The sequence below is a fragment of the Ammospiza caudacuta genome, chromosome 2, assembly GCF_027887145.1.
Source record: "Ammospiza caudacuta isolate bAmmCau1 chromosome 2, bAmmCau1.pri, whole genome shotgun sequence".
NCBI lineage: Eukaryota > Metazoa > Chordata > Aves > Passeriformes > Passerellidae > Ammospiza > Ammospiza caudacuta.
Genome location: NC_080594.1, coordinates 30,166,830 through 30,273,121, shown reverse-complemented (window position 1 = coordinate 30,273,121; position 106,292 = coordinate 30,166,830). Strand labels below are relative to the sequence as shown.

Here is a 106,292-nt window from a genome sequence, read left to right as displayed (position 1 = left end):
GGAAGGAAGGAAAAGTCAGGATTGGGTGTCCCTTGGACAAAGCATTAACTGATCAGAGCATAGATATTTCAAAGTGATTTATTCTGGTAAAGCAGTTGCTCATTGTTTGTGCTCTGTGGCAGTGAAAGGCCAGTATATGAGGAGGAAAAGGTGATCTTTAGTTTAGGACAGGAGAAGTGAATGAACAACCCAACAGCTGGAACTGCATTTTGGGACATTGCTCGGCACCCCCCTGCTCTTATGGCTTGACCCTGTCTCAGGATTTCAAATCTTTGGATCCAGTCCAAAGGTTTCTGGAGGTCACCAGTCTTTCCCAGCACTAAGAGGTAGTGCAGAGACCATAGTGGGTTAATGATGGTGGTGGTAAAAATACCAATAAAAATAGTCTGACAAAATTTCCCTCAACAACCATTTTCACATATTTGCTGTTTTGATGCAACATTTCTGGCGTTTTTGACAGAAACAGAAGCATTTTCTCATCCTTCCATTAAAAAATTGTTTGTTTATTTTTCACCTCCTTTTCTCCTCTTTATACCAGTTGCTAAGGGAAACAGAAGAGTAAACAAGAGGGGAAAACTGAGAGGAAAAGAAAACAATTCAGGTTTTGTTATTTTTAATAATTTTTTTCAACCAAACCCAGCTGTATCATCATTATAAAAATATAAGAAAATTCCTTTCAGCAAAAGCTGCTGGACCTCTGTGCTTTCTCAAATCAATTCCTACTGCATTGTGTCTCTCCAAGTGTAGCAAAGGCTAGCACGAGGTATTCAGAAAATGCTGGCTCCTGACAACATGGCTGGTTTGGTTTAGAACTGCAGAAATGCAATGATAAACAACAAATCATAAGTGTTTTCTAAGCAATTATCAATAGCTGCTGCTTCACTTTACAAAGTAACTTTAAGTTGCTCCTTTTTGCACCAGTGAACAAAGCCTCCTGAGACTCTGCACATGCTTGTCTGGTGGGTGTGATACAGGTGTGCTGGAGTCCTGCTCCAAGAGGATTATTATTGTTGTTGTTATTATTACTATTATTATTATTATTATTGTTATTATTGAGAAACTTCAGCTGCTGTTCTTGAGCTGAGATCAGTGAAGCTCTGCAGAAAGCAGGAGGTGAATAGCAGTGATGCAGCAAAATTGTTTCCTATAAAAAAATCTTTTCTACAAGGGTTCACACTGTTCTGCAGAGACCAAAAGAGTCAAAACAAGTTCTGTACACTTTTAGGCAGCATCAAACATATTTTAGCAAAACTGATGCTCTTTATTGAGTTCTAGAATGTTTTTCCACTAGGTAGCCAACAATTATGCTCAGCTGAATGGGGAAGGAGGTTTAAGCAATGCAGTCCCAAACTAGTAAAATAGAAAAGGGTTCAGAAAAGAAGGGATCTCTGATCTAATGCAAAACTTGATTTATGTTTTCAAGATATGTCTTGGCTGCTGCAGTAAAGTAGATAGGATCAGAAGTAATTCTGATTAGTATGCTGGGGTTCAGCCCAAAGAAAAATTTCTAAAGGGAAAAAATAAAGTTTATTAAAGAATACACTGAGCAAAATGGAGCTGTGATAAGTAATGTTTCTTCTACCTTCATTCTTAACCCTGAACTGCATTCTGTGGGTAAAAATAGCTGCTGCCAAAAATACTAGTTGCTTTAAAGAAGCTGCAGTGCCATCACTTCTAGAGAAACTTCCTGTTGTTTCTGGGTACAGTGTTAAAATAAGCATCTGGATCAGAAAATAATATTGGGGTTGCAATAGAACTCTTCCAGTTGTTGTTAACTTTCCCAAAGAAAACATCATAGGGGGAAAATTAAAACACACAAGCCTTATTTACACAGAGCCCAGTGCAGCAACACTGAATACTTAAGATCTCAAGCCCAGATGAGAGAGAGCTTCAGGGATGTGTCCAGAGGGATCCCTGTCAGAGGGCTCTCAGGGGTCTCTTTGGGAGCCCTTCCCCAGAAAGGAAAAGCAGCTCTGTTGGCCCTGCACAAAGGCACAAAGGAACAGGACAAAAACAATATTCCCTTGCTTGGTCTGGTAGCCAACTCAGGTTAAAAAGATACAGTGTGTGGGAGGGCTGGAAAGAGAAGAAAATACACTGCCAGGCCCAAGTAGTGGTGGATTATTAAAAGTCAAAACACCTTGCCATCTGATGATGGGATCAAAACTCATTCTTAGGGCTGCATGCACATTCTTAGGTCCATGCACAATATGTCATGCTACAAAAGAATGAGTAAGAACTGAAGCAAAAACTTACCATGGGAAGCTAAGCTAATGTTCCCCTCTGGTCACTGCCAAAGGGCCACAAAGCAGATTCTCACAGGCTGAATTTCTGGGTAAAAAGAGAGTTTGATGTCTGAGTTATCCATGTCCTCAGTGCACAAGGTCAGGAGTCAGTCCAGCTTTTTCTGAGTACCTAATTCAGAAGTTTTCCCTAGGGATGCTGTAGATTGCTCACGTTCCCTGTTATTTGGAAATACATACAGAAGCATTTCTAGCACATTTTCACCCAAGATCAGTGCGGTGGTGCCACAGTGCTGCCAGATCAGAGTCCCTCAGTACCACAATATTGTGCCACTGGTAGAGAAGACTAAGAGCCATTTGGCAATGGAAAGACATAGGTTTAAGAAGGGGCAGAGCAAACTTTATTAGTTGCTTTATGCTGGGCAAGAAATATGGAAAGAAATCATGGATCACATCACAGGGGTTTTACCATGATGAGGATGTCCTGCTTCTTGTAGCAGGACTATCACTGTCAGGCTGCAGATCAGGCCTGGAGGAAGAGCAGTAGCTGTATTGCATCAAGGACACCTTCCCAAAATTTCCTTGGACACCTTACCTTGGGCTTCTGCAGCCCACAGTTTTTACTGCCCAAATTTTTTGTGTCCTGCAGGAGGAACTCCACCAGTCTCCTGGGAAGGCAGCCCTCATCCATGTTGTGCTCCTCTTCACTGATGATAATTGACTTTCCCTTTCTGAATATCCTGGGCTGACTCCCTGGCAGCTCCACAGCCTTGGAAGCATCTGCTGCATGTAGAGAGACAAATTGTCAGGGAGAGAGGCTGAGAGCAGATGTTTAAAACACCCATAAAAGACCTGGTGCCTGCTGGTGAGCCTCATGGAATGCTGATTTGTATGTATTTCTGCTTATATAAAGCTGGTCCTTCCAATTGCCTGGTATTTTTAGTAGCCTAATCATTTGCATAAGAATACAATCTTCATTGCTTGGGAAAATTATATGTCCTATATAACTGCTTTCAAACTCCTAACCTTTTCCAGCACAACAGGCTCTGATATTTGGCATTTACACAGAGCAACATCTTAGGCTGTCTTTTTTTTTTGCTTTTACCAGTGAATTGCTAGAGTCCAATTCAGAGTACCTTCCAATATCCATTTGTATCTTCAAAAAATAAAAATAAGTTTTGCTATATTTCTTCCTTTAAAATATGAGGCTGCTTTGGCAAGACCATGTTTGCCTATTTTGCATGGACTTCAGTTCACATGGATGGAAAATTACAGGTATTTATAACTCCATACATATTTTCATCTGAACAATTTATGCATCTTGTTCTAGCATTAACTAAGGAGAAACAAAATCTTAGTTCATCAAACTAAACCAAAAGGTTTCACTAATTCAGTTTTTTGATTCTTCTGACTTTTAATGTCCACACCTGGAGTTTGGTTATTCTAAACATCAAGCCAGAAAAGATACCACTGTTGGAGACCAGACATATACATCTCATGAGGAAGTGCAAGCAATTTTCCAGCACTTCACAACCTAAAATACATTTGCATAAATTCCTGAATGAGCACTCATCAGTGAGAAATACCTCTAGGAAATTAGTCCTGAATCCTCACACAGTATCCAAAAGGCCATGCTGATTCAGAAGTGCTTTCCTTAGAGAAAAGGTTAACAGCTTTGCTGAAAGGTAAATTTTTTTGGTTCCCAATGGCTATTGGAAAGCCTCACTATAAATTGAGTAGGTCTGAACCTCAGCCTAGTGTAAATTACCATTCATTCAGTGTTTCTTCTTTGTTTTACTGTCAGTGTTCCTGAATTCACTTTACTTTGACTTCCCAAAGGCATAAATAATAGTCTGTATTTTAGCCGTATTTTTTTAATGGAAAAAAAAAGAATAAGATGAGAAAAGTTCAGATCTTTGGCTGCTCTGGTTAGATTTCTATTGTCACATCAAAGGGAGGATATGCTGGTTGTCACACTGTGTTGGCAGTGTGACTATTGGAGAAGAAATAAAATAAAAACTGTGTTTACTGAATGGTCACTGCAGGAAAAGGTCACTGTCCTATTACTCTTTGCCCTGCATCTTGTAGTTCTGAAATGGCTGCGAAGGAGGAGCGAGCATCTGGTTCACAACCCAGCCTGCTTCCCACGGGTGAAGAGCTGCCGGAAGCCTCAGCCCCGTGTGCCAAGGCTTTGGCTGATGTCCCACGGCTCTGAGGCAGGGCTATGGCTGCTGCACAGATCCGGAGCACAGAGCAAACGAGGCAGATCTGAAACAGGAAACGGGGCGTGGTGGCAGAGCTGCTTCTGAGGGGGCTCAACGTGTCAGATGCTGTCTCAAGCCATGCTGTGACAGCCGGCTGCCTTCCCTTCCGCCTCGGCTAAAGTTCTCAGGGGATTTTCTTCTTAGACAGGGCTTTAGGTCCAGCCAAGAGTGTGAAATGCAGGTATAGGGAAGGTGGGAGAAAAAGGACATCAAACTTCTCCAGCAGGTAATCCCCTTGTCCTTGCAGGCTGATGCGTCTCCTGGCAGAGCGGGGAGCCGTGCCCTCTGGTGGCAGAACAGGAGAGGGAGAAGTTTAAAACCTTTTCAAATACCCAGTTCAAGGACACCAAAGCAGTCTGTACATTCTAACACCTGCCAAAATATTCGGCCTCTGATTAGGCTTGGACTGCCCTTGAAATTCAAGCAGCTCCCGTGGGAGGCGGGGTCCCTCACTGCAGCCAGGATTTCCTTGCTGCAGTCAGAGGCTCTCCTGTGCTGGGAATGCCATTGTCCAGGTGGGATGGCAGGTTTTGGAGGAGTCCTCCAGCTGCTCAATGAGAGCATGTTCCCTGCCAAACACAGCTATTGCAGCTCAAAGCATCCAGCCAGGGCTGTCAGCATCTGAGTGCTTCAATACCCAATCTGTCTCTCACAGCTTTATAGTGAGTCCATCACACAGCAGAATTAGGAAGCTCCAAATAGTTCATACTGAAAGATTAGGTTGATTCAGATTCAGATGTGGGAGAAAAGCAAGCAGAAGTGTTTTCCTGCTTGCAGGGAGAGCACAGTCCAAATAGATTTTGACAAAAACACCTGTGATTAGAGTGAGTGATCTGTTTATCAAACTGTGAACATTTTGTCCTTGAAGAATAAGTTTCTTGCAGTTGCTTTTAACCTAGAGGAGTGTGGCAAAAGCACTTTATGTGAGCTACCTCAGCACAGCACCTGTGTGATGCTTGAGCAACTGACCATCCCTTTCCATCATGCTGCAGATGCAGCACAGTACAGGCAGATCCACCCCTGCTGAAGGGATCTTGCAACAAAAATTAGGGGATCCTCAGTTTGCAGCCTTCTTGAATCCTGAATAAAATTATGTTGCTGCTCCTAGGCAGACACAGCCTCCACAAAAATCCTGCTAACTTCCCATTCCTAATGAGCTTTGCCACTAGAGGAAGTCAGCAACACCTTTTCTCATGCAAAACTTGGGCTGCTGGACTCTCCCCTCCTGCATCTTCTCATGCGCATGGTTGGGTGCTGGCAACACAGGATCATGTCAGGAATCAGTGTGTGGAGTTAGGAGAGATAGAGACAGGAAAGTAATTCCTGAGCATCAGGTCCCCAGACCTGTTTCCTTATCAGTACAGTGGCACGTTACCATGAGCTGTAGTTTAATATCTTAAAACCTGCCAACTTTAAGAGGACTTTCCAAGTAAAAACTTCACACAGTTTCCCCCTTTCAGCCTCACCTTCAGCCTTTCAGCAGAACAGAGCACTAGAGCGAGGAGGCTTTTATCACAAGGCATCTCTCTGCCTTAGACTCCATTTTCTACCAAAACAAGCTCAGAGGTCAGTTGCTGGAGGAACATGGAACAACACATCCATAGATAGCTGAAAAAGCTTGCATGTGGTTGCAAAGATATCTCACCAAATGGACCTGTCTATTCTTGGATATTATATTAGATGCTGATGAGAATTTTCTGTTGTGGAGAGCTCAGGAGAGCTTAGAAATGTGTATAGCAATCTTTGAAACAATTAAAACATCTTGTGTGGGGAGACTCTGTGGTTAGTCACACCTAAAATGAATTACCAAGGAAGGCTGGTGCAATAGTCTGTTGGCTAAGAAATTATTTCTTTAGCTCTATGCATAGCAGGATGCTCAGCTCAATAAACCCAGTGGACATGTAAGCATTGGTTTCAAATGATGAAACAATAATAGATTGAGATTTATTTTATCGGTGTGCCAGAAACAGAGTGCACAATCACTGACATTTTATTTCTTCACAAATATGTTAAGAGCCTAAAACTGTTGGCTTGTTGTCTTAATGGGTATTTTCTGCTTTATTTTTGCTTTCAAGTGGGAATGCAAAGCCTGAAGTTTCATCAGGTTCGTAAAGAATTTGCCAAAGTTCCAGCAGTGAAATAGGAATGTTGTTATATCCAAACTGAAAGGCCAGAACACTTATATTCCCCTAATTGTTTGTTTGCCTTTCAAACAAAACTTTTTAACAGCAAGCGAACAAAAATAGTTTTAACAAATTAATAACAATAGAAACTACTTTGCAATTGAAATTTGTGCTCACTGGTGCATTACCTGTATGATAGTACTGCTAATTTTTTTGTTGCTCACAGAAATTTCAAGAAATCAAAAATTAGGAAATTCAGATTCATGTAAGCACTAGCAGGACAAAAAAATTGCTGTTTGGAAGAGGACTTTCAGCTTTTCTTTTTGCACAAGAAGCAAAAGCTATTCTTGCCATTTGGAAGCAACTTTTATGGATTCTGGATTACTAGAAAAGAGTACTCAGCTTCTATTTCATTCTTCAGTTTTGCATAAATGTTTCTTGTTTGGAGAATGTATTTTTATGACATGCACTCAGTATGTTAATTCCTTAAATTATTTATTTATTTCATGATATATTTAAAGCCAGCCTTTTCCACCCAAATAGACATCTGGCCTACATAGGTTCAACTTGCAAAGGGGTTTTTTATAACTACATATTAAAATACTGTCTCAGTTCATTGGTCCCTGTATGATCATGGCAACAATGCAGTAGCAAAAGATATGGAAAGTCTGTTCCCCTGCAGCTGATGGGGAAACATGATTTTGTAGGATATGTTTCTTTTTTGTGCAGTGGAGGACTGCAAGCAGCAGCCTGATGCTGGGAGGTTTTTCTGCCTGAGAGGTGACATGTCTGAGGGTTTTAATATCTTAGAATTCATTTACTTGTAGCTCCCACTTCAGCCACACTAAAACACTCATTTTGGTGCCAGACTAGTCACTCATGGGAAGCCTGTTGTAAATCAGAACGTGGCTTAGTAAAAAATATCCACCCTTCCTGTATTTCTATAGTGTCTGATAGACTATGGGCTCCTATAAACTCCTATATTTTATTATGTCCTCATTAGACAAGAACAAAATGCAGAAGTGCTCATCTGAGGCAGCTTTAAATCCTTGTTATTTAGTGGATGTTGTGAAGTCATGTTCTCATTCTCAAAAAACACCCTCAACTTTTAAAAGAAACTTCACACAGCAGTCTAGCTGTTTTCATGTGCTTTAGCTGTGAAAAGGCAAATATTGCACTGGAAACATCAGCCTCAGTCCTTTGCCCTGTCTAAATTCCCTTCATGGTCCTTTAGGAACCCTGTTCTAGTGGGAAATGCCCCTCCCACAGCAGAGAGATTGGAACTGGATGGTCTTCAAGGTCCCTTCCCACCTGAACCATTCTGTTACTGTAATTCCAAGGATGAAGTAGCTCTTCTTCCAGGGCTGTCTTCTGCAGTGTGACAGGATGGGGAGGAGAGGTGTGCAGTGCCTTGAGAGCCCCACCTGTGAGTGCCTCCATCTCCCAGATCTTTCCTACTGCTTGGCTGGAGGAAAGATAAAAGCTGTGGCTACTGCACTGGTGTGAGCCCCGGCAGTACCAGTGTGCTCCCACCTTTCATCTGCCTCTCTACTGGAGGAGTGGGCTCAGCAGAGCTGAGGGATGAAATGCATCAGCAGAGGTTGGGGAAGGAGCCTGCAAAAGGTCCATCTCCAGTGCCTCTGCATGAGCAGCTCTCCATGTCCCTCAGAGGAGAAGTATGAGTACTGCCTGAGTATGGCAGAAGCACTTCTTTTGTTTCCCAAGCCTGCACTGACTGTGAGGCAAAAGATAAAATTTGAAGGAAAAAGACATATTTTTTGAGTTGTTACTTATTTCAAATGTTCCATCCTGCTTTCAGTCTTAAACAATGCCTTTGTTCACAAAGCTAGGACATTTTCCTTGCCCAGGAGGGAGCTTAGACTCTTCAATTTGCAGATAGTGCTTGGCATATGGTTTTGCTGCTGCACACAGAAGCATGAATGAAATGAGCTTTGGGCTTCCAGGAGATCTCATGGCACCTCAGCCAGGGATATTTGTTATGCCTTTTCTGTGCTGAGTGATCCTGGTTGGCACACACACAGCCCTACATTAAAAGTTTTAAATTGAGTTTGTTTTCTTTTAAGCATGTTTTCTGTTCATTGTTATGGCTTGCTTCCAGGGGCATGGTTTGCCCTTGGCTGATTGAACTGGGCTGCCAGTCAGTCAAAACCCCTGCAGGAATGCACCAGGTTTGGCCAGCTGTGTTAGCAGAGGCTTTGTCTATACTGCCAAGACTCAACTTCTGTATGACTTAATGGTTGTGTTCCCTGGCCACCCTTTTGGCCTGTGCCAGTCAGCTCCAGCCTGGAAAAGGACTACATACCATTTAAATGAGAACTTGGGGAGGAGCAGTTCCCAATTATTTCCTTATGAATTAACCCTGAGTCTGGTGTCAGTTTCTCACCTCAGAGCCCCCTGGACAGGTCTGGGATCAAGCCCATGATGCACTTTTAAGGCTCTGAAAGACTTATTGCGTGAGTATAGGTAGCACTTTTCCTGGTGTTTGGCAGCATCTCTAGGTCTACAGATGTACCAACAGGGAAGAGGAGTTTGAACACAGCCACCCTGTTCTAGTGGAGAATTTAGGTGGCTTGACATGGCTGATGCCCATGCCCCACAGCCCTTGAATTTTTCATTCTGTTTTATTTAATAAAATAAACAGAGATGCAACCTGACCTGAAGGGTGACATTGCTTGGCTAAAGCATTGGTAAGGACAACAGGCAGTTCTGCTGCTGAGAGAGACACAACCCTCCTGTGCATGGAGGGACAGTGGTGGCCTTTGTTCACCGTCACAGAAGCAATGCTGGGGTCAAGGCAGGACTCTCATCTGCTCATCTGCAGCAGATTCCAGCAAGTCGGCTTTCATTCTGCAGTGCCACTGGCTGGCATCTTTTGTGGTGGTTTTTGGAAGATACTTCTATTTTGATAACCCTTTGGCCTCCCCAGTACAGATACAAGTCTCCATGAACAAAACTCTGCATGGTCTGAGCAGAATAAGTTTACACAGGTGGCATTTCAACACAAACAGAATCTGCAGCAGATTATAGGATTAGCATTCACCCTGGGGTCATAATGAGCCTTTCAATAAGAAAAATGGGAAAAAAAGGAAAAATGGAGATCAGATTATGTAAACCATCTCTGCTTCACCCAACTAGAAAAATCAAGCCAGGCAAACCTGCAAGGTCCCAGCTCTCTTACAACCTTAACAAGTAGCACAGCCTGGAGAAGAGGCTGGTGACAAGGTGTAGTCAAGTGCCATAGTCAGCAACCTGCCAGCCCTAGAGCCAAAGCTGGATGTTTCTGACTGGTAGGAAAGCAGGCAGGAGGAGAGCCAGGGCTGAACTGCTGCTGTGAGAAGGCTCTCTCTCCTGCCCCTGTCTTTTTTGGACTCACTGTTTTTTGAGCAGAGTTAATGTTTGCTCTGGCCCCATGTGCTCTTCGCAGAGTTTTCAGTAGTGAATCCAGCTATGGCAGCCTGATACTGCTTCACAAAATTAGCCCTCAAAAATCCCTGGGATAACTGCTGGAGAGAGAGTCACACATCAAAGAATGGTACAAAACTTCCAATAAATGAGGTGGAATTGCTGCCCATCCACAACACAGGGACGCATTGGCCATAGGCTTTCTTAACACAGAGTAGATTCTCTCAGCTCCCAGCAGAAACTCATAGCAGGGGTTCTGTCCTCAGCATCCACCCCAACAGGATCCTGGTTCTCAATTGTATTTCTGAGATACTGGTGACAAATAACCAGAGCTTTCTTTATCTGTCTTCTGTGACAGTGTTCACAAGGGTTCTTGGATGAGGGAAGAGACAAGAATGTTGACTCCATGTTCAGAAGACTTGATTTATTATTTTATTATATATATATCAAATTATAACTATACTAAAAAGAATAGAAGGAGAGGTTTCCTTTTAAGGTTAGCTAAGAATAGAAAAGAGTGAGTAACAAAGGCCCGTGGCTCGGACAGAGAGTCCAAGACGTCTGGTCTGTGGCTGGCCATTAATTGTAAACATTCAAGATGGCCCAATCAAAAATCCACCTGATTCATTCCACAGCAGCAGATAACCATTGTTTGCATTTTGTTTCTGAGGCCTCACCTTCTCAGAAGGGAAAAAATCCCAAGAAAGGATATTTAGTGAAAAGATGTCTGCGACAGTCTTCTATAAAATGAGCTGTTTGAAAGACTCAGAGTTGGTTTCTTGCTGGCTTCTTCTCTCACATCCTGCCCAGGGTGTAGTTCATTAGTCTGCTCTTCACCTGTGCCACTCAGGTTTCTGAGTTTCAAGGTTGTAGCTACAACCACAATGTTATCTCCCGCGCCTCCAGCTGTTCCAAGCTGTCAGGATCACATGTGGAGTCCCCCATAGAAGCATGGCACTCTGCCCATTCATACCTTAAGATTCCTCCTCAATCAAGACAAGCATTATGTTGAAACCTGTGCCCCAAGAGAGCTATTATCTGCATGTTATTTCAGCTAGCACCTGAAGAGCTGCTCAGTATTCATTCTACAAGGGTACCTATACTAATCTGCTCCTGGGATGAGCCCTCAGGGATTTCAATGCACAATCTGAATTCCTCTCCTTCTGGATACCTTTAGAGATAAAATTTGTCTTGTTTCTTAGTCATGTTTTACCTTGTTTTTATTTTGTAGTTGAAGGTTGGTTACCTTCCTGTTTGTTGAAATCTTCCTTACAATGAAAATACTTTATTCTGCTTAATGGCCATACTTCTTCCAAAACACCTCCTAAAGTCTCACAGTATCTTCGAGCGTGGCATCCCTTGCAGATGGTACCTTCAGAGGAGAGACAAATGCTCCTCTTTATTCAACTCAACACAGAACAGACGCATCAAATTCCTCACACACTCCCATTTCTCTCCTGGAGGTGTGGGCAGATGAAGGAGAGCATCTCTCTGGGGATGAATGGATACCTCCCAGCAGACCAGGAGGGTGTAGCAAGGCTGCACATTACGGTACCCAGCCGGTACTGCAGAAGCAACTCCTGGAGCTCCTGTTCTGAAAGATGAGGAAGGGATCCCTGCCTGTCTCCTGGCATAGACCTGCTGTCAACCACTGGCCTTATACTCAGCTCTAGGTCAGAGATACTTTCTGCTGTCACAGCCAGCCTCTGCAGTGCAGTGTTTGTGCAGCGACAGTTCCCCTGTCCCACAAGAACTGCTGCAGCTCCAGTGTCTTTTGGCAGGGCTTCTGGGATGGATGCAGTGTGCTGCTGGTCATCCTGCCCCCATCTACCAGATTCTCTCTAAGCATCTTTTATAAGAATTCCTCCAGTTCTTCCAAACTAGGGTTAAGGGCATAATTTAAGCAAGCAGACCAGTTTTCATCTACTGCCAGGAGATTTCTATCCTACTTTACCTGCATGGAGGATTGCAGATTATTTCATCTCAGAAGAAAGCCTTTACTTCTTGAACTGGCTTGGATGTACTGCAAACTGGCCAACCTTCACTGCCCACACTCTTTTCATATATTTGGCTTCCATCAGCTATCAAATGGGCATGTTGAAGCAGATGAGATTGACCCAAATTTACACAGGTAAGACAGGAAACATCTTGCTTAGGATTTTCAGATGACTAATGTGGCTTTGTGATTTCAGATCAACCTGCCAGAGAATGACAGGTGCAGTGGAGAGAAGGCAGATTTTATATTGGGATGTCACTTCACCCATCAATTGATCTCCCGTCTCAGGGCAAAGCAATAGAAAGGAGTTTGGAAGGAGGAGAAAGGGTAAGGCATCTCTTTAGTCGGTGTACAGACTTTTATTAATGTGATAAGCAAGATAAGTTCTAATTCTCCTCCTCCCTTTTCAGTGTCCTTTGAACAAAACCTTAAGGTGAAAACGCTTTGGTTCTGTTAATGTGAAATTACTGCCACTTTTGTGGTGCTGAGCACTCCACGTTTTTTTGGCCCCACATCTGTCCGTCCCACTGTGCATTCTGGCTGTCTAGGTCCTTGGTTCTCTGTTGAAACCCAAAGGGAGACCTGCACAGATACCCACAGTGCTACAGAGCTGTAGGCAATGGCAGATGTGCCACTTGCTATCCTAGCCCTGCTATGGAAAAAGTCACTCAATGGAAGACCACACGTCTACAAGGTTGTGGCAGAAGCATGAGGTAGCCCTCATTTGCTGGACTGGGCCTCTGAGAGCTGGAAACTTTTCTCACTGCAGCCTTTGAATGCTGCCTTCACCTAGATTTCCAGCCTTACTCCCTCCAAGTGCATAATTTGGTCAGAAGTGCTTTGGCCCATACAGGTTATGTTGTTTCCCCAAAGAGAGCACAGCTTTCTGGCCAAAAGGATTTTGTGGCCAGCATAATCACATTTACATGAAGGCTTTTTCCACCTTTGCTATATTGGTTGGGATGAGAGAATGGTCTGAGGATAAATGACACTCTTGGAGATAGAGCTTTGCCAGAAAAAGTTCTAGTGCCTTACTCTTAGCAGCTGCCCTTCTGGTTCTGTATCTCTGGTTATTTTTAGCTTGCCTTTGCAATAGACAAACCCATACCTTTCTCATGAATAATGTGGAACTTTCCAAGTTCAGAGTGCACATTTTAATTAAGTCAGGGTTTGCTTGAAAGAGCAAAGAGATATTGCTGCACTTTCATTTGATAATTCAAGTAATACTCGCTGAGTGTTCACTGCTGACCTGCAAGCCTTCATATTTAAAACAAAAGGGGGGGGGGGCGGGGGGAGGAAAGGCATTTTTTGGCAAGGAAACTGCTGCCCTCAGGCTATTAATGCATCTTAATCCTGAACAGAAAATGAAATCACTTTGGGCCGGTGCCAAGCAATACAGTGACTTTCCTCTGATTTTAGGGAGTTCTTGAACAGCCTGTCCTGCATGGAGTAAGAGCCATATCCTTCATTTTGCTCGGACTTTACACCCATTTTATACCCATGCAGTGTTCCATCAGAGTTCCCCCAGATTAGCAAAAGAAAAGCAGCCCTCACTGCTGCTGTTATTTATTACTCTTATTGTGGCTCAGGGCCTGTGTTACTGTTGCTGACACTGGACTTCATGCCTGCAGAGCCAGCAGGCACATTTTTTCTTCTGATTGTGCTTTTGAGCATAATTACCTCTATATTGCTTTTTCTGGTCCCCTGATAGTATTACTTAGAAAGAAAAATGTCTAAACCTCTTCCTGCAAGGCAGAAGACCTGTGATAGTCATCAGGCTGCTCAAAAAAGCCAAATAGCATCTCCTTGTCACTGCTTTGTCCCAGGGCATGATTCATGGTCCTGTTTACCTACCCTAATGCTGCAGTACTGACAAGAGGGGCTGGCCCTTGGGTTTTTTCTGCTGCCCTGGGGGCTTCTGGTTACCTCTTATCAACTTGGACCTGGCATGAGATTCTGTGATCTGAATCAGATGAGCTGAGTTATTTGGCTGGAAATTACTCCAGGAAAATGTCTTTTGGATGAGTGTGCTGATCTGAGTGACTGCTCAGCCATGCACTGATGGGGAGGAGCAGGAGCAGGATGGTTTCAGTTGCTGGCAACCCACACTTAAATGTCCTCTAAGCAGTAGCTGGTAAGATATTAGTTCCCTCCTCGATGTGGGCAGAAATGCAAGCATTTCATAGGAGGAGAGCAGAACATGAGGGAAGGAGCAGAGGGGAGCGGAGTAGGGACATGGGGAGCTTATGGAAAGACAGCAAAGTAGGTGGGCTGGAGCTGGATGCTTTGTGGTGACTGGTTAGAAACTCGGGGCAAATGAACAAAGAAACAAAGCTCAGCAAAGGTAAAAATACCTGCACAACACTAATTATCAAGGAAAATACCTAAACCTGGGCAGGAAGAGCCCAGTAGTTCTGGGGGGGTAGAATGTAAGAAAATAAAAATAGTGCAGAAGGTAATCTCACACCTGAGGAGTTGCAGCTGTACTAATCCCCAAAGATTAGGAACAGGCCTGCCCTTAACAGGCCACAGCTGTGTCCAATAAGAAGAAGAGTGCTACAAAAGAGTGGGTTAGCTGGGTGAGGAGACAGCTGGAGTTTGTTGGCTGTACTGTGGAGAAGAGGAAGGAGTTAGTGCTGCGAGGAGCTGTCCATGAGAAATCACCAAGAAGGTATGGAGCTTTTGTGATATGATGACAACAAATAGTGAGTGGATAATGGAGGCTTTAAGGAAAATTCTGCTTGGACAGAGAGGAATGGTGTACTGAAGGAGGAGGCTTTGACAGGGTCAAACCAGAAAGGGGCCCAAGGAAAATTAGCAATGAAGACCCATTTAGCAACGGAACAGAGGGAGCTCAGAGGGCACAGGCATCATCAAGAAGAAGTTGGGTCGGTGTTACCTCATAAGATGAAGAGACAAGGGCAACAGAGTGCCACAGGCAGTGCTGAGAGGGGAGGGAGGTAGCAGAGGGCCTGAGCCATGCCCAGCAGTTAAAGTGGAGCCAGCAGCAGAGGCACGTCAGCAGGGTGTTGGTGTGATGCACTGCACTGTGCAAAGCAACCAGCAGACCTGGCTCTCCACAGTCCAGGTGTGAGCTTGTCACTTGAGCAGATGGAAAGGGACCTGGCCACACCCACAGGTGTGACTGCAGAGCACTTCCAAGGACAGCAATTCAGCACCAGTGACATTGCACTCTTCCCATAGGGCCAGGAGTTGGACTTGATGATCCTGATGGGTCCCTTCCAACTTCCATGACTTTATGAAATTCCATGATATGTGGGGCCTAGGAGACACACTGGTGACACTGGATCTTGTCATGGTTCTACAGGGCAGTTACCACCCTAGGACAGAGTAAAGGAAGAGCACAGCCTGAGCTGTCCCGTGAGCACTGTTGTGAGGTGGGCAGGATGCAGAGACCTGCACTTGGCACAGCAGGGAAATGCAGTGTTTCAGACACACGTACATCAAGGTGTCAAGTATCTCCAGTGCTGTGATAGAAAAATGCCAGGAAAACTGGTCCTGGGACAAAAAAATCTTAAGTCCCGGACATTTGATTAAAAATTTCAAAGTCTGCCTAACAAAAGAGAAAACCAAATACTTTCCTGGAATTTGAAGACATGGGATGGAGAGTTTGTCAAGGCCCTGAGGGTACTGTCACTCTCCTAGGATTTTGGTTGGCAGCTTCAGACCAGCTGGCTGGTCAGAGCTGGTGAGAAAACAAGAGCTGCTTGCAGCTTTTGTTGAGAATTCCCTGCAAAGATCTGCTGAGATATTTTCATGGGAGACCCCCTCCTCTTTATCCTGGGAACTGCTTGAAGTCACAGCCTTCTCCTGCTTGGCTGTTGCCTGAGCTGCACTATGGCTGTGCTCCTGCCAGGCTGGTACCCTGCTGATGGGAGCCCTGACCCTGCCACGGGCTCTCAATTTCCCCTCTGAACCTCAGGCTTGCCTCTTCACTTGGGCGTTGCTGCTCCCTGCCGTGGTTTCATTGTGCCTGCCAGGCTGGAATGGGGCACTTGTCCAGCAGTGAAGCTGTGCTGCAGCAGAGAATGATGGATGATTTCTCTGCTGCTGCAGGAGAATTGAATCGGCAGGAATCATTGAGGATGACATCCCAGGCTCCCTTGGGGTTCAAATACAACCCCTCCCTGCAAGAGTGTAGCTGCTGCCTACAATTATGAACACAGACCATGGCATCCACCAGCAGCAAGACTCAGAAAGGGCTGGGGAGCAGAGCCTGTGCTGCAGCTAAAGACAATTGAGCCAATGGAGAAAGCACTGGAATGATATTTCACAATAATCACAGGGAAAGAGAGAAATATCATCATGATCTGTAGCTGCAAAGGCTATTGAGACAGAAAGAAAGCAGTAAAACATTGCACTTTACACACCCAAGATGAGATCACCTACCTGCTTTCTACACAAAATATACTACATGAACTGTGTTCCATCTAGGCACAGGCAGTTCAGGCTGGACCAAGAAAGCAGAATGTTAATGACTTTAAGAAGACAACATTTCAATTTTAAGCCTCTTAAAATGCTGCCTGTGCTGGAGATATTTCCCAAAATATTCCTAAAATAACATGAAGCTGATGAAGGGCAGGAGTCACTTTTGATGACATTCTTATGAATGACAGACCCAGAGAAAACATGACAAAACCCCCCAAAACTAACAGCATTACCTACTGAAGCAGAGACTGCAGCCTAAAATTGAATCACAGCAAAATGCAAATCCATGCAAAGGAACTGAATTATTTTGTCCATGCTGCAGAAAGAGGAGCCATCAGATTTGATTCAAAGTAAAGAAAGCAGCTAATGAACAGCAAGTTCCCCCTCAAAGTCAGCAACTGCTCGAGGCATATTGACATACCTATCAGGATTTATACCATGAGCAGTGGAAATGCATGGCTCGTGAACTGGGGAAAGATATAAATGAGGAAGACTAAGAAGGGATAGTGGCAAGAAAACCTTGAACAAGACCTCCAAAGCAGTTGCTTTGAAATCAGGCTAAATCAGCAAAAGCAAGGAAAATACTACATCAGTCAGTTAAAGTAGTGGGAAGGACCTCTGGTAGTTTATGGATGAACTGAAGCCAATACTGCAAAATGAAATTCCTGGAAAAGTCCTTGTTTGCCATTGTCTGGATCTCAGAGTTTTCTCTGGCACAGTGCTGGACCACAGGCTAACATTGCAAGAAATTTGCAGTCTCTTAGGAGATGTTCTTCACAAGCCTCATGCTCCTGTACAACCAAGTAATTCACATGTAACTCTGAAACTAAAAAGATTCAAATTGAAAGGGAGAATATAATCAGGGAAAGACATATTCTTCTGATGTATCCTCCTTGAAATTTCATACAGAAAAGGAAAAAAAGAAGAATTTGAGGAAGGAATCCATACTGATAGTCCAACACTTAACAATGCCTACATTTAAGTTATCAGAAATAGCAAGAAAAGCAGAGTTGGTTTGTGCTGTGTTTTAAAAGGAAGCAAAGAGAGCAAAGTGACCTGCACAAGAATAATAAGCTCCCTTGGCTATTGCAGATTTTGGGATGAGCAAAACATTGTCTGCAGAGAAAAGATTAAGGATGAAACATAGGGAGAAACAGTGATTCCTAGAAAAATGGATCTGAAAAAGAAAATGGGTAAAGGGGATTTTTGCTATAATGCTTTACAAAAAAATAGAAAAGAGAGCAAAAGTTTTTGACATGGTGTGAAACCACAGGTAGAAGAAAATATGGACATTGGTGCTCAGACAAGAAAGACTACTGCAAAAAATGAATCAGAGTTTGTGTTATTGACAGAAACTGACAATGATGTATTCTCTAGAGGAGATACCACACTCATTGTGAATTATTGTCAAAAGGTAGATGTTGTGTAGCTACACCATTATCTAACAAATTCTATGGCAGTGTGCTGGATCCCACAAAAGCAGCATTCACTCAGCATACAATGATGCCTGCACTGCATCAGGTAAAGGGTGAGAGGGTCCAGGAGGCGTCCTTGGGATGTTGAGTGCTGTGTGATTACTGTTTTGGGAGGGTAGGGGCACACTGTGAGCAGCTGGGAGCCAGCTATCATTGAAGACAGACAGATTTGTACAATTAATTTGTACCATTAATTGCTGTCATCTACGTGGCCTCAGAAACATTGTCCCCACCAGGAAGGCCATTGACACCACAGGGGCTGTGCTCACTGAAAGACACAATAGACTTCAAATGCAGTGTGAAGCTCTTCCTCTTCTGTCCACTGCCTCCTCTAGCTGCCCCTTATTTGAATCAAATGGCAACAACATGTGTCATGCCCTGAGCTTTTCCAATTTCTAGATGGGATGTAAAATGGAGAGGTGAATTTTAAAGACACATTCAGCAAGAGATTCTGGGATCCCATTTCCTCTTGTTTTTGTGCTGGTGTGTTGTAATCTTGTTGTTGCATTTCTAAAGTCCCATACTGTTGCAATCATATTTCTAAAGTCTCGTACGTTCTTGGTGATACTTCTTGGGGGCAGTTCTTCACAGCTCTGACTTCTCCTGCTTGTTGCTCCTTCTTTGTCAGGGCTCCTTGTCAGCTCAACTTGATTGGCCAAGCCCAGCTCCTTTTATCCTAGTTATCTTCACTAGCTACAGCTGTAGCCCAATTAAGGACACCACAGCTGCAGCCTATCAAAAACAACCAGAGCTTATCAGGGCGAGGCCTATATACAGATATTCAATATACAATACAGATATTTTACTAAGACTCCTACTATACTGGTGTGTACAAGACTTTGGGCATTTGATATGGTATCAAGTGTTGGAGACAGACTAGTGACTGCTGCAGTTTAGGGATGTGGTTTAGAGGGACTTGGCAGTGGGAGGTTTACAGCTGGACTCCATGATCTTAAACACCTTTTCCAACCTGAATGATTCTATAAATTTTAATGTTCATCAATTTCAAGAAGATACTTGCAGTTTCAGAGGAAATAATGGAAAATGTGATCCAGCTAGAACTAAAGACTAAAAGACAAAAGAAAAACTTGGCCAACTCCTGTTTTTCTGAAAGCCCAGCATGAAGCCCCTGAATTTCCCACACTTCTATAAAGGGACAAACAAGCACTGAAGCAGGAATAGCTCATCATTTACAACAAAAGAGGTAATGTTTGTTCCCTTTCAACACCACACCGTATTTTGCATTAGTCCCAGCTGTCACCTAATTTTTGACCCATCTGAACAAAAATGCCACACTTTTGCAGTGGCAGGAGGAGGGACAGCAGGACTGTGCGATTGCCTTCTCCAACCAGAGCATGCAGGGAGGAGAAAAGAGAGTTAATTTTGAAGGTGGGCTAACAAACATCACATCTAATATGCATTTGCAAAAGAAGACAAGTCAGTCCAGGTTTACCCAAAAGTTCCCGGCTCACCAAAAATGCCTGCATCTCGTGGGATCGGAGACATTTTCAGGAGTCTATAACAGTTTAGGACATTGAGAAATGTAATTGATTCTGTGAGATCAAATAATTCTTCCCTGAAACTTGTGCTGCTTTCAGTCCTGCTGTGCTGTCTTTGGAGGATTGAGCCAAAAGGTACCAGCAGGCTGAACTCCTAGAGTGGGGTTACTTAACTGGGAGGGCTCAGATGTCTCAGATGCTGGTTTTAGGGGACAGATTTGGTGGAAAAGAGGGTCCTCAGGGTGGATGTCACCAAAGTAAAAGAATCTAGGATGTCATCCCAGAATGGATGTCATACAAGAGGAGTGAGTCTGGGAATATGCACTTGGCACTCCAGATTATAAACTGTGGAATTTCCTTTGCTGCAACTGTGTCCACTGCTTCTCATCCTTTCAGCTTGGACCCCTGTGAAGAGTCTGACTCCCATAACCCTCCCATTAGTCAAAGACATTGAGTAAGTCCCCCACAACTATCTCTACTCCTGTATGAGCAAACCCAGGCTCCTCAACCTTTTCTTATGCATTAAGTGCTTCAGATTCCTTATTTTCTTGGTGTACCCCACTTAGTATCTGAAGATCATTCATACCTTGGGAAGAAAAGAACAAGAAAGAATGTTCCAGATGCAGCCTCTTGAGTGTTGAACAGAGGGAAATGATCCCTTTCCTTGATTTGCTCTCTTGTTTCTGCAGTCCAGCATGCCCTTGGCCTACATAGCTGCTGAGTGCACTTCTGATTTCAATCAGTAGTCTTTTGGGACCCTAAAGCCTTTCTGCAGAGGTGTTTCCTGGGCAGTCAGCCTGCACTGGCAAGCACTGCAAAACTTTGTGCTTGTCACTGTTGAACTTGGTGAGATGTCTGCCAGCCCTTTTCTCCAGCTTATTTAGGTCCTTCTGAATGGCCGTGGTGCCCTTCAGGACACCCACCACTAATCCAAGTTTGTATCATCTGTGAACTCTTCAAGGTGTTCTCTGCTTCCTTTTTCTCTTGTAGATGAGTGTGTTAAATGGTATTTATCCCTTGAGGAATGTTACTCCCAAGTGACTTCCCACTTACCCATTAGACTTTGGAACGTTGCCCTCTACACTTCTAGTTCACCTGTCCAACCTGTTTTTTACTCACTTTGTAGTCCCCTCATCCAACCCAATCCACCTTGTTCTGGCTACAGGAATACTATGGGCCAGTGTTCTAGTAATCCAATACTTCATTTAAGGGAGAAATATGCATGCACCTAGACATCAGTAATCAAAGAGTTTTCCTGTATCACATTTGGCCACATCTTCACAGCTGGCAATAGATCAGCTGGACCAAAGTTCTCTGGAAAGTGGCAGGACACAGGGCCAGAACTTACATATGGCAATAAAACTGTCATGGAGTTGTGGCAAGTGGCCAGAACCACAAGCTGTGCTGTGCCAGTCACAGATGGGAAATGGAAATTTGTGACATTTTGTACTTAAACCCAAAATCTGAACAGATTTTCATGAGAGCATATTACAAAAAGTTATCTTTTCCAGACTTATGTACCCTACCACTTTTCAGTCTTGCTACAACACTGCAAGTATTGCAAGAAAGAGGAAGGTCATGAAAGGGTGGGAGGAGAGCTTTTTTATTTCTTTTTTTTTTTTTTTTTATATATTAAGGAATGTACCAGGCTGCCAAGTTTTAGGAGTGTGAGCTCCTCTGTAAAATCAAAGAAATCAGGATCCAGTTTTCAGCCAAGGTCTGCTGGTTATTTCCACCAGTTGACCATAGGAAGCAGTTAGCTGTAGCCCAGAAAGACTGGTATTTGTGCTGATAAATTCAGTTTCCTGAGGGGTCTGATAAGGTCAGCCAAGGATCTGGTCAGGAAAAAAAAAAAGGGGTTGGGTCCTCTCTCTCATCTAAAGTTATTGCTTCAGCTCCTTGAATTTCTACCCCTTTCTGGAATGGTTGAAAAAACAAATCTGCACTGTTTAAACTATTCTTTTCCCAAGCCGCTTTCAGAACACAAGGATGTTATTTCTGTAAGAATTTAAAAGGAAATACATGTCTGAGACGGAAAGTAAGAATGGAAAATTTTAGTACAAATAAATGGTGAATGTTTGGCAGCCAGGGCAAAGTTTTGTAATACACTGTAAGAGAGAGGTTGTCTTGTTGGCTCTACCAGTGGTCAGATTTCTAAGGAAAGAAAAGAATGTGCCTGTTGGAATGTTTTTTCTTTTGCAGAAAATGCTACAAAAGGCTGCTATGGTGGAGAAATAGGAGGTATTTTTTCAGATGGAGTCCAGTATGTTCCCCTAAAAATGCCTCTCCTCTCTTTCTCCTCCTTTACCTTGTCCCAGCCTTGGCCAAACATTTTAGCCACAAGTTTTTTTCCCCTTCCTACTATACTCACCCTTCCTAGCTCCAGCCATTATTTTACTGAGATCAGCCATGCCAGCAGCATAGAAAGGGAAACAAATGGCTTTATCTTGTGTTTTCTTCTCTCTGTGAAATCATGGAAAGATTGGGTGCAATCTTATCTGTCCATCAGGAAGGTCAAATTGAAGTCAGTTACCATTATTAGGGATGCAGGACTGCAGCCACCAGGTTTCACGATCTTTCTCATCTCCTGTCAGGAAATGACCCAAAGTTGTCCATTTCTCCACAGAGCATCTACTGCTTTTCCCAAGGATACAAATCTGGCTGTCTTAAGAGGGCTTTATTTCCACACACAAACACTAAAATGAAGCATTTCCACTACAAAGCAGTACTTCTACTTCTGTTTGAAAGACAATCAACCATGAGAAGGTAAAATGGAGCTGTGTCTGAGGAGGGTATGATGTCCATGTCTCCACATCATCACATCAGTTGAAAACCACTGCCATGGCCCCCACACTTCCCATATGCTGTGTGGGTACCTGCTTTGATCTTCCTAGGTTTGGGTGAGGGCAGCAGCACGAGTTTGTTCTCAGGATGGATGAGTTTGCCTATTGTTTCCCAGCTGGAGGCAGGAAGTCCATTATTTCTGTGCTGTTCTGATGCCTTTGCCAGTTGCCCAAGCAACTTGGGAAAGACAGTTACCTGCAATGCGGAGCAGGGAGGACCAGGTGGGAAGAAAATGGATTATACTGGGACAAGCCTCCAGGACCTGAAACAGGGAGAAGGCAGTGACTGTGGGTAGCAAAGAGTGACCAGGAACATGTAGTACAGGAACTGTAGGATCTGGAGCACAGAGGGAGATGAGACTGAGAGTGGGGAGACACAGCCAGAAGCAGCTGGGTTGGAGAGGCTGTGGACAGACTGAGGAAGGAGACTGGGAAGGGTGGGTGACTGGACAAAAAGCTGGAGGAAGGAGCCTAGGATCAGGAGATGGATGTTTGGGGGAATAGTGGTGAGAGCAGAAGGAGGCTGAGCCTCAAAGCTGAAGGCAGATAGATACTTTGTGGGGCAAGGGAAGAAAGCAAGCAGGGAGCAGTTATGAGGAGGGGAGGCAGTGACTGGAGAGCAAAGATGACTGGAATGAGAAAACAGCTCTGAGTATAGGAAGGACCAGGACAAGGTAGGAATGAAGGAATCAGACTGGGAAGATACCCGTCAACTGCCCACCAACCTCAATGGGATGTGCTGTCTGCATACAGGCAGCAGCCTCTCCTCCAGCTGATCCATTTACAGAGGCTCCCTCTTACAAATGGCTTGAACCCCACTATTGTTTTGGGCAGTGATCCATCTGATATCATGCCATGGGGGTTTGGTGTTGCTGCTGTGGATTTTTGGAATTTTTATAAATGTGTTGTCTTGGAGGATGGAACAGATGAGAGTCTTGCCAAATTGAAATACTTTGAACCTGCAGGACATGGAAAGTTATTTCATATTGTCCCTTGCATTGCAGTGAAACCCCAAGTGACCTCCTTACACCTGTTGCTCTTCAGGAGCTCCATACATGGCCTCTGCCAGCCTGTGTGCTGTCACCCCATCTGGGGCACCGCTGCTTCCAAATTCCCTTTCTCTTCCCTGCCCTTTTTCTGGACTCTGTCTCATCCAGATGGCACTGTCCTTTTTCCTTGCACAGCTACATCCGAGACATCTCTGTGTGTGTGTTCACCGTGTGGTGGAGCCACAGGCTGCTCCCGAGCCCCCGTACCTGCAGTGATTGCAGTGTGCCCTCTGCTGTCTCGCTGTCTGCAAGTAGTCCCGATTTTCTGAGGATTACAGAAGCTCAGACTCTGCCCAGAAGCAAAATCAGCTGTGACTCCCCTGCCCTTGTACAGCCACAGCTGAAGGAGCTGCAGCATTTCTTGGCAGACAAGGAAAAGTCAGCATTGCTTTGGGGGAAATGTCTGATCTTTGCTCTGACCAAGCAATGTAACCAAGTTGGTTTAAAATTTGTTTACCTTACTGTTGCCATATAATGTATGCAAGAAAAAAAATGAATGAGGCATGACCTCCAAAGTGGAGAGAGAATCAGCTAGGTGAAACAGTATACCATTATTCTCAGCTAATTGGCCAGGTTTTCCTGCTGTTGCTGTATCTGTGCTCAAAAAACCAAAGGCCTTTTACCAGTCTTGTGACTGACCAGAGTAGAACAGGATCAGAAGGTGGCTATGTGCAGTTGAATGCCTATTTACCCTCTACTAACAAAGAAAATGCAAGTGGAAGTGTTTGTAGAAAAGGATTCATGTAGATATGCATTTTCAGTCAGCGTTTTACATTATTTTTAGGTTTGTAGTGAGTTTCCACTATTAATGTGTAATAATAATTTTAATTACCATAATTCCTAATTTTTAGCCATAGCCTAAATTCAAACTAATTTCTGATGTCAAGTAGAGTGTAATGCCAGAGTGACTTCATCAGTGACTCAGGTTGTCTGTGGCCAAGATCTGTCCAGGTCCACAAGATTTCTCAGAGCAGTCAACAGCTCCATTTCAGACTACTGATCTCCTACATGTGGTGACCCCTACAGATGTTGAGGAACCCCATGTCTGGGGACATGAGAAGAGGTAAGAGTAAGTTTAGGGAGGATAAACACTTACAGGTTCCCAGTAGAGTGGTGTGTCACTGTAACAAATGCCCAGGGAGGTGATGGAGCCCCCATCTGCAGAGATCTTCAAGATTTGGTGAGACAGAGGCACAGCCAACTAAATGAGTGTTGGCCATAGCCCTGCTTCAGGCAGGAGGCTGAGCCACACAGCCACCAGGATCCCCTCCAGGCCGGCATTTCCATGATTCTGCAGGACTGCTCAACCTACGTATAGTCCCAGCCTGGCAGAGCTGCTCACCTCATATCCCTTTCCCTTTGATAGTCAGTTCAACTCTGCAAACAGCTGCCAAGGAAACGGTTTCTCTCCATCTTTCACCATCTAACTAGGTGCTTTGAGCTTATATGGTGTTGGTGAGACATGCATCTAGGCTTAGAATGGCAAAAAGGGAGACACCAGAAGTATGCAACTCTGTTGAAGTCTTGGGGTTTCCAGGTGAGAAAAAGTCAAACTCATCAAGCCAGTTGAAATGAGATCTGGTCCAGAAGGTAGGGGTCATGAGCTCTGATCATGGTAGCCAGGCCTGCCTAATGTGTTTTTCTTCCCAGAACATCCTGATAAAAAGCAGAATATAGCCATTGGGAATACAATACTGCCACTCAGACCTCCCTTGTCCTATGGCAGTCCCTGCTCATGAAGAGGCAGAATTCTTTCACATTGGGATGCTGACAGAGGAGTCCTGGAAAATCTTTCTGCAGCAATGTAAGCTGTGGTTGTGAGTACCTGTTTGACATTACTGCAGTAGGTTTATTTCACTGTCTAGAGCTGAGTTAGAGGGAAGGGGACATGTAGGGAGTCTAATTTCATTTCTGGATGGGTCTCATCAAGTGCCACTTTAACTTTCTTGCAAACATGAAATAAGGAATTAGAGATTTTCATTCTCAAGACGGATGAGATCATGATGGTTGGAGGAAAGAAAGGCCAGAATGGCAAAGTTACGTGAGGATGCAGAAGGGGGCTTTGTGGGTTCTTCAGACGGGTCCTTCCAGCTTGGTGACCTCCTCTGCAGCTGACCTCAATGGAAAAAGGAATCTGCAGAGCAGAGACTGATGCCATTCCAGTAGCTGGTTTCTGTTTGCAGGAAGGAAGCTGCTTGGCTGTGTGCAGTAAGTAGGTGGCCCAGCTCCATACATGTGGGACCCTCAGCACAGGATGATGTTTTGGGAGGGGTGGGGGGGGAGAAGAATCCAAACAGAAAACCTCCCTGAAGTTTCCCCTCCCTTCCTCTATCCTTGTTTGGTAGTTTTCTATAGCAGGGGCAATTTGACTCCCAGACAGAGGCAGCTCAACAAATATGAGTAAGTCTTGGGGCGGGGGGGGCAACACAAAGGCCCTTTGTACTCTATGCTGTGGAGTTAATCATCAGTCACTGTTGTCTACCACCAGTCTCTATAGTCAGTTCCACACAATGTGATTATACCTCATCAAAGTTAATTTGCCAAGTTGTTTAAATGCCTGTACAGTACATTGAGCCTCCTCCCACCATTAGCATCTTTTTCAGCTGCTCCCCTGCTGAGGATGCTTCAGTCTGGGTGGTCCCAGCAACACCCTAAAGCATTTTTCAGTCTTGTCAGCAGCCTGGAATAGGGTCCTTTCTTCTGAGCTTCTGGCTTCGTTTCCCAGCCCCAGTTACAGGAGTCCTGTGGAAAATTATTTGAAGGACAAGAGGCAGCTCTGATAATGGAAAACGTCTGTGAGGGATTGGAACATTGGCTTGTAATCCTTGGACAAAACTGCCTCATTCAGAAAAAGGGAAGGGGGGAGGGAAAGCATGCAGAACAAAGATCCTATTTCACTTCACGTGATGTTTTCTCTGGAATGTCTCACTGACAGACAGGCCCAAATTTTCCAGAGACCATGGCTTTTATTTAAGCTCAGACAAGGCCATAAATGGCTGTGAGAAGTATGTAAACTCACAGTTTATGTTAATTTGTCATTTCCAGGCTCCATGCTAACTCAGAGCCATGCCATTCCCAGGTTTACATTTCCTGGGGAGTGGGATGGTGGAAAAGGCCTCTAAAAACTCTGCCCCAGAGAATCTGGACAGATGTGTGCATCACATACAGATTTACATGGGCACAGTTGCAAAACATGGCTCCATCCAGACCTGCCTGTGTTACCTGGCCATTAAGTTTCTCCCACCAAACTGGCATAGATACCCACAAGAGCCAAAACTGCCAAATTTTTTTGCCAAAAAAGTTGTTTTGTTTGGAGCAGATGATCTCATACCTTGCTAAAGGAAGAAAGAGGCAAGCTTGTAAAAGATACTGGAGATCTGGGTTCAGTGGACAGATTTTATTCAGCATTTTGGTCTCTACCAATGCTATGTTAAACAGCTGTACCTCTTGCTGTGGGAAGTCATGGATATAGACATTTTTAAAAGTCAGAAGTTCAGATCCAGTGAACACATTCCTTTTCTAAAGGTAGGATTGTGCTACTGTAAAGTCAATGAACCTGGGAGTGTTGGATATGCAGATGAGATCTGGGAAGGTGTCACACTTCCACCATGAGTTTATCCCCTCCCTCAGCCTTTCAAAGCCAGGCAGGCCCCTCCAAATCTGTGCCATTCAGCTGGAACCTGTTCCTCTTTCCAAGCCCTCTAATGGTGCTTTCATCCTCTCTTTTTTTGCCTATGGTTTGCTTTGCTCATCTCCTGTACTCTGTTGTTCTGCCAGAAAGGTGTCTCTCACCTCCCTTGCCTTGCTTCCCGACTGAGTTCAGTGCTCACTGCAGTGCTGCACTGGCCCAGAGGAGCATGTCATTTGAGCTTGCCCATCCAGCTCTCCCAGTTTTCATTCTCCTGGGACAACTCATTCAGTTTGTAATCACAACTTTTTATCCACTTTCCCTCCTATCACTAACATTTCCAATTCAAAAGCTTTCTCTCACACAGGTTGAAAGCAGTGACCTTTTCCTTTGGATTGGCTTTGTTTACAGCTATTTATCCTCTTCTTACACGTTAAAGGTCTGGCATAATCCTGACCCACTGGGTCATCTTGGCTGCAGCAATTAAAGGCCAATGTTGAAATATGGATGTCTAAGGTCAGACACTTTCTCTATGCTTACCACCTAAATGCAACAAACATATTTTCAGGTGCTCAGCAACTGCACTTGCCAGCCCCTGTAGTGGGGCTGAGAGTGCTTAGCATCTCCTAGGGAATGATAGCTCTGGTTAAAGACGGGCATTGCTCCTCTGTATGAAGGAAAACTAAAACCCCTTGGTTTCCACTGTCTAGCCCAGGGCTGGGAGGGGAATATATGATTTCATAGCATTGCTAAGCAATGACAAGAGCTAATCTCTAGGGTGAGCTGTGTTTACTAACACATTGCACATTTTCTTGCTTAGCAGCATAAATTTCTCATTTTATAAGAGTCCCTGAACTCATGTTTATGTTTTAGGTCAGCTGTCCAAACTTACATGGCCAGCTCCCAAGCTTTCTCATGTACACCATTGGAACAGACATCCTGGATCTGTGTACAGAACATCGCAGCAGTCTGTACTTTAAAAAGGCTGTGTCGACCTTTCCTTCAGCTCTCAGAGACCCCTGGTGACTCACAGAGATGCTGCTCCACACCCAGTCCCCACTGACCCAGCTTCAACTCACATAGCTCAAATGCATTTTAGGCAAATTCCTAAATTTGTAGCAAGTATCCCAGGCTCTGCCACGGGCTGGGACAGATAACTATGTGTGTGTGATCATGTTCTATGCTATTTCATCCTTAGAGGATGAGAATAGCAAAATTATTCAGAGTGGCTGGAAGGACCTGAGAACCCCTGTCCTCTGGACTATGGAAGTGACTGGCACAATCTGTGAGGTTTTTGTATATGTATAATGTAAGGGTAAGGAGAAGGTAGCTGCAAGACCCGAGTTTGAGATGTACTCTGACAGTCCTGTAGCATTGCTGAGAGACAGGATCTGCTGCTGTGGCACTTGTTTGAATGGATTGGTGGCATCTTGGTGTGCACTGAGTTTCTACTATTACACAGCTGTGGACAGATTATGCAGGTTAGGAGACAATCTTAGAGCTGCTCAGTGGAGGGTCACCTTAGCGGTCTCTCTGGTCCCATACCATGTAGATGGATTATGTGGTGTTGAGGCACAGAAAAGCCTCTACACAAAATCTTCCCACACCTCAGTAGGCTCATTAGCTCTGTGTCCTTGCCCTTCCCCAGAAGGGGCTGGCTGCACACACCCCAGCACCTCCTGTGACTTTTGTATTAACCCTTGAAATGCCCACTGGCTCTTCTTGCACTTGGCGCTCTGATTTGGCAGCCAGGATCTGTAGGTCCCACAGCCGAGCCACAAGTGATGAGCTTTGGCTGCTGAAGAGAAGGGAGCCTGCTTCTTTTCAGCAGGATGGCAGGTGCTAGCTCACCTCCTGGAAGTTTTTCCGGAAATTTCATTCAAATGTTAAGCTTGCCCCTGCATGACAGCAGCAACTGAGAGGTGAGACAAGTGAGCAGCATGTGGAACACTTGTGTTTTGTTAGGATAAAATCAATAGATTATAACAGGCCTGTGCCTGAGCTCAAGACATCCTGGGTTGATTTCCTGCTACATTCATGAACACAAACCCCCTACTGTTTCAGCTAATGGAGGAAGTGCTCTTAATTGTGTGAATCAGGATTTGCTGGTGCAGATAACTGCTCACTCCACAGCAGCAGTATGTTGGGAATAATGTTCCTGGGTTATTGTATGGAATATGGCAGGGCCGAGTACATCTCTGTAGCTCAATGACGCAGAAAGACAAAGTAGCTGAAATTTCATTCAGCCACAGAAGAGTCCTCGATGTGGCTCTGTGGTCTGACAGAAATGACCTTGGCAATTCCTCAGTGAAAGTGTCTGCAAAATGAGGGAAATAGTGGGGAAGGAAGTGGAAGGCAGTGATGTTTATTTCCTCACTTTCAAAGAATAGTATTGTATGTAATAGTTTGTGCTGTGAAGCACATGTGACATTGGCAGGTGTGGAGTCAAGCTGGGACTCTGCCCTGCAGTGTTTCTTCCTGGCAGTGCGTACCTGCATCCTGCCTTGTGATGTGATTACACATGAGGAAATCCATAATATGAATTGGATGGGCCCATTCAGCTGCCTATACAACAGACAATTCACCTTACTTTGATACCAGAATTAATTAATTTACCCAAGACTTAATTTGCTAGGCTTCTAGCAACAAATTGCCTGTTGCATTATCAAACTGTCTCTGAGGGACTTTTGAGGCCAGACTCAAATCCAACAAACTGAGGCAGTAGCACGTTGGCTAGGACCTGATAATAATAACCTACTAATAGTTGTTGGTACAGATATCTTGCTAGTGACTGCCTCATTTGGATGAAATAAGGGTTTTGCTCATCTAAGTGATAAGCCACGTCTCCTCTGCACCAGGTTAGATGTGGCAGACATTGACTATGAGCCAATCTCTGTTACCAGTCATCATCTACACAATGGTGGAAGCACATATCTGGCAGCTGGGATAGCTCTTACTCCCCATCAGGCTGGGGGGCAGCCTTGTAGATGATATTGGACTGCCTGGGAACACTGTTTCCTTCATGCCAGCTGCTGCTCTGAATGCATGAAACATGTTCTTTGTACATAAAGAATCACAGTAATTCTCACAGGCCCATATCTCCAGATCACAGCTAGTGAACTTACCCGTTCTGAGCTGTTTGGCCATGGACAAGCACCATCCTAGGGAGCACTTCCAGGGAATTGTATCAAACTGCTTTTGGATCAGTAGGACTTCTTTTGTGAGAGTGCTTTTACTTTAAAGGTTTTGCCAAACTTAAAGGACTGAACAAGTTCATTGAATAATTCAGGTTGGAAGAGACCTCAGTCTACCCTCCTACTCCAAACAGGGTCACTTTTCCAGGCTGAGCAAGCCTTGTGCCCTCAGCCCCTTTACAAAGTGCACGTGCAGGAGCAGAATCAAAACCAAGAGTATTTAATTTATCTGTGCTGCATCCTGGCCTGACAGCAGTGGAGTGGACTGGCACGAGGAACATGCTGAGACAGAAGCATGACACACTACTGAGGACAGATGGACTGTTTCCACACTGAGGCTTTGAGACTGATTTTTCTTTCTTCTTTTCTTTTTCTGACTTGGATCCAAGTGTAGTTCAAGCCCATGAAGTACTGTGAACATCAAGTTAGCCTTGGCCAGGCTGTGGCAAATGCAGAGTGAATATGGTGACACTGTCTGGACATGGGTGCAGCTCTGTGCCCACTCCTGATGGGCATGGCCTACCTGGGTTATCACACCTGGCTGCAGGGGCTGGATGAATTCTGTGAGGAAATGCTGCCTTTGGGAGCTCGTCTGAAATTAGAAAAGCTCACCTTGAATAAGGGATACCAAGCATAAAGTTTAAGGGCCAGGTTGTCAAAGGATTTGGGCATTTTACTGCTCTAGCTAATGGAATATCCAAAAGTCTATCAAATGCATTAACCATTAGAGAAGGCATTTTAAACAAACCACATAGCCTGCTAGTGCCAGACTTGTGTGCCCTTTGGTCAGCAATGTCCCTAGCACTACCTGCAAAATAAAGACACCTACTAGGGGAGAAAAAGAGGGGAAGGTATAGCACTTTATTACATCAGGTCTGAAACAGAGCTTTAAAGAATAATTATTAGTATAAATACTGCAGCTGGAGCAGGAGCAAGAAACAAGGAAACCACAATGAGAAAGAAAATTACAAGAGCAAGGGAATAAAAAAAACCCAAAGCCAGAAGAATAGAAAAAAAAATCTATATTTAACAAAGTGCAGCCTGCACAGTAACCAAACTCCTGAAAAGTAGTTACAGACTCAAGGCAGCACTGCCAGGTCAGGGGGACACCTGGAGAAGGCTGCTGAGTTCTCAAAGAAGGTGGTGAGGTGTCCATGTGATCCATGTGTTACAGCTCTGGGGACCCTCACGCCAGCCTTGCAGTCATCCTAGAGTTCATTTGTGTCTGATGCCCTCATCTTTGAGGGTATAACCCTGCTTCAGGCTTTCCCCTCATGTCTGGCAGTCTTGGCCTATATCTGCTGGGGAAACCCAGGCATCCCTTGGCCCTTCCTCGGGTGCTGGCAGTCTGGTCCATGAGGAGACGCTGCTCACATAGCTCCAGACAACACAGATGTCTCTGGTGCCACATGGGCTGAGCCTTCTTGAATTGTAACTTAAAACACAGTGCAGGCTGAGCAATCACTGACTTCATCACAGCAGTGTGAGCACAACCCCATCCCTTAGGGCAGATGTTTCATATGGCAGGGGAAATGGGGAAACATGAAGGATGTGGGTGGTGGATAGGAGTGAGGTAATGTGGAGAGGGTGATATAATGGTACAGCCACAAGGGTTGGGTGAGGGCTTAAGAAGTAATTTTTGGCTTGTTTAGCCTCATTTCCCTGGGAGATGAGGCTTACAGTATCATTTTGGGTGTATATGTGTGCACATGCTGTAATAAGGGAGAGGCTGAGACTTCAGAGCAACCCTCATGAGGCACCAGAGATCCAGGGGAGTGATCTTGACAGTGTCCCAAGAATGGAGAAAGCCTTTGTTGGAGCCTGCATTTTATTAAACACAGGGGAATGTATCCACCCATGAGATGCACACTTGCATGTGTCCAGGCTTCCCTTGATCTGCTTCTCAGGCAACAACCTGTTACTGAATTTCAGTTGTGCAGCCACTTGGGGATAAGTATGTATCTCAAAATTTGCAATCCCATATGTGTAACAAAATGTTTGTTTTAGAAATACCAGTGACTGGAAAGTAAGCATCAGCAGAAATGAAATACTGGTATATGTATTAGAACAACATCTTCTCTGTAGAGCAATGATTCCCAATTTCTTTCGCCCACCAGAGCATTGCAGCCTTCAAAATTTCAGGCAAACATCGTTCACCCTTATAATGAAGCTTTTAGCTGAAAGCATTTTTATGATACTTTGGTTGTGTAGCCAGAAATGATGAATTACCTCATCCATTATGGCCACAGCTTGAAAACACAACTATAAATGCATTTGCTTCCCCCTTATTCTAGTGCTTCTGATTCAAGCTGCATGTTTTGGGTCCATCACGAAAGAGCAAAGAGTCCCATCAGATTTATTTGTCATGCACTCAGGTTGTATAAACTGTTCCTTTGCAGTTTATGGTTTTAAATGGTGAAAGTTTGGGGGAAAAAAGTGAAAAGTTTGTTGGATATCATGTATTATAAAATGTGTGCCTTTGTACACAGCAATGAGGCTCTGGTGTCTGCACTGAGATTGTTTTGTCTTGTGCTCACCCTTTCTGATGGTTGTATGAGAGATGATTTTTGGTTTTTACTTCTACCCATTTCCACATGATAGAAACTAACTTGAAGAAATATATTTTCGTGTACCTGAATGTCAACACAGAATGAGAGATTTAATCCTTTACTTTCTGTTCCATATTTAGTCCTTTGAGTACACAGAAGAAAAACCCATGCTCATGGTGACCTACACAATCCAGCAGAGTGCCCAATCACACCTACATGAGGAGGCTGCCTGTGGTGTCAGGGAGGGAATGTGGGCACTGGGAGACCCATGCTAGTGCTCTGTTCTGAAGGCTGATATGAGTCACTTTTACTCTCTGGAAATAGAGAGCCTCCTCGTGTAACACAGCTTCCACAGAACTGAGTATCAAGGGCACAGAAATTGATTAATCTTTTAAAATGTGTTTATCATGGGCTATTTGTTTTTTTCTTATCGTGGCACTCACTTCAGGGTGACTCAGGGTGAGCTTCTGCAAACTAGAGGCCAGCTGATTTCAGCCATAACTATGTCTGTGCTGTATCATGAGGCAATCAATGACTCCAGAACAAAGAGCTACATCATGAAAGGTGAGTTTCAAAAAACCAAAACCAAGCAATGAAAATCACATTGCTCAGCATCAGCAGTGAAATAATTAGACATCTCCTGAGGATGGATTTATAGACTAGAACCATTCACAGGCAGAAGCAGAACTTGCTGGGGAGGATGATTTATAAATGCAAAATTAGTAACAGTAGTCCTAAAAACAAAACTGAGTAAGGAAGCAGAGACTGAGGAAGCACAGAAAAATGCACAGCTGCCATGAACAGATCAGATGTGGGCTGATCTAGGGTAACTCTTCCTAGAGTTTTCTCCTTGCAGCAGGATGCTGGAATACTCTTTGGTCTTTGTGAATGAGGGTATGCATGCCAGCATCTCCCTTGGTGCCTGCCTGCATTGAGGGCACAGAATAAAGCAGGAAAAGAAGACAGCTTATGGGCATGCTTGGTCAGAGTGAGATGGTATTTTAAAGCCAGGGGTGTCATTTTTGGTTACAACAAACCTCAAAACTCGAGAAAATGCCTTTGACAACTGGTGTCATAGTGTTGCTTGCTGTGAGAGAGGTTTCTGAATGTGCCCAAGGCAATGGGTCTCTTTGCATTGTCACCTCCTCTCTTCTGCCTACTGGAGGCTACTGAAATTCAGAGATAAAGAGCTAAAACAAGAGGATCACAAGTATTTATAGACAAATGAGCACCACCAGGCATTTCAGGTGGGATTTTGAGCCCCTGTGCCTGGCATGAAGCCCTGGCTGCCTGTTTTGCTCAGAGAACATTTGGCTTCTAACATATATGGTCTAAACTCTTATTTTTAAATCTGCCCACATCTCGACACGAGTGACACCCGTAGCTGTGGCCAGCACTTCAGCGGCCTCAGGGCTGGAGCGTGGGGGGACAGGGGGTTGAGTCGGTGAGTGAATCCCGCCTGTGGAAAAGCCACCTCGTGCCTCGGTTTCCCCATTTTTGTGACAATGTGAGGGGGGCTGCGGCCCCTCGGTGGGATGCTCTCGTCCCGGCGGGCGGGCATCCTGTCCCGGCACGGCTGTCGCCGCTCCTCGGACCCGCAGTGGGGCAGGGCTGCGGGAGCCTCCCCGGAGCCGCGTTCTGCCCGGCGGGATGTGTGAAGCCGGGCGTTGTGGGGCGGCAGCCGAGTCCCCTGGACGCCCCTCAGCCTCCTGCTGCCTTCAAAGACCGCCGAGGTCGCCGTGGGGCGCCGAGGGGCCGGCGGCGGGAGGGACGGGGGCACCGCCGAGGGGCGGCGGGGAGCGGGCGGGGGCCGGGGAGGAGTCGGCCCCGGGGCGGGGGTCGGGCCGGGCCGGGGGTGGAGCCGCGGGCTGGCGGGTCGGGGCGAGGGGGAGCCCTCCCCTTCCCTTCAGCAGCGAGCCGGAGCCGGGGAAGGCGCCTCCGCAACTCGTCCTGCCCCGCCGGTGCCGCCCGCCGCCCGCAGCATGGTGAGAGGGGTCCAGGGCGGGAAGTTCGGCGGCGGCGGCCGCCCCGCCGGCCCCGGCCCGGCCCGCGCTCACCGCCTCCCGCTCCTTTCTTGCAGATGTGGAAAACTCTGCCGCTGCTCTGCGCCCTGCTGGCCGCCGCCCGCCTGCGAGCCGAGGTAGGCGCGGGGCCCCGGCGGCGGGACGGGACGGGACGGGGTGGGGACAGCGGGGGCGCCGCGGGGGAGCAGCCGGGAGCGGGCAAAGTGGCAGCCGGGGCGGAGAGGGAAGTTGCGGAGCCGGCGGGCGCCTCGGCGGGGCCAGGGGCTGTGTCCGCGCCGGGGCCGGATCCCTGCATCCCGCCAGCGGGACGGGCTCCCCGGGCAGCTCCCTCCCTCCTTTTCTCCATCCCTCCCTCCCTCTCTTCCGCGCCCTCTTTCCCTCGCTCTTCTTTTCTTCCTTTCTTTCATTGCAATGACATTGAAAACCTTTGAAAGCCCCCAGCTGCAACCCCCCCAGCTCTCTTGACAGAAAACAAACGGTGCCTGCATTCCTGGTTGCGGCGGCCTCCCTAAAAAGTGAAGTCAGAAACAAAATATTTGATAATTACGGCGGGGGAAATGTGGAAGTGATTTGAGGAAAATGAACTCAAGCTGGGCTGGGAAGGGAGGCCGAGCCTGCCTTCGGAGGAAAGCGGTCCCACTTGGGGGGCAGCTCGTCCTCCCTCCCTGCATTTTTTCTCCCTACATGTTTCTCCCAGATGGCGAGACCCACCCTAGAGCATAGCAGTTTGGCTCCACGTAAAAAAAAAAAAAGACATTAACACGTCTGGTTCCCTCTTTTTCTGCCTCCCACCCGTGGACTGTGCTGCCCGGGTTATGGTAAAGAATGGGATTTAGGATGGAGCCCATCTCTGTTGCTCTCTGTCCCTGAGCAAAGCTCTTTGTGAACTCCCTGCACCGGCCAGGTGAGGAGCAGAGATGATACAGGGTGGTTGTAGCCAGCACTGCTGGGCTCTGGTCGCTGCTGTCATGAAAACCAAGGGGAGTGGGAATGAGCTGTAGTATGGACCAGCATTTCACATCTGCCTGTACACGATAATATTGCAATACACATTGTTCCCAAAGCATGACTTACTCATGTAGTGAGTGTTTCCATGCATCCTCTCCAACACTGTCCTGAATAAGCTAAATCGTGTTTATTCATTTTCTTAGGAACCCTAAATAAATCTTAATCAGCTTGGGTCATTATACACCAACACCTCTGTAGGGGAGAGGTGCATAGCATAAGAAAAATTGTAATAACAGTTAAATAATGATGACACTGGTCTGAGTAAAACCTTCTGGGACCAGTAACCCAGAGAAACAGCCAAAATATGTTTGGCCCTGCACTTGTGATTTTATTGGTGTCGCTAACATTGTCGAAGTGCTAAATCCTGCTTTTTGCCTGATGTTCTCTAATTTGTAGTACCTGGATAGCTTCCCAGATGTAAGTACTGTCATGTCTCTGTCTCACCTGCAAACTGAAAGTAAGAAAAAATGTACAGCCATCATGTTCAAAACTTGGTTTAAAAAGCCAGTTAATGCTTGAGTGAATAAATGAATTATTATGACTGGCTTCAGGGATAATGGTCCAAGTGGCAAACCATTGAATGTTTTGGTTTGATTCCAGCCTAAGTTCAGGAAAACTTGAGACTGATGACTGAGGTCTGGATCTGGTTTCAGGGAAAATGGACACTTGAGGCAACTTTTGTTTTGGGGTTCAGTTTGATTCCTCTGTGCTAGTAGCTGCCAAGCAGTGAATATCAGTTCAGTCACAGGTAGCATCCCACCCTCTGGGATATTTAGGCCGCCTCATTTTCTAGGGGGTGGGCTGCTTGTAATTCAGAGACAGCTTTGATGGTTACCCACTTCTAAATGTTTCTTGTTACTACTCTACTGCATCACTGGCATTCAGTAAGATTAGTGTGGCATTTTCCTGTGTGGTTTTCCCTTTCCAGATTTTGGAAGCGATAACCCTCTCTATGCCTTCTGTTTCTGCTGCAGCTTGCACTTTGTCCCTTTCAGTACATTCAGAATATTAACACTGAGCCTTAAGCTTCTAATCCTTTTGTTAGCAAAACTCTGAGTTGTACTGGGGTTCTTGTACAACATTCATCTTTACAACATTGTTAGGTGCATAATTAGAGTCTTTAAGGAAAGAAAGAAATTGCTTCAGTAAATGTTCTTGGCATAACTTCATGCAGACTGGAAAATCTGAGGCGTGCCAGAACTTTGGAGCTTTTCTTGGCCTGGTTCAGTAATAGTCACAAGAGCAATAGACAGTGAACTGTACTCCTCGGATGGAGGCCAGCCACCAGCTTCAGACAGCCCCTTTTATCTCTCTCTTCCTGGGTCAGACTCAATGAGCTGGCTGTTCACTCATATTAACAGGGATACTGCAGATGTGAAGTTACTCATATTCTCAGCTGGGGCTCCCAAAGCATATGGAGTGATTTTTGGGAAGAATCCATCACAATAGAGGAAAAGGGAGAGTGTCGGTTTCTCGGCTGTTTAGGTAACCTGGAAAGGCCCGGGGTGGCCTTGGACAGCCCGCGCTTCAAAGGATGAGAAGAGACTTCAGATCTTTTCTCGGTCTCGGTGTTTATTAATTGTTTATCTAAAAGATTTTCTCTTGGCCCGACAGAGGTCTGCACAGCAGCCAGCCATGAGCACAGTGTGAGCCCCCGGGGCGGTCACCTATCTTTATACTCGAAGTTACGTATACAATATTTATCAATTTTCCCCAATACCTTCCACCCTTATTAACCAGTGCACCCCTAGTAACAACCAATCCCAAAGTGCCAACATCACCACAGAAGATGGAGGCCGAGAAGAAGAAGAAGAAGAACAGGACACGCCCCAATTCTTCCATCTTACTTCTTTAGACCCCCCTGTACAGAAATCCTAAACCCTGTGTTTTACACTCTAATTAACTTATCCTTTCACCATTTACCCCAGTGAAATCCTCCTATCCTCATACAGGTGTCGTCTCCTGTGAAGGATCAAAGTCCAGCCACCAGACACTTCTGGCAACATTCCAGGACTCCCGAGCCCCCCAAGGGTGGTCTCGGTCCCTCTGCACCTCAGTCCTGAGGTGCTGAGATCCCACAGGAGAGGCTTGAAATGTCTGTTGAATGTATTTAAAGTCAATCAGTTGTTCACTTCCTGCTGGAGTAAGTTACCTAGTTAGCACTGGAGAGCAGTCCAGGTGGTATTTGGCTCTGCCCATTGAGGTCTGAAGGGGGGTGTATGGGACCACTTCCACACCAGCATCATTCTGTATCCCACCAGGTTGCTTGTTTCACAATAAGAGTGAGGGGTTTTCTTGTTTTCATTTTCACTTAACCCTCATTCAGAATCTTTAAGAAAGTTATTTTCACCATGAATTTTAGATGTTAGCACAGTGGTTTATGCCAGCATGAGTATGTTGGTGTGAGCTGTGGATACAAGTCCTTTCTTGAATCCAGCCTTGCCAAGAGGAGAGGTCACTGACCTCGCCTGCCTTCTGCTCCTTGCAAGTTTTCTGGCCATTCAAAATAATCTCTGGGGCCTGTAGCTGTTCTTCTGAACTATCCTTAACCCATTTCTGGCCAAATGAGCCAGACTTTGGAAAGAGTTATGTGTAAATGGTTTGATCTGACTTGTCAAATTTTGGCTAAAAAGGGCAAGCAGAGGAAAACAAGCGACTCCCCTCTTGTGAGGAGATGTACAAACAGATCTGAGGCACTATAACCCCTGAGCAACACAGTGGTGACAAATATCTGGAGGCAAATTCACAACCTTTTCTAAAAGCATGGTGTTTGCAGTGTCTACATCTGTTGTAACCTTGGGATGATTTTTTTTCACCTGACCTCTGTTTCCCTAAATGTAATTTTTCGATATGAAAAGCTGAAAAGGGATGTTAAGGGGGAAAGAGAAGGCAGAGGTTTCTGTTTGCTTAACTCACCTAAGTGCTTCCTCTTGATCTGACTTGGCTGCTTTTTCATGTAAGGAGAGCAGCTCTTCACCCTTTCCAAGACTTGTGCCCTTTGCCAGCAGAGTACTTGAGTGCACCAGGGGATTTGGAGCTGGGAATTCAGACAGTCTTCACAGGACTTGGTGTACTTCCTCTCACTGGGTTGTTCACACAGTGTAGCCAGCATCAGGAGCTTGCCTTGGTCAAACTTTTCCCACGTTTTTGAAATGGACAAAACCTAAAAACTGATGTCTTAATAAATGAAACAGATTAAATTTAAATTGTAATTCCTATGTAATTACATAGCTGTATTTGGCTCTGAAGCCACAGTTTTAAGAAGTTTGCCTTTTGAAATTAAATGATAGAGACTTTATGAATAGTTCAGTCCTGCTTTCACTGATAATTTAGCCAGGACAGTGTACAGAAAAGGCAGCATGGTGCCAATTATGTGGGTAACTCAGGCTGTTTTTAATAGGCACTGGCTTTGTGCAATACAACCCAGCAGTAACACATTCATAAAATAATTTAATAAAAGTGACTTCCCAGGTCTAGTCTAGCAATTGCATCTTCAGTGGAAGGAAAGATTGCATCCATTCTTTCTCCTTGAGCTGGTTTTGGAGTAATAGGTGTCTTCCTTCTTGAAATCCTTCCCTTGAGTGCCAGACCAGGCATTGCTGGAATTGCATCTCAAGACAATAAGCACCTTTGAAATGGGAAGGCAGAGAAGAAGTGATTCTTTCCTGGGAGCACAGCAAAGGCTCATGAGTGCAAAGCCTATTTTTTAAGGTGCGTGCTGTGCCACCAGGCAGCTGCTGTGCTGCAGCTGCTGTGCAGCTGCTGTGCTGCTGTGCTGTGTCCCAGGAGTTGGAGTGTGGGAGATGTCCGAGCTGTTCTGTCCGAGGCACCTCATTGTGCTGAAGCCACTGGCCAAGTGCCCGTGTCGGAGTGTTTGAACAACCTCCCTGGCCGTTCTGTAGGAGCTGTAACCTCTGAGCAGCAGCATGTGAGGCATGAGCTCTGCAGCAATGTCGTGTAGCACTCCCGTGTGCGTGCCACCCAAATGCTGCTTCTCAGCCGGAGCCGCTGTCAGAGCCGAGCTGCTTTGTGCGAGTGAATGCCTTTATCTGCCCGAGTGCAAATTCCTTGCCGGCAATTAACAGGGGGCTGCTGCTGGGGGCTGCCGAGGAGGCAGCTCTGCTCCCAGCACAGGAGGAAGGGAATGGCCGAGTCTCCTGTTGCATTTTCCAGCTGCTGTTATTGGTACAGCTGCTTACCCATCGGGAGGCTTCGGGACACCTTTGATCTTTCTTGTGTGGTGTTACATGAGCTGGGGAGTGCTTCTCTTTGTACAGAAGAGAGTTTGTCACGAATCTCAGCCAGATGTCTCTTCCCAGACTGATGAGACTCCCATTAACCAGGCTGTGTTTCCGCCACATATCCTGTGAGCTAGATGGGATTGGTTCTCAGAAATGCCTTGTTTACTTGGGTTGCATCTGTCTTTGCAGGGAGATTGGCTTCTGCTCTACTGTGATAGCTATGCTAATCTGTGAATAACCAGCATTTCCTTGGAGAGATTTATCTCTCACAGCGTGGTCTCTGAGTTTAGTAAGCAAAAAGAGCAGCCTGCTGTTGTGCTGTGAAGTGTACTTCCTTCTACAGCTGCATCTGGGTGGTAGACAAGGGGTTATACACATCTGGGCTTTACCAGGAGTTGTAGGTTTTGCCACAGCTGTGTACTGTTAGGTGTGAGCTAGTTAGAGCAGGGGTGTATTTGCTCTCAGCTGTGGGGTTCTGATTGCAAATCCTTGGTAGTAAATAAACAAACAGCTGATAAACAAGTCTGGAGGCTCCGATGCTCCGTTAAAGCACAGATAACTGTAGCACAAGCAGCAAGTCTGTGGCATTTTCTTGCTACTTTTTCTCAAATGTGTTTCAATATAGATCTGGGCTGAAGATGCCAGGCAGCAGTAATGAGTGGCTGTCCCTTCTCTGCCTTGCAAACTAGCTACCCCAAAGTGAAGCTCATATAAGCTGCTGTGAAATTTTGCTACTCTGCTGTAGTTTTGTCACTTATTACAGTGTACCTCTTGGGTTTGGTGTGGGCCCTGTGGCTGCTTGGGGCAGTGCTTTAGATGAAGGTTACCTGTAAGAGTTGAAGAAAAGCAGATTCATGCTCCAGTCTGCAAATGTGGAATTTCTTGCAGACGTCTGCACCTTGTTTGGAGTGCGTCAGGAGGCCTGTAAGCTAGAAACAAATTGGAGGCTCCTCTTGGACAAATACCTTGGAAAGAGCAAAGGATTTGGGATGGATGACTGGAGAGGAGTTTAGTATCTTGTTAATTTAAGTTGGAAGTGAATCCCATATTTCCACTGTTTGACAGCTAAACAGTGTTTTCCTTGGCTGTACTCTCTCAACTGCTGGCCCAGAGATGGACCTCTAACCACTTTCTCAAAATACCTTAAGGCAGTGTAATGGACTCCATAGAACCCAGCTTTTCTTGTTCCTTCTCTCTAGTCCTTCCCTTTTGCACTGCAAAGACCAGCAAACCAGCTTGAAGGAACAATGGAGAGAAACAAATAAAAACACCAAGACAGAGCCACTGTGTTTCATTTGCAGGAAGAGAGGATTTGCACACTTATGGTCCAAGCATAGAAGGGCTGTTTGGACAGCTATTTGTTATCCACTGCTGGTTGTCCCTAGCCAGTACACGTTCCTTCTGATCCCATTTCTGCTTCTTGCTTAGAGTCCTGAGACAGGATCAAGATACCTTGGGAATATGAATGCTGGTAGAGCTTCCAGCAGCTTCTTCCAACAATGGAAATCTTCAAGAAAAAGTGATCTGAAGATTGCTTCATAGCCAGAAACAAATTCTTTAGTTTTGTATCTGTGAGGAGACCTAGAGGGGTCATGGAAAGACTTGCTATGGAGGTACCCATGGCAGTAGTATGACTCAAACCTAAATGAGTCCTAAGTCTTACAAATCACGGGAGGGGAGCAGAGGATGTTCAAGTCTTTGATAAGAGGGAAGCAAGAGTGGAGTGACAGGAGTAGGTTGGCAAAGGTACCTGCTTCTGATGGAGAGATATACTGGTGAACCTTGTCCTAATGAAGGAGCCCAGAGCCTGGGTGTACTTCCTGCCATCAGAATTGCTATCCTTGCCTGCCTTTTCCTTGTCACCCTGCTGCAATGGTGAGATATTTTGGGGCTTGAGTGTCAGAGAGGCAGAACAAGGAATTTGTGCCCATCACCAGGATGGGCTTTGGCAGGCACTGGCCAGTTGATAAGTTGGCCTCCAGTGCTGTGTTGTCTAGGGATGGTTTTGACAGCAGAGCCTGCTGTTTTCCCAACAATGGATCGATCTGCAGGACTGTTCCTGGGAAGGTGCCCCTCTATGCTAGAGCAGCCCCTGCCATTTAAGCACTGGTAATTTTAGCCCGAAGCCAAGAGCTTTCGTTCTACATGATGTAACTCATTGCATATGTACTTCTTGCTGCTCTGGGACTTTCTTTCCCCTCCCGGTTTTGGCTGAATTTTCGTGTTTATGTTCAAGGAAGCGTAAGTATGAGGGATTGGAATTGTTGTCTCATTTCCTATATGTAGGAGGAAGCGATTTCATTGGGGAATTTTTGCAATGTCTGGATCATTTAGTTGTCTGGGTGAGTAAAATTCCTCAGGGATAACTGTAAAGGTTGTGACCGAGCTCTGGTCTGCAGTTTGTGCATTCATACCCAGAGCTCTGGAAGATTAGGGTGGCAAGGGACCAAGCATTCATGTGGGAGGCATCGCCTTCAGCTTGGCAGCAAAGCTGCGGTGTTCCTGTGTGAGGACAGCGTGTTTGCTCCACCATGCAAGCTCTGGGGTATTCCAGTCCTAAGACAATGAATGCCACATGAGTGGTGTCAGCCTAATCTTCTGGCAATTCTCTCCCTCTCCAATTGCCCTCTGGATGGATCATGGAGAAGTCAGGTTGCAGCAGAGGCTCAGCTTCTCACAAAGCTCTTTTTCTGTCATCCCCAGGACTGGGGCTTGGACCCCTTTGTAGAGGATGATGTGTAAGGGTAAGGAGGAGCAGGTTAAGCAGGGAGTACTTCTATATTCTTTCCTTGTCCAGAAAAACAGACTGTTTTTTCTACAAGGTATCACTGCATGCCCTGGGATTAGAAGCTGCTTGTACAAACCATAGCCATAAGTGTCTTGTTAAATCCAGTTTCACACATCCCTGATAAGAGATGCCCCCCTCCTGTTCTTTGAAAAATGATACTACGCTCTGGAATATCTCAGAGTTAGTGAGTTTATCTTCACGGTCCTCTTCTGTGAGTAAGTAGACCATTAATTATTTAATTCTGTCCCAGTGTTCCTAATTGCACCCCCCTGTTCAATGATAATCAGTGCCTCCCCTGTGCCATTATCTCCACCTTGTACACACAGCCGGTTTATGGGACCCCTCGGCTCAGTGCTCAGCATACCTCTTTTCATCTCCTTGTAGCTCCCCTCCTCCTGTCAATGCAGGAAAGGAAACAGATGTATGGGATCTGATTCTCTGTTTGGTGTCCCCTTTGAACCTTCTCAAGCAATTTTTAAACTGAACGGCCAGTTTCAGTCGTGTTTAGTGAAGCATGGTAATTTCCTACAGGATACAGTGTTGCTCTAAGCTTTGTAAAAGTAGGTGCGGTGCTACAGTGCTTACTGCCTTACCGGAGGGAAAAGCTTGAGTGTGAGATCAGCTTCTGCTGCAGGCCAGAGAAGAAATTTATGAGCATTCCCCAGTGACTGTAGTTCATACCTTCATAGGCACTAAATGCCATCAGCCTCAAGAAGGAATCTGTGGGAAGCAGTTTGTGGAACAACTTATTGTTGCTCAACTTTGAAGTCGGTGCTTTGTCTTCTCCTCTTTGGCGCTCAGAGCTGTGTGCAGTCACCCAGGAGGGTGTCATGGAGGAAACTGAGCCTAAGCAGAGCTAATCAGGGGGCACAAAATGTGGTTTGTTGCACCTCGTGTGCACCCACACCCATGTGCACAGAGCCACTGTGCCCGGTCCTGTTACTTGCTGGTAACTCCTGCAAACCAGACCTGGGATGGGAGAATGGAGGATGTAGCAAAATTTGCAGTGGATATGGATTATTTGTGGATTTCCTGTCTTGCTGGGTGAGTATTAAATCTCACTGTGGTCTGTGAAAATCTTGAACTCGCACAGTGCCAGCACCATGCCTAGGCTGCTCCTGGCTTTGTGCATGTGAAAACCAAAAGAGATGGGGGAACAGCTGGATGTTAACACCTCCTCACAAATCACTGCCAAGCTCTTCTGCAGTGCAGCAGCACACATCCAGATGCTGGGGTGAGTTAGGCCATCCTGGCTGCAGATGCAAGGTCAACAGTAAACCAGCATTAAACAGAGACAACTATTTGAGGTTTGGGTGTTTTGGTTTTGTTTCAGGCTAATATTTATTTGCTGTGGGGTTTTGGCAGGGTGGAGGGACTACAGCAGACTCTGAGCATCTGTGGTTCAAACACTGTCAGAGCCTGTGGGCATCAAGAAAATGCAAACAGACTCTTTGCAGACCAATTTGTCCTCACTCTTAGCATGATGCCATGATTTGTATTTAGGCTTGGGGCAAGGCATCCTATTCCTCTAAGATGTGGTGCTCACATCTGTAAGACAAGAATAATGATGGTGCCGTGCCTCATAGCAGGGTTTATAAAGCTGAATGCATTCTTGTTAAGAAAAGTTTAAAAGCTCTCATGTAGAAGGTGCAGCAGGCATTGCTGAGCATAATTTTCCCTGCCAGCAACGATAACAACAGTAAGAAATAGGGAGAAAAAATGTAGACCAGAGTTACTGGTTGATACAGCAATTTCTTGCCAGCCAGTAAAGATGTGCAAAAAGGGCTTAATATGGGCCACCTTCAAGGTGTGAGCCAACCACAGAGGTGGCTGAATGTTTGATGAAGCCAGAGAGAGAATGAAGCAGGTCATAAAGTAGGAGAGCTGGGGTCTCTCAGAGGGGATTGCACTTCTGGGGTACATTTGCTCTCACAGGAAAGCAGTAAGCACCTCTCCATCCCCTAACACCTCAGAGGAAAAACCCTAGAGCTGTGCTATAAGGGGAGCACTTGACATTATGACAATGTAGATTTCCTAATGTTCTGGTTCACCAGAGAACCTTACACAGGGCATAGTCCCTTGCTTTCCATGACAGGTCTGCCAGAGGTTGACAAGGGAGAGAAGATGGGTTAGTGATTTCCATTGGTTGTCATGGAAACTAATGGAAATTACTCCTTTCTTCTTTTTTTTTTTTTTTTTTTTGTCTGTCTGTCGTATATGAAAATTTTGTTAAAACAACTAGGAAGCATTCTTTCTTTTTCTCTCTCTCTTGTTTTTAACACTTTAATTGCTGACTACTGCTCTTCAAAAGTATTTTGTTGGCAGAATTTTCCTAGGGAAGTTTATATATAGTTTTTGAATGCTCTAAAGTTTGTATTGGGGATGAGCATCTGAAGTAAGGCAGCTGCTGGTCAGTTCTGTGTGCTGAGCTGCTTTCCACTCTGACAGCATCCTCAATGTGACCATTTTGTCACCAAAAGGCTTAAAAGTAAGACGGCAGGTAGCCTGAGTGTTCTGTTTCCCATGTAAATGGTAAGCAGATGATTAGCTACTCTGAAAAAGCACAAGCTGGATGAAAGGGGGATGATAATGCCAATTTATCAGCCAGTGAGTTGTCAGGCTTGCTGACATAGTGATGGTAAAGAGCTTAGAGAATTTCAGATTAGAGGTGTGGGTGTAACACAATGTATTATTATTGCTATTTCATGTAAACATCAGAATGTCTTGTTGCTAAAAATATGACTGTCTTCCAACTCCACTGACACTAAAAGGGGCAATTTTCCCCATAGATTAGTAGATGGTGAGACCAAAAGGAGCTATTGTGCTTTAGTTCTGCCCTCTTGCACAATGCAGCCCATATATCTAGGTTTTTTTAATTCATTCCATTTGCTCTGGACTCTATAATGTGTCTTAAAAACATCTAGTCTTGATTAAGTAATTACTACAAATGGAAAATACCACTGTGTTTGGTATGTTGCTGCAGTGGTTAATTACCCACATGCTGTTACACCTCATTTCTGGCTTGCATTTGTCTAGTCTTGATCTACAGATGCTGAATCTTCTGTTTAATCCACTAAAAGCAGAAGCCTTTAGTCCAGTGTGTCTCTTCCCTGCTGCTGTAACTGTGGTCTGTACAAGGACTGCTCCCAGTCTTGTCTTTGGCAAACTGAACAGTCTGAGCTCCTCAAGCCATCCCCTGGCAAGGTGAGTTTCCTGATCTCTTGCTCAGCACCAGGTCTCCATGCAGTGCATCCCTTTGCCAGTGTGTGCTCCCTCACTCTGTGATGACAGGGCACATTCCCGCTTGTTACTGGGAATCCATAAATACTGGGCAATGTAAATTGTGAAAAGAAGAAGGGCAAAACCACTACAAGCCCTGATTTACTACTAGGGAGTTTATACACATTAGCACACACATCATCAGGAGGCACAGCTGGTGAAGTTTTCACAATGGGGGTGATCCCTTAGTACACAAATGTGCTGTTGTTGTTTCCAGCTAAAGCCTTGGGTTTGAGTTTCCTAAAATACAGGCTTAAGTTAAAGATCAATATTAGGAGGCTTTCTGACCCTCTTAACTTCACAGGTGAGATTTGACTGGTCTGGGGGCCAGGAGGTGTGCTCAGCACAGCTTGTGTCCTGTAGGAGGCAAGCAGCCAAACTGCAGCACCTCAGCCAGCTGGAGCCTGTCCTCAGGCAGCCTCAGCTGAAGCTTGCTGGGGCTCCTGTGCTCCCCAGCCAGTGCCCTGAGCACGGTCTCTCTTTGTCTTTAACTTTTGTCCTTAAGTAGGGATGTTGGACTTCTTTCTTCTCTGAGAGAAAGTGGAAAGCTGGCTGTGTTTCTTGGCCTCAGATCCCTTCTGGTCCACATCTTGGAAAGACTAAATGGGCGAGGCTGAAGGTTTGTGCTTTCATAGCTTTAAGGCATCTTCCTGCATGGCAGGCTTTACTGGGCAGCAGAGGCAGTCAGATAAAGAAAGCTCATGCACTTTTTCTGTGGGCAAGCTAGTTGGAAGTTGTTTTTGTCGGTGATGATAGTTCCCTTTCCTAAGGTGATGCTTTCACCCTGTGCTCTGCTGCAAGCTTGAAACTAATTTTTAATAAAAGTCTGGCAAGATGCAACAAAGCCCTGTTTCTCAGGGCTGTGATTTTTAGACTTGTAGCCACACTTCCTTCAGACATGCATCTAAAGATTTGGTTACAGAGTATGTGAGTTGATCTGCCTGTGAGCTGCCCTGAAGAAAGGTGAGCATCTCCTGTGCCGCTTTGTCTTTGTGCTTCCTTTTCTTTTTTCTCTGCCCTTAGGCAGCTGAAAACTGAACTCTGCCCCCAGAATAACTCTGGATGTTGGGGAAGAGGGTGAGCATAGTTTTTAATTTTTTATCTTTACAGACATGAGAGAAAACATTGGACAATGGAGCACAGGGAGTGCAAAAGAGATGCCCTCCCTCTCTGCCCCAACACATTCCCTACAGCCCCTGTGACAGAAGCCCTTTGCTGGCTGCTTTGTCTTTTGGATGGAGGAGAGCCTTAATGCTTTTTCAGAGAAGCTGTGGTCTGTCCCCATGGTTCCTCTCACATAAAACCTCTCCTTCAGAGCCTCCAGCAGCACCTGTCACCAGGTGAGAGGGGATTTCCACCTCCCCACAGGACAATTGCCCATGGTCCCCTTCTGGAATGGGGAGCTTGTTAAGTGTTCATTTATTGCAGAGGCAAATTCCAGAGGACACTAGGTGATGTACTCAAGGACAAAGGTACCATGACTGAAGGGTGGATGCAGAAGCATTTATCAGCTTAAATCTGTGTGAGAAGGACTTTGTGTCCTTGCTCACGCAGTGCATGGCAGGATAGTGTCATGGAACAACTGCAGTCATGGAACAACTGCAGTTGGTGGAAGGTGAGGATGGGCTTACCTGGCAGGGCTTTCAAGGCTTCCCACAGACTTCTCATGTGGCATTGGATTAGTGCTGAAGACAGATAATGTATCTAACATTCATGGGGAACAGGGAGTTAGTTTCCTAAATGATGATAGTGGCCTGAGCCTACTTCAAGGTGGATGTTTTGGTAGAATTTTCCTCATCCTGTGTCAGCATGTAAGATTCTTAAAGAAGAGCTTGCTACCCCATGACCACATTTAGGTGATAATGCAGTGCAGTTCATGCCTGCTTTCAGGAAGCAGCTCTCTGATACAGTAGTGGAAAGTGTGCATACAGCTTTCTCAGCTTTCATACCTAGGCCTGTTTGTTTAGCCAGCAGGTGTTCACACAGTAAGTACCAGGAGTCCCAAATTAGTTCCTTTCAGTCTCTGTCCCATCCAGCAGCATTATGTGTTCCTAAGAGGTTGTTGAGAGCATTAGGATGTCTTGGGGAGGAGTGCTCATATTTGCATCATTATTTTTTATAGGATTTAGCTGTTAAAAGCCAGGCACACTGCATACTGCTGGCTGGGGTCCCAGTGTTATCGTAGTCTGATCTCTCTGCAGTTGAATGGTTTCCGACAGGGAAGTGGGGAGGGAAGGAAGTAAAATGTCGGCTCAGATGAAGATTCAAAACTCAGCTAAGATGAGGAAACATGGTGAAGTCCATGTATGGATTATGCAGAGGTATAAAGCATGTGTTTCACAAACTGTTGCTTGGTGTGTTTGATGACATATGAGAAGGTGAAGGAACAAGATTTAATGGAACATTGATGTGACTGGAAGAACAGCATCCCTTATAGCAGGGCTGTGTTGGCATCCTGGCATTTTGGAGATATGAGGCTCATGAAAGTCAATTGTGTTTTGCTGTATCAAAGGACTTGGAGGCTTAGGCTTGGACAGCTGAAGTGCAGTGTGGCCGTGGCTGCCTGCAGTGCTTATGGCACAGTGTGCACTGTAACTGAACATGGGGCAGCTTTCCCATGGGACACGAAGCAGGGAGCTGCAGCACCTTGACAGGAACTGCTCCACAACTAGCTGGGATACCTTTGCTGTAGAGCAGGTATTCATTGCTAAAGGGGAGAAGGAGGCAGCTGCAAACAGTGCCCCTTTGGAGACTTGATTTTCATCCACACCCTGGACTTTATGGTGCTGACTGAAACATTAAGGCTTCTTGTATAAAGGTTCATTGCTGGGACTAGACTGTGTTTGGGTATGTGTTTCACAGTGTCAGGGCTGCCAAGGGCAAAAGCAAGTAAGACATGCGTGGGTAAGGGTTGTAGTTCACCCAATAAGTGAGAATTGGTGTCAAGGCCTCATGAGGGACAGGCTTTTAAAGACCAGCACCAATGTGGAAGACATTCATGTTCATAGTAAGATACTTGGCTTCTCTTTGGTGAGTTAATGCATTGAAGTGGCTCAGGAATTAGAAGTGCTAATTAGAAGAGCACTTAAAACACAAGGAGGAACATAGAGCAGCAGCTGGACTTGCCTAGGCTGTGATGAAGTTGTTGGGTGTTGTGATTGCAGTAAATCTTTCATTACAGGCTAAGGTTATTTACCATATCTTGCTTTTGCCATAGGCTAAAGGAGCACAGACACACCATCCCTTCAGCTTGGTGAGATGACTTTCCAGGGCTAGTATCTTACCTGTGTCTGACCTGATGTGCCTACACCCTCACAGGGTCTGGGTGTTTGGCAGGGAAGGACAGGGGCAAGACTTTGGACTTGGCGAGTTTTATTCTAGGAGCGCTGTTAGACCTTCAGTAAGGAACTTTTGGGGCTTCTTTTGGTTGTGGGGTTTTGTCAGTGGGTATTTTTGGCTTTGTTTGTTTGGTTTTTGGTTATCTCAAACTGAGCTAACCCAACTTATTGGGGAGCTGAAAAGCAAGATTGGCTTTCTTTACAAAACAAACCAAGACCTCAAAATGTTCCTTGTTGAGTTCCTGAACCTTTCATTGCACAGTATTAGACTTTCAGTGATTGCAAAACTTCCAGATGGCCTGCAGCACCTTACATTGGTTAATTGTGGCTCAATACATTGCTACAGTATCACATGCTATTTCTAACATAATTTTGGGTGAAACTGATCATGTTATCTTATTAGATTTCCTACAGCCTGCACATTAGTACAGACAGTGTCTAGTGTAGCTTTGTTTAACAAAGCAAGTGGGACAATCCAGTACATGAGATTTACATCTACAATATACAATATGTACTTTTAAGGTTTTTTTCTTAGTATTCAAAGGTTACCAGTGATTTCCTGGCATGCTTAGTCAAAGCTGGCTCTAGGGATATATTTTAATAAATGCTTTGGGTGTGTGAATTTCCTGGGTTTTCTTAAATCTTTGTCAAAAAAGAAAACCTATTGTCCTTTCTAAATTTCCTGTCTTGATTTCTTTCAACACATTGCATTTTACCTCTGAAATCTGCTCTGCATAGGAGTAGAGGGCCTGGTTGCCCTGGGAATTGTAAAAATAGACTGCTTATACATTCAGGTGATGTCATTCCTGGAGGGGAGCCCTGGAAGGGGAGGGTGGTGTCAGTAGTGCAAGTATTAGGGTCAGGAGGGCTTCCTTGTACCCAGTTAGGTGGTGGAGGATGCTCCTGCTTTGACAGTGGGCTCTGAGCTGGTGGGGAGCATGAGCAGTGCTGACAACTCTGGCAGACCTGGCTTTATCTTTTGCACCTACAGCTCCCTGCCCCCATGGGGAGCAGTAGATAGCCCAACCAACCTTTTCAACAGCAAAGAATGCTGCATCAATTCTGTAGAATAAACATCTTTCTTTACTTCTTTAGCCCCTTTATTTGCCTCTTTTCTTTCAAGTCTCTTCTAAGCCCTTCATGACAAGGAAGACATTTTGTTCTGTTCTTATCTGTTCTTTCCCTCCTTCCATGTGCAGTCTGGGATCTCACCAATCATCAGCAAGGCAGTCTAATACACTGGGCTGCAAACTGTAGTGGCTGAGGCACAAGCATGTATTTCTTTCTGCTGACTTTATTAGAGGAGCAGTAAATTCTGGCTAGCCAACAAGGTGGACAGCCAAGGCTGGCAGACAGCTGTGCAAGCTAATGTCTTAAACTGCTGCAGTTGGATTTGCCAGAGGCTGCCTTCTCAAACCTTTAGTCTGCCTCTGGTTTGTGTCTATCAGAGTTTATTTTTTCCCCTCAGAAAGTAATGGCAAAAATTGGCTTGCCTTCACTTGGGTTCTGCAGGAGAACCTACCATCCTACAGGGATGTTTCCTCTCACTTCCCAGTGCAGTCCCAGCTGCAAATGAGCCACTTAATGTCATACATGGACTTTGCTGAAGTTGTGGCAGAAGCTGGGGCTGTCCCATGCTTAATGAAGACTGCAAGAATAGTGTGACCTTCTCACTGCATTCATTAAATGGGAAATTTTCTGTGGAATACCAAAATTGTTTATACTGCATTAAGCAAGGGAAGTTTGCCAAATATTTTATGCTTGTTTAACTTAAAATATGTCCAAACTAAGTGTGCTCCCCTGCCTTTGATTTGGTTTTGACATAAAGTATGAAAAACACCAAGTTTCAGCCTGCCACACACGTTTCTCTGGTGTCTAGATGGCTCCACAAACAAGGAGGTTTGTGGAGAAAGATTAACTTGGCCATTTCTGCAGTGTTGCAAAGGGAGAGCGTGGACACTGCCCTCACTTTGTGGAGCTTAGCTTTTCAGATCAGAGAGGATATTTTCAGGCAGTGTTAGGCTGATGCTGTGGGCTGGGTTTCCAGCGAGGCTGAAGGCTTTTGTTTCCTTTCTGTATCACTAAGCATTTCCAACATCTGTGAATGTCAGGCTGTTTGGAGGAATCTTCTCCCCTGGCAGAAGAACTGAAGCAGATCAGATGATTTTTCTCTTTGAGGGAGGAGGTTAAAGGGAGGCATGCAAGGCTGGATACAAAAGGTTAAAAGTGGAATGTCAATCTTCATATGGTTCCCAGGAGGATGAAAAGCCAAGCTCAGATCATCGGCAGTGTCACCTCTGATTCAAGGAGTAGCAGTTGGGAGCCCCAGTGGTCTAAAGCATGGTTAGGGTTGTGTTTCCAAGTTGCATCACAGACACTCCCTCTGGTTAGGGAGGCTACCAGAAATTCACTCTGTCTGGCTTCTTGCTGTTCTATGGGAAAACAGAGAAACATAAAAAATGTTACTACTAAATGAGAAAGCAAAAAACCCCCACAGAAATAACCTGTTGCAAAGCCAACTGACCTGGCTTTGGTAATTGGAGATCTGCTGTCTGTGCAGAGATTTTGGCTTCTGCTGCTACTATAAACTTCTAGGTTTCTGGGACATTTCCCAAAGTGTGGCACAATCACCTTTGTTGCTCAGGGAGGAATTGCTGCTGTGCAGGTATCCGTCACATTTGTGGAGACCATTGCCTTGTCATGTATCTTTTTTACCACCTTTATTTTGCCTTTGATACCCCCCTATCCCATATTCCTGAGCTCTAAGGTGTAAATCTGCTGAGCTGCAGCTCCAGCTGCTGTAAAAAATTATATTTTGAGGGGGAAGATATGTGCTGCTTGTGTGGCTGCTGTTTGTGTGATCAGGGCAAATGGCACTTGAAGTTGGTGCCTTGTGTTGGCGAGACCTGGCTGCCCAGAAGGACTTTGGCCCTTCTTGGAGTGAATTCCTGTAGGTGAGTGCTATTCTGGTATTGGGGAAGAAGACACCTGGGACCTGTAGTGCTGAGGTCTGGCTGCAGTTGGTTTGTTATTCCTCATTCTTTTTTTCTTCTGTGGTACAGAGCATCTATAATTTTATTTTGCTGTCTGCTGCATCATCTATCTCAGCCCATTCAAGCATTTAAAATCATAGAATACCCTGAGCTGGAAGCAACCCACAAGGATCATGGAGTCCCACTCCTGGCCCTGGACAGGACACCCCAAAAGTCACACCATGTGCCCTAGAGCATTGTCCCAACACTTTTTGAACTCTGTCAGGCTTGGTGCTGTATCCACTTCCCTGGGGAGCCTGTTCCAGTGCCCAAACACCCTCTGGGTGAAGAACCTTTTCCAAATATCTAACCTTAACCTCCCTTGACAGGTTTTCATTCCATCCACTCAGGTGCTATCATTTGAAACCAGACTTTTTGCTGCTTAATTTGCTGCTTAATTACTTGAGGAGCTGTCAAACCTCTGTAAGTAGGCTGTTACTCCATCTCTCCTGCTTTAACCAAAGACAAGCAAATAAAGTCATCTCATTCTCTGTCTTAGAGATGTGGTGACAACTACTGACTGTACGGTGAGAGCACAGGGCTATGCTTCTCTTTTGAGAAAATAAAATAAGAAAAGATGAAATGTCAGACATGATCTTCGTGCTTGGCTCCACAGTACTTGCTTACCCAGTAACTGAGCGGGAATTTTCATGAGTAGAGCAGCAGTAGCTCAGCCATCTTCACAGACAAAGGGTTTGTGGTACCTGTGAATTCAGACTGCTGCTGTACTCATTCAGGCCCTGGGCTTCATCCCACTATGTGGTTGCCTGATGAGGGAGCATAAAGCACCCACTGGGATCAGCTGCCACACAATTCAGGTCCCAAGGGGACTCTAGCTCCAGGGGATGCTCATGCCCTACCTGCCAGCCTCTTCTCTGTGCTATCAGTCATGTCCTGAGCCTGCCTTTTCTATGAAAACCATCTGCTGATTCAGTTCTTCACCCTTGTACTATTTGTCCTGTTTGCTTCTGGCCTCAGCCTTGCTGGCAGTAATGATGGATGACCTGGAAGGGAGATGTAGCCCCCCTGCCTTTCATTTCATTGCTCCTTGCTGTCCCCCAAGCAGCAGATGCCTGTGAAATCCTGCAATCCCAGGAGAGAGCTCATTTGGCATTCCTGTTTAGCTCATGTTTGAGCAATGTAATTTGGATCAGTGGATCAGTGAGCTGTAAGGGGAAAGATTGCTCTCAGCAGTGACTGAAGTTTTAGAAGTAAAAAGGTGCTAGAATGGTCACTGTGTGTAAATTGGTGATTTCCACAAATACATACTAAATTGCTATGGTCCTTGAGAGATGTGGCTGTCTCCTCACAAGCAAGAGGCACCAGGCTGACTCTTCCACCAAATCCAGCCTCTTGCAGAGGTGCTGAGGTCTGCTCTGTGTTCTGAGCACAACTTTAACAATTCCTCAGACATGGACAAAACAACTTAATCTTGTTCTTAGAAACCATTGACCTTTTTCTGTTGACACTTTAAAAGGAAAAGTCACCCTAAGGCAAAATTCTGACATGGAAACATTTCAACCTGAGCAGTTCAGTGCTGGCAAAGTTCTCAGCAGTGGAAAAGATATTTTCATAAGAAAAAGTGTCAGGCTGCTTTTAAGCATTGGGTGCTACCTGTTACACCCATAACAGTGTGTGTTCATTCAACAACACCTTGAGTTCTGTGAATCTGCTGGCTCAGCTGCTCTCCATTCCCCAGAGGACCTTTAGAGGAGGTCAGGGTGTGAAGTACAAACCCAAGTAAAGTTGGAGGGGGATAGAGCTGCTGTTTCAAATACACAGCTTGGCATGTCTTTGTATTTTCCAGTCATGAGGATGTCTTGCAAATTCCAGATGTGTGGAAAATTGTGCCTTTACCTTGGCCTTTACTACATTTCCCATCATGGTCCTTGACTCCTTACAGGCTGTGGCTGAGATTCTGCCATGGCTTTGGCAATGTCTGCATTATTAAATTAAACATGCATGGGTTTGCCAACTTTGGGGCCAAGGGAGACCAAATGGCCAACATCTATGCTGCTGTTAGACTGTCTTAGCTCTTACTTAGAGGTGCTGCATGTGAATTACTTATTGGTTACTGGGAGTCTGTGCTAACCCCTGAAACATGTCTGAGAACTTGCAGACACCACTGGCCCTGTTCTCTGATTTTGGATGCCTGGGGTTTTGCTGTTACTGCCTGGCTCTCTTGAATTTCCCAAGGTAAGCACAACCTCTGTGCCCATCCCAAAACCATGCAGCTCCTCAGTTTTTCCCTTTGTGGTGCTCAGGAGTGGATTGTGCTCTGTCAGTCCCTGGTGGCTTCTCCTGCTGCCTCGGGGTATTCCTGTCCACAGCTGAACTTCAAGGAGCTTTGCTGGGGTTAGCCTAGACATGGAAGGTTACTGAAATATCTGTGCTATCTGTTATGAATTCACCCCATTTGGTGCTCTAAACTCTTTCTCCTAGGTTATCAGCCATAGCTATTGCTAAGGAGTGTGTTAGGAACGCCAGCAGGGAGATGAGCTGACACTGATGAGCTGACATCATTTATTGTGTGCTGTGGAGGAGTCTTCAGCTGGTTCCAATCTCCAGTTCTGGTGACACAACTGCAAGTAGCATAGAGGCAAAATCTTGTGTACCACAGTTATCTGGCATATGGGCTGTGTCCCTGCTATGAAATCTAGTCTGTACTTCTCAGCCACGGAGAAATATGCAGTAAAATGAATCTCCCATGAAGGATGGTCATTCTGCTATTTCTTCATGTAAAATTCCTTCACCAACAGCTTCAAGGACAATGCTGTATTGCTCAGGCACTTAACGCTGTAGAATTTGTCTTGGGAAATAATATAATTGCATTTTTTCCATAACAAAGCCATTACACTGTCAAAAGCCTAATTTTCTGTTGCATTAGCCGACAGCCAGCAGAGATTGCTGGGAAAAGAAAGTGCTTAGCTTAACCTAAATTTCTTGCTAGTAAGAAAAATGGAATGAAAACAAAATGAATTTATAATGAAATGGATTTATTTCTGGGCTTTCCTATTGTGCTGTTGTTTGCTTTCTTTGAGGGCATTTAGAGCTGATTAGCAGCCCTGGAGACAGAAGTCCATTATTTACCCAAAGAGCAGCCAAAAATGGAGAGACAACAATGCAGCTTTCCTCCCTCCCTTTTTCTCTATCCTCTGCATCCCAAAACAAGCCTCAAATTTGCCCAGAAGGGAGCATTCCTCATCGAAGAGAGGACAGCTAAGTCTGTGTGGTCTGCTGCTTTCTGTTGGAGATGCCAGCAGAGGATTTGCTGGAGGTCTCCAGTTCCTCAGGGTCAGGTCCCTGTGCTGGGGAGAAGCATGGAATGCCTGCCTGGACTGTGGGAGGCAAAGGGCTGGCAAGGGTGTCTGAATCCATCTGTGCTTAACCAGCCTTCTGGGAAGCAGGATCACAGGGGCTGTTCGAGGAACAAGGAGGATGAACATGTGGTCTTGCTGAAGAGATTTTGCAAAAGCCTGCACAAAAAATTTGTTTCTTTCCATGGGAATTAAAGCTAGGAGGAAGAAGTGGGAGAGCCAGATATGAGCTGGTCTGTGGCAGCATCTCTACCCTCTTCCTCCTCCCTGGGTCCTAGGAATTGTTCCTGGAATCTCTGCATGCTCTATCTGTGGTGCATGGGCACTTAGGTACATGCAGAGATCCCAAGCACCCATGGCAATTGTTGCCTGTAGCATGGCATTTTTAATTGCAGGTTTAGAGGCAATTACAAATCATTTGAAACATAGCCCTGGTTTATTGGAGAAGGTTTACAATGTGGGCAAAATGCTGTCTTTTGTCTCTCAGCTGCCCACTGAGGTAACAGCATGGCCAATAATGGATATCAGCTCCAAAACAGTAGGGGATTCAGTTCTGGAGGTGGCTTTTCCCTCTCTGAAACAAAACTACAGCTGCCTCATGTTGTTCTGTTTGTTCCCAGACTATTGAAACCATGAGTAAATCCATTCTACTTTTTCTCCATCCCTAATCTCGCATGTCACATCTTATACAGAGGATTCTTTTCCTCTGGAAGGAACGGGAATTTGATGATCATGGCTTACTGTCCTGATTAGAACCTTAGCTAAACTCGCATTGTAGTGAAAATATTAAATTCGGGTTTGTAACCTTTCTTTGCCCTCTTCTGACCATAAAATGGTGTTAAACTGCATATTTTCACCTCTGATTTGGCCTGTCCCCCAGATTTCCATGTAACAGGAGATTTTTGGATCTCATGTTTCTTTAAAAGTATTGTTGATAACAATCTAAACAGAAATTACTTTTATAAAAGAGCATTATTTATTAAGTCAGACATCTGGTTTTGCTTTCTATTTTCCTCCCTTATGCTGAGCAAGACAACAGAATGAAATGCCAGAGAGGGAAATATGTTGTTTAAGTATAGAAGTCATATGCTTAGAGTAGCAAAAGCATAGAATTTATTCATTCCTATGCCAGTGTGAATAAATATGGATGAATCAGCCATGAACACAGTCAGCCTTGACGTTAGGGGAAGGTTTATAACTGCAAGACAGTTTTAAGACCAGGCTTTCTGTGGGTGTGAGACAGGCAGAAATAGCAGCCTTAATCAGTGTCCTGTAAATGGAGTTGCACAAAGAGGGAGCACAGGTAACATGAAGATGGACTTGGTGACTCCCAGCCCTGTGTACATCCCAGCTGTGTGATCCCATTGAAGGCAAGAATTGGTGCTAGGGACTGGTGCTGGAGGGCAGGAGGAGCAGTGTGCTGGCAAAGTGGGCAAGGAAAGTCATTGGGCAGGCAGGGAGTGGGGGGCTGAAGTTCATCTTACTCCAAAGCATTAGAAAGATGGCAAAGACTGTGACTGCCCAAGCACCTTGAGGAAATTAAGTTTCCACAAGGACAAAGTTACAGGAGTAAAAATCAATCATGAGAGGGAACAACACAGGACAGGAAGCAGACTACAGTTTGACAACACAGAGCAATGAGAGCTGCTGGCAACTGGAGGAAGTTCAGTGCTAATGAACAGAAAGTCTGGCACTTGAGAGAGAAATTAAACAGCCTGTGGACAGCAGAAAGGGTTGTGTAGCAGAGAGACACTCCAGGTGACTGAGTTTATTACCAGGAGCATCCTTGCTGAAAACCTCACGCTGCACTGGTGGTGTGAAGCAAACAACACATTTCTGCTCTGGAATGGTACTTTTGCTCTTCCTCCCTGGGGTTCCCTTGTCCAGAGCTAGGCTGAGGGTGGAAAGGACAGTGCCAGGGGGCCAGAGGTTCAGCAGCACTGGGATGCAGGGATAGAGCTGTGCCAGATACAGCTCCTACAGCAGCCATGAATTAGTGAGGAGTTGGATGGCAAAAAGACACCTGTTCTTGCCTTGTGATTTCAGTAAGATGGTGTGGGAATGGGGCCATTTGACTGCCTGTGTGGCATGAAAAAAATAATTGTCTTGGGGAAGTATTAGGAGAAAGGATCTGTGTGAAGAAGACACACAAAAAGCCACTTCTGGCTATAATCTGTCTTGTGTGCATATGGCAGTGGTGCAGTTTATACACTCACAGAAAAAGCACATGCAATTAATTCAGCTCACATCTGAGACATGACAGGGGAGGGAAATAGGGGAGCACTTGCCTTAAACAATATGATAAACTATATAGTACACAGCAACTGCAAGGACCTTGCTTTTCAGAGCATTCACAACAGGGACAGGCCAGCCCCTGACAGGGACTCCCTTGCACAAAGGAATGTGGCCAGCTAAGGGAATACCATGGATTTTTCTAAGAGATCTCTGCCACTTGTCTGTTGGTGTGCCTCTGGTTTGCATGCACAGAGCATGAGAGCATCAAGATCTCCCCAAGACATTGGATCCAGCTGGTTTGGTGGTTACTCTTCCACAGATTCTGGTGGGTTTGTGTTGGTTTGGTTGTTGGTTTTGTTGGGTTTTTTTTTTTTTTTGGACAGGGTTGTGTTTATAATTCCCTATCTTAGCTATGTGAGAGAGAGAGGGCTACAGCTTCCACCCAGGCTCCGAGCTTATCTCTGCCAGCAGCTGGTGCCACAGGGTGGTGTGATCCTTGAGAGCTCCCATCTGATCTCCTGAGCTGTGCCAGCTTCATCCTGTCAGAACAAAGGGCTGGATTTGGAGTGGTTCAGAGGAGGCCATCATTCAGGGAGACACCTTTTCTTGCTGGCTGTGGAGGGTCAGGGCTGAGCTCCTGCACCAATGCTGAATTTAAGTGGGAACCACTGAGAGGGCAGTATGTTGGACTGAAATTCTGCCAGGCCACTGGCAGAGTCTCCCTGTAACATTGTGATGGGGCTGAGCTGCACACAGACACTATGAAAAAGCTTCCCTTCAGCATCTGGGGTTGGGAATTTCGTTTGGCTTGTGCTAGAGCTGGGCAGGGCAGATGGATGTATGCAGATGTCTGTATTGCAGCCCTCCAAGTGCCTGCCCTACTGACTGCTTTGGTGTTGCACAAACACAAAGACCTCGAGTGCTCTTTGGGTTCCCTCCCTATAGCACACATTTCCCAGCTGTGGGCAGTGGTGCTTCACATGCTTGATCTGTGACGAGCTCTGGGAGCCATGAGGACAAAACAGATGAGAAACACATGTTTTATTGAGCAAGTTTGCGTGCTGATAGCATCATGGCCTCAACATTTTGCACCACGTCTCCTTAAGGCAGCTGTAACTCTCAGGGAAAGCAAGAAAGCTGCCTTGGTCTCTGCTGGGCTAGCTGGGGGCCCGAGGGGGTCACAGCTGGTCCCAAAGCCAGAGGGGTCTGTGCTGGGCTCTTGCAGCATACCTGGCAAGCTGGGGTTTGCAGCTCTCTCTCTGGGCTGGGAGGCAGCTGCTCCTCCCTGGCAGTGCAGCTGCAGCTGCTTCGAGGAAAACTTTTGAGCCAGGAATGCGTAAGGATGCCGGCATCTGTGTGCGCTCCCAGCCTTTCATCTCTGAAATGCAGCCCAGCCAGGCCACAGGGCAGAAAGCAAAACGTCCTGGGAAGGGCTCAGGAAGTATTAGAGAATAGTTCATGCTGCTGGAGGTGATTCAAGCAGTGATCCCTCTTCTAGGAACGCAGGCTGCAGGAGGCATGGAGAGCCTTGGGGTCACTAGCAGGTCTTGGAGCCCTCTCCTTCTCGCCCAGGTCATGACTGAAGCTCATAGCAAGTCCCTGATGCCTCATCATTGTCTCTGGGGCAGGGAGAAAGGTGAGATGGGCAAGTGCTCAGATTCTTGTCATCACATGTGTCTGGCACTGATTGCTTACCCTTACTGGTTTGGGGCGAGACAGGCTGGTGGAGTTCAAAAACCCTGTGTTTAAGTGACTGCAGTGATGTACTCAGGTCCTTTACGTCTCTGCAAGTTGAGCCACCTCTGGGTGTGTGTAGAGGTCATGGCAGTGTCTCTTGAAATTACCCATCAGGGGAGGAGAGCCGGGAAGACCCAGGCACCTGCTCTGCAGCTGGAGGCAGTGCCGTGTTGTCCCTGCACGAGTCCTGGGTGCACTCTGCTTCCCCAGGCACATGTAGTGCACATATCAGCCTCCCATTTAAGTTTCTGCATGCAAACCTCCTGATGGCCATCAGCTTGCCCAGCTGGGTTTGGATGGTGCCAGCAGGGCAATGATATCCTCCTCTGCTGACAGCTGCAGCACTCACTGTGTGTCTCAGGAGGCAGGCACGGGGCTCTGAAGGATGAGAAGCAATGCGGCAGGACCGAGTGTTTGAGAGGGGAGCAGAGCAGAGCAGGGTTTGCGGCCCTGGTACAGTTTAGCTGGGAGCTGCCTCATTAAATCACTGCTTTGCTGGAGTGGCTCAGAGGAGGGGATGCCTCCCCTGAAGCAGCATCTCTCTGGGTTCTCATAACCACCAAATGGAGATGTGGCTTTATTTTTCTGTTTGTTTGTTTTTGAAAGTCGAGCCATGGGAGTCAAAGTCTTCCCAACTAGACAGGAAAAAATTCCATGGTTGCAGAGAGAGGGAGAGCGATGTCTGCAACAGTTCTTCGTTATTTCCAGACACAGTCACAAAGAGCCAGATGGAAGGAGATGAAAGAATTAGAAGAATAGGTTGCTTTAGACACCAAATAACAATGTTATAGGAATAAAGCCATTGGAATAACTTTTTGGTTTTGTTTTTTTAATTTCCTAGCTGAATCACAACTCAAAAACTGCATTTTAGGTCAGTTGAAATTCATGTTTTATTTCCAGCAGAAAAAAATTGCTGGGCAAACAAAGTTGCTAAACTTACCAAAACATGTTTTTATTTTGCTTTCTTTGACCTTCAAGCTTACATACATAACCTCATGAAATATATTTAAAAATAAGAGAGGGAAAAGAGTTCACTTCATCTTAGAAATCATTTTGGAATCAAAGCTGTTCCCTGAACTAGGCACAAATTTCCAAATAGTTTTGGTCTACCTCAAATTGCATTTCCTAGTGAATTAGGTCTCTGTCTGAAAAATGTTACCCAGCCTTATTTAGGAGTTATAGGAAATCAATGGTCACTTCCCTTGTTTCTTAATCACAGAATTGCCTTTGGGCTGCAAATGCTGCCAAGTCTGTGCTGTCAGCCATGGGGACATGAGGGAAGCTCTGCTCTGGCAGAAGTGGTGGTGACTGAGCCTGGTTCCCCAAGACTACACGTGTAGGAATGGGGTGTGCCATTGCTCATGAGCACAGCAGAGGTTGTTTGCTTCATTTTCCCCTTCATTTTATATACTGCTCCTCTGCTGGCAGGGGGATTGTGGTTCTGACAGGTGTATCTTCCAAGCAACACTTCATAAGCTAACAGGTCAGGAGGGATGTTGGGGGAAATAGCACCCAGCTTCCTCACTGATTGTCCACACAACATAATTATCTCTTGTTCCCCTTCTGTTTAGGCTGTGTTAAATCAGAAATGAGGCAGGGGACCCACAAGGACACACCAGTGTAAGCACAAGCAGCTTGCCTAAGAAAAAGCCTCCGTGTTTGACCAATCTTCTTGGGTGATGTTTGGTCCAGCAAAAGCTGCAGGGAGCAGTGCAGGGGCTAAGGGGCCACTGTTGGCTGTGGTGCTGATAGCCTGGACAGACACCCATCCTTGGGGCATCCATGGGAAGGCTGGAAGCCCTTGGTCTCTAGAAAGTTTTTTTCTGTCCTTCCAACTGTGGCAGTTTCCATATTGACTCTACTTTGTAGCCTATTTCACAGTGATGCTGCCAGTTTTCTCATGGCCTTGTTGCTTATCAGAGTTTCGTCTTGGCTGTCTCAGTGAAGAAGTCAGTCATTAAGTGTAAGTCAGAGACTTACAGAGCTTTCCCTACCTCAGAGGGAAGTCTCTTGAGGATGGGCATGAAATGGTGTTAGCACTTCACAGGGATGGTTTCAGGTGCTGGTGACTTGACTGGAGGCTTTCTGAAGAATAATAGGGACAGCAGGAGTTGAAAAGAACGTGCTGCTCATAACTTGGGTCACAGTTCCCCTTGTGCTGGATCCCACATGGCCCAACATTGCTACTCCTTGATCTCAGTGTGGGGCTGTGGGGTGACTGCCCTTGCAGTTTAATAGGATTTGCTTGTTGCTGATGTGATGTTTCTGAGAGCAGTGAACACATGCACGTGTGTCTCTCCCTGTGTACCTCTGCAGCCTTCCCAGTGTCCCAGTTTCAGCAAGGATTTTCACTTAGTTTTTACAGCAGAGTTTTTTCTCTCCTCTTTCCAATACTAATCAGTAAATGCACACACCTGCCAGTTGTCAGGTCATCTCCTGAAATCCTAGTTTGCATTTTGCAGGCTGCAGTATGGTAGACCTTTGGCAGACTTGCCTTCAGCTCCCTCTGGCTACAGGGACACAGTTTAACCTTGGATGGAGCCATGCCTTTTTGGCAGATGCATCACTGATGAGCAGACTCCAGGTTCCTTCCACAGCCTACTCAAACTTTTCCTCTCTTCCATGTTCACCTTACTTCACTTCTATTTTCAGGTGTTCCTGTTAGTCTGATAACCATTCCTAGCTATATGATTTCAGGAAGGGGATGGATGCTCCCTCAATACCACAGACCAAGAATAGTTGTCTACACAAAATAATGCCTAATAATGAGGAATTTTCTGAGCTTTCCTCACTGTTTTCATTGGGTAAAGGGGATTTCATGACTGCATGAAGTAGAGAAGCTTCAAAGAAGAGAAATTACTGTGACAGAGCACTGTCCCCTGGGGATTTGCTCTTCCACAGCTGCCTCCAGCAGAGCCACTGGGTAGAGCAGACCCAAAGCTGCTCTGCCTTAACAAGGAGCTGATCAAATCCTTGAGCCCGGCTAGAAAATGGGAAATACAGAACTGGCTTATTTCCAGCTCTGTTCTCACTCTCCCACACTGAGGCTGACTCAGTGTTTCCCCCCAGTCACACAGCAATTTCCATTGCTTTTTTTGCAATGGGCTGTGGTGGAAGGAGAGTAAAGAAGGACTAAGGGACAGAGCTGGGAAGAGAGATCATCAAATCCATTGCAGTTGGATTCCCATCCCAGTGAGGGGAACAAAACCACTGAGGACTCTTGCACAAGAAGCTGGAGGCTGCTGGTAAACCTCAGCATTTCCTGCAATCTACATTCCCCCCGTGTATCCAGTTACTGGAAGTGGTGTGAATATGCCATAGGGTTGTAAATTCTAATTTGCCTCCCACTGCTTAGCTCACTCTTTCCTCCTCTCTGTTGGAGCCAGGTGATGGCTGAGAAATGTGCCAGATTTGGATTCCATTCAGAAATAAATCATCCCCGGTCAAAAAAAAGAGGCAACAAAACTTACTGGCAGGACCAGTAAAATTTGCAGGACTTCAGAGTGTGGGAAATTAGGGGAATGAAGGATGAAAAAAGAGGGCTGCCATGATACAGAATGAGCTGTGGATCAACACAGATTTAGGGCTGAAAAGGGAACATTTGAGGTTGTATATGGCACAAACTGCCTCAGATTGGGTAATGGGTGTGGGGGCAGGCAGCTGTGTCAGTGTACCTCAGAATGGGGCAGATGAAGGAAGGAACATACACCTTTGGGGAAATGCCATCTGTCAGAGAAACCTCCCTTTTACAGCTGAGCCTGGGTGTGCTTAGAGAGAGAGAGGTGATGACACCTATGTTTAGTTGCTAGCAATAGTTTGTGGTATGCAGATCTTCTCTGGTGTGGAGGCCCTGGGGCTGAACTCTTCATCTTCCTCCATCTTCCTGCTGTCAAAGGCTTCCTCTGACAACTCATAAGTGTTGTGACATACAGAACATCACCCTCCTGTTGGAATTCAGAGGTCAATGCTGGTCTTGTTCTTATTTTTGCTTTAAACAAAATAGGATGGAGAATTGTGATTCCTAGGAGCTCAGCCATGGCAAAATAGAGCCTGGCCCTGGGCACTCAGGATATGGGAAGAAGAATCATGCCTCAATGAGGAGTACAACTGGTGCATTCTCAGGACTCTAGCTGGTCAGAGTGACCCCGAGATACGTTAGAAAGTCTCTTTTCCCAGCCCAGGGGTCGAAGAAGGAGTCAGAGCTCCTCAGTTCTTGGTCTCAAGGTTGTTTATTGTATCCTGTCTATACATTTTTTTCTCCTGTCCAGCTGAGGTCCATTCAGCAAGACAGTCAGAGGCACTCTGCCTGCCCCCAGGGTGGTGTTATCTTTTTATACTAACAACTACGTGTACAATATTTACAGTAACTTTCCAATACCTATCACCTATGTTAGACAGTGAGCTTCTACTCTAAACCAATCTAAAAGTGCCAACATCACAGCAGAGTATGGAGGCCAAGAAGAAGGAGAAAGGCTGGACACACTCAGATTCCTCCATCTTGCTCCCTGAACCCCCATTCTAAAAACCCCAAAAAAATCTATTTCTCACCCTGTGATAAGCTAATTATTTTTCTACTTATACTTTTGTGGCTTGCAGATCCTCATCTAAGGTTGGTAACTTTTTCCATGGGTCATAATCAAAGTCACAGGTGTCTTGGGCTCTGTGCCAGGGTCTCTGAGCCCCCTGGCAGGGGTCCTGGCAATCCAGGACAGCCAGAGGGATGTCCTGAATTCCGACAGTGCGTCACTCAGTGAAGTGGTCCTGGCTTCCCAGAGAGCAGAGGGAGCTGAGCTGCTGTCTCCTGGTCATTCTTGAGCAAGTCTTACACCTTGGGCCTTTCCTTTCCAGTCTTGTCACATGAGAGGGTGACACTGATCTCATCCCTAAGGCCCTGTACTACTAACTTCAGTTAGGACCTTTCACATGCACTGAGATGCTTCCCTGTGCGTGAGGGTGATTTTTCTATCCAAATACAAAGTGATTAACTTGATTCCTCCCTCTGAGAACCATGGTGCAGCAGAGCATCACATCCTGTCCTCCTGTGGGACTGATTCTGCCCTGCTTACAGCTGAAGCCTCTTCAGCTGCTTTGGTATGCACAAATCAGTCACACTCTGAACTCCTGCCTCCATGCCTTGCTGGGAACAACACTAGTAAGAAAGATCCTTGGTGGTTGTGGAAAAGCTGGCAATTTCACCACATGATGCAGCAGAAGGGAATCAAACTCCTCCTTCCTGAGGTGCTGTAGGGATAGGTGGAGGGAATAGTGCCGAGAGAAGTGCAGCTTTGGGACATGATACTTTGGAATCTGTGATTATAAGGAGTGTTTTTGCCTGAGCAGCAGAGAGGCTGCAGGAGTGAGAGTGCTGCCAGATGCAAGCTCCCTTCCTTCTAGCAGCCATTTTCCAGACTTGTTTGCAGGAGCGATTTCCTCTTCTCCAGACTCTCATGTCATTGTTCCCCTAATGGGGCCTCACTGGTCATTGCCTTGTGGTGGAAAATATGAGGCTGTGGGGGCCAGAGCACAGACATTCCTTCCAGCTTAAAAGGGAAAACAGAGTCCTTGAGCAGCGGAGTCCCCGAGAGGTGTGCCTGGCTCCGGAACTGTTTCATGCTGTAAGAGATATCAGCTGTTTGGCAGATGCCTTTTTGCTCTTGATTAGGTTGTAGGGAGAAAACCCTCCTTCTTCCCAGTTCTTGCTTCCCTTTCTGTGCAGGCACCAACTTCTGCCTGCTCTCTGTGGGACATGAGAAAGCCATGGCTGGTGTGTGAGGGCTGCTGCCCCTGCCAGCGGTCCAGGCTGCGTCTCCACAGGGCTCAGTGGGGAGGTAGAGCTCTGTATCTATCCTGCCAATGTCTGCAAGGCAATGCTGCCCAGGCAGGCTTTTTTAGTAACAGTACAAACATCAGACATCTTCATCTCCATTTCCCTGACAGAGTCATGGATGAATTCCTACAAGCAGGTTTTCACAAGCTGTGTTGTTTTTCCACGGCCTCATGTAGAGGTCACTGACCTGATGGGCCCCCTTTATCACAGAGGTCACTCAGAGCCTCAGCCACTCTCCTGCTCAATGCTCATATAATCGTCACATCTGATCCATGGATCTTGGTCTGAGCAGCCAGCAAGTCAGGGAAGGTCTCACACAAATGGGTGAGGTACGGGTTTGCAGAGAGGGAACCTCCTATGAGCTCTGGGAGTTGCAGTTCCTTCCCTCTATTGCTTTCTTTTCTCTGCATCCAGATTTCTGGGAACACACCCTGATTTCCAGTATGTGCAGAGATGTATGGTCTGGCTTGTTTCCCATGAGCAAAGTCAGCTGCCATTAAATATTCATCTCACAAGCATTTAAAAGCCTTTAAGGGGTTGCACTTGACATTTTAAGAGAGCCAGTCCTAGATGTCAGTTGAAAATAGAAAAAGATAGGGTCAAAGTATTGGAAAGAGGGGTTGGCTGATGTCTAGGTGTGTGGATTGGTGGATTGGGGCACATGCTGTCCTCCATGGCAGGCATCCCACAGGAAGGGCAGTAGCTCCTGGCACTGTGTCCAGATCTCTGTTCACAGCCCTTGGTTGAAGCTGGCTGAAATACCCTAGTGATGGAAGCTCTGAGGGGGCAGCAGTGAGATGGGGTCTGTCCTCCAACACAAAGGAAATGCTGTAAGGGAAGCACAAGAGTCAGTGGCAGGGAGACAGCAGGGGGCCTGGATTCATGGCAGGGGGCTGGAGCGAGGATCTGTCCTCAGGACTGCAAGCAGCAGTGACGTTGAGTCTGTCAAGAGGAGAGGCTGAGCCAGAGAAATGTTGTGTGGGGCTCTGCAAAGGAATTCCTGCCTGGTTCCCTGTGGAAGCAAAGCAATGTCAGCAGGCTGCCTGTGCCTGCCTGCCTGTCTCTGGCCTCCAGCGAGCCTTGAATCCATGGGCCTGTTTCTGGCACAGCTGATAAAGCAGTGGAGGCCTCCGAGATAATGGGATCCAGCTGGTTTTGTGACTCTAGGTGACTGCCTTAATGAGAGGGGCCTGTGAAGACCTCCCCTGAGGAAGGGGTCCATGAGCTGCCCTGGAACTGGCTGACAGGCCGTGCAGAGAGAGCTGTTGGAAACTGGCCTTCGTTAGTTCTGCCGCTGGCAGGGTGGCTTTAGGAGCTGGGGGAGGGGGAGTCCTGCAGTTTAAATGGCATGGACCCCTCGGCATCCAGCACGGACCCCGTATTGACACCCTTCAAATAGGATATTGTTAGCACTGGGAACATTGTCAAATGCAGCAGGTCACACTCCCTTGGGGAACCCAGCCCTGGTCCAGATTTTGCCTGGCAAACATCTCTTCTTTTTTGACTCCCTAGCTCAGGGATAGTGTGTTTTTGAGCCTTTCCAGCTGCCTAGCAACACCTTCACTGGTGTGAGCAGCAGGACATGCACCATGTGTCTTCCAGAGACAGGTGGGATCCCTGCAGCAGGGGAGGGAGGAGTTCCAGAGGGTGACACTTTGAGTCCAGATAACACCAGACCAACAGAAGTGTTCAAGAGATGACCCTGCACCCATGTGTACAGCAACCTCTGGCAGGAGGTTCCATTCCAAAGTAGAGTATGTTTTATTCCACAGCCTACTGTACCATTCCAATAGTGATGATGTCCTGGGATTGTCCTGATGATGTCTGTTTTTTTTGGAGAGCTGAATAGCATGATTCAATCCTCACTTGCTGGGCTTATCACAGTCTTATTTTTGCTAAATGAAACTCAAGCCTTCCAAGTAAGAATTTAAGATAATTTGTGTGGATTTTCTTCCAACCTGGGGCAGTAGTCCAAAGGAAGGAAAACTGTAATGGTCACCTTACCTATCTATTTATGGCAAGCCCAGTGTCAGGGATGCCTGCTTGTTTCACGCTAATCTGCTCAGTTTATGCTGCTGCCAAGTTTCCGCCCCATCACAGCAGAGTGTTAGTGGATCCAGGGAGCTGCCACAGGAATTGGGTCAGGTTTGCAGGGAGGAACAAGTGCTTTGCTTGTTAGGTGCAAACCAAAACAACAGGACAAACGTGCTGGCAGAGCAGGCTGCACAAATGACCAGAGGTGACAAGCTGGCTGCCCCTTGGTGCCCTCAGTGAACATGGGAGCTGGTCTCCCTGGACCTCTGCAGGAGGACACTGCTGCTGAAAGAACTGGAGAATCACTTGGGTAATGGGATGAAACACATAAGCCAAATGCTTTCTCAGTGCCATCACTGTACAGGAGTTGCTAAATTTTCCTGGCTACCCCCTGAGCTGCTCTGCTGCCCAGCTCTCTCTTTTTGAATGTTGCAGCACAATGCTTCTCCCTCCCAGCTCCACAACAGGAGAGGAGGGAAGTTTGGAAGTCAGGAGACATAGCTTATCTCAGCTTTCTGCATCATTAACCTCTACTGCCTTGTGTTTCCAAATCTTTCTGCGTTCAGAAGCAAACATTGCCAAGACAACAGCTAGACAAGGTGCTAAATTTCATGGCTGGATGTTGAGTTGGTTTAGAAATTATACAGGCTATGCAGTTTATGGGTAACACCTTGGCATGTTCAGAGATCCCTTACATTCCTACTTCCCTGTTAGTTGTGGCAGGGAACAGGCAAAAGGGATGTGGATGTGAAGATGTAGGGATGACTGGCAGAAATAGGTAGCTGCACAGCTTATTTCTCTCTGTTGCATGGAGGGGAGTCTGTTGTGAATTGTACTGATTATATCTGAAAACTTGTAGCCAGCTTTTGCTGCTGCCTTCCCTGAGGCATGAGAATCTGTGTATGTCTTGCAACCCCAGACATCATTTTAGTGCCCTTTAGTTTTGCCTTCTCTGTGTAATACTCAAGTTTGTATAATACATGGGATTGCCTCCCATAGGAGTTTTCAGTGCTCCAGCTTTAGAGCACTTTGATTTCCGTGCTCATCACGCAAGGCAAAACCACAAAACCTTGATTTTACAGCAAAGAGCACAGAGCATTTTGTGAGGGTCAAGTAATTTTATGTATTTCCAGAAAGTGATGCCAAAAGAAGAAAGGACCTGCCCTCACTGCTGATACCAGAAAAGGTTGTTACTTGTATCAATAGGAGCAGGACAGTAGGTCCAATGCAGTATGGGCTGCTGAGAAAAAGGTTTTTGAGGTCTCAAAGAGGAGATTTTATGTGGAAAGATATGCAGAAAACAAGCCAATATGAGGGGTTGTTGTGAAGCATATAAACTCCCCATCTTATCTTTCTGCTTGTTTCCCAGGATGCGTGTAATGGCAGTAATTCCTGCTGCTCTCTTCGGGCTGTAGGGCACTGTGGACATGGAGCTGCATGCACAGCTCTTCTCTGCAGGTGGAATTTGTTGTTCCTTACAGAGGTGTTTTGTCATTGAATTGTTCATGGTTTCAAATTTCACAAGCTGGGAAAGTCCCAATTCCCATCAAGGGACACCAGACAGTCATGGTTCAGTAGGGGCCAGGGGAGGAGGCAGCCAAGGGAGAGCTGCAGTGGGCAGTACCCTTGCAATGGCAAGGAGCCATGACACCTCTTTTCTGCCATTTCTACAATCACTGCAGACACTGCACTGTTTCCATGCAGTCCCACTAGTGCAGAGCAGGCACAGCACCAGGCAGGACCTTGGGATCCTGTGCAGACCTGGCACTGCCTTGGTGCGTCAAGTCACACTCGGTCCTGGACAGCCGGGCGCAGGCAGGGACTCGGAAATGCTCCGGATGTCTGTGCTTACTCTGTGTTGGGGGTCCAACTTCTCAGCACCAGATGCTGCCAGAGATGAGAAACAGCCCTTTCCACTGCCTAATTTCCTAATTTTAGCTCTCCACCTTGAGGCCCTGCATTGCTGGTTGCCATGGCGATCCTTCACCACTGGCATTGCCTCTGGCTTTTGCCTGCGGGTGCCTTGGAAATGTCTTTTTCCTCCTTGCTCCTCAGGAGACAACAGCTGAGGCAGAGGCATTGCATGTGACTCTCTGCACTGTCAGCTCAGGTCTTCTGCTTAGTGTTTACCTGTTAACATGCACCTTCATCCACAGGGTTACACTTCCCAGCCCTCCAAATGCATTGTGCATTCCCATCCCCATTTTCTGTGTACAAGCTGGGCTATGCATACATGATGCTACCCAGCTGCCCTGAACTTCTGGCCCTTGAGCTGTTGAGAACAGCCTTCTCCATGGTCCTTGCCAGAGAAGATGGCTGTGAAGGTCGTGCCCCTGCAGGTGAAGGGTCAGAGTGCCCCTGTGCTGTGGCAGACATTCCAAAGGCACAGGCACTCCTGCCCTGGCTTCATCCTGGCAGCTTTTACACTTTCCCACTTGTTCTCTGGGCAGCAGAGGAGTACCTAAAAGAAAGAGAGAGAGCTTGGGCGCCTCACTCGAGGCAGAAGAGAGGAAGTGCCTTGCCAAGGCTTGCAGTGGAAATGCCACTGTGCAGCAATTAATAACAACTCTCTGCCCTTTCCCTTCCGCCTGCCTGAGCGCGCTGTGGACTGGAACGGGTGACACTTGCCAAGCACAGGATGACAGAAAAGGCACAGGCAGCTCTCAGAGACAAAGCAGTGTAAAAGCTGTGATTCCAGTAAATCCTGATATTAATTAATTTAAGGGCAATGATGTTAAAACACTGTGGAGTCTTTTTTTTACGTTTTAAATTTTTAAAATTTGTGGTTTATATTTTAAAGCTTTTACAAGGCAGGTGCAAGGATGGACTATTCAATAATTAAGTGGCAGCTGCCATCCTCACTCACACGACTCCAGCAGGTAAAGCTTTATAAAAACATATATTACAAGGTCCAAGGTAAGTATCTGTCACTATCAGAGTATCTGTCACAAGAAACCAGTTTGGCTGGTAGATTCTGGGAGATCACCAGAGAATCAGGAGATTATAAAGCCCCATTTGCATACCCCCACTGGGCTCATCCAGTCATGCACCTCTGTCCCTGTTACACTGTCATTTGTGCACAGGAGACTCCCACATTTGCTGGCAAGGCAGCCAGGAGCTGCTAGAAGAGCTCTCACAGCTGGCTTTGAGAAACCCTGTGCCAGAGTGAGAGGGCAGGCAGAGCAGCTTGCTTCATTTCTTCCTCTGGCTGAATCCTGAGGTGGAGAAAGCCATGCTGGAATGTGGCAATGAGTCCCAAACCCCTGCCAGCCTAGGGCAACTTAAGGCAATAAGAAGAAGCAATCAGAAAATTGTATTGCTTTGATTAATAAGAAAAATCAGAGTAATGTGGCCTGCTAGCCTGGCAGGTGGCAGAGTGTCTTCAGAAGCTGTTCTGGTGATGTCACCCTGCCAGCATCCCCTGCCCAGGTTCCAATGGAAGAGCTGTGGGATGGTTCCTGGGCTTTAGCACTAGCAGGGAGGGAGCTGTGGATGGCCACATTGGAGACTAGGTTTCCAAGTGAGCTCCCTTGGGGAGAGGAGTCCAGCAATCTGAGCTTGGCACAGCAGATGCTTGTTAAGGCCAGCTGCATTATAGCAGTGCCCTAAGTCCCAGGCAGGAATCAAAAGCCAGGCTTGGCATTGGTGGGCATGGATGGGAGGTGGCTGCTGGCAGTCCTGCCTGTCCATGGGAGAGGCAGAGTGCTGCCATCTAATGCAGGCACCTGGATTACAGACCTCACTGGGTGGCCATTCAAAGCTGTGCCCAGCTGGTTTTTCCGTCTTTGACGGCTTGAAGGGATTGACAAGTTGTTCAAAACCCCTTAAATGGATCAGCACTTTGGTAGCTACATGCATTTTAGGTGTGTGAGTGCCCAAAGTCAGACTCCAGCCTTGGACAATTAGAGTTTTCCTTTGTGCATTTTGCAAAATGAGCTATTCTTCCTTCCCTGCGCTGAGCTGCACGAGGTTGCTTTGTGCAGTGAAGCACTCCTGTTGTTCCATCCCACCCCAGAAGTAACTGGTTCATTTACCCCAGCCCTCCCCTGGAAGATGACTGGAGAGAGCTGGATGCAGGAGAAGAGATAATGTGTCACTTGTAGCTCAGAAACAAAATGTGAAAGGAGATGAAGAGGCAGGAGGGTGATGCTGTCTTCATGGGGAGAACAGGTCTGGGACATGGAATACATTTCTCAGCTAAGACTGGCATGTCCAAACACTGTATTTGACAGAATAAGCAGCAAAATAGGAACTCCTGCAGAGAATCCAAGAGATGTTTGTCACTATGTGAACCTGGAGGGATTCCTGCAGTGATTTGAAAAGACCTTCTCAGGTTTGATGAATTGTGCAGTAGGCCAGCAAACAAACTATTCTGAAGACCAGGGCAAGGTTATTCAGAAAATGATCTGGATGTCTCTGTGGGCTGTTCAGTAAAGACAGCACCTCTCTGAAACTGTGGTTTAAAATCAAAACAAACAAAAAACTAGAATAAAGAAGAAATAGGAGGAAAAAATGTGTTAATCATTTGTCAATAATGCTTGCTCTTCTGACAAATTCTGTTCCTTTTTCATCACCTATTTTCAAAAGTAAGTGATGGAGGTACAAAGATGCCACAAATGAGCAGAGTATAAGAATAATACTCTGATGAGAAGGTGAAAAAACATTTTTGTATTAGAGGGAAGAAACATAGCAGATGTGATTGACTTATCTCACTGATTATTTTTCATTCCTTAATCTTCTTTCTGATGCAAAACTGTTGCAGAAGCGAGCTGGCTGGCTTAAACCAGATACTCAACATACAATGGAAAATGTTAAGTGAAATGAGAGTCACAAAGGAAATTAATGACAAAGCAGGGAATTAAGCCAGGCTCTTCAAAGTCTGAACCCTGAAACTGCCTTCTCTTTTAAAAGTCTATTTTAAAAAAGCATTAAATGGATAAAAATAAGTGGTAGTTGTATCAAAACCATGATTAAACTATGGAAATATTCCACACTAGGTGTCACCAGTTTAGGAATGCTGTGGGACACCAAGAAAAAAAACCAAAAATATTTGATAGTTATGTGAGCAACAATACTTGTGATGACTTTGGCTAGGAGAAAATTGTAAAGCATATCAATTGTGCTGCAGGACATAAGTCAACTGCAGGCTGTCAGGAACCAGGAAGGAATTTTCATTATGGGAGGATTACTGGATAATTATCTTATCCATGACAGTGTTCTTCCTTTAAAGTGTTTGATCTTGACTAGTGAAAGCAAGATAATGGGTCAGTTTTTTGTGACAGGGACATTATCTGGTGCCTGATGGCAATCTCTTCTGCCTGTGTGTGTTGTACCTTTCTCTAGGGATATGTTCACCTTCTTCCTAAGTGTCTTGAGCAAAGACATTTCTACTCCCTACCCTCTGTGAAAAGAAATTTTAAAGACAGCAGTCATTGGCATGAGCAAATTATTCTTGCCATTCATGCTAGACTTCCTCTTGCTCATGTTTGCTCCACTTCTCCCAGGTGATTTTCCAGGAATGACCTGAAGGAAACCCTGTATTCCTGGGACTGTAGCCCTTGTTCTTGTGTCTGCTGCTTCTCATTGTCTGAGCTGTCCATCTATTGAAGTCATGTCTCTCTTGTTCTGTCACCCCCACCTTAACACCATGGTACCTTTTGGTCCTGATACCAGTTAAATGTGCTATTTTTTTTAACTGTGTTGTTACTCTTGTGGGTAATGATGTATTTTGTGTCTCTGACTTTGTGTCTTGCAGGAAGAGCCAAGGAGCAAATCTAAGATCTGTGCCAATGTTTTCTGTGGAGCTGGGCGTGAGTGTGCAGTGACAGAGAAGGGAGAGCCAACCTGCCTGTGCATTGAGGTATGGGAGCAGCACAGGTTCTGTATCTGGGACAGGTGGCACCACCATCACCCCTCAGATGGGTTTCTGTCACTGGAAGGATCCCCTGATGGAATTAGGCTATGGCTGTTTTGAAGCAGCTGCAAAGTCACAGTGGCTCTTCAAACAGCAGGACTGTTTCCAGTGTTGTGTGGGGGAAGAGCCCCCTGCAGGGTAGATACAGTCTGGGACTCACAGCTGTGCTGCTTGCAGGACTGCCTAGGGTCTTTACACGCACAGGAGACTTTTGTTGGGAAAGCCCAGGGGGGTATGGATGTGCAGCTGGTTTGAAGGGCACTCTAGGGAGTGGTCTGTGAGCTCCAAGACAGTCTGCCCTCACTGGCGCCTTGTTTGAGTAGGTTACAAGCACCCTACTAAAAATCAGCTTTTGTAAAATGGAAATAATTGTGGTAGAGTGCTGTAAGGATGAATAGCTGTATCCAGCAGGGAGTCAGAGATGATTAGAAGAGCCTTTCCCAGCTGTAGGGACACAATGTCTCCCTACTGTGCTCTGCTCCGTGCCTTCAAAACATTTCTGCCTGGCTCCTGGGAATGGCCATGTGGCTCTTTGTTCCCCCTTCCCTCAGAGCTTGCAGCTCTGGCATGACCAGCCTGGGCACTGGAGAGTGAAATGCTCTGTTAGTAGGAAGAGAGTCTGTCACTCTGGGTAGGCTTGGCCAGACCAAAAGGGACAGAAGAGAGAAGCTCATAGCCTGAACAGTGGCACTGGTGAACTCTCTTTGCTGTGGGCTGTGCTGTTTGTTCATGGCTGATGGCTTATTCTGCCATTTGGTAGCAGAAGGGTGGAGCAGAGTCTGCAGAGAGATGCAATGGAGCCAACCAAGTGCAAGCATGGAGACCAGAGGCACAGAAGCACCTCTGGGCAGGCATGGCCACAGCACATGGAGCAGCAGTTGCAGGATTATGCTCCATATTTCTGCTGAGCACTGATTTCTCTGCAGATGTTTGCTCTCAGAAAGACTCCTGTCATGCTGGTGGTGATGGAAACTGGGATGAAGTGAGGCCTTTGAACTCACACCCACAGACTTCTCTGTGTGGGTTTTCCTGGGGTAATGATGGGTGAGTTAGCCTGTTCCAAACACAGGGCCAAGGGGACTATGCCAAGGACTTCTCCTGAGCTGGGCTATGGTTGGACTCACCGAGCTGTCCCAAGGAGGCAGGTGAAAGGCTGTGTTCTCTGGCTCTCCCACAGAAATGCAAACCTCACAAGAGGCCTGTGTGTGGGAGCAATGGCAAGACGTACCTGAACCACTGTGAGCTGCACCGTGACGCCTGCCTCACCGGCTCCAAGATCCAGGTGGACTATGATGGCCACTGCAAAGGTAACCCTGGCAAGGAGGGCTGGATACACTCTCAGGGACAAAGAGCTGGAAGGGAAGCATGGTATGATAACAAGGCAAGGCAGAGGCCTCACCAGCAAGACCTTGTCCCACAGTTGCTGAGTGGGGTAAACAAGGCAAGCCTCTGAACAGGAGCCAGATTCAAGCAAGAGTCCAGACGACCAGGCAAGCTGGCAATGATGAAGTAGGCCTGAAATCAAGTTGTGAAGTCAGGGCTGGTGACTCTGGTAATCAGAATCAAGACAAGAGGCACACAAGCTCACAGTGATGCAGCCTGTGGCGTTAATTCAGCCACAGGCTGGATAGTACAGTCCTATTGGGGACAGACTGTCTGATTCCCTGGCAGCTCTCAGCTGCAGGCAACCTTAGCAAGCTTAAGGGATATCAGCTCTTTAGTGATTATCAGCTCACTGTGATTTCAGCTCTCAGCTTGCTAGGTGCCTAGGCAGGCAGACACAGGGAGAGAGAGGAGAAGGCAGTTTAGAGTTCCACAGCGATGTCTTAAATGAATCTTCTGTGAAGGGTTCCAGCGACAGCTCTTCTACCAGAACCAGCCTAAAACAGGGTACAGGGGGATCAGAAATGGTCCAATGGCAAGGGTTAGAGGAAAGTGACCCATGGGCTTCCAGAGAGATAAGCAGGGGTCCAAAGGCAGAACTGGGGCTTCTAGCCATTCACCATGACTTGGCATTTCCTATCTCTGGGCTTCTGCTCGCCACAGGGCCCTTGCAGGCCCTGTGCCTGCTACATAGCAGGGCTGAGATCAAGGTGGGAACACAGCCACCAGGACAGAGCCTGGATCAACAGTCTATGGAAGAGAGTGGTTGTAACAGAGCTGGAGACAGGCATGGCTACAACATGATAATCACAGGCAAGGACTAGGAGTTGAGGAATCAGATATGAAATGGAGCCTCGTGGTTCACAGTTAGAGAGTTTGGATGGAGGCTCTAGGTGAGGCCAGCAGGGTCATTAAGGCCCTCATTAGTGCACTCAAAATCCTCACACCTTGACTGTGGGGGGACCTTGGAGCTATTGTCTCCCCAAGCTTCTGGGAGTGTGGCACTCAGGAGAGCAGGGCAACCTTTTGCTCCTGCTGCCTCACTCTAAGCTTTTGGATTCAGCCAGATAAGTGTCCCAGTTTAACTGCTGAGGAAAAGTCATGCTCTGAGGATAAACTCCTAAAACCAATACTATCATCCATGTTCCTAAGGAACCTCAATAACTTTAGGAGCAAGGATTTTGCCTCATTAGTGGGCCTGTTTAACTCACACACACAGTAGCTGCATGATTTTCTTGTGTTCAGACAGAGTTTCATGTGTTTAAATGTGTGCCCACTGTCTCTTACCCTGTCACTGAATACCATGGATAAAAGTCTGGTGCAGTCTTCCTCATTTCCTTCCATCAGATTTATAAACATTGATGAGATTGTCCCTGAGCCTTCAATTCTTTGGTCTAAACTGTCTTCAGTATTCCTCATGGTCCAGGGATTCCAGCCCCTCAATCATGTATGTGGCCCGCATATACCCAAAGACTCGTCTGCTTTTACCCATGGTGGGAAGAGATTTGTATTGCTTCACACTGTATCAGAAATGTCCTTTTCTGTCTTTCCATTAACAGAGAAGAAGTCTGAGAATCCAGCTGCAAGTCCAGGTAAGAAGCTGTGTCCTGTTTGGCTGAGGCCTCTGTATGAATCTGTGTGCTCTGGGAGATGGGTAGGGGGTGTGCTGGGGGGTACAGAGCTCTGTGTAAAAAGCATACCCTGAATGGGCTGTACAAGAGTCTGAGTTGATAAATCAGCTGAAAGGTGATTGCCCAGCTCTTTACTCTTGGGTAACCTTTCAGAGCTCATACATCTCCTGGGCTTTTCACTGTGCTGGGATGTCTCAGGGACTCAGCATAGACTAGGTGCAATGAAACCCAGTTTGCCCCCAGGGACTCAAACTGTGTTCATCACCCAGACTGAGGGATGGAGCACTCTTTTAAAAGGAAACTTTGCTTTAGGAGTGATGAACCAATGAGTGCAGCGGCAGAGAGTCAGGTACAGCTGAACTGCCTGTACCATCAGCCAGCAAGATGATCTTGAGTCTCTTCTAACCTAAATGATTCTATGATCACCTAAATTTTAAGTCTCTTTGATTCCCTGTGCTTGGTTTCTCCCCTTATGTATTGATTGCCATGTGTACTTAACACTGGATTTTAGGGCCATGGCTTGTCATCAGGAGAGCCTTTTCCTATTCATGACCTCTAAATACTGGAGCTGTATAATCATCAACTTTAACAGATGAGAGCAAAGTCTCACACAAACTAAAGAGGAAGGACCATGTCAGAGCATGGTCACCACCCTAAAGCAGTTTTAAAGAACTACAAAATGAAACATGCAGAATCCCTACAGAGCTGATTTCTTTAATCTCTCCATCTGCTTGTGATAGTAGTCACTGGATTCAGAAGATCGTTAGTGTGTGCAAGTGACATGAATGCACACTGATTCCTTTTCTGGCTTTGCTGACTACTGGGCAGCAAAGGTGTGACAATTCCCAGCTAGGCTTTCAGTTTTGTTTCTAAATTACAGTTTGTATTAGCACACAAAGTGATAACTGCTCTGGAGAAACCTGTGACACTGGCAAGCACTGTGAATGAATAAGCCCAGCCTGACCCCCTCTCATTTCCAGTCAGAGTGGACAAACCAGGGCTTTGAAGAAACAGTATTTCCTGAGATAATAGGCCCTAAAATTCAAGTCTTGGAGACAGAGTGGTAGAAAGGCTTGCTCAGTCTAGTCTTCCCCCTTGCAGAGGATAGAGGTTTTGGTATTTTAGGGTTGACAGCTGAATGACAATTCTACGCAGTGTCGGGAAGCCTGGGGACATTGTCAGTCACCTTCCTCCCTCAGTCTGGGACTCTTCACACCAAGATGAGTCAGCTCCGGGTTGTTCTTCCACAAGCTTCAGGAATGGGAAGGAAGAGCTTTGGCAGGAGTGTTGTTTTCCAGCCGTGCCACATGGTAGGAGTGTTGTTTTCCAGCCGTGCCACATGGTGTCACCAACAGCCCATCCACTATTCAGCACATGTCAAATCTGCTTGGGTCTGGCAGTGATGTAACCCCAAGGACTGGACCGAGGGGCTGCAAGCTGCCATCAGGGCGAGCTGGCTGCCTTTTATTTCCAGCCCTCTCTTTGTGATCTCCCTGCACCCTGATTTCTCTCACTCTTGTTTTTCCTTCTGCTGCACTGTCTCCCATCACAGTTGTCTGCTACCAGTCGGACAGGGACGAGCTTCGGCGCCGGGTGATCCAGTGGCTGGAAGCTGAGATTATCCCAGATGGGTGGTTCTCCAAGGGCAGTAACTACAGTGAAGTCCTGGACAAATATTTCAAGGCAAGTAGAGCAGCACCTGCCTCAAAGCCCAGACAACATTTCTTGCCTTGCCACTGCATGACAGCTGCTGTGCCCCCAGCTGAGAGGCTCCAGTGTGTGATGTGCCTGTTGAGCTGGGGACCAGAGGGATCTGATAAGTCCTACAGCCTGATGTGTTATGGGCTGCCTGCAGCAGCCACTGACTGAGACATTGACACAGTTTGTGACAACCAGATGTGGAGCATCTCTGATTCCTGGTGTCTGATCTGCCCTGGGGAAAAGGAAGAGGACAAGCCTCATGTGCCTGTAGCAGAGTAGAGAACTAATCTTGGATAAAATGCCAGAGGAAAAGAGGTGAAAGTGCTGGAAATGCAGGAAGCTGTGGCAGGGGCTGCTGATTTTTTGGTCTAGATAGTGCCAAGGCCATGCTGAGGTGGGTATAAGGGACATTTGGGGGCTTCAAGGAATATGTCCCAGTTGTGGCTGAGAGCTGGCAGTTCCCTAGTACTCTGTAGAGTGAAAGCCACTTGAGTCTTGGGCCTTGCAATAATCCTGTTCCTCCCTCCTCCCTGTCAGTCTATCCCTCAGCCCATCTGCACCCCCTTCTGTAACCAGCAGATCCCAAGCTTCTCCCATGCTCCTGCCACATGCACTGCTGTGTCCCTCCCCCTCATGCCTGGCTCCTGACAGAGACTTCAAAGCATTCAGGATGGAGCTGGAGGAGCAGGTGGGGAAGAGGGGAGAGCATTTAAATCATGAGCTGTTGACAGCCAGAGATTAATGGTGCCTGACATGAGTTAGCACTGCAAGCAAATTTGCCATGGCAATGGCACCCCCTGGTGAGACAGAGGAGCGAGCTGGTCCCCTCGCTCCACAGAACATCCTCACATTTGCAGTGGAAATCCACTGCCCTGGGCACTCCTGTCAGTGCCTGCCAGCACCAAAAAGCAGCAGTGTCCTGTGTTAGTCCCACTGCCTGCAAATATGCTGTGCCCAGCCACTTTTGCAGGGTCTCCCCAGGTCATGGGCTTTGCTGAAATGCATGAGCCAGCCATGGGCTTGTTCCACTGTCACCACACACCCACTGTCCCCACGCCTGTCAGCGTGCTGGTGATATCCTGAGGCTGAGCTCAGAGGCAGGCAGCCTCACGTTCTCTTTACTGTCCCACTTTTTCTGGAGCACTGATCCCAGCCACTGGGTGGGAGATGTTATGGCAATGAAATACCTCTGCTCGTTCCAAAGGGAGAATTTCCATGGGCAAGGTCAACAGTATGAGGTTCAGTAAGGGCAAGTGTCGGGTCCTGCATTTGGGTCACAACAATGCCAGGCAGAATTACAGGGTGGGGAAACAGTGGCTGCAAAGGGGGGTGGTGGAATCACCATCCCTGGAAGGGTTCAAGAAACACCTGGATGTGGCACTTGCTGCTGTGGTTTAGTTGATAAGGTGATGTTCAATCAAAGGCTGATGATCTTGGAGGTCTTCTCCAACCTTAATGATTCCGTGATTCTCTATCAGGTGGTAATCCACCTTTTCAACTGCCTTATTCTTTAAGCTTTGAAACATTTTTAAAGCAGAATTCAGAGTTTTGAACAACTTGGGACAAATCAAGGCAAAGCAAACTAAATGGCTTCAAACACACAGAAATTTGTGTCAGCAACATATGTCTGCTGTTACTGGAGGAATTTTGTCCTGCCAAGCTGTGGGGCTCTTCATGCCCTGCATTCCTGCAAATGGCCTGATTCCTGTGCTGCATGTAGGAAACACTGGAGGCATAGTTGAAATGAAGCTTTTCCCTTTTCTCCTTGATGGGAAGGTTTGTAGATGTGGCATTAAGCTTTTCCCTCCTGCAAGCCTGACTTTGGGGCTCACTGGGATGTGCTTTACTTGTCACGCAGGTCATGACCTTGAAGGACATTATTTCAAGAGGAGCAAGACTGGTAGTAGGAAGCTGCTCCATTTTGGAGAATCTCTGTGGGAATGCCCTAATGTAGACCATAACTTTGAAAGGCAAGAAAACTCACTTAACAGTCTGGGTCATTAAGAGAACTGCAGTCATTTTCATAATAAAAAGCAGCTTCAAAGTCTAGTGGAAGTTACCATGTGGAGCAGTCACACAGGATTATTTCCCTAGTCCTAGATGTTTCTCCTGAAACACACAGAGGTAACAACAGGCAGTGTGTATTCCAGCATTCCTGAGAGCACTGCACAAGGAGCCACAGTGACCTGCCCCAATCACACAGCAAAAATTAGGTGGCAGCAGTCTGTGTGCAGGATTAATTTTCCCTTCACAGCAATGCAGCTGTCTCTGAGGGGGCACAGCAGATCCTGCTGAGTGCCCAGTGCTGTGGTGTCACATCTCCAAACAGGAAAGCAAAATGCAATTACTTCTTTGGGAGTACAGCCAGGATTTTGGGGCTAAAGCTGCTGCTCTTCAGTGCCAGGAGTCTTGTCAGGACCTTAAGAAGTTGAGGTGTTGTGCTATTGCATTAAATTTTTTCCCTGGTATCAGCAGAAAATTGCTTCCTGTGATTTTTCCCTTTTGTCACTGTCAGAGTCCAGGCACAGCTTTGGATTTACCCATATTGGAAAGCTGACACCTCCTTGAATGCAGCTGGTCTGCTCCAAGGCAGGAGGTATATAAGAAAGCTAAGAGCTGGCTGAAACAAAGAGAAGAAATAGGGTTAGAGCCATAAATCAAGCAGCAGGAGGTGAATGAGAGGCAGTGTAGCTTATCTGTGAGAACAAGGCTAGGATCATTTCTCTCTTATTCTGAGGCTAATGTGGATATGTTGCTGCTTTCCTCTGAGCCTCTTTCTTTGTGAAAAACAGGGATAATGGAACTTGTCTCACTAAAGCTTCAAAATGCTATGTAGGTATGGAAGTGGAAGAAGGAAGGGGTGCTTTGAACAGATAAATGAGAGCTTCTCACATCTTCCCATCTTCCCCTACAGAGCTTTGATGATGGTGATTCTCGCTTGGACTCCACTGAATTCTTGAAGTTTGTGGAGCAGAATGAGACTGCCATCAACATCACCACCTACATGGACCAGGAGACCAACAAGTTGCTCAGGTGGGCAGTGGACAGGATGCCAGAGGGAGGACCGGGGGGAAGATGTGGTAGAATGGAAGATGAAAATTCACTCATGGTAAATATCAGCTAGGGCTTGCACTGGCAGAGTTAACTGTGTAGGAAGTGGCTTCCACCTTAAATAGGTGTGAACACACAAGAGGAGCAGTCCTGTCTCTACCCTTCATGTTAGGCATGTATTCCAATCCTCTTTTGCCCTAAATGTAGCACTTGTGCAGCCAGAAGGGAGTTGGGTAACAGAAGATTTGTCATCTTCTTTCTATTTCCTAATAAATTAGCTTTCCTGGGGACTGCCCTCTCCTTTTGCCTAATAGCTACATCCAGTGCAAGGAAGATGGTGGGAAAACACCATTCATAGGCCGCTATGGTTTGAGAGGCTTCCCTCTTTCTTTGTCTGCCACTGTGTGAAAAAAATGCTGCTTGTGGTTATGCTGTGCTTGCATCTCTACTTGTGTGACTATGCAGATGTCAACAAATGTGGATGTCCCATTCCTGCTGTTCTCAATATCCCCCCACTGCCCAGCCCGCTGCCAGACAGAGTATTTTGTGACTGTTCTTCTTTTCTCTGTATCCCATGAGGTTTCCTTAGAGAAGCCACTTGTGCCAGACATCTTGGAGTCTCCCTAGTTATTACTGGTTTTAGTCACCTGCACTCTGAAGACAGTGGAGCAGGCACTGGCCTAGCACAGCCCTGTGCAGAACAAGCCTCTGTGTTTCCTTTCAGGGGACTCTGCGTAGATGCCCTCATCGAGCTGTCAGATGAAAATGCTGACTGGAAGCTCAGCTTCAATGAATTTCTCAAGTGCCTCAGCCCATCCTTCAACCCACCAGAGAAAAGTAGGAACTCCTCACTTATCTTGGGGAACAAGAGGGGTCCTGGGAAGGGAGGAAAGAAAAGAGATCAGCTTCAGGCTAGACATCGGGTGCTGTAACTCCACAGCCAGAGATAATTTTAATATATGCCTGCCTCTTTTCCAACAGCACCCTTTTTCCCTGCATTGTTGAGAGTACTGCTTTTACTGTCCCAGAGCTCCTGCAGCTCTTGTAATAAGAAAGGTTTGGATTTTAGAAGCAAGGACATAGGTTGAATGGGTATGGTATGCTTGTAAGATCAAGGCATGTATTTAACAGTGCAGAGGTCAATCATGTGAGGAGTTCATGGCCAGATAACTTAGGAAAGTCAGACCAGACCAAAGTCCTGCTATGCTCTGCCTTTCACAGAGAGAGCCTCCCTGATGACCATCTCAAAGTTCACTATCCTTCCAAATAATTTCCCCAACTTATCCTCACCTAGATCAGAATAACCCAAGCTTTCATTTCAGGAGTTCTTTTCTTTGTGTAACAAATAAGGAAATTCAAACAAATCCAACACTGAGATTTCATTTGGAATTGAGAAATTGAAATGTGTTCTTCTGATGAAGAAAAACAAAGGATTTGACTTTCCCAAATTATATTTTGGCTGATTTCACTCACCAAATTCAGCATGAATATTTTAGTTATGAGGAAACTTCTGACGGTTGGGGGAAGGAAGGCTTCCCCTTCAACCAAGGCATCTCCAAAGTATGTTTCCTTTAGCCTGCTCACTCTCTCACAAGCACTGCCTTTGTTTTGTGCCTCTTCAGAGTGTGCCCTGGAAGATGAGACCTACGAGGACGGAGCAGAGACCCAGGTGGAGTGCAACCGCTGCGTCTGCGCCTGTGGGAACTGGGTGTGCACCGCGATGACGTGCGAGGGTCCGTATCTCCCCAGAAAGTTACTGTGTGTGGGTCTGGACAGAAGAATTCTCACTCTGTGTCCTTCCAAAGGCACCAGCTATCCAGGGTTCTTCTCTCTCCAGCTTTTCCTCAGCTTCTCCATGGCTGGTTTCTGCATAACCCTCACTTGTTCCATGTTAGTCAAACCTAAGCTGGTACTGTTCCAGAGGTCAGAAATTATGTAACTGGGCTCGGGGCAATGCTGATGGGGTTTGTAGTTTGGATTTGGTGTCATGAAAATTCAGCACAAGTCTTCCAGACTAGAGCTACTCTGCATCCTGCTGGTGCAAACCAAATAGGTCACTGGCTGCTACTGTATGTGTAGGCGTGAGCAAGTCAGGATACGTGCCCATATCCCGTATGCCCGTATCTGTGTTTATGGAATTTGTAAAAGAGGATCTAGGATCCTGTCTTGATCAAGAGGGGATATAGGAACCTTCATCCAATGCCAAGAAAGCACTTTAGCTTCTTGCCACAAAAACTGCAGAATAATGCTGATGAAGGGAGATGGTGCTATAGTAAGGGAGGGTTGTTTGTTCCTCTTTTGGAAGGCCCTTAAACTTGCACAGCCAGGTACAATTGTGAGAGGTCGTGGTGCAGTTGTGAACAACAGCTCTCTGTTTCACCTTCTCACACATAGTTCAGGGCCAGTGGAATGCCACCTTTTCCTTGTGTTGGCAAATGTATGGGTCCTTCCCAAGGAGCCACATCCATCCTCCCAGCATCGTGCTGCATTTCTCTGGCCTTCTCCCCTAGAAATTCAGTCCTTGCTGCATTTTTATATCCTTCTTCCCTAGAAACCAGGCCCTTGCAGGAGCTTTATTTCAGTGCTGTGTGGGACCTGCCAGGAGTATACTGGTTCAGATCTATAGCTTGGGCAGAGTAGGAGAGAGGGAAACAGCAGCAGTGTGTACAGAGCTTTTCATGTTTATCTGATCTTCTGCAGCAGAGGCTTCAGGATCACCTCAGCTCAGACTTAGCTGTAGCAGCAGGAACTCACCTGAGAAAAGACAACTGTAGTATTAATAGAGCTGCCAGAGGAGCTTCATGTAGGTGTCATAGATAAAGCAACAGAATGAGAGACTCTTTTTGTTGCCTCCCCAGAAACAACCTTCAAAGTTGCTATGCAACACCTGTTCTTGCTGCCTACTTTGTTCCCGGCATCCATGACAGAAGCATGCAATGGCATAACGATTCCTTGACTTTCTGCCCATGTCAGAGCAGCAGAGGAGTTAGAGGCTATTGTTAGAGGAATAATGAAACTGAAGAATCAGATCAAACACATCAGCAAGTTACATCTTCATTGAGTAAAATTACCTCTTCATTAGATATCAGTTATTGTACTTAGGTTGCACTGAGCTTCCATTTATTCCCTTCAAGAGGCCAAGATGTTTGAGCTAATTATAGGTGTTTCTTTTCAATAATATGCAGCCTCTTCTACATGGCTTTATTATCAGTCACATGGGAGGGAGAGACAGGGACAGATTGTACACTCAAGTTGTGAAGTCCCAGGCAGCCACAAGGCCTGTTCTCTTTCTAAATAGCCAACCCATACCACCCTCCAGCAAAGGCTTCCTAAGCTTGAGGGATGCTGTGCCTGACCTGCCTCTCTTTGTTCTTCATGGTTCAGCATCTGAAATTTGCATCCCCTATTTGTGAAACACTAAACTCCATTTCTGCTTCTAGGGAGGAATGAGAAGGTGCCTGCTCAGAGACACCGACCTGATCAAGATTTGACTGAGGAGGAGATGGCCAGATACGTTCAGGAACTGCAGAAGCATCAGGTCAGCATGAAGCTGGGAAGGTCTGCTTGCACTGAGCCTCCTCTTGCCAGATGGGTTCCTTCTGTTTCTGTCACTTGGAGACTTCTAGAAGTAGAAGGGAGTAAGAGGTAGAAGGAGGAGCAGAGTAAATCTCTTGCCTGTGGGGACAAGATCAGGTGTGGGGCTTTCAGCTACAAGCCAGTGTTGGCACTGTCTGTGGATGGATCAAAGACTTCAGAGCACTACCAATTCCTGTGTCAATGTAGAGCTTCACTTCTGTGCTCTCTTTTCTCTAGGAGACGGCTGAGAAGACCAAGAGAATGAGCACCAAGGAGATGTAAGGGGCCTCCACAGCGGAGGAGCCCAGGAGGATGGGCCCAACCTGCCATCCTGTCCTCCAGTGCTGATCTCAGTATGCACAAGTGTCTGCTACAGTTGCCCAGTCACAGATATTTACATGTATAGCGATGGGTTATTTGTTTTGTAATACACAAAGAATGGGGCCAGGAAAGGGGAGCAGAGCCCACCTGTTCAGGGAGCTTCATTGCTGGGACCTTGGAAGGCTGGGAGGGACTTAGAGCAGCCTCTGGGGCCCATCCCCAGAGCAGAGAGCTGCTCCCTCCAAAAGCTAACAGGGATTTCTTGTTCCTCTGGATCTGGGGAAAGGATGGAGGTCAATGCTGGATAGAAAAGCTTTCAGTCAATACAATTGTCAGCACCACCCTTGGCTGCAGAGATACAGGCCTGGCAGTTTTGTGGCTGAACACGTGTGCTGCAGGGCACCACTATCCAAGGACCTTACCCTTTGCTTCGAGCTCCTCAAAGCTAGTCAGCCTGGTGTGACACCTGGGACTCGTGGTGCCATGCTGGCATAAGTCCAGCACATTCCTCCTTGCTTTCCACCAGACTGTCCCCAGCAGCTCCTCCAGTACACTGTGGGCTCCAACACAACATGGTTCCTTTTGACCTCATCTCACTCTTTCTCTCCCTGCCCCCTCCTTAGAGGTGCTATCATATTTTTTTTTATCACATTCACATGCTGACTCCCCTTTTTTTTTTGTTTCGGGTTTTTTATTATTTTATTTCCTATGGTAGTGATTCAGCTTTTGTATGTTTTGTAGCTCTAGATCTTTCAAGAAAACCCAGCGTGTGGGTTTTTGTTGTTGACAGTGCTGTAATGCCCATGCACAGTTTGTATTGCACTGTGCTCAGCTGCCACAAACACCACAGGCAAATTGTGAGCCTTGCACTACAGGGTATTTCCCAGCTGGGGGACAGCAGTGTCCCTCGTGGGAAGGAGAGACAGGGTTGGATGTAATTAGTTTCACCAGACACAGATTGCCACTGCAGCTCTCTAGCTCTCACTCTTGTAGCTAGCATTGATTGTGTGCTCAAAGTCTGTGCTCGTGCCTCTCTAAATTGCTCAAAGCAGTCTAGAGACAGAGGGACCAGGCAATCCCATTAGTACAGTATCTTAAAGCTTAACTATGCAGAAAACTGTTTAGTTGTGCTGTTGGCATCATCTTGGGCTTTTCACCTTCCTCTGGGGTGAGGCAGCAGCGTTATTCTTTGATTCCAGGTATGAGTTTGGAGTCAGGGCTGGAAGCCTCATTACTGACACATTTCTCAATGTCATTATCAGACCACCTTTGAGCCCTCTCACATTCCTTCGTGGGTCAGTTTCATCCCACATGTTTCTCAGAGCATTGATCCTACATGTAAATGAAATGCTCTTTTGTTGATAGTCACCTCTGTAGCCTGAAGCTCAGCTGATTTTCTTATGCAGCTGTCAAATGTACTTCATGCACACCTGAACATCCATGTTCCATTCATGCCTGTGCTGTGCTTCCCAAGCAGTTGCATATGCCCTGATCCACTACTTGTGACTTCCATCTTTCTGCTTGTGAGCAACTTCAGCAGTTGTTGCTGTGTATCTTGCAGCCCCTATTGCTTGCTCAAGCAAAATTCCACTTGCATCTGCAAAAGCATGTCCAGTTTGAGTGAAGATCAGCAGGACTTGAGTCCCAACCTCCCCTTCTTGCACAGTGCTTTTCTTAAAGAGGAGGAATGAATTGGTACCTAGAAGTATAGGAAAAGAAGAAAGCTTGGTCCCTCCTGTGCTCTTTCCCATGAGCCAGATGTGTTAAAGGCTGTCTGGTCTTTGAGCTGTTTTCCTGATGTGAAGCCAGAGGACTTGCATTAACTTTGACATCGTGCCACTTTTCCAGTGAGAGCTATAATGTACCCTGGCATTGGGGTTTTGGTATCATAAATACAGGAGACTGTTTTTTGGGTTTTTTTCTCATGAGGGCCTGGACTTGAGTAGCTGTCACCTGTGAAGGTGAGAGGAATGAGTCCATGTGAGCTGAGGGTAATGTGCACAATGCTACACTGGGACAGAATAATTGTGTTCTGGTGGCACTGGAAGAAGTGGTTGGTGAAATAGGAGCACCCATTAGGCATAGGCTTGCTCCTTCCCAAGACTATGAGTGAAAGGGCTTCATGTGCTGGATCTGGAGTCACAGGAACATTGTTAATAATGTTTTGCTTTATTCCAGCCCTGCTCTAAAAGGTAGTTAGTGCCTCCCAGATCACTTCCTTCCAGCTTGGGTTGTTAAAGTGCCTTAGAGAAAACACAACAGCTTGCCTTAAAGGCTTTCCCTGGACAGGGATAACATCTTGTTCAGTCAGGAATATCTCCAACTGTGAAAACCAGAGCACGTGCAGGAAGGGGAGGCAAATGCATGGCTTCAGGGCTTCTGTAGGCTGCACTGTGCCGTGTTCTCTGTCCCCTCCTGCCTGCTGTGGCTGTGCAGCCATGTGGATGGGGGTGGCTGCTGGGGCAGCCAGAGATGTGTGCTGGCAGCTGAGGTTTACAGAGCTTGCTCTTGCACTGAGGGCGGAGGGACGGGCTGCGGTCTCCGGCAAGCGGAGCTCTCCAAGAAGCCATACAACATATCCCAGGGTAGCCTAGGGCAGCAGCTGGGAGTGCAGCAACAGTGCCTCTGCAAGGAGCTGCTGCTGCCTCTGAAGCCTTTCCTCCTTGTGCCCCCACAAAGGGACATGGTGGAAAGCGGGGCCCCTTATAAGGGCAGCAGTTCTCAAAGGGGACCAAAACATCTCGGCAGCGCAGACTGAGCAATGCTCAGGCTTCTGCAGGCTGGTCACTCACAAACTCCTGCAGGCTGCTGGGGAAGGAAGTGCTGAATTTCAGCCATTGCCCTCTGGGACGATAGCTGTACAGACTACAAGGGGCAGGGAAGGTGTTTTGTTTTGTTTTTCCTGAAAAACCAAATTTAAGCAACAAACAAAAAAAGTCCCACTCCTCCCTTTATATTCCCTCCTGTATGTGTGTGAAATTTATCAGTATTCCGTAGGTTTCCTTAGTGCACTTATTTTACTTGATTTTGTAATTTTTTTGAAGCAGGGGGGTTTGGATATTACTGCCAAATAAATGAAACAAAATTTCAAAAATAACACTTGTTTGGTTTATTTTTCACAAGCCACACAACTTGTTTAAAAAAAAAAAATCTGTCTTTGCACATTCATACACAGATCTCAGTGTGTTAAACAAATGTAAGACATGACTGTTTCTGTTTTATAGAATCAGGGGAATCAGGTGGAAAGAACCCATAAGCAAGCAAAAACAATAACTAAAGGCCTTGAGAATGTGACTGAATAGTGAAATAGCCTTCAGTGGTGGTGAATGACAGGAGGAAGTGCCCTACTGTTTATTCATCTCCCCAGCAATGCCACTGCCGTCAGTGCTTCTGTGCAGATAATGGTCTGACAGAAGAGAAAGATGCCTTGCTTTGTTCCACTTGGTGTGCTCCTTCCAAAGCTGTTTACAAAAGAAAACCAAACAACTCACAAACATTGGCTCCTCCATGTTGTTTTTCACACCAAATGGCCTCTTTAGCATGGACCAGCTGCTGCACATGCAATTCTTCTGTGGCATTCCCTGCCCGTTCACTGCTCAACTGCAAAGTGAGGCTGCTTTATTACTGCAATTTCTACTGTGAGGATTCCCTGGGATTTTAAGAAGAAATGAATGGAAGCAGCAGCCACAAATTTAGCTAGGTAGCACTACAAATATTTTGCCTTGTGCTCCATGCATATTTACTGAAGCAAAGTGGTTTTGAGGTGGGAGAGAGGAAAAGCAAAAATTCTGTTGCCCGCTGCTTGTAGAGGCCTGGGAAAAACTCTGACCTGTTTATGGAGTTGTGCATATCTGAGTATTAAATTACTGCACTATACCCTTAATCACAATTCTCCAGAGCTGTTAAGCTTCAGGTTGAGAAATAGGCTATTTAAGTGATAGATCAAGAGACTGAACTGCATTTGTAAGGTATTTATTAACTTTAGCTCTGAAGACAGGAGCAGACAGACCTATAATAAGACTCAGTCCTGAACCATGTTACAGGACACACTTTGAGGAGAGCCAGGCTTAAAGCACTACAAAAGACAAAAGCAAAATCCAGATGACCTTACTCTTGTGCTTACGTAAACTGTCCTAGAACAGCACAGTATTTGTAAAGTGGGGAAAATTATGTTGCTAAGAAGTTAATAATACTGGTGAGGTGTCTGTTCTGCAGCTATCTCTGAGTTCACATCAGGGCTTATACTTGTGAATCCACAGACTCTTGGAAAACAAATGAAAGGAGTCCAATGGAAATTGACCTGTTCATTCCTATCCACTGTGGCACACTTTCTTGAAGGCTGGGCATAGACAACCTCCTCGTCTCAGCAACAGGAGCTGTCATGTCAAAATATTGTGGTGATAAAATCCAGAGTTCATAAGAGCACCAAAGGAAGGACAAGTGGACTATGGGTTTTGTCCATAGTATTCTAGACACCTTTGAAATCAGCATTGTTGCTACTTACACATTTTAAACTCTTGGCTGGTACCCGCAAACTGTGATTTTGTTTGTGTTTCTTTCAGTCTAAGATGATGAAGATTTTTGTGTACATTAAGGTTTTGAGTAGGTGGGAGATTGCTATTCCCTTCTTTTTGGCTTCTCTATGCATCACAAGGAAGCAATAAAGCTTCTTAAGGCTGAACTTAGTCGAGGCAAAAGTTCCCTTGGGTTGTGAATCTTCTCATAGTTATCACACATGGCTGCTGCTTCATATTCAGATTACTGACTACAGCGATGTCACCCTGCGTTCAAAGAGCAATGAACTGAAATCACTGATCCTGACCTGCCTGTTTGCGTATGTTGGTACAACAGGGGTCAGCCCCGTGTCGATCAGTGACCAGCGTCAGACAGCTTCTCCTGGCAGACTCGTGTGTGACGGATTAACTCCAGCCAATGCCCCCGCTCAAGGCCAAAGCTGTCTTCTCACATCCAGGCAAGGACACGCACTGGGAGTGCCTCCCTTTTGGTGCTCCACGGCAGTAGCTCACAGAACCACAGAATGGTTTGGGTTGGAAGGGGCCTCAAAGATGCTCAGTTCCAACCTCCCTGTTCTGCAGGGACCAAAGCAGATCAACCCTTGGACAAAATACCCGCTGACCAGGGATGCTGGGCCGGGCTCCCCCACCAGCTGCACAAAGGAGAGGCCATGGAGCACACGGGCTGAGGCAGCGCCTCTCCTTCGGGCTCCCAGAATGACCAAAAGGGCCACAGCAAAGGCTATGGTTTAATTTTACACTTAGCAGCTCTGGTGTCCCGAGCTCGGAGTAAAATATTTGGCAGGGAGGAGGTGACATTTCCAGCCGGCGGTTCGGCATCAGTCCGGCAGGCCAGGCCCGCCAGGCGCAGACCGCGGCCGCAGGCGGAGCGAGCAGCGGCACCCGAGCAGCCACGACCCCACGGCCGCCCCGCCATGGGGCCGCCTCCCGCCCCGCCTGCGCACCGCCCTTTCGCGCAGCGTGCTCGTTCCGGGGCCGCCGAACGCTCCCTATCCCTCCGCAGCCCACCCGCAGGTGCCCCGCAACCTGCATAAGAGTGCTCTCCTCGCTGTGGCCTCGGCCGGCGGCGCGCCCGGGATCGAGCATGATGCTGGGGGGCGGCGGGGCTATGCAGGTTCCGGGGCGGGCCGGGGCGGCGTGACGCGCGGGGCCGTCGGTCAGTGCGGGCGGGATGGCGGCGGCTGGCGGGGACAGCTCCGAGCTCGAGCCGGGACCGGAGCTGGCGATGGAGCCGGAGCCGGAGTCGGAGCCCGAGCCAGAGCCCGAGCCCGAGCCGGCGCTGGCGGCGGAGCTGTCGGCGCGGCGCAGCGCGGAGGCGCGGCGGCTGGTGCTGTCGCCGCGGCGGCTGTCGGGCCCGCTGCCCGCGGGGCTGTCGCAGTGGTTCCCGGCGCTGGAGGTGCTGGACGTGAGCGGAACGGGGCTGACGGAGATGGGCACGGAGCTGCTGTCCCTGCCGTGCCTCCACACGTTGCTGGCCAAGAACAACCGGCTTGGCGGGCCCGGCTCGCTGCCCAAGGGGCTGGAGCAGGCGCCGCTCGCCCGCTCCCTCCGCGTCCTCAACCTCAGCGGGAACCGCTTCTCCGAGGTGCCGCCCGCGCTGCTGCAGCTCCGCGGGCTGCGCAGCCTCAGCCTCGGCGGCAACCGGCTCCACGGCATCCCGCCCGACATCCAGGAGCTCCACAGGTGAGGGACGGGCCCCGCGGGAACAGGGACGGCCTCGGCAAGCCCGGCCGGGGTTTCTGCCACGCTCTCCCTGAGAGGGTCGGTTCTCTCCAGCCTCAGGTGTCTCCAAGCACTGCAGCCGCTAACGTGGCTCTTCCTCTGCGTCATGTTGAGTTACCAAAACTCCAGGACGTTCTTTACTTCATCCACCTACATATATATTAAAGTAGCTAAAGGGTGGGCATTGAGGATGGAAGGCAGGCTCTTTTTGGTGGTGCCAAGCAGTAGGACAAGAGGCAGCAGGCAGAAAAGGATGATGCACAGGAAGTTCCTCCTGAACATGAGGGAGAACTTTAATGTGGGGGTGACCAACCACTGGAGCCAGAGTGGTTGTGGAGTCTCCCTCACTGAAGGTGTTCCAGCGGACACAGTTCTGTGCCGTGTGCTCTGGGGTGACCCTGCTTGAGTAGGGAGGCTGGAACAGATGACCTGCTGTGATCTCTTCCAACCCAGCCGATCCCGTGTATTCCTCGGGTGACTTTGGGCCTTCTGTGCTCACAAACTGGGTGCCTCTTGCCACTGCCCAGTCCCTGGGCTGCCCTGGTTCAGGGCCACTCTCCTGGTGATGGTGTGGTTGGTGTGGGTGTTGGCATGAGGAAGGCTGTCCGTGGTTTTCCTCTCCATCACATCTGGGTGACAGCAAGATAAACCCCATGTGTCCTGCAGCTCATGGCTGCACGATGGGTTGCTCAGGAGGACAGAGATGTGTTTGTGGCTCATCAAACAACAAGGGCCTTTCTGCCCATACAGCTGCAGTCCCACTGGGGGCTTGCTGTCATGGGTGGGGTTTTGTGATGTTTCTCTCAACCCATTGGCTCGTGTAGATCTGACAGACCCGAGGCATGGAGCCCTGGGCTGTGCTCTGGCTCTGGGGCTGCGTCCAGCCGCTGCAGGTCATACAGAAACCTGTGGCTGAATCACAGCAATTGGAGCAGTGCTGGGGTGGGAGCAGGCCTTAGACAGCACAGGGTGTTGGCTGCCTGCATGGGCCTGGGCTGGCTACTCCTGAAGCCTGGTGTCCTCCTGGCCAAGTGGGATGCTTGTTCTGGCTTAAGTGACACAGGCACCTCAGTGTGTTCTGCCACATTCCCAAGCCCCAGGCTGGCCTCTGTGTGGGTCTCTGCTAAGACTTTGGATCTGACCTTTGTTTGTTCCAGCTCTTTGCCAAGGGACTTGCTAGAAGCAGCCTCTCTTATGCAAATTCCAGCACCCTTGACCCTAAATACCTGGATTCACTCTGATGGCTCAGCAGAGCTGCATCCAGTGGAAGCACAGAATGTTTTGTGTGGAGTGACGTCTCCCATGTCGTAGGTGGGATGTACCTCGACTGCTTCAGTGCTGTTGGGGAAAGGTTTTGTCTGCTGCAGTATAATATAATTGTAGCTTTTGTCCAGGTATCACAGCATGTACCTGTTAAGGATTTGAAGTGATTCTGGATTAAGCTCTCTGGGCTGAGAGATGCTATGAGACATTTTGAGTGATGGAGAATGCCCATATCCTTGGCAGAGTTATGATGCATCCTGGGCTGGGGTTGTCATGAGGAAGAGGAAACTCAGCTTTTTTCTGTCTGGGAACAGATGCTTGAGGGATGAAAAAGGAAATGAGGGAAGGGAGGGGAGGCCAATGGAGGAGGGCAGCATGAGGAAGATGATCCACATTGTCTCCATAGCATGTCTGATAGCATCTAGGATGTGGTTGGGATCTGATAGTTGCTCCCACCTCTGAGTCAGAGGCTCCCTGCTGCTGTTTCTGTGGTCTCTGTGGGTTGTGGGTTTTTCTCTCTCTTTCCTTTTTTTCCCAATAAAGCAAACCTCAGCCCTGCTGTTTTTCTGGGGCATCCCCAGGAAGGTACTGGGCTGTGTAGCACCACACAGGGTGCCCCGGCAGGCCGTGACCTGTGCTCCACACTGCACCTCTGTCACTCTGCTTTGTTCCTCTGACCTGCCCTGGAGCAGGGCTCCCTGTTGTCCTCTCCTGCAGCTTTTCTTGGACCAGTCATGCTGGAACCCCCAGCAGGAGAATTTGGAGAGAGCAAATGCAAACAAAGCTGTTGAACTGTCTGTTCATCATTGCAAAGTGACGTGTGGGGTTGACAACTTACACGTAGACACAGCTTCTGTCTGCTGCCCACGTCACCACTGCTACCTCATTGAACTTCTGCTAACATGGCAACACAATATAATTGAACTTTAGCTCAAGATAGCAAATCTGTGCCCCACCAGGACTGTAAGCTTCTTTAGCACTCTGCCATCAGTGACTTCTGTATCTGGGACTGTTTAAGTCATGAAAGGGAGCTGCCCATGGCTTTGCCAGCACCAGGAGAAAACAGCACTTTGTAATGTGTTGTTCCTCCAGAGGGCCTGCTGAATCTATTCATTGGGACCCAGATAACCAGTGACCCTTCCCAAAAACATAGAAAGTGCATTCTGGAGAGAAACTGCTGCCAGACTCTGCTCCTACCTGCTGACAAGAGAGGTGTCCTCAGTGTGAGTGTGCTTGTGGTGGAAGTGGGTGAAATGAGTCTGAGCAAGGACAGAGCAGAGCCAGCTGTTACAGCACAGCAACACAGAGACCTCTGTTAGTTTCTGAGCTCTAGAACTTGGAGGTGGGACGTGGGGTTGTGGCTTCTATTAACCTCACAGCCCCATCTGCAAATGCCAGTCTTGCTGACAAGCCAAGACCTTGACCCTTTTTCCATGTGCAGTATCTCATAAAAAGAAATTTTTCTTTTATCTTAGGGGCTCTGAGATCACAGGAGAATGCAGGCAGCACTCTTACTGATCAAGTTCCTCCTGCTGCTACTAGAGTTCCTGAGATGAGCAGTTCTCCTCTTCCTGCGACCCTGGCAGCTTCCCATTTGCTCCAGTCACTGATTATAGAGCAGACTGGAGTTGCAGAAATCTAGAAATGATTCTTGGATTTCCAGGGAATGTCTGAGCTGTGATGAATTTTTTTTTTTAAATACTCTTGGTAACTAAGCTTCATGTCTTTCCTCTGCACCCCATATTTTCCTGTTCTAGTTTTTGAAGGGACAGCATGTCAGTTTTAGTGAAGGCCAGGAATATAGCAGGTAAGGAGTCTGTGTATGTAGTGAAGTTGAAAGTATAGAAAGCTGATGGGTCTGAGCTGCCAAAGGAGAAGGAACACGCTGGTGACTACGAATGCCAACGTCCTGCAACGGGAGGTGTGTGCCACGTGTTGTTGCACACCAGGAAGATAATAAATCCACCATTTCACACAAGCTGTGTTTGGGTCATTGTGCAGAAACTTGCCTGGCACGTTCCTGGTGTCTTGGCAAGCTAATGAACTTGGTGGTAAGAACCACAGCCAGTCCTGCTGCTGTTGTGTCCTGCTCCTTCTGACTTCAGCCATCTGCCCATCCTTGCCCACACAAATGTTTTGTGTGCAGTGCAAGATCCTGCATGGAAAGTGAGTGATGTGTTCCTGATTACTGGTTATCTCCTAGGCTGTTGTGGAAGGACCACCAATATGCTTGGAAGCTTCCTTTGCATGGCTTCATAAGTGTATGATCATGATTGCTCTGGTGATGGCAGTAGGATGATGCTATGATGCTGTGACCAGGATGATGCTGGTCATAGCAAGCTGGCACCAGGGATGAATAACTTCTGCTTCATGTTTTCCATTAGGAAAATTCAGTGCTCTTTCATCATAGTTTCACTGTAAGCATCGAGTGTGACCAGCAATAGCCTCATGTGTTCCTGAGAAATGTAGGTGTTGACCCTGCTGAGGGCTTTTCCTTGATCACGGTGAGGCCATGCCAGGTCCTTCTGTATGCCCAGCATCCCCAGTTCCTGTCAGCTGGTGTGTCAGTACAGTGTAACACCTGAGTATTGGCTCTTGCTGTGAGTTCAGGGTGAGGACTGCACCAGACATGTGAGAGCAGCCTCTTTGCATTGCATTCCTGTTTGTTGCCAGATAAAATACAAGCTTAGCATAGGCAGCCACAAGTGTTATCTTCTCTGTAGTTCTCCCTGCTGACCTTGCTGTGTTCCCAGTGGGAGATGTTATGGTCAGTCACTCTCTCTCAGACTCAGGTCACAGCCCTCAGCAGCTCCTGAGCTGTGATCTGCGGAGAGAGCCCATTGCACATTGGTTCTGCATATCCTCCCTCTGCTGATCCAACTGGGGATGCACTGTGGGGTAAGGTGTATTACAGCTGCTGAGTCACAATTGTGGCCATCTACTTGTGCCCATCCTGGCACAAAATTTGTAGGGCACATCTGGTCAGACATAGCTCTGATCTTCATGGTGCAGCTGTGAGTTTTGGCTTAAAGCGTGCAAGATTTACCCTGATCAGCGTGCAGGCCTGGGGAAATGTCCTGCAAGTGTCCTGTAAAATGAATAATTCTCAAAGGCTTAGCAAAATGCAGCTGGTACTTCAAGTCTCCCATGGGAATTTTGAGTTTAATCATACTCTTCTGGTGTGTACTCTCATGCTCTGTAGAGCACTGGGAGCAGGCAGGGCTTGGAAAACATCACTGCACGTTCCTTTCCCTCTTGCTGGTATTCCTCTAATAAAGCTTGGCTGTGCCAGGGCTGGGATCAAAGCCCTCAGACGCCCAACTGGATCCATGCAAGGTTTGTGTAAAGGCTTAGATGCATTGAAAACCAGAGCGTTTGCTTTCATTCGTGGGTAGCATTAAGCATGTTAGACAAGCATACGCTTAAAGGAGGGCTGTTAGTGTGGGAAAAAGGGCAAGCAGAGCTTTGATAAAGATACAGCATTAGGAAATCTGCTTGCTGTCTCCCTTCTTCTTCCCCTCTTCAAACGTTTTGCAAATAGCGTTCAGACGACCGTTTGATCTTAAATTTGCGTGTCAGCAAAGGCTGTGCAGTTCTCTCAGGAATTAGCAAATCGTAGAACAGGGTTAACAGGAGTGTGTTGTGGGCTGCTTTGAAATTCCTCCCTTGCATGAGCCTCAAAACTGCCCTGGAAATTTCTTGCTAAAAAGTTTATCTTAAAAAGACCCGGAGCTATTTCAGGCACCATTGTTGGTTTGGTTTTTTTTATATTACCTATTTAGATGCATCTGTTTGATGTCAGATGTTAAATTTTATCCGAAGAAGCATCTGTGGGGAAACAGGGTGGATTGAAAATTTGAGTGTCTCCTGTGCCTGAAGATATTATCCCCTTGAAATATGACTATGGGAGTGCTGTGTTAATTGATAGGGTATAAAAAATACCTCTAGTGCTCAGAGTGGCTCTTCTTATTTACTGAATGTTTGGGGGCTTTTGGATTTGATTTGTGCTGTATGATGACCTGAAAACATCAAGGACATACTCAAGTGAGAAGGTACAGTCTCTTTGCATGTTAAACTTTCCTGCCACCCCCTGAATTGAGCATAGTTGTTTAAGCATTTCTCCACTCATTTCCTAGTAGGTAAAAGTAATTTCATTGCCACCCTACAGCCCAGTGGTGTGAAATATGCTGCTAGAGAGGAGCACCACGTGATGGGCTCAGCGTGCTGGCTGTTCTTGGCAGCAATTAGGGTGGGTTGTGCTGAGCAGGGGGCTGCTGGGTGTGAGGCTGAAAGGGACTGTGACCTTTTATTAGTGTATTTGTCAACATTGCTAAAAGGCAGGAGAGAAAGTGTCAACCCTCATTAGGAACTCTGTCACATCGTTGTTGGGGTTTTTTTCAGATTCTGTTGAGATTGGTTTTGTTAGTATTTGTCCCCTCTTGAAACTCATTCAGCCAAGCCTGTGTGGCAGGTTGGAAGTAAATCACTCATTCTAGCTTCAAAAATTGGAGCTGAGCTTATGTCTGTTTGATAATAGTCGATCTCTGGCTTTCTGAAGATTCTGTAATTTTGAAAGTACAGAAAAAAATCCAGTTCCACCTCTGTGTACACAGCAGTTCACAAGACCTTAGCTGATTGATCAAAATGACTGTACAGATTAATGATTGTCAGGAGGACTAGGTCTGAGTGTGAAAGGTTAGTTAGAAGTATTCACCTAGCTCAGTGCCATCCCTGCTGTGGTCTCCTTGCAAAAACCTGCACTAAATGTTGTGGATTGCCTTAGTGCAGGCTCTTGTGTGAAGAGGGCAGAGCTGAGCAGTGCTTTGGCTTGTCTAACCGAGCAGCAAAGTCCCTGCCCTGAGCAGGACAGCTCGAGAGCCAGCATCACCTTTGCCTACAGATACAGGCTCAGTGTGAGTGCCACACGAATCTCAGGCCAGGAGCAGATGGGCTGGAACAAACTGCATCCTGGTGCTGTGGTCAGTGCTCTCCATAAAAGGGTCATGCCTCTTGAAAATCCTTTCCTGTGTCATGGTTAGCTCTGCTCAGACAATTCTTGACACTTAAGTTTGATGCAGAAATGGCTGTTGTTGATTCCTTCACTTTCATCAGCCTAGATCCTTCTTCCTAGCAAATGGTACTTGGAGGGATGGGAGTTAAGATTTTGTTTTCCCACTGAGCAGTATTTCTGTGGAAGCTATAAGATTATCTTTCCTGTGTTTTAAATAAGTTTCTTTGTAGTTTCAAAACTTCCTCTCTGTGTTTTTTTTTTAATAAATTATTCATCTAATTAATACCATACCTTGATGTGGAAATTATGAATTTGCTGTACTACACTGGGCCCCATGAGTTTTCAGTCTACTGACCCCAAAAAGGTGATTCAGAAGATGAGTAAAAAGAAAATATTTTTTAAGAAGCATTTTGTTGCCAGTGACGGAATTACCTTATTTAGTGGGTTTTTTTAGAGACAGTTTGTATTCTGGTGTTAGGTCTTTATATCCTTCCTGGTATCACTGAGTGTTCTCATTACAGACTTTACAAAGAACAGATTTGAAGCTGTAAGAAGTTTGTAGGCAGTGTTTTTGCACACTTAGTTTGTACAGTGTGGCTGCTCTTGAAACATATGCATTTTATACCTTGAAATGAATTCCCAAAACATTTTTACTGGGTAACTTGTGCCCTCTTCTCCTTCCCTGGTAGGAGGCGCCTACCTTTTTTTATGCCATGTCACTTTACTGGCATTAGTGTCCTCAAACACAAAGGATGAGGAGTTAATTATTCACTTTTCCTAGGAAGTGCAAACTCATACACATCTAAGCTTTGTTTAAATATTGAACTCCACATTGCTAGAATTCCCTTGCCCAACAGCTTTTGGTGTGAGCTCCAGCACTGTTATGGAGTTAGGAATTGTATGGAATTGTATACTCAGCAGTTAAGTCCCTAATGAGAGCCAAGCAGCCTAAATCCACTTCAGGAAATAACTGAGGTTTGAAGGAGGAATTTTGGTTAAAACTCAGGGCTTTGTTAGGGGATCAAAAGTTAATTAAAAATAATCTCTCCTTGACATGGTCTCTGCACAGCAGCCTTCCTCCTGCCCCCTCAACATAGAAGTTGTTGGAGTAGAAGAGAGGTTAAGGTTACTTTGAAGCAATGGCAGTTGGTGGTGGTTTTTCACTGTACACTTCCTTGCACCTTCAGAGTAGCCTCCAAATGTGCTGTCCCACTCGGTCTGTAGTTACTGCCTTCCATGCAATCAAATTCAGTTTAAGGCTTAATTTTCTGCCCACTTTGTCCAATTTCTATTATATAGCTTGCCTTTGACATACTTGAAAAATATAAAGGAATATCCAGGGAAAGCTGAGCCCTGCGAGCATCTCTTGGTGTGTTGCAAAGGTCTGTCATTCTGTCCTTCCTGCTGGGCAAGTGCATTTGTGCTGCAGTAGTGGCCTCTGTAGCCCAAGCAGATGCTGTCATTGGATATCTGGGGTTCAAGTTTCGTGCAAGAACTGAGTGAAATAGACTCACCCTGCTGTTCTGCTCCATCCCAGGGGAAGTCTCCAGGGAGCTCCTCTGCGCTCCACATATGCTGTGGCACAGAGTTGCAGGGCTCAGACGTTCCTGGGTGGCCCCCAGGTCCTTTGGGTGCTCTGTTCCTGTGTTTCTGTGCCACTTGTATCCATAGCACTTCTCAGTTGCTGGGGTGAGATGAAGGTGGCTCCCACTCCAAGGAAGTTATAACCTACACTTAAAGAAAGGCTGATGGAGCCTGGATGAGTTCACTTTCCCTGGCCTGTGGGCAATGCTTGCTGGATCAGAGAAGGCCAAGGTGCTTTGTAGTTAGGCAGCCTGCGTGTGTACTGGAGATACTGAACCAGGACTGTGGGATCCACCTTTTCAAACATGAGAAAAAATCTTAGCTGGACTGTGGTTAGCAAGGTGTACCCAAACTGACCCTGCCTTTGCTCCTCTTCCAGACAACATCTGAGAACATGTAAAGAAAGCTGCTTGAGTCTGTGGTATGGGGACTTGAAGCTATTATATGAGAGAAAAATGCTTGCCTGTTTTTCTTCCTAGAAGGGCAGAGATGCACAGCACATACTGGCTACTCCTGGCAAAAGGGATTTAGTGCCTCTCTCTGTTCCTGTGTCCCATCCACTGAATTTTCACAGGACATCCAGTGATTCTTTTATTTGGGCCCAAACTGCAGTGAAGCCCAGCTATGGTTTCTGGTTTGGTCTTCATGACTTCAGAGTAGTGAAATCAATCTCTCTGAGAAATTGCATGTGTGTACTTGCATGACTTAGGTGCACTCCTGTGCTGTTGTGTGCTGTTGCAGCTGTGGTGTTGGTGTGTGAGTTGTATCTAAGGGGGACTGGCTGCCTCTGAGTAATGGTTCCAGTTAGTCACCAAGGAGTCAGATGATTCCACACAGAGCAGCTAGTGCTGGTGCAGGGCCAGGATTTCCAGAGAGAGACATTGCACTCATACTTCACTCCTGCTGGAACTGAGAGCTCCCACTGGCTGCCACAGGATCTGTGGAGGTGCTGCAGGCCCTGTGTTTGCAGGCTGCACATCCTTGGAAATAAGAGCAGGAGCTTTGCAGAAGGGGTTGGTGTAGGAATCCACAGTTGTCTGGTGCCTACCTGCAGCTGTAATGGTGACTGCAGGAGTTTGGAGGTGAAAATCTCAACATTATTGTGAAACAGCAGCTCTGTTGTAATTTTGATGTGCAACTCAGCTTTTTTTCCTGCTCTCCGCAAATTATCTCATAGGTAGTCATCTGTCAGTTTCCTTTAAAAAATGCAGTAGCTGTGAAAACCCAGGTGTTAAAGGAAACTTTAAATTAATGAAATAATGCACTCTTTTCTGTTTTTCAGTTTAGAGTTTCTGTACCTTGGAGGGAATTTCATTACAGCAATTCCACCTGAATTAGCAAAACTGCCTTCTCTGAGGTATCTAGTTCTGTGTGACAACAAGATCCAGAGCATTCCACCTCAGCTGGCACAGTGAGTATTTACTGTCATCAGCCACCATCTGTAATTAACTCTTTGAACTACTTCTTCTGTATGTGTAGATAAAGTACCTGGGAGGACCTATTTGTCCTTCAGTGTGTAAATGTGACTGGATTTGAAAAAGAACATCCTTGGCATGGTGCACTGCAGGCAGACCATGAATATATAATCTGGAAAACTCAATGAAAGGGTTATGTTAAACCATCACCGAGATTGCACCTTACAGTGAATTAATAGATTTGTATAGAGGACCCTGAAAAGTACCTGGGCAACTTGGAAAAGATAAATTACTACCTTAACAAGTGAGAATGGTACTGTTGTATTAGTAATGAATGCCGGGTGGGTTTTGCCTTTCACCCAAAACCTTTTTGTGTGTATTTTTGTCTTGTCTTTGTATTTTTTGTCTCTGTGTTCCCTTGACATTCCTTACCTTAGGATGTCAGTGTGTTTGTGTAATCCTATAGTACAGTTCTAGTGGCTAGGTTACTGCTTTATCTGTTCATAAGGGAGGAAGAGGACACTGCAGTTCTGTATGTGTAGCCTGGGATGGGAGATGAAGATGGGAGGTGTAGCTGTAACTCTAAAAACAATTGAATGGCAGCATGGAGTTCTCCAAGTTGGAATTTGGTGGTGTAGTGGGATTATCATTAAAGTACAACATCTTGTAACTTTTACAAGTTTGGGAGCAGCCCTGGATCCTGTGCTCGAGCATTGCTTTGTGCTTCCTGAGGGGGGAAAACTTCATCCAAAAGCAAAATAATTGCTTGTCCCCTGTGCTGCTGCTGGCCTGGCCTGACCTTGTTCGGATCTGGTGGTATCAGCGTGAGGTGGTGCAGCCACAAGCAATGAAAACATGGGGCTTTCCGGGGCTGGCTCCCTCCCAGCAGTCATCTTTAATGCATGAGACAGAGCAGGTGACTTATTCAGAGCACTGCATGGACTGTTCTTGATGCATGTGCTGGGTACAAGGAAACGTTATGTCCCCTGAAAGCACTCGGTTTGTGCACTTTTGTTCTACCTTTTTTGGGGTGTGTGGGGAATACTGAGAGGGATAGCAGCATGTTTAAGACCATGTTTCTTTAGCAGATATTCTGGTGCTGAGCTGAGTTTTCTAGTGCATTGTGTGTACTGGAGTAAGAACAGTTCTTTTAGCATGAATTTATGTTTTAAAGGGGGAGAAAACAAAGAAGAAGAAATTGGTGGGAGCTGGGAGAGTAATTAGGTCTGCTTAATGCAGCTGTGGGGCAATTCTGCTTGCACATCTTGACAGGGTATCCATCTCCATCCTTAGGCTGCATTCCCTGCGTTCCCTTAGCCTGCACAATAACCTGCTGACTTACCTTCCCCGAGAGATCCTTAACCTGGTTCACCTGGACGAGCTGAGCTTGCGTGGGAACCCGCTGGTGGTGCGCTTTGTGCGCGACCTGACCTACAACCCGCCGAGCCTGCAGGAGCTGGCTGGGCGCACCATTAAAACCCGCAACGTCCCCTACGCTCCCAGCGACCTCCCAGAGAGCCTTGTCCGCTACCTGAGCTTGGCCAGCAACTGCCCCAATCCTAAATGTGGGGGTAAGTTCACTTTGCAGCTCTGCTTCCTGCTCTTGCCTTATGGTTTCGTTTCCCTCTGACTTGCTGTGACTGTATAAGCTCACTCAGGTTCAAAGTATTACTCACTGCAGCCACATTCTGGCTGTATTTCCCTGGCTCCAGGTCTCCTGGAAACTTGTCTTTAAGGAGCTTTGTTCATTTAAGAACAGTATTGAGTTGCAGTGCTGGTTTACTGTATTTGCATGGGAATGTAAGACAGCACTTCTGTCAGAGTCTTTGTAGCTCATCCCAGCACTCCACTGTGGTTTTATGATTGGAAGTTTCCGATCCACTTGCCCTGAAATAGCTCAGAGCAAGTGATGGACAGCAGAACTTTTGCACACACTCTTACTGAATGGTGAGCATCATTCTGGGTGGAAAGAAGGAGAGTGCTCTAGTGCTTAGCACTTACTTGTTTAGCTCTATCTTGGGACCACTAGCCTGCAGTTCTTGGAAGGAGAGGACTTCATAAAACAGCCTGCAATGCTTGGGCTTAATTTGGCTCAATCTTAATCTTTAACCAGAGAAAATGATCTGCACATTTAGCATGTAGAAGATTAAGGGGAAAAAAAATCATTAATTAGTATCTTACCCTGCAGTCATGATGCAAGCTGTTATCTTCTTACAGGACAGTATCAAAGCATGCTCTATAAGCAAAGATGGAAGGGCTGGGACTTATATTAGGAGAGAAAGAAAAGTTTGGTTTTTTAAGAGTTTTGCCCAGCTTGGAAAACAGTGCTTTTGTGCTTTTTCACTATGCTATATGAACTTGCACAGTACTGCAGCATTGTTCTAGTGCTGCAGGAGAAAAGTTTTCTCCTGACCAGCTAGGACTTTAAACACTGCTGGAAACTTCTGAAAATGTCAGCGTCTAAAATCACTTGCTGTGACAGGAAGAGAACGTAATTGTGTGTTACAGCAAGACTGTTGCCATGGAAAGTAGCATCCAAGCTCAGCATGGTGGCTTCACTCAAGCAGAAGAAAAGTAGAGCTGTGAAGGTCCATTTGTGAATGCATTTTTACTAGCTGGTAGAAGAGGTTTTACAAGTTTGAAAGTAGAGTGCATTAATTCACTTGACGTTTAAGAAGTGCGCAAGTTCCCAGCCTGAGTTTTCTCCCTAATGGTTAGAAGAAATTGCTGCATTATTTGGATGTAACTACCCTGTGTCTTTATGTGAAGAGTGTGCTGTTCTGAGTCTCCTACCAAATACAGTTTTACAGGAATTTTTTATTAAGAAAAGAAATTTCACATTTTCAGAGATATCCTGGTCTCTTCTCTTCCAGCAGTATCCCTTGTACCTCCTACATATAATGCAGTGCAGTGCCAGTGAAATCCAAACTGAAGGCATATGCTCCAGGCAGAAGAGCCCTGTGCAGTTTGAGCACAGGGTCTCATGTCTTTCTGTTCCCTCTCCCGCACAGGTGTGTACTTCGACAGCTGCGTCAGACAGATCAAGTTCGTTGACTTCTGTGGGAAGTATCGGCTCCCGCTGATGCACTACCTGTGCTCCCCAGAGTGCTCCTCTCCCTACAGCTCTGCCTCCCAGAGCTCCACCTCCCAGAGCGAGTCTGACTCTGAGGATGAGGCCAGCGTCGCCGCACACAGGATGCAGAAAGTCCTGCTGGGATAACGGGCAGCCGCGGGGGAAGACGGGAAGGAAAATGGATTTGAACGGCAATAATGGAATGGTGAAGCATGAGCCACCGGCCTGAAGGGCTCATGGGAAATTGTCCTCAAGTCCATGCAGGGACAGAACATCTTAGCAAGCCTGGACTTGCTTGGTGCAGTGCTGCTTAGGAGATCTAACTCAGTAGCATGCTGCCTGTAGGTTGCCTGGGGTTGTTAGAAATGTCTCCTGGCTGGAAGGCCCCCCTTCCTCACATGGGCTGGGAGAGGGATTTGTTCTCACTGGCGGATTCAGAAGGATTTTAATATATGAAACTTGACTGGACTTCAGTCATCCTGCAGAGCAAAGGAGACTGTCCAGATCCTTTAACACTGTGGTAAATCAGAAACAGGCTAATGATGCCATGTGAGTATGTATGGATCCCAGTGTTTTATATAGCAGTTTGATTCCTTTCTGTCTCCTTTGATCTCAGTTACAGATTTTACACTCATCCACTGAAAATGAAATTTGAATTTTTTTTATTCAGGACTAGATTTTTCCAAACTCTGGTTACTCTTTCTTTGCCTAGAGGTGTAGGGTTTCTGTACTGTTACAGATGTTATAGCCATCATGGAACTGAGCCACCTTTTTTCTCCCTTTTGATACTGAGCTGCTCTTAAGTGTCTCCTTTTAACAATATTTGTTATTTTTCCTCCTTCTCCCTCTTCCCATTACACCTGAAGTGTTGCTGTCTTTATGGTGCCTTCAGAAAACAGACAACTTGTTCTGTTATAATTGGTATTACTCCAGACTTGAGGCCTGTGCAAGGGACCAGATGTGATGCTCTGTATCATACTTTTGAGTCTCAGCTTACTGGAACAAATCTGCTTTTATAGCTGTGAACTGTAGGGAAGGTCTCAATTGACACTTTTTGTTTATAAACAGCCACATTTCCCCACAGTTTGCTCTGCTGTGCTTGGTAGAGTTACTTTCCATCTTTAAGGTCATGGGCCTAAGGTACATAGCAGCTCAGTGAATTGAAACACCCAGGGGAGGGCTGTGGAGGATGTCTTTTTTTCCTGATTCCTAACAGGAGAGGAAAAACTGGTAGAGAGGCTAAGGCATGTTATCTGAGCTTCTTGCACAAGGTGCTTTTGAAATGTCTTCCTTATTTGTTTGCATTTGCTCTTGTGGCAATAGCTTTGGTAGTCCCTTGATGGTTCAAATAATACACTCAGTTATCTTAAACTATGTTTAAGGGAAAGCTGCAGAAAGTAGCTTAGAATTTTTAAGCATCAAGAAATATCTTATAAAATTAATATTACAAATTGACAGCTATCTGTAAATCTACTTTATGAGGCTGTTGTGTGATTCACTCAGTAAAAGCTGCCCCTTCATTAATATTTCATGGTAGACAGTCCTTTTGATGCAGTTTCTTATAGAGCAAATCCAACTGTGCCTTTGAATGCATGAAGAGAGCAAAACCATCATGTTAAGAAGCTGAAATGAACAAGAAAAACTTTCTAAACCCACTTTGGCCCTAAAGGATAATTTAAAAACCTGTGCTTCTCTCCTGCATTCAGAAAACACATATATCTTTTGAACATCTTATGGCAGCTCTGTGTTAATGGTCCTGTTTAATTATGTTTGACACTTTATGTATTAAAGCACTTTGATAATTCTGCTCTTTATAACTAGCTTTAGTGATTTTTTTTTAATTAGACTACAATTTTTGCTTTCATGTAACCTGAAGAACATGGTCTGTGAAACTTTGTATATTCCATTCCATCTTGGTGTGCAAGTTAAATTTCTTGCCTTGCATTTCCTTGACAGAACTCTTTATTTCCCCAGTTTCCCTTGGAAAGAACTGGAATTTGAAATTATCTGATAGTAAAATAGTACCCTGTCCATTGTTAATCATTGCAACTTAGTTCCCCCACACACATGTGATTCCCTGTGTGCATTGATCCACAAGGAATTAATTCCATGTTCTCTGTGCCTTTCCAAGTATTTTTTAAAGTATATTTTTGAGACACAATGAGGTGTATGTGCCAAGCAACTGGATGTCACTTTAGCAGATTCTATGAGGTTTGCTTGGGAAGAAGAACCTACAGATTTTGAGACAAAACCAATTGCATGCTGTTAGTGAAATTACAACCAGTGAGTGGCCTGTTTTATTCCTCTCCTCTTTTAGATACTTCTTGCTGTTCCAAGTGAACACGGGCACAGCAATGCTGATGACAGTAAGATGATTCCAGGGCCACAATTTTAACTTGCCTGCTGGTATAACCATAGCAATCAACTGAGTGATCTAGAGCTTGACATTCCTGCCAGCAAAAGTGAGCCACACAATTTGAGATCTCAAGATCTTTTGAGCTCAGGGCCATGAGGTAC

The 106,292-nt window shown here is 46.4% G+C and overlaps 2 protein-coding genes across 2 annotated transcripts; both read left to right on the top strand.

The window, feature by feature from the left end:
• The first annotated feature begins 34,594 nt into the window (after positions 1-34,594).
• FSTL1 (follistatin like 1) lies at positions 34,595-88,269 on the top strand. The gene is made up of 11 exons (XM_058822411.1): positions 34,595-34,720; positions 34,816-34,875; positions 73,351-73,455; positions 74,687-74,816; positions 76,452-76,484; positions 78,076-78,206; positions 81,139-81,257; positions 82,000-82,112; positions 82,898-83,008; positions 84,716-84,813; positions 85,089-88,269. Exons 1-11 carry the CDS (start codon positions 34,718-34,720, stop codon positions 85,131-85,133), a joined length of 948 nt encoding a protein of 315 aa, XP_058678394.1. The 5' UTR covers positions 34,595-34,717; the 3' UTR covers positions 85,134-88,269.
• Positions 88,270-90,878: 2,609 nt separating this feature from the next.
• Positions 90,879-105,719, top strand: LRRC58 (leucine rich repeat containing 58). The gene is made up of 4 exons (XM_058824796.1): positions 90,879-91,390; positions 100,570-100,698; positions 101,996-102,273; positions 103,714-105,719. Exons 1-4 carry the CDS (start codon positions 90,879-90,881, stop codon positions 103,920-103,922), a joined length of 1,128 nt encoding a protein of 375 aa, XP_058680779.1. The 3' UTR covers positions 103,923-105,719.
• The last annotated feature ends 573 nt before the right edge of the window (positions 105,720-106,292 follow it).

Coding starts and splice junctions, on each gene's coding strand:
- LRRC58 (XM_058824796.1), top strand. CDS start 90,879: ATGGCGGCGGCTGGCGGGGACAGCTCCGAGCTCGAGCCGGGACCGGAG. Junction 91,391..100,569: donor GACATCCAGGAGCTCCACAG/GTGAGGGACGGG, acceptor TCTGTTTTTCAG/TTTAGAGTTTCTGTACCTTG. Junction 100,699..101,995: donor ATTCCACCTCAGCTGGCACA/GTGAGTATTTAC, acceptor CTCCATCCTTAG/GCTGCATTCCCTGCGTTCCC.
- FSTL1 (XM_058822411.1), top strand. Junction 82,113..82,897: donor CTTCAACCCACCAGAGAAAA/GTAGGAACTCCT, acceptor GTGCCTCTTCAG/AGTGTGCCCTGGAAGATGAG. Junction 84,814..85,088: donor AGGAACTGCAGAAGCATCAG/GTCAGCATGAAG, acceptor TCTTTTCTCTAG/GAGACGGCTGAGAAGACCAA.